Raw genomic sequence first — 141,603 nt, 5'->3', positions numbered from 1 at the left:
AGTGCATAAATAACAAAAAAGGAAAAGCAAATTGAATAAGCGGTTTAAGGCAATATTTTCCACAATGTGGTAGACACGCCATAGATGATACGTGAGATGATTTTAGATGATGGAGAGTAATATCCATATGGACTTTGACTTTATAGCTATGACTTTATTTTAATATGTGTTCGAAAAAAATACAGCTGGTTTATTGGAGTTTTGTGAGTGGGGGGGATGAGGGAGAGTTGTTAAAATTTCTAGGGGCAGAAATAGAAGGAACAGACATTCCGGAAAATGAGCAGCATGGAAAAAGTAAGGTGGAGGGGGCATCTGAGGAACATTCGAGGAGTCTGGAATTTGGAGTCTATGTTGCAGAATCATAAGGAATAAAACAGGTCACGTTGAGTGGGGCTGTTTTGCAGAGGACCTTGAATTCAGTGGCAGGGGGAACCTTTTTTTTCTTCTTCTTTTTATACAGCAGGTTCTCATGGAGGAAACTTTTTTTTTTTTAACTTATTTAATTTATTTATTTTTGGCTGCGTTGGCTCTTTGTTGTTGCGTGCGGGCTTTTCTCTAGTTGCGGCGAGCAGGGGCTACTCTTCCTTGTGGTGTGCGGGCTTCTCATTGCGGTGGCTTCTCTCGTTGCAGAGCACAGGCTCTAGGCACGTGAGCTTCAGTAGTTGTGTCACGCAGGCTCAGTAGTTGTGGCGCACGGGCTTAGTTGCTCCATGGCATGTGGGATCTTCCCGGACCAGGGCTCAAACCCGTGTCCCCTGCATTAGCAGGCGGACTCTTAACCACTGCGCCACCAGGGACGCCCTGGAGGAACCATTTTTGAGTGAGTGACGTTGTAGAGGATCGGAGGCAGGAGATGGAAAAGCAACAGGCTTTTAATATGTGTCCCCCTCCGCTTCCTCTGCCTACCCTGGAGCCCCAGTACTGCCCACTGCTGTCACCTGGGAATTCTGCAGGGTCAGAGCCCATGACTTCTCTTTCTAGTGTGTTCCATGGTGAGCCATAGGGGCAATGTTATCAAGGAGTGTGGTGTCCCAGATAACTGAAGCCCTTGAGAACCAACACTTTGAAAATAAAGCTCACATCAGACAAAGGGAACTGTTAGCACCACCCATCAAGTAGCTGAAGCCGTAGCTTGGTTCCCTCTTCCTTGCTGGCCACATCCCCATCTACAGATCGTACGCCCTAAATCTCTCTCCACACACACTACTACCACTTTTTCAAATATTTATTTATTTATTTAGGCTGTTGCAGCATGTGGACTCTTAGTTGCGGCATGCATGCGGGATCTCGTTCCCCGACCAGGGATCGAACCCTGGGCCCGCTGCATTGGGAGCCCAGAGGCTTACCCACTGGGCCACTGGGAAAGTCCCCACACTGCTACCACTTCGGCTGGTCCAAGTTTCTAGAGGAAACAACCACCTCCTGATTGGTCCTCCTGCCTCCTGTCGTGTTCCTCCTCCAACCCATCTCCTAGAACTCAAACCTGATGATGTCACCTGCCACCCACCAACCCAGCTGAATGCTCCCATGCTTCCCTGTTTTCCTTAGCAGGGAATTCAAGACACCATAGGAACTGGCCTCAATGTCCAACAGGAGACGTAGCAGTGTTTAGTGTCCGAAGGCTGTCTTATAGGGGCCGCTGGGGACACATTTCCCTTCCTTCCTAGTGCTAGATACCTCCCCTTTTGTCGGCTTCAGCAACTTCCACTAGAATTTTCTAAATATAATGATGGAAATGTTCTGTAATATACGTGTAGCTCTTGAGCACTTGAAATTGGGGCTAATGGGCACTGAATTTTCAATATTATTTAATTTTAATTAGTTTAAATTATAAAAGCTACATGTGGTTTGTGGCTACCATACAGGGAGCCCAGGGGATACCTCTTCCTCCAGCCCCCAAGCCTCCTGTGCTTCTCCCTCTCTAGTCTGGGTTAAACCTTTTCTCTGCCCCTATCTGCCACTCACACGCTGACCACGCAGGATTGTAACAGTTTACCTGTGTGTCTTCCCCCAGCCCCTTGTCTCCACGAAGCCTAGTGCTGGGTCTGATTCAGCTCTGCAAGCCCAGATGGTAGCCTGGCACCAAAGGGATGCACAAGAAGTATGTCTTGAGTAAACGTATGAACTAGTGGACGAATGACTCCCAACAGACCTCTGTAGTTTACTCATTCTCCTGGCTCTGAGGAGACACAGGAAGGGCAGGTTGAAAGGACCTGCGACCACACCTGCCAGGCTGATCTGTTATGAGCTTGGAGCTCTTGGACCCCGCCGGGCCACCTCCCCCGATGCTTTGTGAGATAACATGGCACCGTACGTGACAGGGGCAGGCAGTGGACATTCCCTGCGGGACCGCCCGGCAGGTGGCAAGCGGGGGGAGTGTCTGTGTGACGGTGTGTTAGGAACGCACACTCCTCCCGGTGTGTCTCTTTCACTCCTGCACCTCGGTCACGATCATAACACTTCCAATGTCAGGTGTGTGGGATTTTTTTTTCCCCCACGCCACATGATTCTCTGTGACACCAACTGGGTGTCCTACAGTTTGATTCAATTCTGACACTAACCAGAGTTAGCCCAGACCTCACAGGTTAAAGGTTCGGTCCCATGAGACTGCCCCCCACTTTGGATGCTAATTGCAAGTTGTGGGTCCCCTAGATACCTACAACTTATGTCCGACATGGCTGCAATTCGAGGTTCCCATGACACCCCTCCTCAGATTCGAGCATATGCTAGAACAGCTCACAGAACTCAGGGAAACAGTTATGTTTACCAGTTTATTATATAATGAAGGATGTGATAAAGAGACAGAACAGCCAGGTGAAAGGTATGTAGGGTGAGGTTTGGAAGGGTTTTGAGTGCAGGAGCTTTTGTCCCCATGGGGCTGGGGACCTCCTGGTTCATGAATGTGTTCACCAACCCAGAAGCTCCCCAAACCTCATAGAACTGGGCTTTTTGTGGAGGCTTCGTCATGTAAGCACGGTCGCTCATTAACTCCATTTCTAGCCCCTCTCCTTTCTCTGGAGAACGGGGGCTAGGGCTAAAATTCTAAGCCTCTAATCATGGCTCGGTCTTCCTGGTAACCAGCCCCCATCCAACAGTCCATTAAGAGTCACCTCATTGGATGGGACTTCCCTGACGGTCCAGTGGTCAGGACTCTGAGCTTCCACTGCTGGGGGCTTGGGTTCGATCCCTGGTCGGGGAACTAGATCCCACCACATGCTTCGAGGCATGGCAAAAAAAAAAAGTCACCTCATTAGAACACGAGACAATCCTATCACCCCGGAAATTCCAAGGGATTTAGGAGTTCTGTGTCGGGAACCAGGGGCAGAGACCAACATATATATTTCTTATTATGTCATAGGTAGAAATCCAGGGCCTCTGCTTCTCCAAAACGCCTTTCCCAATCAGAGACCTGGTATGTGACTGTGTTATCTTCCCGAGGCTGCTAGAACAAATGAGCACAAGCTTGGTGGCTTAAAGCAACAGAACTGTATTCTCTCACAGTTCTGGAAACTAGAACTCTGAAATGAAGGTGTCAGTAGCGCTGTGCTCCCTCCAGAAGCTCCAGGGAAGAGTTTGTTCCTTGCCTCTTCCAGCTTCTGGGGACTGTTGGCGGTCCTCGGCTTGTGGCTACATCACTCCAATCTGTTTCCATGGTCACATAGCCTTCTCCTCTGTGTACCTCTTCTATGGACACTTGTCATTGGATTTAGGGCCCAGATAATCCAGAACGGTCTCAGGATCACTAACTTAAATACTGCAAAGACTCTTTTTCCAAATAAGGTCATATTCACAGTTTTGGGGGGTTAGGATGTGGACATATCTTTTTTTTTGAGGGGTAACCACTCCATGCATTACAGTGACCTTCTCTTTTTCTTTTTTTTTTTTTTGACAGAGTCCTTTATTTATTTATTTATTTACTTACTTACTTACTTACTTACACTGAGCAGCCTGTGGGATCTTAGTTCCCCAGCCAGGGATTGAACCCAGACCCTCGGCAGTGGAAGCATGGAGTCCTAACCACTGGACCACCAGGAAGTCCCTACAGTGACCTCTTCAACGTCACTGTTTGAGTCTCAGAGTTCCTTTCTCTACCAAACTATTTCAAAATGCCCTCTCTGGAAGGGAGGAGGAACTACTGACTGAATTTATGGTGTAAATGATTTATCACATTTTTCGTTTTGTTTCCTGCTACAGCCCAGGAGAAAGCTAGGGGCCTGAACGTTAAGGAGAGAGCTGGGGATTGCTTCAGAGGGTGATCAGGAGAAAAGTTACCCTGACCTGACACAAGCTGACAAGGAAGTTCCTCACCATTTCAAAATGAGTCTTAAAAATTGCAAACAATGTATTTTTCCCCCCTAGGTATAAAGTGTAAGAAAAATTAAAAAGAGAGGGGGGAACTATAGATTCAAAGAGATTTAAGAGATATAGGGTGTTCCCTAGTGGTCCAGTGGTTAGAATTCTGTGCTTTCACTGCTGTGGCCCCGGGTTCGATCCCTGGTCAGGGAACTAAGACCCAGCATGCCGTGCAGCATGGCCAAAAAAAAAAACTAGATATATTAACCAATTGTTTGTACTCTCAACTCTAACTGTTAAAAAGTATGAGACATTAGGGGAAATCTGAACAAGGACTGGCTAATTAAGGATAGATAGTAAGGGATTCTTGCTAATTATCGTAGGTGTGATAACGGGGTATTTTTGTTATGTTTAAAGAAAGAGTCCTTATCTTTTGGAAATAAATACTGAAATATGTGTAGATGAAATTACATGGTATTTGGGATGTGATTCAAAGGAGTCCAACAGGGGCTTCCCTGGTGGCGCAGTGATTGAGAGTCTGCCTGCCGATGCAAGGGACATGGGTTCGTGTCCCGGTCCGGGAAGATCCCACATGCCGCGGAGTGGCTAGGCCAGTGAGCCATGGCCGCTGAGCCTGCGTGTCCGGAGCCTGTGCTCTGCACCGGGAGAGGCCACAACAGTGAGAAGCCCGCGTACCGCAAAAAAAAAAAAAAAAGGGAGTCCAACAGGAGAGGGGAAGAGAAATAGAAAAACAGAGGTTATGAGTTTTTGATTGTTGTGGCTGGATTATGGGAACAGGGATATTCATTGTCCTATTCTCCCTGTGTTTGTATATATTTTCCATTATAAAAAGTTAAATAAAGTTGAAAGCAACTTAAATCTTTATTGGTGGGGAATGAGATAAATTATGGTGTCTCCATTCAATAAAATTCTGTGTAGTTATTAAAAAGAATAGTAGCATTCACTTGTACAACACTACCTTTGGATCAGGCCCCCACCAAAACACAAAAAATGCACTGGAGTTTGTGTTGAATAATCCCATTTTTGGAAGCTAAAAAAATAATGTATACACTGTTGTGCATCGCTAGGTGGAAACGTAAAATGGCTCAGCCGCTGTGGAAAACAGTTTGGCAGCTCCTCAAAAAGTTAAACATAGAATTGCCATAGGACCCAGCAATTCCACTCCCAGGTATATACCCAAAAGAATTGAAGATAGGACTCAAGCAAATACTTGTACACAAATGCTCAGAGCAGCACTAGTCACCATAGCAAAGGTGGTGTGATTGTTTATTTTATGTGTCATCACGGCTGGGCCACGGTGCCCAGATATATGTGGTCAAACATTATGCTGGATGTTTTTCTGAAGGTGTCTATTGGAAGAGATTAACATTTTTTTAACATCTTTATTGGAGTATAATTGCTTTACAATGGGATGTTAGTTTTTTGCTTTATAACAAAGTGAATCAGCTATACATATACATATATCCCCATATCTCCTTCCTCTTGCGTCTCCCTCCCACCCCTCCAGGTGGTCACAGAGCACTGAGCTGATCTCCCTGTGCTGTGCGGCTGCTTCCCACTAGCTAGCTAGTTTACACTGAGATTAACATTTAAATTGGTGGACTTTGAGTAAAGCAGAGTGCCCTCTATAATGTGGGTGGGCCTCTTCCTGTAAGCTGAAAGCTTTACTAGAACGAAGACTGACCTCCCCCAAGCAAGAAGGAATTCTGCCTGCAGATGACTTTTGGACTTGACCTCAACATTGGCTCTTCCCTGGGTCTCCAGCCTGCCAGTCTACCCTGACGACTTACCAGTCTTCATGGTTGCATAAGCCAATTCCTTAAAATTAATCTCTCTGTATATATATATACACCCTATTGGCTCTGTTTTTCTGAAGAACCCTGAATAATACAGGTAGAAACAATTCAAGTGTTCATCAACACATGAACAGATAAACAAATTGTGGTATCAACACACAGTGAAGTATTATTATTCCATCATAAAAAGGAATGAAGTTCTGATTCATGTTACAGAGTCCATGAACCTCAAAAACATTCTAAGTGAAAGAAGCCAGACATAAGAGGTAATGTATTATTCCATTTATACGAAACATTCAGAATATATAAATCATAGAGACAGAAAGTGGATTAGTATTTTCCAAAGACTGGAGATAGGGGAGAATAGGCAATGACTGCTTAATGGGTACAGGGTTTGTTTTGGGGGTGAAAAAATGTTGGAACTAGATAGAAGTGGTGTTTGAACAACAATGTATTATGCCACTGAATTGTACTTTTTTTTTGGCCACGCTGTGTGGTATGGGGGATCTTAGTTCCCTGACCAGGTATCGAACCCGTGTCCCTTGCAGTGGAAGTGTGGAGTCTTCACCACTGGACCGCCATGGAATCCCTGAATTGCACACTTTAAATGGTTACTTTATGTGAACTGCAACTCAGTAAAAAACATGTATATGCATTTTAGAAATCTGGAAGATAAGAATATGTGCTGTAGAGTTAGGCTGCCTGGGTTTAAAGTTAATTCTTTCACTTATTGGCTGCAAGATCTTTAGGCAAGCTACTTTCCTCTTTAAGTTTCAATTTCCTCACGTGTCAAATGGAAATGATATTACCCATGTTATTCTAATATGAAGGCAAAATTGTAATAGGGAAGAACTTCTGCATTTTATTACAAGTTAATCACTAAAGGGATTTTGCCTATAAATTTAAATTATGCATAATGGCCCATCTCTGGGAACCCTGCCTCCTATGCAACGAGCGTTAAGCTAAAATACATTGGTTTAAGATGTAGAGAACAAAGGTATGGACGCCAAGGGGGGAAATTGGTGGGGTGCGGGGGGGGAGCGCGGGGTGGTGGTGGTTGTGGTGGTGGTATGAACTGGGAGATTGGGATTGACATATATCTGTTAATATGTATAAAATGGTTAACTAATAAGAAAAAAATAAAATAAAATAAAACACATTGGTTTAGCTCACAGGAAACCTCCTGACCAGGCTCACCTATGAATGGCTGCAGGAAGAAAGAAATTAACACATCCCCTCCCAAGTCTGACCGGAACCAGGACTTTACTCCCTCCGCTTTTAGTATAAAAGAAGCATGAATTCTAACTCAGGGAAGATGGTTCCTTGGGACTTTAGTCCACCATCTTCTCGGTCTGCTGGCTTTCCAAATAAAGTCGCTATTCTCTGCCCCAACAATTCATCTCTCAATTTATTGGCCTGTTGTGCAGTGAGCAGTACGAGCTTGAACTGAGTAACAAAAATGAGTTAATCGGACTTCCCTCGTGGCTCAGTGGTTGAGAGTCCGCCTGCCAATGCAGGGGACACGGGTTCGAGCCCTGGTCCGGGAAGATCCCGCGTGCCACGGAGCAACTAAGCCCGTGCGCCACAACTACTGAGCCTGTGCTCTAGAGCCCACGAGCCACAGCTACTGAGCCTGCGTGCCTAGAGCCCGTGCTCCGCAACGAGAGAAGCCACCGCAGTGAGAAGCCCGCGCGCCGCAACTAGGGAAAGCCCGCGCGCAGCACTGAAGACCGAACGCAGCCAAAACTAAATAAATAAATAAACAAATAAAATTAAAAAGAAAAAAAAATGAGTTAATCTATGTAAAGTGCTTAGAGCAGTATACAACATAGAGTAAATGCTATATATGTCTTAGTTAATATTCCTATTAATATCATTATATGTACCAAATTGTTAATAGCACTCTGGAGATGGGGAAAATTTGGTTTTTTACTGTACACACTATGAATGTTTTGTAATATTTTTGTAATAAAAGAGAGGTACACTTAAATGTATTGTAATATAGCTCTCAGAATGTCAGGGGGCTGGGACTTCCCTGGTGGTACAATGATTAAGACTCCAAGTTCCCAATGCAGGGGGCCCAGGTTCGATCCCTGGTCAGGGAACTAGATCCTACATGCATGCTGCAACTAAGGAGCCTGCCTGCTGCAAATAAGACCCGGTGCAACCAAATAAATAAATATTAAAAAAAAAAAAAGAATGTCAGGGGTCTTTGCGCTCCTTATACGAGGGCTAGACAAAGACGGGTTTCACTGTAAACCTGACCAAGTTCCTGCCCCATCATGATCAAATTGTATCATCTTTGTAAATTAATCCTCCTCTATATTGAATATTTATGGGCCTCTTGTGGCAGAACTTGTGTCCCTTGTTAGTCCTGTGTTGCAGGAAGGGCAGGAAGGGCCAATGACCTTATGAAACATCAAATTTTTGGAGAAGCAGAACAGGTTGCTTTTCATTAACCTCTGTCATGTCTGCTCCTTCTCTATCATCTCAGTCCCCCCATCCTTCTTCCTTTGAGCAGGGCTTCTGGGATCAAGAGCTTGGATGATGGGGTAGTTCTATGCTGTTTGGGTCTTCCCAGCATCTACGTGCCCTCCTTTTGGCATTGGCACCTGGATTTCCTTTGCTGACTGATCCATCCCCGAGGTTTGACCATCTCTGAGGTTTGGGAGGATCTGGCTCTAGGAATGGACATTTGGCAGATCAGATCGTTTCATTCCTGTGGCCACTGTGACTGGGTCAGGTGGGCACAGGACTCAAGGGACTGATGACTCCATTTGGGTTGCTCTAACAAAATACCATGGACTGGGTGGCTTATAAACAACAGGTTATTTCTGTGATTATTTCTCACAGTTCTGGAGGCTGGGACATCCAAGATCAAGGTGCCAGCAGAATCACTAGTGAGTGGCCACTTCCTGTCGTCTGCTCTCTGCGTCCTCACCTGGCGGAAGGGAAGGGAGCTCTCCGGAGTCTCTTGTTTTATTTTATCTGAGGCATCAGTGGTTTAATGGATGGGGGAGCTTACATGTCTGAAGCAAGTTCCCGGAGCAATGCCCCACCACGTGCAGCGCATGGCAGGCAGGACTTGGTGGCAGTCTTCACTCTCAAGGGGAAGGGGAGATGACAAATTATAGGGGAATTGACGTCAGGTGGGCTCATTTGCTACCAGGGAAACCAGTGGAGGGGTACGCCCTTCACTGCCCCTTTGATAAGCTGTCACTATCTGGGACCTGGGGCAAGTACCAAGGAAGGTCAGTCATGTGAGTAGGCTGTAGGTGAAGCAGGCCCTTGTCGGGGTCTCTTTTATAAGGGCACTAATCCCATCATGAAGGCACCACCTTCATGACCTAATCAGCTTCCAAGGGCCCCACCTCTTAGTACTATCATATTGGGAGTTAGGATTTCAACGTACAGTTTTGGGGAGGACACAAACATTTGATCTATGGCAGATACCAACCTGAGTTGTTTGCTAGAACCACTGGAAAAGATAGTCTTTCTTCTGGGATTGCTAAACTAGTAGTAAATTTGGGAAGTATTTGGAGAGTATGACAAAAGCGTAGGGAAGAAGACAAAACATGAAAAGAGATAGTTTCTTTTTTAAAGACTTTTTTTTTTTTTTTAATTTTTGGCCCTGCTGCCCAGCATGTGGGGTCATAGTTTCCCCACCAGGGTTCGAACCTGTGCCCCCTGAATTGGAAGTGCAGAGTCCTAATCACTGGACTGCCAGGGAAGTCCCCTAAAAAACTTTTAAATCTGAAATAATTTCAAACTTACAGAAAAGCTACGAGAATAGTACAAAGTAACTCCCCTATGTGTACCCAGAATTATCAAGCATAAGCACTTTTCACTTTTGCTTTATAATTTTCTGAGAGAAGTAGATTTAAAAAAAAATTGTATTGAAGTATAGTTGATCTACAATGTCATGTTAATTTCTGCTGTACAGCAAAGTGACTCAGTTATACATACATATATTATTTTTCATATTATTTTCCATTCTGGTTTATCACAGGATATTGAGTATTGTTCCCTGTGCTATAGAGTAGGACCTTGTTGTTTATCCATCCTGTATATGCTAGTTTGCATCTGCTAATCCCAGGCTCCCAATCCTTTGAGAGATATAGATTCTTTTTTTTTTTTAAATATATTTATTTATTTATTTATTTATGGCTGTGTTGGGTGTTTGTTGCTGCATGCAGGCTTTTCTCTAGTTGCGGTGAGCGGGGGCTACTCTTCGTTGCGGTGCCTGGGCTTCTCGTTGTGGTGGATTCTCTTGTTGCGGAGCATGGGCTCTAGGTGCGCAGGCTTCAGTAGTTGTGGCACGTGGGCTCAGTAGCTGTGGCTTGCGGGCTCTAAAGCGCAGGCTCAGTAGCTACTCTGCGGCATGTGGGATCTTCTTGGGCCAGGGCTCGAACCCGTGTCCCCTGCATTGGCTGGCGGATTCTTAACCACTGCGCCACCAGGGAAGCCCCTGAGAGAGGTAGATTCTTGAGTATGTTATTTTATCTCTAGAATCCAGCTATTCCTGAAACTGGAATCCAATCCTGGATTCTTAAAATTTTTTCATTAAAAAAAATTTTTTTTTCTCTAGCTCTCTGTCTCTCTGCACTGGGAGCAGCTCTCCTGCCACAGCTCTTCATCCCCTGAAAATGTACATTTGCACGTTTGTCTCCACCTCCTTCTAGGTCAGGAGAACCTCTAAGCTACTGAGCCCGTCGCTGTCTGCAGTGGTGCTGAAATGAACAGAGACGCTGACAGATGAGAGCCTCAGCAGCTTGGCAGCCCCATGTCCCCTGACGTTGCTTACTCTTAGCAGCAGCTTCCAAAACAGTGCCCCCCAGCTTTCTTTTTTAACTTTTTATTTTATGTTGGAGCATAGTTGATTAACAATGTTGTGTTAGTTTCAGGTGTATGGCAAAGTGATTCTGTTATTCTTTTTTTTTTTTGCAAAGATGGTACAAGAATCCCCATTTACTCTTTTATTTATTTTGAGTTTTGGCTGCACAGCACGGCACGTGGGATCTCAATTCCCTGACCAGGGATTGAACCCGTGCCCCCTACGGTGGAAGCACAGAGTCTTAACCACTGGACCGCCAGGGAGATCCCCGATTCAGTTATACATATACATTGCAGGCCATTTCAAGGGACATCAACACAGCAGCCAAGTTTGTTGGACCTGAGGCTGTCACAGTAGGTGGCTGGCTCTGGGGCTGGAATCAGGACTGTGTTTGGGAGCCTCATCATTGGTTATGCCAGGAGCTCTTCTCAGAAGCAACAGCTCTTCTACACCATTCTGGCCTTTGCCCTCTCAGAGGCGATGGGGACCTTTTGCCTGATGTGGCCTTTCTCATCCTCTTTACCTTGTGAAGGAGCTGTCTCCACCTCATAGTTCTTTCTCCTGTGTTTCTCTGCCCTGTATGTTCCTTTTCCTATACCTCCCCAGGCAGCCTAGGGAAATTGGTTGGCTCAGGGTTGACAGACAAATAGAGAACACAGAGAAAAGACAAATACTGTATTAATTTAAAAATATGTTTTTTTCTAAACCAGTTTAAACATCAAAGATCCAAGCGAAAGTTACCATCTTGCCCTTGAGAAAATAATTCTCAAAGGCTATCCATCCTTCAAGAGAGAAAGGTGACAAATACAAGCTCTCTTTTCAGAAAAGAATAAATGTTTTCAATTTAGACCAGAGCTAACAGATGAAAAATGTATTAGTTTTGAAGATAGTTCATGTAGCTTGGGAATACACTGAGCCCAGTTCACTGGTCAGTCCTCGTCCATGTGTGTCTCGATCCACTGGTATGTTGAAATCAGTTTCTATTTCTTATTTATTTACTTTTTTTGGCCACACCACACGACTTGTGGGATCTTAGTTCCCCGACCAGGGATTGAACCCGTGCCCCCTGCAGTGAAAGCGAGGAGTCCTAACCACTGGACCACCAGGGAATTCCCTGAATTCAGTTTCATTTATGGCGTGTGTCTGGTCATTTATTGCTAATATGGAAGTATTAGAGTTTAAAGTTTTATTTACTTAAGCAGATGAGACAGATTGAAGGTTAGTCCTATGTTTCTCTTTGGACTGGGCCTTGTTCTAAGAGCTCCAAAATGCCTTCTTGAGGGGGAAAGAAAGGAATCAAACAACAACCCATTTAATCTACCATAGTCCATGGCCACCTACCTTATGTGTGTATTGTAATTAGTTGTGAAAATCACAAATTATTATAATGATTTACATCCTTGCGGTCATTTGGAGATGTCATCAAAATGTAGATTTGTTTATGAGATTGTGCTCTGCAAGGGCATAAAATCATTGGGTATATCACAGTGGGGGGAAAATGTTAGGAAAAGTTGGGTAGAATAGGTCTTAACAAACCCCTGTAAGGGCTGCACTAGCCCTAACCCTATGTGTCCATCAGAACTAATTTGAAAATGACACTCCAGTTCAAACCGGCCTGAGCAAAAATGGGAATGTGTTGACTTTTATCCAGAAAAGTTGAGGGTTAAGGCTGACCTCAGATGTGGCTGGAATCAGGGGTCAAACATTCTCTATCTCTCCAATCTGCTCTCCATATTGACTTTATTCCCAAACCACAGTGGGGTGGGACTTCCCTGGTGGTCCAGTGGTTAAGACGCTGTGCTCCCAACGCAGGGGGCCTGGGTTCGATCCATGACCAGGGAACTAAGACCCGATGCAGCCAAATAAAAAAATAAGTAAACAAACAAAAAACCCCACATGGTGGCAAGATCGCTGCCGGCAGCTCCAGTGTGAATCCTCTGAGACTCAAGTCCAGTGGGAAAGAGAGAGCCTCTTTTCTAGAAGCTCCTTCAAAAGTGTGCTGGGATTCACTCTGATTGATCTACCCTTGAATCAATTAATCGCTGTTACCAGCAGGGCACCATGTGCTGATTGCCTTAGACCTGGGTCACAGGCTCCACCTCTGAATGGGGGGGTTGTGACAGTTCGACCGACCACATGGGTTGAGTGTGGGGAGGAGATGAACACTTCCAAGCCAAGATGGACCTTTTACAGAGAGGAGATGCTAGAAAGACAGTCAACAAATACCCACTCTGCCCCAAGTGACCATCTTGAAAATGCCCAGAAAGAACCAGATGAAAGAAAATGTCTGGCTAAGGTCCAAGCCAGCCCCAAGAGTGGAAAAATAAAACCCATGATTTCCTGAGAAAATAGATGATGTTATGACAAAGCATCAGGTGTGGTAAGAAGTCACTTAGCATTCAGGGAGCCCAGGGCAAACGCTTTCATTCTCTTTGACAGAAGTCTTCTCGAGGCAGGAGATAGATGGGCCCCAGGTTAGATATTTACAACTGGCCTCCCGCTTACTTTTCATGAGGCAGAAAAAAGTGGGCTTCAGGCCGGATACTTACAACTAGACTTCTGTTTGCATTTTCTGAGACAATTTAGCCAGGGGGGACAACACAAGATGATTGGTGAGAAGGAAGACAAAAGACCCCGTAAAACTGCCCCTTTATAAAGGATTTAAACTTCCCCAAAGGGCACATCTCTCTCCGAGTTCTCCCGTGCCTCTGACTTTCCGTGTGTACTTTGCTTTTCCAATAAACTTCTTACTTTTCTCTTTCCCTTCTGCCTCCTTGCCTGAATTCATTCTTGACAAGGCAGGCAAGAACTAGGGATCCAGGTCCTAGCTGCTGGCCCCTGTGGTCTAGTGGTTAGGACCCCCGGCCCAGGAACTAAGATCTTGCTTCCAGCTACTGCTTGCTGTTGCTTGACGCAAGCTGCTACTTACTGCTGTGTGCGCCAAAATCATTCTCAGAAAGTGAGTGACAACATGCTCCTTCCTCTGTTCTTCATCTGAATGACAGGTCTCACATCACTTCCCCATTGTCTCTCAGCCAGGTCTCAACCTTTGTCTCCTTCCTTCACACATGCTTTGCTTGACCATGGGTTCCCCCCTTGTGTTAAAGGAAATGATACCAACCAGGGTTCTTGGCCTTCCCCAATCAATAGAAATTGATCAGAGGCCACACAAGAAATTCAGCCAAGTTTTTACTGGGGCTCCTGCAGCAGGGGGAAGCGGGAACAATGAACAGTTTCCCTTGTTTGCTCACTCCCCGAGTGGGAGATGAGCTTGTTTCTTATATGGGGTGAGGGTAGGGGTGTGTCCAGGGGTCTGGCTGGAGGGGTGGCTGAGGTTGTTTGCCCACCCCTTAGGTGGTGCTGAGGGCAGGGGGCATGTGCAGTGCCCTGCTTTGGCTCCCGGACACCCTGTTTCTGCTCCCAGCTCTTCAGAAGTGGCAGTTGGGATTTTTTTGGGTCTTTTTGTATCTTTTGTCCAGAATTTGCCCCAACTGTGCATACATGCAGTTATTTTTTAGTCCCTTATAGTTTCTTCTTCTTTTTTTTTTAATGAGCACATTTTTTTAGAGAGCTTGTTTTATTTTAAAAAATTTATTATTTATTTATTTGGCTGCATTGGGTCTAAGTTGCTGTGTGCATACTTTCTCTAGTTGTGGCGAGCGGGGGCTACTCTTTGTTGCGGTGCGTGGGCTTCTCATTGCGGTGGCTTCTCTTGTCGTGGAGCACGGGCTCTAGTTGCTCCACGGCATGTGAGATCTTCCCAGACCAGGGCTCGAGCCCATGTCCCCTGCATTGGCAGGTGGATTCTTAACCACTGCACCACCAGGGAAGTCACTCCCTTATAGTTTCTTCCGTATTTTGTTGCTGGAGGAGAGGTTTGTCCAGGTGCAAGCACTGCAGCACTGCAGCAAAGAGTCCCAGGTCCCAGGCCTGTCTCCGAAATACCTGGCTTCCTGATAGTATCATTTAGGAATGCATTGTGTAGTATTGATATAATAGGAAACCCTAGTGTATTAGTTTAAACAGTCTGGGGGTGGGGGGGGCGGGGGTAGGGATGGGGAGTGTTTGTCTTTCACAATAGGAAGCTCTGGAAGGAGGACAGTTAAGAGCTGATATGGTCAGTCAACAATGCTCTCCAGAACACAGGCTATATATGTTTCTAGTCCAAGGTTCTTAGCATATGCACCTGCATTCTCAGGCTTGCAAGATGGCTTATGTTCATGTTTCAGTTGGAAAGAAGACAGAAAAGTCAAGAGTTTGTTTTTTTTTTCTTTTGTTTTAAAATGAGGCCTTGCCTTTTTATTTGAGAAGTGTTAAGTGATTTTTTTTTTTTTTTAAATAGGGAATTTCCTGGCAGTACAGCGGTCAGGACTTGCACTTTCATTGGGGGCCTGGATACAATCCCTGGTTGGGGAGCTAAGATCCTGTAAGCTGCGCGGCGTGGAAAAAAAAAAAAAAAGCATGACTCTAATCCAATTATAAATAAACATGTGTCAAAGGCTTTATTTCACTTCTTAATTAATAAGGGAATTAGTAGATGTGAAAACCAATTCAAAGGAGAATTTTAAAAAGCATACACACAGGGCCTTCCCTGGTGGCGCAGTGGTTGAGAGTCCGCCTGCCGATGCAGGGGACATGGGTTCGTGCCCCAGTCCGGGAAGATCCCACATGCCGCGGAGCGGCTGGGCCCGTGAGCCAAGGCCGCTGAGCCTGCGCGTCCGGAGCCTGTGCTCCGCAACGGGAGAGGCCACAACAGTGAGAGGTCCGCGTACCGCAAAAACAAACAAACAAACAAATAAACCCCCACACATAGGCAGTCATATACACATACATAAGCAATCAGAAATGTTGAAATGGGGACTTCCCTGGTGGTGCAGTGGTTAAGAATCCACCTGCCAATGCAGGGGACATGGGTTCATAGTCCTGGTCCGGGAAGATCCCATATGCAGTGGAGTAACTAAGACCGTGCACCACAACTACTGAGCGCTCTAGAGGCCGTGAGCCTAGAGCCCGTGCTCTGCAACAAGAGAAGCCACCACAATGAGAAGAAGCCTGCGCATCGCAACGAAGACCCAACGCAGCCATAAATAAATAAATTTTAAAAAAGAAAAAAAGAAATGCTGAAATGAATTTACAAGTAGATGGAAAACTAGTCAACAGAGAAATAATCAATTACAGCTCCACCAGACACAAGTTATTTGCATCTCTATGGACAAGAGCAAACTGCATTACTATCGGTTTTCTACAACTTACAAAATTGTAAAATTGCTCAAAGACAATGAAAGATGACACTAAACAGAATGATAAATAGGACACCCAATATTCTTTTTCGTCCATTTAAAAATCTTTCACAATGTTTCCCTAGAGAAGGGATGCCCTATCTCAGCATCCACCTGCATCTCATTGATCAGAACTGCATCACATAGCCTCCTTCACTGCATGCGAGGTTGGGAAATCAAGTATCTTTAGCTGGACACACTGCTATCTCAAGCAAAACAGGATTCTGTTAGTAAGGAAGTCTGCCTCACCTATACACCCACTTGATGTGTTAAGGGCGCTAGTTTTTTTGGCTGCGTTGGGTTTTTCTTGCTGTGCGCAAGCTTTCTCTAGTTACGGTGAGTGGGTGCTACTCTTTGTTGCAGTGCGCGGGCTTCTCATCGCAGTGGCTTCTCTTGTCGCAGAGCACAGGCTCTAAGCGCGCGGGCTTCAGTAGTTGTGGCGCGTGGGCTCTAGAGCACAGGCTCAGTAGTTGTGGCACACTGGCTTAGTTGCTCTGCGGCATGTGAGAACTTCCCGGACCAGGGCTCGAACCTGTGTCCCCTGCATTGGCAGGCGGATTCTTAACCACTGCGCCACCAGGGAAGTCCCTAGGGCAGTAGATTTTAAACTAATTTTTAGCACATGTATGAGGATGGCTGGAGTAAACATCTGTTGGTTTTGATACTTCAGCATCACTCCCACTTCTGGTTATAGTGCCTCAAATTTCCTTTGGAATGTACCCCGTCTCCACTCTCCAAACCCAGCTCCAAAAATGGACACTTAACTCAGGGCTTGTCTAGTTATGGTGATTGATTTAGGAATGGACACGATTGGAAACAAGCCAATCAGATTCAACTTTTGGACTTTCATTGGAACAAAACTGTAACTTACTCTAGAAAAATAGTAATACTTAAGCCTGAAAGGTCTTTAGTCAATTTCCTGACAGTCCTAGGTCCTCAACTGGATTCCTGTATTCTTTGCAATAATTCCACTGCCTCTTGGGGTCTGTGGCTTCCTGATGAGAAACACCGTTATGTTTATTTAATGGGTCGTTCCTCCTTTTAGTACCTGATTGCTGACAGGTTGTGACGTGTGTGCTAACGTGACCTGGAAGTGTAGCTCTGGGTTTGAATGCCAGCAATGTCAGGCAGAGTCCACCGAGAAAACAGAACCCCATCTAAGTATTTAAAGCAGAGGAGAATTTCATTCAGGGGATTGGTAACACAGGGAATGGAACTGTTGAAAAGCTAAACAGAGGTGGTGAGGCAACTCGGAGATTAGCAGTAGCAAGAAGCCATCAGTCACCACTGGTAGGCTAGAGACTAGGTCCAGGGAGGGCACTATGTTACAGGAGCCCAGGGGCTGGGATCCCTAAACAATGCAGGGGAACAACCAGCTAGCTACTGCTAGAGAGGCTGCTCAAAGGGGTGGGGGTGGTCTCACTGCTGTTTCCCATTGGCTTAACCTAGATGGAAGCTCAGGAACAGGAAAGCCTGGGCATTCACTCATAGGGATCACCAGCCCCTTCCGTACAAAGCAGGGCAGGAGAAGGGTGAGGAAAAGAACTGAGGACACTGGGTCTACTCCACAGGACTGGCCACTCATCCATATTTCATCACATCTAAGATGCCGTTGGTTGTAAGATGCAGCATTATTTTATGCATCACTGAGAGAGAAGAATGCTGCCCAATTAAACTGTGCCCGATGCTAAGACTCCATCCATTGCAAAGCATCTTCATATTGTAACAGGGAAGAGCCAAATCTGACTACGTGTTGGACCTGTTTCTTTTATTTTAACCTTTGCTTTCCGCTGCTTTTGTTCACTAAAAGGATACTGTCTATACACAATGGGCTGCCTCAGGAAACCCTGCCCCTTTGCCTGAATGTTAAACCAAAGAGCCTTTGTTCAGGGAAATATCCGGCCCGGTCCACCTGTGGATGGCTGCAAAGAAAGAAGAAATGAACACATTCCCTCCTCAGGCTGGCCATTGCGGGGGACATTTGCAAATCTTATGTCCTTTTCATTTTACTTCCTCATCTCCTCCCCCCTCTCTGTTCTATAAAATAAACTGGCATCCAAGCCTCAATAAGACAGTTATTTTGAGACAGTAGTCTGCTGTCTTCTCGGTCTGCCAAAGTCGTATTCCCTGCCTCAACACCTCCGATTTATTGGCCTGTCGTGTGGCGAGCGGGGCGAGCTTGGACTCAGTGACAATATGAGAGATGTGAAAATGTGAAAAATGTGTGTCTTAAGATCAGTAACATGCTATTAGCTGTGTGATCTTAAGAACAGGTGAACTTAATTCATCCCACCTTTGAGCTTCCATTTTACCATCCCCCTGGGAATTACAGACAATCCTTACTTTGTAGGGATTTTGTAACTAAGACCGGTAAGTTCAGTGAGATTGAGGGTTTTGTCTCTTGTTCACTGTATTCCCCAGTGCCTAGCACAGTGCGTGGCACATAGTAAGAACCCAAGAAAGTTTTGTGAAATGAATCCACCTGGACTCTATCCCCAAATGAGCAGGTTCTTGACACATAGTGGGAGGTGAGTATCAATAAATGGAAGATATTATTACTGGAATCAGATAGGCTCTGGAAGATCTTCTTTCACGAATGTCATTTAGAATTGACTCTTTTTTGTGAGAGGGGGGAAACCCCCTCTTTTACTTAAGAAAGATGTTGACTTAAAAAAATGCACGACGTGAGAGTTGCGAGTTAAGTTTTATTTGGGACAAAATGAGGACTTTAGCCCGGGAGACAGCGTTTCAGATAGCTCTGAGAAACTGCTCGAGAAGGTAAGGGGGGGAGCCAGGTTATACAGAAGTTTTGTAACAAAGGGCAGGTAGTCTGAACATCAAAAGATTATTGTTAATTAAAGAAAACCAGATATGTCAAGTTTAGGAATTTAGCGCTTTTCTCTGTATGGGAAGATGCAAGAGTCTGGGCTCACTGAAATCATTCCTTTGATATGCACCTCAGCTATCTGGGGCCAGTATCCTGTGTTTTCACATCCTGAGTTTCCTCAGGGCTCACCTAGGGAGTGGCTGCAGTCTGATGGCCCCTAGACAGCAGGTAGGCAGGTGTTCTTTTGCTTCCTGAGTTCCCTCAGGGTTCACCAGCTCACCGTCTGGTGGTGGCTGCAATCGCTGATGACTCTGACAGCCTTTCTTTGCTGATGTGACAGGCAATATTCCATTTATCATCAGGTTTTCACACATGGTGTGTCTTAGTTTTGCTTCCATTTAGTTGTTTCATTTTGGGAAAAACCCTTCATATCCATCCTCAGCCTGAGTCCCATTTGTGAAATGGGAATAACACTACAACACTTGTAGAGCTATGAGAGTTAGGGAAACGGTGACCAAAAAGAGCTTTGTAGATGGTGGAGGTTGTTCTTTTCTATTTTGCTTTATCCTCCACTCATATCTGCCTCATTCCCCTCCTTCCTTTGCAAACTTCTCTGCCACCACCACTACCACCCTTAAATTTTCTGCTCAAAACTGCACACGAAGCCATCCGGCATAATCTGCACCGGAGACTGTGGCCTCTTCTCTTTAGTCTTTGATAAATGGAATATTTAAAGAAAGGCTGTCAGAGTCATCAGCGATTGCAGCCACCACCAGACGGTGAGCTGGTGAACCCTGAGGGAACTCAGGAAGCAAAAGAACACCTGCCTACCTGCTGTCTAGGGGCCATCAGACTGCAGCCACTCCCTAGGTGAGCCCTGAGGAAACTCAGGATGTGAAAACACAGGATACTGGCCCCAGATAGCTGAGGTGCATATCAAAGGAATGATTTCAGTGAGCCCAGACTCTTGCATCTTCCCATACAGAGAAAAGCGCTAAATTCCTAAACTTGACATATCTGGTTTTCTTTAATTAACAATAATCTTCTGATGTTCAGACTACCTGCCCTTGGTTGTAAAACTCCTATATATGCTGGCTTGCCCCCCTTTCCTCCTTGCAGCAGTTCTCTCAGGGTTACTTGAGATGATGCCTCCCGGGCTTGAAGTCCTAAAAATTCCTGCCGAATAAAACATAAATCTCAACTTTTAGGTTGTGCATAGTTTTTTAGTCAACACTCACATGGGAGAGATTAATTCCAATTTACAACACATGTAAAGATCGATAAACACTAGGAAGCTGTGAAAACAGTTGTTAGGGTGGTGAGACTGTGGGGTGAGGAGAAAAATGAAAATTGCGTTGATATTGTCTTTTTAAAAAGAATTCCGCCAATGTAGGGTACTGTGTTGAAATGAAACCAAACGCCTTTTCCAGCTGCAATCTCCCCGTGAAGGAAAGACTTATCCAACAAGCTGGAGGTTAGTCAAGTCTCCAGGATGCACCCCAGACCCCGGGGGCCACGTTCTCCGAGTCAAAATAATGAGTCACCGCTGATTTACATGCATGTCTCCGCTCTCTAAACAGCGTCCCCTTCCGAGCGCCGACCACGGACCACCCGTTCTCTCCCATAAGTAACTAGCACCGCCTACTGGCTGTCAGCCTCTAGGCTGCTTGGCTCCGCCCCTGAGCGGAACGCGCATGCTCCCCAATTCTTCTCCGCCCCCGCCTTCGAGCTTCTCGCGACAGCCGCTCCGCGGAGACTGAATCTCGCGATAAAGGTTTATTATCTCGCGGGACCGCGGCTGGCAGACGGGCTCTTGGGCGGCTCTGGCCGGGAAGAGGAGTCGCATGTGTCGTTTCAGCTGGCGGTAGTGGCGGGCGCGGAGGCGGCGGAGGCTGTGCGACCGCCTGGGTAATGACCCCTCGTGCCTCTCACGCTTCCAGGAAGCTCGTAGAGAGCGTGGGGGAAGCTGAGGTGCTCCCCGGCGGAAGGGGGCCGGGCCGGGCGTCTCCACACCCCCGCCCACATGGGCCGCTCTGGTGTCCCCGGGGTTGCCCCTTCGCCTCAGGTCGCGCCCTCACACCTGGTCGCCCTAGTCGTCGCCTCAGTGCTCTTACATTCTGCCCCTTCCTGGTTCTTTTGCCCGCATTTTCTTTTCTCAGACTCTGGTCTCCCCGCCCCCTCCCACTCTCTTTCCCTTCCGTGACTCTAACGCGTCCCTCCCTTGGCCTCTAGCCCACCCCACACCCTGCCCTCCGGGCACCTCCGGCGACCCACCCCTTCTTCGTAGGCGTTTCCAGCCTCTTCAGCTGCTTTGTGGCCTTTCCCTGTTGCTGCAGTTTGTTGCATCCTTTACAGATCATCCCCCAGACCTTTTGCCCTGTCCCTGCCGAGTTCACCCTCCCCATCTTTTTCCCCATGGCTTTCTCTTCCACTAGTGCCCTCCTCCCCCTAGTTGTCATGGCCCATTTGCTGTGAGTCTCGCTGTTGTCACTTGCTTCCCTGTAGGCCTGGAAAATGGTGTGCCCAGAATTACTCATATTTTGTGAATCCTAATGCAGCTTGTATCTCTCATTCAGCAAAGAATTGAAACCGATTCGGGGTGGCGGGATTTCTAGTAGGAGGAGGCCGGACTACACCTGAACACTGCTTCTCTGGGCGTCTTGGTCCAAAATAGTGAAGATATGTTATTTTCCTTGCTTACAGGTTTTGAGATGGCTGCTGACATTTCTGAATCCGGTGGACATGATTGCAGAGGAGACCCGAGGAGCAATACCAAGTTAGATGCAGATTACCCACTTCGAGTCCTTTACTGCGGAGGCAAGTGTTGGAAGGCAGAAAATGGCTTTTACTCACTGTATTTTTATGCATTGTGATAAATGGTTTCACATTTGGTCCTAGTAGATTTTTCATCTTTGTCATTTGGTGAATCTTTAATTGGGAGCTGGGGAAGAGGAGGCATGGATTAACAGACATTTCCCAACCTGTGTGACTTGCGTCTTGTTACTTGGCCTGGAGAAGTTTACAGTCCAGTTGGAATAGAGATGTGTAAATAGATTATTCCAGCCTAATGTTACTTGCTAGTCTGGCTATTAAAGGTGGGCTTCTTGGAAGATATTGAATCTTAAGGGATGAGAAGGATTGGTTGAGGGAGTGGGGAAAGGCATCCCGGATGAAGTGAACAGCTGTGCAAGGAAAAGCTTTGTCTGTGGAGAAATAAACACCTTTTTATTAGTATAGTGTGTAGTATAGGAATGGTGTCAATAACGAGTGGAAGATTATGAGGTTGGAGTGATGGGTAGTAGGACAGTCTTGGGAAAGTGTTCTTGGTTTGATAAATAAAATGTGAATCAAGATTTTTTTCCCTTTGAGTGTTTTTCCTCATTTTCAATCCAGAAATATTTGTGAACTGGAAATACTCTAATTTTACTAGCATCTTGGAAAGGTTTAGAAAAATCTGAAGACATAAGACAGTAAAGTAAAAGGGCAAGTAAATATTATTTTTTTTAGTAAATAGTTTTGGCCACTTACTATGTGCCTAGCAGAGTTTTAGATGCGGGGGGCTGAATAATGAATAAGTCAGGAAAGGTCTTTGTGCTCAGGGACCTTACATTCTGTGAGTGTGATAGGGATTTCTTCTGGAATTTAAGTACTTACAGTACTTACAGGAGAGGTGATGTCACTGAGTTAAAAAATTGTATCAACTTATCATTTATTGACTACCTTTGATGATCAAATAAAATGAGTGTAAAATATCCCAGAGAGTAGGCAGGGGAGCTTTTTGTAGGGTTGATTGAGATGTGTTATGATGTTCGTCTTATTTGGTTATATTGTTTGCCTTTGGAGTCATGGGCCAGGGTTTGCATCCTTACCTTGGGCATTACCAGCTGCTCCTGCTTAATTTTAGCTGTGTGACCGTGGGCAAGTTAACCTGATTTCACTAAGGGTTAGAGGTCTGTTTCTTAAGGTCTGAATGAAAATGATGATTACATCTGAAGTCAGATGATTCCTATAAAGGTGGTTCAGCAACTAACATAAGAACATAATACAATAAGTGCTATTATTACTGTTATTAGGGAAGTATACTAGTTTAGTTTATTCCTCCTTGTTTGTCAGATACAGTTAGGAGCTATTGTTCTTTGTACCCTAATTCACCGAATCTAAGACTCCATATGTTATAAGATGCACCATTATTTTAGGTTCCACTAAGAAAGAAAAAATTGTTAGGTTGACATGCCATAATTATGGAATGCATCCCTATAAAAATGAAAAAAAATTAGTGAAATACAGTATATGAAAGCCATCCTGTTCAAGTGCTTATGTCGCCCCTAAGATGGCTTTGAACAACTGCACTAAGTATGCAGTCCACCCCAGTGATACTTTGTGTTGATCAGAGGTACCAGAGGTACCTAACCTTTTCGAGAAAAGTTTATTTTTATTTCCCTCCCTAGTTTGTATTGATATATCAGGCACTAGGTTGGAGACAGGATTACCTTTTCCTCAAAGAGTTTAAGGTCTAGTTGTAGGAGAAGCACTTAGGGAATATTAAATGCTAAATTCAGTGGTACTGACCATAGCTATGAATTAGGGTTTCAGGAAAGGGAGGGATCTTTGTTCAGAGGGAAGCTGGGAAAGCAAAGTGAGGAAGTGAGAAGCCTTAGGTAATGGGCAGAATTTGCAAGGAAAGGTGGATGAATTTATAAGAAAAATATGGGGGCATGGTTTAATATGGTATCTTCATATTAAAGATCGAGGAAAAAGTTAGGGGGTAGAGGGAAAAGAAGGGGCTGATTGGAGCAGAATGCTGGTTGAAGTATAGTGAGAAACAAGGGTAGGTAGGATGGGGTCATTTCCGGGGAGATATATGTCTGCAGGATTGAGACTTCAGAATATGAATTCAGTCAGAGTTTGAATCCTGGTTTAGCCATTTACTCACTGGTGACCTTGGTCAGTTTCCTTATTCATAAAATGGATAACAGCCTACTTCAGAGGGCTGTTGAGAAGAATAAATGAAACATTACTCCCAAAGGCTCCATCTCCTAATATCATCACATCGGGCATTAGGATTTCAACATGTGAATTTTGAGGGGACACAAACATTCAGACCATAGCAGAAGGTCTCATGGATGATGTGGCTTTGTTCATCATATCTCATCATGTCAGCAGATACATAATGTCAGGTTGTTCCACTGTTAGTGATGTGAAGCTGGTGACTGCTCAGTCTTTTCCTTGAAAAACGACAGTTTACAAATAGTAAATCATTTGTGGAGGGAAATAGACTGTAAAAACAAATAATGTGGAATTTGGAATATTTGTCCAACTTTTTTCATCATATTAGAATTTTGCTGAACCAAATATTATTTGAAATGGTGTACTAAGTGTTATGGTTTTAGTATTTGCTGTAATGGTATTTAACCTATAATTATATCCTGAAAGTGTGGCTGAATATCTGTACCTACTAGTATTTGAACTTGAACTGTGAGGATTAGAGAGCTTCTGGTTAACCAGGAGAGCTTTAGTAGAAAGAACTCTAAACTGAAATAGAGATGGTAGATTCTAGTTTTCTGCCCTATGCCACCTTTGGCCTTGGATAAGCTATTTAACCTTTTACGGCTTCATCTGTAAAAGTGATGATGGGCTGGCACACAGCTGCACTGCTTTTATATGTTGTGTGGTCTAATTTAGTGGTTAAGAGCATGACCTTCAGAAACAGACGAGGGTTCAAATCCTGTTCTAACCAGATACAAATGAGTTACTTGTTCTAAGTCTCATTTTTCTCATTCATAATACACATATGGTAGTTCTTACCTTATGAGGTTGTGACGATTGAACATAATAATATAAAGCATAGCAAAGTGCCTAGCATGTGCCCAATATATGGTAAGTGCTGTTATTATTAACGGTGTACCACCCCTCCTCTCCCTCACAAATCTCAAGGTGTTGTCACACTGAACTATTCCATTCCTCACCTTAAAAATAAAAATAAAATAAGCAGTTGACCTAGTAATAGTTTTAGTTAAAATTGGGAAACCCTTTGAGTTTTTCTAGTCCTTTAGCCTTTGCAGGCTATACAGTGACAGGATTGAACCAACTTTCCTTCTAAGGAAGGAAATTCACAGTGTCATGGTCTTATGTAGCATAATACGAAAAAAGAAAAGGAAAAGTATATTGCAAAGAAATGGTAGCAAAGTGCTACTGAAGTCTGTAAATGTGTTAGTATGAATAAAAAGTAGCGGCTGTTTTGGTGAAGTTATCAAAAGAAATAACCAGCTCCATTCAGCCTTCGTTGTATGGGGAATTGTTCCCATCCTAGCTTAGTTTCAGACCCATTGAGGTTGTTGTGGTAAAACCTTAAGACATGCCAGATAGTATAGTTTGATGTTCTACCAACTGAAGGAGACATTGTTCTTTACATCCAAAAAAAAAAAATTAAGATAATATTTCTATTAATCATGTGCCACTTACCTAAAAAAAAAAAAGTGCATGACGGGGTAGTATTTGAAAAGTGGTACTGGAAAGTTATAGGAAAAAACAAATGAAGCATTTTGTCAGATTAAAAATAAAAGTTGTTATGAGCCGTGTGTGTACGTGTGTATTTATTTATTTATTAACATTTTCAAATCTTTTTTTCTCTCCATCCCCAGTCTGTTCATTACCAACAGAGGTAAGTCCTTCTAAAATTCTTTTTTTCTTTTTTAACTTCTGCATTTGAGGTCATTGATTTTAGAGCTAGCTTGGGAACTTCTTACTTTTCATTTTCTATTATTTGATGGCAGAGTTTCAGCCTTTTTTTTTTTTTTTGGGTTTCAACCTTTTATAGAGAACTTTGGTTTAGAATACTTTCATGGTCCTACAAATTTTTCTTTAGACTTTGAGTTATATGTGTGCGTCTTTTGCACTTGGCTATACATAGTTTGGATTTTTGCATGGAACTCATGAATAGTCAGCTAATAAAACAAGAGTAACCTTAAAGCCAAAATTTAACATCCAAACAGAGAAGAGAAAGCATAAATTATGTGTAAGACTTTCTGTTGATAAGCTTCTAAGTCAGGTTCTGCGGGCAGGTCATGAAAATGAGACACCTATGTGTCCAAAGCAAGAAAAACACCTGCTCGTTTTTGTCTGTTTCCTCCTTTTTCTAATGGCCTTTCTGTTTGTTGGAGAGGAAATAAATTGCTACAGTGAGGAGGTGTCTTTTAATTTTTAATTTCTTATGGGACATTTCCTGGTTGAATACAGATTTCCTGTGGATAAGATGTCAGGTGGGAGTAGTTGGTTTTATGATTCTATATATAGCAAGCACAGGGAATGATTTTTAATTAAAATGATTAAAAGTGTACTGTTGTGACTCAGTTTCTTCTTTTTCCCTCTCCAGTACTGTGAATATATGCCTGATGTCACTAAATGTAGACAATGGTTAGAGAAGAATTTTCCAAATGAGTTTGCAAAACTTACTGTAGGTATGAACATTTTTTTTCCCTCTTTCATCAAAGCCTATATACCTTTGGCTTTGCAACGTGCAAATGCAACATGCATTTGTTTAGTAGGATATTACAGAATTATATCTATCTATTCTATTAACTTTAAAACTGTTTTAAGTTCTTGGGTTAAAATTCCTTACATAAAATCACGGACTGTGGGACTTCTCTGGTGGTGCAGTGGTAAGAATTCACCTCCCAGTGCAGGAGACTCAGGTTTGATCCCTGGTCAGGGAACTAGATCTTACATGCGTGCTGCGACTAAGAGTTCGCATGCCACAACCAAGGAACCTGTTGGCCACAACTAAGGAGCTCACCAGCCCCAACTAAGACCCAGCACAACCAAAAATAAATAAATAAAATTTTTAAAAAAATCACAGACTGCTTGTGTCTTATCTCTGAGACAGGATAGGTCAAAGTATTAACTTTCTTATATAAAGAAGAGTAAATGATTTAGGGGCATATATTTTCTTTCATTCATTTAACAAATTCTTTTTTTTTTCTTTTTTCTTTTTGGCTGCGTTGGGTCTTTGTTGCTGCACACAGGCTTTCTCTAGTTGGTAGTGAGCAGGGCTACTCTTCGTTGTGGTTCATGGGCTTCTCATTGCGGTGGCTTCTCATTGCAGAGCACGGGCTCTAGGTGCGCGGGCTTCAGTAGTTGTGGCACACGGGCTCAGTAGTTGTGGCTCGCGGGCTTTAGAGCGCAGGCTCAGTAGTTGTGGCACACAGGCTTAGCTGCTCCGCAGCATGTGGGATCTTCCTGGACCAGGGCTCGAAGCCGTGTCCCCTGCATTAGCAGGCGGATTCTTAACCACTGCCACCAGGGAAGTCCAACAAATTACTTCTTGTAAGCATACTGTATGCTATACACTCTTATTGGATGCTGAGAATAAAGCAGTAAACAAAAGACCTACTCTTTGGAAATTATATTCTAGAGGGAGAGACAAAATAAGTAAAACAAGACAAATAAATACATTAAATTAGGATAAGCAGGGAATGGAGAGATAAGAATTGTTGGGGAGGGAATTTGAAGTTTTAGGTAGTAGCCCTGAAAGATTTTGCTGAAAAGATGGCATTTGAACAAAGACCTAAAATAAGTGAGGGAGAGAGTCCTTTGGATATCTGGGAGAACAACATTCCAAGCAGATGGTGCAGCCAGTGCAAAGGCCCTGAGGCAAACACTTACCGCTTACAGCATATTTAAAAAACAGGAAGGAGGTCTTTGTTTCTGGAAGGGGAGAAGGGTGGGAGATGAAGTCGGAGAAGTAGTGAAGGACCATGGCTTAAACACCAGGTCTCAGCTTTCACTGAGTGAGATGAGCTATTGGAGCAGTTTGAGCAGAAGGATGATATGGTCTGACTTCTGTTTCAGCAGTGTCTCTGGCTGCTATGTTAAGAATAGACTGAAGAGAGGCTTAGGCAGCAAAGCAGGGAGACCAAATAGGTGGCTCCTGCACTAATCTGGTCAGGATGATGACGACTAGAATGGCAGCAGTGGAGACGTGAAAAGTGGTCAGATTCTAGATACGTTTTGAAGGTAGAGCTGACAGGGTCTCCTGATGTGTTGAATGTGGGATGTGAGAAAAAGGGGCAGCTAAATTTTTGACCGAAGCAACTAGAAGAATGGAGTTGCTGTTGCCAGAGGTAAGGAAACTGCAGAGGAACCAATTTCCTCAGTTAGCTAAGATTGACGCCCTCTTACAAGATTGTTAAAAATGAAGGCAGTAGCAGGGAGAAGGGAAATCCTGGGCTGGAAAGTCCTGTCACGTATACCCAGTGTTATCCCACTACTTGCTGCTTTGATTTTCAGATAGTTTCCATGAGACACAGCCCCTGAGACAACTTAGTCGCTGTCCGTGATTGGATAAGAACCCTCAAATCTGATGTAACAGTCTACATGGTGGGCCCTGAACATGACTTGCCTAGGACATATCTTCATATTCAGGACCAGACTTCCTGTTAACAGAACTAGTACGCTTCGATGCTAAATATTCCTGTGGAGTCTTGAGTGTTCTGTGCTCCTTTAATGTGGCTTAAAAAATTGTGATCTTCACATATCAAAGACTTTGTTTTGTCTTCTATCACCATATACTTATCGTAATGACTTCAGAATTAGGCTTGATAGGCATCTAGCAGTATAATCGCTTGCTTTATAAATGTTACACTCATTTGTTGGTAAAATACCTTATATGTGTTTGAGGTTCCTCAAGGGTAATTTTTTAACGTAATGAAGTGATGTTAATGCTTTTGGATTTTGTTTTTACATCTAGAAAATTCACCCAAACAAGAAGCTGGAATTAATGAGGGTCAAGGAACAGCAGGGGAAGAGGAAGAGAAGAAAAAACAAAAGAGAGGTGAGACCTGAATCCATGATTTGATTTACACAAACATACCCTCCCTCTGCTTGAAGAAATAAGAAATGAAAGCATTCCCAAAGTGAATAACATCTACCTGTTACTGTAATTCTGTGTGAATACCATACAGAGGGGTACAGGATCATGTTCTCAGGATGACTGGATTTCGTATGAATCGGGCTTTATCAGTAAATTGGATCTAAGAAAATATGCTTCATTTGCCATATATATACATAAAAAGCATCCAGCCAGCTTGTTTATGACTTAAAAACTTTGTTACCTTATTAAAATACCTGTGTATTCTATTTAATTAGAGTGAGGACACTTAAAAAAATTTTGTTCTCTCATTACTTCTGTCAGCTCAGTTGAATTTTTCTTTTTACAGCTGTTAGGCATACCTGTTTACCTCTCCTCCTTCTAAAATGAATTCCTTGTACCCTGGATCGTGTCCCCACCTGTTTCTTCTTCCTGAATTAATTCTCCCTTGTGACTAAAATTAGCTTATACATATATTTTAGGACTTTGCATTAAAAAAAAAAAAATTCCCCCAAGAGCTCATATCTTTCTTTGCCCTATTCTCTTCCCCCTTCCCTTCTTAGCCAGACGTCCTTAATAAGACTAGACTTACTATCCCCCTTTCAGTTTGGTCATTGAGTCTTTGCTCCTCAGTCCATCCTAACCTGACTTTCATGCCACTGAAACTCCTCTAACAAGGGTCACGAACGGCTAGGTGATTGCTAAGTGGTAAGAGCATCTCATCTGAGCCCTCCCTTGAAGTGTCGTCCTTCCTCCCTCATTCTCCTTTCACTGCTCCTCAGCCTTCTGTGCAGACTTCTCTTCTTCCTTGTGTCCCTTAAAAATTGGTGTTTCCCAGGATTCTGTCCTGGGGCCACTTACCTTCTCATTCTGCATGTCCTCCCTGGATGATTCTTCCACATCCTTCTGCTACCACTCTACGCTTACAGTACCCAAATTTATATCTCTAGTCCTGGCCCATGTCTCTAGACTAGAAATGCGCATATGGTCTCACAGGTACTTCAAACACAGCACTTCCAAAGTAAACTTACTAAGTCCCAAATCTGCATCTTTTGTTTTCTTCATTTTGGTTATTAACAGCACAGTTTATCCAGTCATCTGAGCCACAAACTTGAGACCCATCTTAGATTCATTCTTTTTGACCCTCTTAATCAGTTCTAAATTCTGTCATTTCCTCTCCTTCCTCTGTTTATCCTGTGCCTAGTGGCCATTGCTGTTGCCACTGCTTTGTTGAGATGTTGATTAAGTTCTGCCTGAACTAATGTAGGAGCCTCATCAGTGGCCTCTACCATTGCTCTTCACAGACCCACCCTCCACACTGCATGGTGATCTTGACAAAACATAAATCAGTAATTTCACTCCTGCATAGTCAGTTGTTCACTGGCTTCTCTTTGCAATATAAAATGACAGAGCTTGTGCTGTTCCTTAAATTACTGGTATATAATCTTTGCTTTTCTGGCTTCCTTTCTTACATATCCATACGCTTCCTTCATCAACACAAGTGTATTTGCAGCCAATTAAGCTGACTGCTCTTTTCCCCGTTGGGGCCAGGTATGCAGTGGTTGCAACCAGTAGCCTCCTTGGTAGTGTATGCAGCCTGTTGGCTGTATGGGTTGCCCTAAGGGATCTTGGAGACAGCCCTTTCCAGTGGACATTCACATCTGGCATGGTGTCCCCAATCTAGGCTCCAGGTAGATACGCGTGGTGCCTTTGGAAAGCCCCAGGGCACAGTGGCCAGGGTCCACTTTGGCCACATTGGCCAAGTGATGTCCATCCGCACCAAGTTGCAGAACAAGGAGTATGTGATTGAGGCCTTATGCAGGGCCAAGTTCAAGTTCACTGGCTGCCAGAAGATCCACCTCTCCAAGAATTGGGGATTTACTAAGTTTAATGTGGGTGAATTTGAAAACATGGTGGCAGAAAACCGGCCCATCCCTGATGGCTGTGGGGTCAAATAGATCCCTAATCGTGGCCCCTGGACAGATGGCGGGCCCTGCGTTCCTGAGCACCATTGTCCCCTCCTTACGCCAACCAGTAAAATCCTACTTTCCTGTCACATACACACACAAAGACAAGTGTAGTTCTCAAATATAATGCCCTTTCTTGTCTCTGTACTTGTTTCCCTTCCCTGGAATATCCTTTTTATAACTCCCCAGCCCTTCTCCCTTCAAATGGACCATTATTCTGCAAGCACTTAGATGCTTCTTCCTCTAGGAAACTTGTCCTGTTCTCTGTAAGCAGAGTTAGCCACTCTCTGCAAAGCTTATGGTAGTGCCATATTCGTGGATCCTATTACAGTATATATCAGGTTGCTGTACTTATTTAACTTTTTGTTTCCCTGCACTAGACTGAGAGTCCCTGGAGGGCAGCGACTATGTTCTTCTTCTGTTCATCTTTGTGTCCTCAGCCCTTAGTGCAGTGCTTGGCACATACTACTTAATAACTATGGATTGAATGAATACTCATGCATGTGTTTATTAATTTTGTATTAGAAAAAGAAACTTTAGAAATTAGTATTTCATACCTTTTGAAAATTAATAAATTTAGAGACAGTATTCTTTATTTATGATAAGAACAGAACAACTAATCCTGAGCTCTTTCTTAATAAATAAAGGTGGAAGGGGTCAAATAAAACAAAAAAAGAAGACTGTACCACAGAAGGTTACGATAGCCAAAATTCCCAGAGCAAAGAAGAAATACGTAACAAGAGTGTGTGGCCTTGCGACTTTCGGTGAGTCCAAGCTTAAGTATGTTTAAAATGTGTGAACTACATTCCTTCATTTCATTCTCTCTCTTTTTAATCTAGTATCATGAAAATTTTACAGTTCTGTTTTTTGCTAAGAAGATACAAAATGAGATTTTGCATTTCTAACTATAGGTTCAAAATCAAATTTTGAAGCAACTTAAAAATCTTTTGCACAGGGGACTGGTTTAACTTTTTCCTTTCCAGAATTTCTGTTTGGGCACATTTTATGTAGAATGAGGAGGGCTGGATAGGTTTCCCTGTGAAGTCTACCAGCACTGCTCCTTGTTCCCTGCAGTCTCGGTAGCCAAATGGTTGCAAAATGACCTATCCCTTCTGGGATGACAGTAGAGGGTGAGGGAAGTTGGTTAGTGGCAGGATGTCCTGCTTCAGAGCCCCTTCAGTTCCTGGAAGACTTGAATGAATAGTGAAACCACGGTGATTAGGTTCCTTCATTTGACAACATGGAATGAAAAGCAGTCACTAGACCACATCATAAATATTAGGCTTGTTTCTCTGCTGTAAATTTTTCTTCTATCAAAAGGGATAACCAAAAGAACTTCATATACTTGGAAGTGTAGATGTAATGTTGGAATTAATGTGTTCCTGGATTTATTTTGGTCTTACTATATGAGTTAGGAATAGTGTGGATGATCTTATTTTTATGTACTGAGGCTTTATTTGACCTTAAAAATATAAGCTGAATTGTTAAGATGACTGCTTATGGGTAGTTTGTAATTATTGTTCTGAAAGGAACATGAAATCCATTAACAAAATCTGTTTTATGAATTTAAAATGCAGATTAAATTTCAAGATGGAAAAATATCTTTGACATATGATTCCAATTATAGTCTTGCTATTTCTTTTTTTAAAATAACAGAAATCGATCTTAAAGAAGCACAAAGGTTTTTTGCTCAGAAATTCTCCTGTGGTGCCTCAGTAACAGGGGAGGATGAAATCATCATTCAGGGAGACTTTACAGATGACATAATTGATGTCATTCAGGAAAAATGGCCAGAAGTGAGTATTTGGAACATGTGCATCTATAGAAATAAGTTATTAAAGCAAGTTCCTTCCGTGTTAGTTGATAACCACAACTCATGAAATGTAATTATTTTTATTTTACAGGTGGATGATGATAGCATTGAAGATCTTGGAGAAGTGAAGAAGTGATTTTGAAAATTTGTCTGTATTTAAAGATCTGAACTGATTGTTGATATGGCCAAAGGGAGAGAGGCCTTTTAAAATATATATATAAATATATATATTTATCCTACAGTAAAACTGTAGCCTACTCTCACCCTTGGCATTTTCACTGTTCTGTACAGGGCTGCTTGTTTTTTTTTTTTGTTGCCAAAGTCTGATAAACAGGAGAGACTGTCATGCTTATGCATGAAATAGAATTTAGTCAAATAAAAAATTTTGGTCATTTGGTACTGACTTTTCTCTTTCTTTTTAAGTTTTTATTTTTGGAAAAATTAGACTTTCTGTGGAAAGCTTTTCTGTTGATTATTTTAAAATAATCATGATTTTATCAAATCATGATTTTTTTTTTTTTTTGGTTGTTAAGCTGAGTGATACTTTGAAGAATTTGAATTTGGCTTCATTACCAGTAATAACTCTCCTTGCTTCTTTGGTGTGATAGTTTTGAGATGCTTGAGCATCTCATGGATCTGTGGTTGAATTTGCTTCATTGTCACCAACCAAGTTCACTTTGTGGGCCTATTAACGTATTGTTGGTAATAGTTGATCAAGCTGTTGTGGAGATTATTTGGTAAAGTATATTAAAAGCCTTAAAACCATCTGCACTGTTTGACCCACTTCTTGACATTATCCTAAAGATACAACGTCTTGCTTAAAACTGTGGATGAAGATGTTCATCACAGTGCTACTCATAATATAAAAAAATTGCAAATGATAAAGATGAACAATTGGGAAATGGTTAAAGAAATGATGGTTTGTCATATGGTAGAATATTTGCAGATATTTTAAGATATTTTCTAAGAATACTTGGAGAGGTGTTTGATAATGTTAAGTAGGAGGTCAGACCCCCAAATCCATTTTATACATTATTTTCATCATTGTTTTGAGTGGATAGGCATCCAGAGAGGCTGAGTTCTTTTTCTGGCTATAAATTTATGTAAAATTCTCCTAACCATTTGAAAATAATATACACCATTGCTCAATATAGTCTGGAAAATAGCAGTTAAAATGTGTTTTTCTTACAAGAGAAACAGTGACAGTGAATCTTAATGAGTACATTAAATGAATTTAAAATCTGTTTTTATAAAGGTCTTATGTCAGGTGCTACAAACTAAAGACTCATGGTATTTTAAATTGCTATAGACACCTTTAAGAAAGTTAGAACCCATTGTTTATTGCCATGCAAATTGCAATCAAATGAATTAGTGGGTTTTTAAATAATTGAAATCTTAGACTGTATAATAAAGATGTAAATTAAGAAAATGAAATTCTGCATTAACTGTGAATTTAGCTAAATAAAATTACCTGATGAAGCAAATTTATCCATCAAAACCATTTGGTATGTGGTTATGTGTGTATTCTCTTGGTGCTGGAAGATGTCTTTGTGCTTGTATCAACACGTGTGACTTCATGTAAAGATTCTTAATGTTCACAGTTCTTGGCAAATGCAGTTTCAGTCCATATATAGCCAGCAGTGGATGGTACTGCAGGAAAATGCAGGATTAAAATCGTCCTTGTGTATAATATGTGTGAATCTTTTTCTTTGACCTGAAATTTAAAATGCAAGAGTTTAATCTCTGATTAAAATGTGTAGTTCAGGGGGTGTTCCCTGGTGGTCCAGTGGTTAGGGCTTGGCGCTTTCATTGCTGTGGCCCGGGTTCAATCCTTTGTCGGGGAACTAAGATCCCACAAGCTGCATGACGTGGCCAAAAAATATATAATATATATACATATATATATATTCAAGGATTGAGTTTAATTCATACATTCTGTGTATGTTTGTATTATGTAAATGCTTTTATAATCTTGTGTTTTTAGCAAAAGAATACTAACCTTTAAACAGCCTTATAATATGTAAGAGATTTGCAGAGATTAAGCTGGCAACTTCAAATACAAATAAAGCTTTTTAATTTTAACAATAGATTTTATTTAACACAGTATACCCCAAATATTATTATTTCAACATGACAACGTTTTGATATGTAGTATTTTATTCATTAAAAAAAATAGATGCTGGCAACATGTGATTTTAAATTCCTTTTTAGTTATTAAATAGAAGCCCCAGTAAATCAGCTGTCACTTAAGGTGTAATCCATGGTAGCTTTCTCGCTCTTAAAGGTTGATAAGTTACAATTTTTCAAAAATGAATTCTACCTTTTAGTTTTTTGGCGTTTTTTAAAATTTTTTATTTTTGGCTGCGTTGGGTCTTCGTCTTCGTCGCTGTGCCCCGGCTTTCTCTACTTGCGGCGAGCATGGGCTACTCTTCGCTGCGGCTTCTCATTGCGGTGGCTTCTCTTGTTGCAGAGCACGGGCTCTAGGCACACGGGCTTCAGTAGTTGTGGCTCATGGGCTCTAGAGCGCAGACTCAGTTGTGGCACACGGGCTTAGGTGCTCCACGGCACGTGGGATCATCCCAGACCAGGGCTCGAACCCATGTCCCCTGCACTGGCAGGTGGATTATTAACCACTGCGCCACCAGGGAAGTTCCTGCTTTTTTGATTTTTAAATTCTAAGGTATTGTCTTGTTGGTTCTCCTGAACATGAGCCTATCCTAAGGAGGTGTCACCCAAATCAGTAAAGCTTCAAGGTAAGAACTTTTAAATTTGTTTTTCCATGTTCAGATTGTCTTTTATGAACACAAGGGCACGTTTTGCTAATTCACAGTCAATCAAGAAGGAGAGTTGAAATACTATTAAGACTTTAGTAATTTGTCTTGCCAGAAATGCCATCTTACGGGTTAAGCAGTAGTGGGTGAGTGACCAGGGGTTAAATACGATAAGCATTATTTTTTTCATAGTCCCTCTATAACGAAGAGTAAAAGGGGGAAGAAGGAGTGACTATGAAACAGCACGAGAAAAAAGCTTCAACTCAATGTGGTAAATATTGTCACGATAAAGTGTCAAGGTTCTTGCCCCACAGGGTGCATGTCCACCCCCCAGGGGGACAGCACCCTCCTTGGCTGTACACCAGGGGGTGCATTGCGTCCCAAGGGGTACGTCATCATCATCTGATGTACACCGGGGGGGTGCACGGTCCCTCAAGGGGCGCCTGAGCACCCCCCCCCCACGTGGGACAGCACTCCCATTGAGTCAATCTGCCTTCGTAAATATGGTGACCCCTAATTAAATCAATCATCCTTCTTAATGGATGCCCTGAGACGTAAGAAGGCAGATTGATTTAATGGGGGCCAGGAAATCTAAGGCGTTTGATTGGTTTAATGAACGCCAAGAGATTTAAGAAGGACGATTGATTAAGTGGGGGGTCACGATATTTAAGGGAGCCGGTTTAATCAACGAGAACCACGTGACTCATGGAGACTGATTTAATTAGTGGGAGTCACGTGATAAGTGGTGCTGATTGACTTAATGGGAGTCACCTGATGTATGGGGCTGATTTAACAATAGGAATCACGCGAGCCAAGGGGCTGATTAAATCAGCTCGGGCACACCCCCAAGGGGGACAGCACCCTCCCCGGCTGTACGCCAGGTGGTGCACGTCCATCGTAAGTGGGGCACGTCCACCCAAGGGGCGCAGTCCACCCCAAAAGGTACATCATCGTCATTTGATATACCCCACTGGGTGCACGTCCACCCCAAGGGGTACGTCATCATCATTTAACAAAAGAGCTACATCAAGAGTCAAAAAAAACCTTTTTTAATTTTTTTCTCTCTCTTTTCAACTGTGATTCTCAGTTTAGAGCTGTCTGCTGGGATGGCCAGCAACTGACTATTAACTACCAGGGGTGGCGTCTGCCTCCATCTGTTTGTTGTTTGAATGCCAGGAAGTGTTCTCCTTGCCCGGAGTACACAGCAGCCAGAGCAACCGCGCTCACAGTTTAGGAGGGAAAGAGGGAAATAAGTAAGCGAGCACATGGTCACACGCCAGGGCGACAGCGCAGAAACAGCCCTTCATTTGCTCCATCATTCCCAGGGTCATGGTGAAGAACGGTTCTTTGTGGGCCGGGATAATGGCTTTTACAGCTCCAGGTAAATCATTCGAGAGCCCCCAGGCCCGGATATGGAAGAACAAAACGCCAGGAGGGGGTCGGGGGCCGCGCCCGACGAGGCCGAGTGGGAACCGGCCTCCTGCGGGCTCTTGCGGCCGCCGAGGTGTCGCGAGAGCCGGGGCTGCCGCTCGGCTACGCAGTAAGCCGAGTGGGCCGGGCGCGTTCCGCGGGGCCGGCGGTTTGGGCGAGGTTGCTTGGGCCAGCGAGGGTGCGGGGCTCCGGGGCTCGGGGCTCGCCCCCGCCGCTCCGGGTAGGCGCGCCGATGGCGTTTCTAGGGTGACGCTGCGCACACCGACTCTCTCCGGGGGCAGAGGAAACACCTATGAACCCTTCGGCCTCCTTCCTGGCCGGGCGCCAGGTGAGCGGCTGATGCTCTGCGTTTCCCGTTTCCGCCGTCGCGTCCCGGGGAGAGAGGAGAGCAGACCGCGGGGACGACGTGCATTGGGGTTATTCAGGAATCGTTTTTGCTTAAAATTTAAAACAATACCCAGGACGCAGAAGGAAAACGGAGCGTCACATCAGTTTCCTTACCTTAATGAAAATGGGTTGTTCAGCCCAGGCGCAGTGTCGAGTCGCGAGTACTGGGTGTACATGGGCCTCTGGTGAACTTTAAACTACTGTCTTTAAGGTAGAATTCTTAAAGTAACACTTTTAGTTTTGTTTTTTTTCTTTAATTGAAGTATAGTTGGTTTACAATATTGCGTTAGTTACGGGTATACAGCATAGTGATTTGGTTTTTGGGTTTTGTTTTTTAGTTCTTTATTTCATAGATGGGGACAGTACCATACTTTGGAATGTGACTTACAATCTTAATAATAAAATATTGATAATACTAGCTAATGTTTGTTGGTCGTTTATGACAGAACAAAATTATTTTAAGGCAGGACCAGAAAAAGTTAACAAAGTTTTCTCTGTCGTCTGAGCCACTGCTTCCTCCCCTTTGGTGTGTATTGTGCATCTGCATTACACATTAACGAGATCCTTTTAGAAGACGTAGGAATGCCTGCTTGCCAAAAAAAAAAAAAAAAAAAAAAGCTATTTTCTCCCAGTGCCAGCAAGGAACTCCTTAGGAGATAACATTCCTTTCTCAATCCTGTAAGGGGTCACTGTGACCCACTACTTGCCTTGTATGCGCAGAGCTGCATTGTGTAAAGGTCAACATATTATTTTGATGTATAGCCCTTTGTCTTGAAAGTGTTTGTAACTGTGTTTTGACCTCTTACAGGCAGAACAGTTCTCAGAGCTTTCTGAAAGACTGTCTCCCAGGTTATAATCTTCAGCTTGGCTCAAATAAAGTTTTCCACTTCTTTCTTAGCTTGACTATTGATTAATTTTTAATGACACTTACAATGGTGCCAAGTACTGTGAAGTGCTTTACAGAGATTATCTTGCTTAATCCACACAACTCTTAGAAGTTAAAATGCTGCTATTACCATTTTACAGACAAGGAAATTAAGACTTAAGGACATTAAGTAACTTACCCAAGGTCTTAGAGCCACTAAGTGGCTACTTCTGGATTCCAATTTAGGTCAGACCAACTTCACTGCACTAGACTTTAAAATGATGTATGCTTAAAAGGTGTTATCGTAGATAATTTTGTTAGGCATGAAAATGGCATCATGGTTATATAAAAACGTTCATTTTTAGAGATGCATACTAAAGTATCTAAGAGTAAAAAGTATTTTTTATCAACAACAAAAAGAAAAAGGAAAATTGAAACAGATGTGGCAGAATCTTGATAGTGGTAAGAAAGACCTAGGTACTGAGCAAATGGGAGTCTACTGTACTATTCTCTTGTCTTCTGTGTATATTTGAAATTTTGCCTTTACAAAATTTGTTTTTAAGTAGGTATGTTGAGTTTGGATCAGTTACATTTAAACAGTAATTACTTCCTGTTCCCCTTTATTTGACTGCTGTAGAATTTCTGGGGCAAGCTGAGGGATAATATTGTTGATTGATACAAGGAGAGGGTTGACAGCAAAGAAAAAAAATGCAGAAATGGGTTTATTTGTGATTAACCAATGGAGGTTTTACAAATGGTCCCACTCTTTAAGAGTGGTGTAAATGGTACGACAGAAAGTGATAGAGGCAGAGTACAGTAGGTGTGAACTTGCTTTAAATATACATAATTTTGACGTCATGTTATAATCAGTGAATAAAACGTAATTTAACTACCTTGAATTGGCAGCAAAAGAAGATATAATTGTTTGGAAAATATGCTTTGGCCGATTTATGTTGATTAGTTTTATCCTGACGTGAAGCCACTTTCTATGTTTAGAACATTGGGTCAGAAGTTGAGATTTCCACTATCGAGAAACAACGGAGAGAGCTACAGCTGCTCATTGGAGAATTAAAAGATCGAGATAGAGAGCTCAATGATATGGTTGCAGTACATCAAAGACAACTTCTTTCATGGGAAGAGGATCGGCAGAAAGTGTTGACTTTGGAAGAACGTTGCAGCAAATTAGAAGGTCAGACATATATGCAGCAGCATCTGTCATGCACTTGTACATGCCAACACGTTAAAAGGGCTCAAGGGTAAGATAGGAACATCTCAACACAATCCCTGCTGCACTGGAGTTTATTTTATTTTATTTTTATTTATTTATTTTTGGCTGAGTTGGGTCTTTGTTGCTGCGTGCAGGCTTGCTCTAGTTGCGGCGAGCGGGGGCTATTCTTGGTTGCCGTGTGCCGTCTTCTCATTGCGGTGGCTTCTCTTGTTGCGGAGCATGGGCCCTAGGCGCGTGAGCTTCAGGAGTTGTGGCTCACGGGCTCTAGAGCGCAGGCTCAGTAGTTGTGGTGCACGGGCTTAGTTGATCCTCGGCATGTTGGATCTTCCAGGACCAGAGCTCGAACCCGTGTCCCCTGCATTGGCAGGCGGATTCTTAACCACTGCGCCACCAGGGAAGTCCCTGGAGTTTATTTTAATTGAAGATAGGATGACATCATGAACACTCACAACAGAACAAACACAATGTGAATTAAAGTAGGGCAAGCGAAGTACTTAGCTGTAGAAAGAGGGCTGGGCAGCTTCAGTCAACATTGAGTGTCAAGAGTGAACCTGAAGGAAATTAGTTTTGAGCTAAAGTATGAATGAAGATGCCACAGAACTGGCCATTTCTCTTGAACTGACTCAAAGATTTTAAACTTGGTATTGAACTTGATCTCAAATACCTAAAATAGTCATCTTTTAAAATTAGAGCAATCTCAAAAATGGCTTACAAAAATTTCCTTTTGTACCATATTTTAACTATCGTCCCTTTCGTGCTGCCCTAAACTCTGAATGTTCTATTGACACTGCATTAATACTAGAATGTGCTAGAGGGGAAAATACTAGATCTGTTTAATAGAAAGACAATGTATCACCTTCTTCTTTACTTATATTACACAAAGGATTCTGTAAATGCGACAATCTAAATACGAGTAATTTTTCCATTTTGTTGATGACCATCTGATTTTATTCTGACCACACCCACCCACATGTAGATACACATAAATGCAGTATTTAATATGATTGTACGTTAGATGCAATATGTCTTATATAATTAATATCTTTTATATAAACATATTAAAGCAAAAGATAACATTATATACAAGCATACCTCGTTTTATTGCACTTTGCAGATATTATGATTTTTAGAAATGGAAGGTTTGTGGCAACCCTGTACTGAGCAAGTCTGTCAGCACCATTTTTCCAACACCGTTTGCTCACTTTGTGTCCCTGTGTCATATTTTGGTAATTCTCATAATATTTCAAACTTTTTCATTATAATTATATTTGTTATGGTCACGTGTGATCAGTAATCTTTGATGTTACTACTACGACTCGCTGAAGGCTCAGATGATGGTTAGCATTTCTTAGCAATAAGTAATTATTTATTTATTTATTTTGCGATACGCAGGCCTGTCACCGTTGTGGCCTCTCCCGTTGCGGAGCACAGGCTCCGGACGCGCAGGCTCAGCGGCCATGGCTCACGGGCCCAGCCGCTCCGCGGCATGTGGGATCTTCTCGGACCGGGGCACGAACCCGTGTCCCCTGCATCGGCAGGCAGACTGTCAACCACTGCGCCACCAGGGAAACCCAATATCTGGATTTAAAATGAGCAAGACACCTGAATAGGCATTTCACGGAACACTGAATGGCCAATAAATGTACAAAAAATTCTCATTCTCAATAGTAATTAGGGAAATGCAAATTGAGACCTTTTTATACTTACCAGACTGGCAAAAAATATCAGGTATTGGTAAAAGTGGGGAGCAAGGGAAGGCTCATTCACTGCTGGTGGGCGTGTCAGCTGGTACAGCTACTTTGGAAAATCATTTGACAGTTCTGGTAAAGTTGAAGATATACATAGCTATGGCCCAGCATTTCCACTTCTAGGAAATCTACTCACCCTTCATTACGCACAGGAATTACCTAAGGATCTTGTTAATATGTAGATTGTGATACGATAGGTCTGTGTATCTAACAAGGTCCCCGTGATGTCCCTGTTGCTGGTCCAAGGGCCACATTTTGAGTAGCCAGGCTCTAGAGGAACTCCTGCAAAAGCACCAAGATGCTTGTAGGAGAATATTTAGAGCAGCATTGTACATCATAGCTGCTAAGTGGAAACAGTCCAAATGACCACCAGTAGTAGAATGTATAAATACATTGTGGCATGATCATATAATGATATTATACAGCAATGACAGTGCACAAACAGGAGTTACCTGCAGCCACATGGATACATCTCAGGATCATAATCTTTTTTTTTTCGTCTGTGCCAAGCAGCTTGTGGGATCTTAGTTCCCCACCCAGGGATCGAACCCAGGCCCTTGGCAGTGAAATCGTGGAGTCCTAACCACTGGGCCACCAGGGAATTCCCAGGATCATAATCTTGAGCAAAAAAAGCAAACAGAAGAATTCATAGAGTATAATTCCATTTACATATGGTTCAAATTAAACTGTTCTTAGGGATGTGGTCATAGATAGTAAAACTATAATGAAAAACAAGGAAATGAGTAAGATCAGGACAGTGGTTAGGAAGGTGGGAAATTGGAGAGATTGTGCTCAGGAAGTGACGTACAGGGCCTTCTGGGTTGCTGCTGGTGTTCTCTTTCTTGACTAAGGTACAATATCGTGCATTTCATAATAAAAACTTTTAAAAGAAGTATGAACCTTTAACCATGTGTTTTGAAAATAATGCATTTTCAGCTTCAAATCTGACCACAAGTAAGTTATTGATGAAATCTCCCTCAGGTGAACTACATAAAAGAACTGAAATAATCAGGTCACTCACAAAGAAAGTAAAAACCCTTGAATCGAATCAAATTGAATACCAGAGTACTCTTCAAAAGACTCAACTACAGCTTCAAGAAATGGCCCAAAAGGCAACCCATTCCACTCTCCTCTCTGAAGACCTTGAGGTTGGTTTTTTCGGGGTTTTTTTTTTTGTTTTTTTTTTTTGCGGTATGCGGGCCTCTCACTGCTGTGGCTTCTCCCGTTGCGGAGCACAGGCTCCGGACGCGCAGGCTCAGTGGCCATGGCTCACGGGCCCAGCCGCTCCGTGGCATGTGGGATCTTCCCGGACCGGGGCACGAACCCGTGTCCCCCGCATCGGCAGGCGGACTCTCAACCACTGTGCCACCAGGGAAGCCCTTGAGGTTGGTTTTAAGATAAGCTTCCCTAGCCCAAATTCTGTTTGTGTTTCAGTTATTGAAAAATTAGGTTTAAATATTTCCATTAAAAATGCATGTGTGTGTGTATGAAAGTATATCCATCCATCCATCATCATAGTTTTGTGTTCCTTGTAGGGCTTTGGGTAGCTGCCAGTGCTATTTTGTCTTGGAGATGAAGCTTCATTACAGCCCTTTTCTGACTGTTAAGCCCTCTGTTTGGTAGCATCTATCATTTTATCAACAATGGGTTTTTTTAGAAAGCCTTTCTCAGATTCTGAGATCCATATCACCAAGTAGCGTCACATTATGCTTTCTGAATAACTGTGTGTAATCTGATGAAACAAATATCTATCTCACGTTAGTGGCATATTGGGAATAAAATCTGTAAGAGTGATTTTTCAATTTTCATTTCTAGCTGGTGAGTCATCAGATATCTTTTGAGCTCATGCTTTTTGAGAGACGCAGTGAGAAAGCCTTTTTTGTCGTTCTTATAGCCTTCATATTCTTGTTTCATAATGATATCAGTATAGATCTTGGTAATATAGTGAGTCTTAATAACTCATAATAATTGTATAGATTTTATGTCTAAAATTTTTTCCAGATTACTCTTCTAGACAGTTTCTAGCTATAAAATAAGTGAAAACTATTCTGGAATCTCTTGATATGTTGAATTAAAAAATGGAAGCGTGTTGGTCAGCTTGGGCTGCCATCACAAAGTACCATAGACTGCGCAGAAATTTCTTTCCTCACAGTTCTGTAGGTTAGAAGTCCAAGATCAAGGTGCCGGCCTGGTCAGTTTCTGGTGAGGGCTCTCTTCTTGGCTTGTAAATGGTCACCTTCTTACTGTGTCCTCATGTGGCAGGGAGAGAGACAGTACATGAGCAAGCTCTCTGGTGTCTCTTCTTATGAGGACACGGATGCCATCATGAGGGCCCCACTCTCATGACCTCATCTAAACCTAATTACTTCTCAAAGGCTCCACCCCCAAACACCATCACATTAAAGGTTAGGGCTTCATAGGGCTTCAACATGTGCATTTGGGCGGGGGGGGGGGGTGCAATTCAGTCCATAGCAGGAAGATTTTTTTTTTTAATTAATAAACTTTAATTTTTAGAGCAGTTTTAGGTGCATAGCAAAATTGGGTGGAATGTACAGAGATTTCTCATAGACCCTGCCCTCTCCCCCAGCTAGCCTCCTCCACTGTGGACATTCTGCATCACAGTAGTACATTTGTTGCAATCAGTGAATCTACACTGACACATCATTGCCGCCCAAAGTCCATAGTTTACATTAGGGTTCACTCTTGGTGTTGTGCGTTCTGTGGGTTTTGACAAATAATGACCTGCATCCACTATTGTAATGTCATACAGAAGTAGTTTCACTGCCCTAAAAACCCTCTCTGCTCTGTCCCTCCTTCTCTACCACAACCCCTGGCAACCATTGATCTCTTTACTGTCTCCAGAGTTTTGCCTTTTCCAGAATGTCATAGAGTTGGAATCATACAATATGTAGCCTTTTCAGATTGGCTTCTTTCACTTAGTAACATGCATTTAAGTTTCCTCCATGAAGATCTCTTTTAAAAAGCCTGATTATTCTTTTTTTTCCCAACCAATAAACACATTATGTACACAATAATTATATCAAATCTAGATCTCTGGGTAAAAAAAAAAACAACCCTGAAAAGTGGGAATACCCCAATATGAAGTTATTTCAACATAGAGTAAAGATGCACCAAAGTTCATTAATGCTACTTTGTTTCAGCAAAGGAAGTCTCTTGCTGATGCAGTTTTCATTCTTGCCAACCTGGAAGTATTCATTAAAGAGCATTAGGAAGTAGACATGTTTATAAACGTAACTGATAGAATTCAGTAGGGCAAAACTCAAGTACTGAGAAGATGCTGGGGATAATGGGGAAATAGATATTTGTGTTCCTTTTTGATGACTGCTTACTTAGCCCACTTTGTTACTAAAAAAGCTAAACAGAGAAAAAAAACGAAACAGAAGAATGAGCACAGATTGTGGCTGGTGAGAGTAATGAAAGCTTTTAAATGACTCAATTAGTATTTTGTGTTGTCCCTGATAGGTTAGAAACGAAAATCTCAGCAACACATTAGTGGAACTTTCTGCTCAAGTGGGACAATTGCAAGCTCGAGAACAGGCTCTCACCACCATGATAAAGCTGAAGGTAATGCAGAATCACGATACGTCCACTTGCCAGGCACTTTGTAGCTGATAGGGCCCAGCAATGTACATGAAGTTCCTGAAGTCCCACCGCGACTCAGATAGGTTGAGCTGTCGATGTTGCTCTCTTTTTTTAAATTCTGGTTTTAGAAATGAGGGAAACAAGTTTAAAATGATGCCCCCAAGGCCCTGAGAGGAGGCAGGACTGCACTGTGGGTCTCTGTCTCCAAGGCCCATTCCATGGTCCAGCAGGCCTGCACTCAGCTGGTTTCTTCTGAGGTATCCATTACTGGGTCTCATAAAGTCATTAGCTATCAAATTGCTTGTTAATATTTTTTTTTAATTAATTTATTTTTGGCTGTGTTGGGTCTTCGTTGCTGCGCACGGGCTTTCTCTAGTTGCGGTGAGCGGAGGCTACTCTTCATTGTGGTGCACAGGCTTCTCATTGCAGTGGCTTCTCGTTGCAGAGCACGGGCTCTAGGTGCGCAGGCTTCAGTAGTTGCAGCATGCAGGCTCAGTAGTTGTGGCTCGCAGGCTCTAGAGTGCGGGCTCAGTAGTTGTGGTGCACAGGCTTAGTTGCTCTGCAGCATGTGGGATCTTCCCGGACCAGGACTCGAACGTCTGTCCCCTGCATTGGCAGGTGGATTCTTAACCACTGCACCACCAGGGAAGCCCGTTAATATGTTTTTAATTGAGGAGAAAACTTAGCAGTCAAGTAGTTGATGTAGTCACTAACATGCCATAAACAGTGATTGATAAAGTCTCTTCTATGTGGTAACACATGTGTTGGACAGCAGGTGACTAGAGGAGTGATTCTGGTATAATGGGACACTCATGCTAATTCATATGTGATTTTTCCCAGCACATAAATGTTTTTGAGTGATCAGGGACAAGCTTTCATAAAGTTAAAAAGAAAATATTAAAATCTATAGAATTGTCTTTAATCAAGTAGTGACCAGTTTCCTGGCTTCAGCAACCCCTACAGTGTCCATCATAGCAAACTCCTGGTGAAGCTGAAAAGGATTGCCTGACTGATGTGTCTGCAGTGGCGTTTGCTAAACTGTGTTCTTGTACTTAACAGGACTACTGTTTCTTTTCTTTTTTTTTTTTTTTTTTGCGGTACGTGGGCCTCTCACTGTTGTGGCCTCTTCCGTTGCGGAGCACAGGCTCCGGACGCGCAGGCTCAGCAGCCATGGCTCACGGGCCCAGCCGCTCCGCGGCATGTGGGATCTTCCCGGACCGGGGCACGAACCCGTGTCCCCTGCATCGGCCGGCGGACTCCCAACCGCTGCGCCACCAGGGAAGCCCAGGACTACTGTTTCTTTGCTACTGGTCTGATCACAGAGTTCCATCGGTTTTTGAATGGTCTGCTCAAATCCTATTTTTCCCATAAGTCCTAACGTGAGATGTGCAGACTGCGAAGTATTTTAGGAACGCATATAGGATGCTATCGCAGAAACCTTTGTCCTTAAGCAAAGGTAAAACCTGCTAATAATAGTTATTCCACATGAGTGGTGGGGGAGTACTTTTGCTTATTATTTTTATACTTTCAGGTGTTATTTGAATTGCTTTTCAACAAGCACATAGATACCTTTTATGTAATTAAAACAACCACCTCAACAATAAGAGGTTCTGAATTGGGTAGGTTTAGGATAAGGTCTTGGTGTCTGTCATTTTAACAAGCTGAAAAGAAGGGGAGGAAGAGAGGGCCTATGGGATTTATCTGTAATGCAGAGAATAAGCCCCCTCAAGGGCCACCAGCCTTCCTATTGCTATTACAGTTTCATAGGCAATCAAATGTTTGCTTCTAAACTTTCTGAGACAGTAACTATGGTGGTGCGTGCATGGTTTCAGGGGCGGCTGGCTAAGTTCAAATCGGAACTCCATCACTAACCAGTTGTATAACTGTGGCCACTTTACTGTCGAGTCCTCTGTCACGTGGGGAGTAGCAATAGTCCCTACCTCAGAGAGTTACCGTGAGGATTAAATGGGGTAACACATGGAAAGTGCTTGGAATGAAACCGGGTACACGAGATCTTTTTTTTTTTTTTTAATTCTTTTTGGGGTATAGTTGACTTACAATGTTGTGTTAGTTTCAGGTGCGCAGGAAAGTGAATCAGTTATACATATACATATATCCACTCTTTGTTTTTCGATTCTTTTCCCATATAGGTCATTACAGAGTATTGAGTAGAGTTCCTTGTGCTATAGCAGGCTCTTACTCATTCTCTATTTTATATATAGTAGTTTGTATATGTCAATCCCAATGTCCCAATTTATCCCTCTCCCACAATGAGACCTAATAAGTGTAGTGTTTTCTTATTGTTTAGTTGGAATTTTAAAATCTTATATAACAGTTTTCAAATTTGGTTTGTAGGACAAAGATATTATCGAGGCAGTCAATCACATTGCTGACTGTTCGGGTAAATTTAAATTGTTAGAGCATGCCTTACGCGATGCTAAGATGGTGGAGACCTGTATTGTGAAAGAAAAGCAAGATTATAAGCAGAAATTGAAGGCACTTAAGATTGAAGTCAATAAGCTAAAAGGTAAGGAAGAGGCATAAATTTAAGCATTTTATCTTGGGAATATATTTCTTCATTTGGGTTCACTTAATCTCATAGCTGAGAGTAGGTCTGTTGTTAGCTTTAGGTCCTACCCTGAGATGTTCATTTCATTTGTATAGAATTATGCTGCAATTTTTTGTGTTACAAGATAAATAACAGAGTTGGGGGAAACTGCCTCATGCGTTCTATTTTAGAAATAATCCTGCCTTTGCTGTACCGGTTATCTATTGCTACTATACGCTTTGTAGCAACCAATGACAGTGTCTCAGTAGCACGCAACCACGAGCATCTGAGAAGCTCACGTATCTGGAAGCCACACGGGAATTGGCTGATCTCCGTTGGGCCCAGCTGTGCGGCTCCCCTGGGGCATCTTCTCCTCCCCGGTCGGCTAGCCTGGGCATTTCTTCCCACAGTGAAGGCAGAAGCTTAAGAGAAGCAGAAAGATGGGAGGACCCATATATACCATCACTTCCCCCTCATTCTGTGGCCAAAGCGAGTCACGTGGCTGAACCCCGAGTCGGGCAGTCCCCTGTGGGAGGATTTACAAGAAATCGAGGGAGGAACGCAGGGAGGGGTGAGGAGTTACCACGAACACCACGAACTCCCACAGTGGCTTTTCGGGGCGTGTTTTATTTTGGGGGGACTTCCTTTTGTGTCCTCCTGTTCTATTTGCATTCTCACAGTAACCCCACAGTTTATTTTTCTACTACTTGAAGTTTTCTAATGAAACGAAGGCTGGGTATGCCAGCTGGTTAGTGCTATGTACTGGGATATGGGTCTAGGTGATGGAGTAAAACTTTATATTCATCTGCAGAGGATGTGGCCTTTCCCCACTGTGGGCGGGGGAAGCTGTTGGATGGAGGTGCTATCCAGGTCTTAAATCTGCACCCAGACTGTCCCATTTATAAGTGGTCATCACGTTAGACACGAAGACTGACTCCTGCCGTGGAACGAGCAAACTTAGAATGACAGAGCCGTGCGATTGCTCCACCTCTGTCCCTGGTGGAATCCCTCATGAGGCAGGGAGTTGCTGTTCAAATTGTGAAAGGCTATTGGGGCAGGTTTCATTTAAAAAACTCCACCTCCTAAAATCTTGTTCTTATGATGCCCTGACTTGTGGTCAATCATAATTTTGTCTCCATTTGTAGCTTCAGCTAAAATCGTAATCGTACTATAAGCCCCTTGACAGCAGGGACGGACTCTGTCTTCTCTTTTTTTGGATCCGCAGTTAATAGCACAGCTCCTGGGGTACATTGTAGGCATTCGATAAGTATTTATTGAATGCTGTGTTTACCTAGGTAAGATTTAAAGTAAAAAGAAGTCTGTTTTTATCAACTTTTATGTCTTATTTTATAAATTCAATATTTATTACAAAAATAAACGCAGCATCATGGATAGTGGACTAGAGAGTGAGGGAAAGAGACTCATTTGGTTTGGGTGCACTGGGAAGGCGTCTTTGAAAACATTAGAGCTGAAACTTGGATGATGGGAAGAACCAGTCGTGCAAAGATCTGGGCCAGGACCTTCCAGGCAGAAGAAAGAGCAAATGCAAAAGCCCTGGTGTGGGGTTTGAGGTTGGGGCCAGTGTAAGGAACAGATTGAAAGGGCAGGGCCAGGCGGTGCAGGCCTTAAGGTAATGAGTTTGGATTTCCTCCTAAGTGTAGCACAAGGGCTTTTAACGGAGAAGTGACGCCAGCAGATGGCCCTGATTGCTCCGTGGACAGTAGGCTGCAAAGGGAGAGGCAGGGTTCGAGCAGGGAGACGGTGGAAGCCTTGGCCAGGGTCACTGCTGGGGGTGCAGTGAGATGTTAGATGAGGGACATATTTTGGCTGTAGATCCAACAGGACTTCATATTATTTGGAAGCAGGTGCTGAGGACATGAGAGGTATTCACAGTGTATATTCTTCTAGGAACTAGTATTTATTTGAGGACTTTTTTTTCCCTTCTATTTGTGAAGAGGATCTAAATGAAAAGACCACAGAAAATAATGGACAACGAGAAGAGATCATTCGCCTCAAGCAAGAGAAAAGTTGCCTGCATGATGAATTGGTTTTTGCTGGTAAAAATAGATAATTAGTTTAAGTAACCTGAACATTCTACGATACTACCATGATGGGCTAAATGAATTGTACCTCTCTCAAAATACTTTATGTATTTAATTAATTTATTTTAACACCCTTTGAGAAATGTGGAGGGACCAGGCAGGGAATTTTAAAGCTGTTATCGTGCCTCCCAGTTCACTCTGTTTTCCTCTTCTGTAAAATGAGGAGCTGCTCTCCCTTCTAGCTTGAGTGCATGACTATACTAGCTCACTAAAAACATAGTACTTGTGCTTAAAAATTCAATAAGAAAGAATCTTATGAGCCAAGTATTTGCAAATACTAGATAAAAATTAGGAATTCAACAGTTTTTCAATTTTGCAAATAGATCACCTGTAGTTATTACAGTTGGAAAATACTCATGTGTTTTGTTACATCAGTACGACCGCAAAATAATAATGTTGGGGATGAATTTTTCATGACTTAAAAGCAAGTTTGTCAATAAGGTGTAACTTAGGCCCCCTTCTGATAAACATAAAAGTGGCACTCCCCACTCTCCCTCACTGCCATGTTCTCCTACACTCTAACCCCAACCCACCCCAGTGTGTCAGAGTTTCTAGCCTCTCCTTTCTCTGCTCCCAACTGAGAATCACAGATATTTAGAGCTTATCTGTATATGGCCCTGACAGCCAAGAAGATTTTGTTAGACTTTAATTTTGGTGGTTTGTATGAAGAAAATCATAGGTTTGGAGGTAAAGTTCCAAATAGAAATTAAATGAACTGGGACTTCCCTGGAGATCCAGTGGTTAGGACTTGGCGCGTCCACTGCAGGGGGCGCAGGTTCGATCCCTGGTCAGGGAACTAAGATCCCACATGCCATGTGGTATGGTCAAAAGAAAAAAGAATTTAATTAACTAAGTGAACATGTTTGGGTCTACTCATACCTACTCTCAATGTCCTTCCTGCTAGGAAGAGACTACATTTCTATAAGTTAAAGGGCAGAATACAGTATTATATTACATTTTTTTCAAATAAAATGAAATTTTTAATTTTAATCTCATGGGATTAAAGATTGGGGAAATGCAGTTTCCTACCACTAGAGGTCACTATTTCCATTTCTAGGATTCCTGTGTCTCAAAGTAATTATGTCTTACATTGTTACAGATACTTACATAAAGATATACATATATTTGTACATCTACACAAAGATATACATATGTTTGTAGCCTTATAGTTGAATTCCCACAATCTTTGGATCGGCATCTGTGTGCCAGGCACTCTGCTAGTGACTAAGAAGCTCATAGGCCCAAAGAGAGTTTAGTGCTCTACAGATGCTGTGAATAAAATGTGCGAGGTCAGAGGAAGGAAAAACATTTACAGAACATTTTAATAATCTCCTTTTTTTTTGGTTCATCTGTCTTTACTCATATGTTCTATTATGTATTACTAGGTAAAGTATATGTAATTTGTTAGATAATACTCTAATAAATCCATTTTATGAAATATTTTTTTATCCTTTTCTAAGCTGATTTCTTAAATATCTTTTCAATTCGTACCACTGTCTCAGAACAATTTTTGTGTGTTTAAATTATAAAAGTGAATTAAAGCCTGAAAAGAATTTTTAAAGGCTTAACATGATAATATGCTATCAGGTGTCATGGCTAAAAATTAACACATTTTATTCAAGGTTGGAAGATGTCTTAAAAATGTACTTTTAAGTTCAAAACTTCTTTTTCCTCTTGTTGAAGATGAAGTTCTTCACATAGGCTTAGAGACATGTTTCATTTGTACATGTTGCTTATAAGAAGTTTGCAAATGAAACAATGATACTAGTTTACATTTCTGTGGCCCCGCGAGTCCCATAAACAAGGCCCTGTGAGACTGAGTGAAGGTCTCCCAGGCAGTAAAAGGCACAGAAGCTTGATCAGAATTTGGCAGGTCCAGACGTCAGCACCCTTTCCTTTGTGCTGTCTTCCTCAGGCTGCCCGCTCAGGCAGGTGTCAGCAGAGTTCCATACCTCTGTGTCTTCAGTGACCAACTTGTGAAATAGGCGGACTCGCTCCACTTTGACCCCAGATAACCCAGCCACGTAGGAAAGTATCAGATCTAAGGAAACAATTCTATTTCGTGCAACAGTAGATTATTCTAAAGTCAGATTAAGGCAGTATTGAAATATATTTAAAATTATCCTTGAATGCCAAATAAAGTAGCTGGCTTTTGTTTAGGGGCCGTGCTGTGTCCAAAACAAGTATCTCTGAGTGCTGGGAATGCACCCAGCGTGTGATCATGCTTGTTAATGGAAGAGGTGGGTAGAACTGAGAGCAGCCGGAGTCCCAGATGCCCTGAGGGCGTCACTTCCATCCGGAAAGAGCTACTGTTTTACTGTTTCCTTTGTGCATAGAGTTGAATTCACATAAACTAAATGCGACTCTACACAAACATTGCAAGTGCGCTACTTTTATAGGCCTTTGTTACGGTGTTGACTCCCCTAATGCAAAGAAAGAAATTCAGAATTGAAGAGACGTAAGTTTTAAACCCGACGCCGTGGCTTTCACTGTGCCACGAGGCACAGTTCTCAATTCTGTGCACGAGGATTACCTTTAAAAGTAAAATGAGGGCTTCCCTGGTGGCGCAGTGCATTGAGAGTCCGCCTGCCGATGCAGGGGACACGGGTTCGTGCCCCGGTCCGGGAAGATCCCACATGCTGCGGAGCGGCTGGGCCCGTGAGCCATGGCCGCTGAGCCTCCGCGTCCGGAGACTGTGCTCCGCAACGGGAGAGGCCACAACAGTGAGAGGCCCGCGTACCGCAAAAAAAAAAAAAAAGTAAGATGATGCGGGACTTCCCCGGCGGTCCAGTGATTAGGACTTTGCCTTCCAATGCAGGGGTTGAGGGTTCGATCCTTGGTCGGGGAGCTAGGATCCCACATACCTCGTGGCCAAAAGGCCAAGTCATAGAACAGAAGCAATATTGTGGCAAATTCAATAAAGACTTTAAAAATGGTCCACATCAGACTTCCCTGGTGGCACAGTGGTTAAGAATTCCCCTGCCAGTGCAAGGGACACGGGTTTGATCCCTGGTCTGGAAAGATGCCACATGCCGCGGAGCAACTAAGCCCGTGTGCCACAACTACTTAGCCTGCACTCTAGGCCTGTGAGCCACAGCTACCGAGCCCATGTGCCACAACTACTGAAGCCTGCGTGCCTAGAGCCCGTGCTCCACAACAAGAGAAGCCACCACAACGAGAAGCCCGCACACCGCAACGAAGAGTAGCCGCCTCTCGCCACAACCAGAGAAAAACGCACGTGCAGTAGTGAAGACCCAATGCAGCCCAAAATAAATAAATAAAAAAAAATTGTAATGGTCCATATCAAAAAAAATCTTAAAAAAAAAAAGGTGATGCTGCAGACCCGTATCAGAAGGGCTGAGCATTTAGCGCGTTTGGCTAGGAGGTGGTGGCTTTCATAGATCGCTCCTCACGCTTTATTCCGCCTGGTCCCCAGTGACCGCCAGCAGACACTTTTGCAGAAAAGCTGTCCAGGTAGAGTTGCTGTCTCCAGCAAAGCTCATGCCTTTGTCCTTAAATGGTTTCTGTGACGCTCCAAATGTAAAGCGATAATAATAAATATTTGTATTCTTTTTCATCCACGAGAAAAATGACGTGGAAAAGGTGCTTTGTTAATAAACCATAGAAGTTGTAAATTTTGATTTAGGTTGCACCTGATTTACTCAAAACCGATTCATGTATTAATAATTAGAGGGTCAGTTTATGCATTTAGCCTCTTATAAAGAACTTCTTATAAAGACAGTGGGTTTTTTTAGGTGAGAAATTTATTGTTGATCTATCACTTATACGTGAATGAAATTATTTCCCCTTAAGCATAATATTAGTATTTTTTTCCTGTACAAGTCTTCGTGTAGCACTTTAGATCTTTCCTTTCTGGGGGTTCTCATCTGCCAAGTTCTGAAACTTCAAAATACTGATATCTCATACCCCAACCCTAGTAACAGCAAAGTGTCTGTGTTTCAGCAGAATGTTTATGGTCTTTGTAAAAGAATGAAGATTTAAAAAAAAAACCAAAAACCTCTGTTCTGTCTTTTTGTGCTAGAAAATTGGGTGTAATACTGTGTATATTAAAGAAAATTCTGAATCTTAATTACCCATCAGGTAAAGAGTTTTCAAGAAAAAGAAAGTCTGTAAAGGAGTGCTGGACTTCGATTAAAATGGAAAGACAAGTTTGTCTACCTGTGGGGTCACCTCATAGGTCCAAATATCTTCAGTTTTTGCTCAGTGAGAATACATACAAGTGGCCTGATTGTGAGATTATATCAGATTGACTTACATACTGGTGAAAATAGTGATTTTTTTTTTTTTTTTTTGCCCCTTGTAATGTTAGTTTTTTTTCTGTTGGTAAAGGTAATATGCTGTTTGGATTTTTACAAGGAAAATGCATTTGTAAGTTACCTGTGTAATGTGAATAAGTAAGTAAAGCGTAAAGTAATATGTATTAAATTTAGAGATTTAGAAACCACCCCCTCAAAAAAAAAGGGGAAAGTAAGTGTCATCCATCCTTCCATCTAAAAAATAACTTGATACTTCAGCGTGCTTGCGCTCAGCCTTTTCCTATGCTTATGTACATACAGACACACATATGTAATTTGAGCAGAGAGTTGGTACAGTTTTGAATACTTTTTTGACTTAACATTAATTATATTGTGAAAGTTTTCAAATTTGGCGAAGGATCTAGTCAGAATCACTGATGAAAGCTCTTTCCAGCCATCCATTTTGCAATTTTAAAATTCAGGAAGGGGGAGGGGCAAAAAGTTAGCCGCGCATGAAATTGTTGGAAATGAAGAGGTTTGTGTTGATATGGGCTGGTGAAAAACGTTTTAATAATATTTGTTCTTAAATAGTAGAGAGAGACAAAAGGAAAGACGAGTTACTGGATATCGCAAAGTCAAAGCAAGAACGCATGAGCGCAGAGCTGCGTAATCTGCGACAGGTAGGCTCCCACTTACCTTCTCCGTTAGGTGGGAAACGCTTATAAACAAGCATCAGACTAGGAAAAGTGTGTGCCCAGTGATTTTGTTTATGATGCTTTTGGAGTCCTGACGACGTGAAAGGTGTATCACATTAACCTAGCAGATAGGGTCTTGCTTATGGTAATTAAAGGTCAGGAGACTAGTTACATTAACAAATCTCAGTGCTAACATAGGAAAAATAAAAGCAAACACATTCAGCCTAGTTCTTTCGTCACTGTCTGATCTGTGCTGGCATTTCAGAGTGCCAGTTGTTGGCTCAGTTTAGCTTTGTTGTTACACTTTATTTATCAATATCTATGGCAGATTTACATAAAACAACAGCGTGATCTGCAGTTTCTTAATTTCAATGTGGAAAGTTCTCAGGAATTAATACAGATATATGACTCAAAGGTGGAGGAATCAAAGGCCCTGGAATCCAGGTAATCTTAGTATGATGCTATTAATATGATCTTACATGTTATTCCATCGTTCAGTCAATATTTGTTAAGTACCTGCTGTGGGCCAGTACTTAACTACTGTTTGGTAGGTAGTACGGAATAAATGTATGTGACCTAATCCTGGGTTGTAGTGAGAATTTTAGGAATGATCTTAATTTAACCATTTGATTAAATTCATTAAACACATTATTTGTGTGTTTGTTGTGTAGAAGGCTTGGAGCTAAAGTAGAAATTACAGAGATGAATCATTTATTCATTCATTCAGCACTCAGTATTTTAGGCACGGGCTAGGAGTAGGGAAAAGGAAGATATATTGGGCATGGTACTTGCTTAAAATAATGCCAAAGAATGGTATAAATAACTGCAGTAGAAGTTCAGCTGAGGGTGAGCTCTGCTCTCAGCCTGATTTTCCCATTTTCCTTGTGAATAGGGGGAGACGTCTACTCCTACCTATAAAAGGCAGTGTGTGAATTAAATTGGTTTCTGTAAAATTAAAATATAAATATATGAGGTCTGGTTTAATTTAACAAGCATACAACTGCCCCACAGTTAAACTGAGTCTACTTTTACAAGCAGAAATGGTACAGGGAGTCATGGAAAGGAACAGGAATTCAGGGAGTTCCCCATCACCGCACATAGGAGCAGAAGCTGGGCTGGATGACGCAGCTCCTTTCCCCGGAGGGTGGAGTTCAGGATGGGGATGGTCAGAGTTGCAGGGAGGGATATAAGGAGCAGCTGTTGCTACAGACAGTAGAACTGGGGACTCACCCACACTTTGCTGCATGTGCTGTACTCTTCTTCGAGGTCTTTTGCTGGGGGTTGTCGCACCATTGCTCTGTATCCCAGCTGTGGCTGCTACTCATAAACACCAGACCAACCCAGCGACCTCTTGCAGGCAGAAGCCCCTAACCTATTGGCTCTTTCTCCTTTTTGCACTGCATTTCCCCTGGAAGGTACCTGGGCTGGATGATTGAGGTTATTCTTTAAGAACATAAAGTGGCTTATCCCATTCTAGAAGGAGGGATCAGAATCATACAGATTAGAACACCTGAATAGGTGTGACATGAAAAACTTTGACAATTTATTAGAAGGTTTATCACAATGATTTTTATTTTATGCACATGTGGTGTCACTTTTACCTTAGACCAGTTTTCCATATATAGATACATAGGCATCCAGCAGGTGAATGGGAGGGTCATGAATGCAGCAGGTGAGCACATCTGGCACTTGCCAATTATCGTTGTACCTTGACTCTCTATTGCCTTTCAATCCTGACTTTATGTCTATTTAACTGTGAATTAGGAAGAGAAATAACAGATCAATCAACGAGTATTTACAGAACACTTAGTGTATGTTAAAGGCCGTCTTAGGTTCCAGGAGGATTAAAAATGCTTCTACATGTGAACAAAAACCTTAAGAATCTTTTTTTTTTTTTTTTTTTTTTTTTGCGGTACGCGGGCCTCTCACTGTTGTGGCTTCTCCCGTTGCGGAGCACCGGCTCCGGACGCACAGGCACAGTGGCCATGGCTCACGGGCCCAGCCGCTCCGCGGCATGTGGGATCCTCCCGGACCGGGGCACGAACCCGCGTCCCCTGCATTGGCAGGCGGACTCTCAACCACTGCGCCACCAGGGAAGCCCCTTAAGAATCTTTTGACAAAACTTTTATATGTATGAAACAGTGAATGATATAGTTAGAATAGGAAATTTGCTATCTGATTAATTAGATATATATTAATATATACAGTAAGAGAATGATTTGCAGTATGGAGAGTCAGTGCAGTGGACATTAAGGATGGGAAGAGGGGGGTGGTTGGCAAGACTTCCTGGAGGAGGTTGGGCTAAAATTGGGCTCCGAAGAATATAAAAATTCTACCTCATATTTTCAACTCAGACAAATGGGTCTTACTAGGGTTTAGCTCAGCTGATGAGGTTTGAGTGAACTATTTAGAACGACAGTATCAAGTGTATCTTATAACTTCCGTTTTTTGTAATGCCACCATAGCAGAGAAATGTGTTTATCAGACCTTGAAAATAACCACCTAAAAGTCGATTTTAAGAGGGAGGAAAATCAGAAGTCACTGGTTAAGGACCAAAAATTTGAGACCACGTTGGTTCAACAAAATAAGTCAGACGAGAGCTCTTATGATGTATGCAAAGAGAAGAAACTACAGGTTAATACTTCATTTGGGGGAAAAAGTGTAATTGCTATCTCATCTCTACTTGCAAAAGACTTAGTGGAGAAACAAAAGTCTTGGTCTCCGGGAGGAAAAATCCAGACTGAACCCGAAAACAAAAGTACATTTTGCAGGATCCACGCAAGATCACCAAAAGGTAATGGAGGTGGGATTCAGAATGAAGAGAAACAACGCTCGGAAACATCAACATCTGTAGCCGATGAAAAGTGGCATGACATCAGCCTTTACCTGGGCCTGGCCAACTGTTCTGGTTCAAAACAACCAGAAAAGCTAGATGTCAAATGTCAAGATCACCTGGAAAGGTCTGGAGTCTCATGTTGCCATAAAAGCGAAGCCTGTCTGGATGAAAGCGACATGTGGGAATCCAAGTGCTGCCACCCAAGTAACTTCATAATCGAAGCTCCAGGCCACCTGTCTGACGTGGAATGGATGAGCATCTTCAAGCCTTCCAGAGTGCAGAGAATCGTGCGCCACAAATCGGTGTGCACTTGTTCGGAAAGTGCCAGTGGAACCAAATACAACTCCTCTACCAGGTCAGTCTTGTTTCATGTTTATAAACACCCAGGGAACCTACTTACTGTTCTGAGAACTCTAAAAGGGCTGCAGTAGCCACTTCATGCCAACTGTGAAACGGAAAGCAGTGTTTACAAACAGAAATTGCGGTTTGACAAACGGTTTCCTCTTTTCATCACAGGGTAGGCTGTTGAGTTTTTGATTGTACAGAGGCTGTGTTGGATTCCAGTGAGAAGTTTGTGCCTAGGACAGCTTCTGAGGCAAAAGTTTTGCTTAAAAACAAAGCCAGTTGTCATGAGCTGAGCAAACATGTTTTATTTTAAAACGAATGGGGAGGTCACTTTACAGGGTAGAATGCTGCTGCGGAGCATTCCTCAGCCAGGATCCTTTTGAATCGATAAGCTGTTTCTTTCATGTCCAGATTACATTCCCTAGACCCCAGATAAGACATTCTTTTTGCCCCCATTGGCTTATTTACACATCCAACTGCTTTGGCCTTTGTGTTTACTTTACATTTCCCAAACTTTGTTACTTTTAAAAATCATGCAGGAGAAAGAATATTTGTATCTAATAAGCTGGTAACAGTTATTGGTTTCTTTTTTTTCCAGTTTTATTGAGATATAACTGGCATACAGCACTGTATAAGTTTAAGGTGTTCGGCATAATGATTCCAGTGCATCAGGAAATGATGACCACAGTAGGTTTAGTGACCATCCATCATCTCATAGAGACACAAAATAAAAGACAAAGAGAAAAATATATTTTTTCCTTGTGATGAGAACTCTTAGGATTTACTTTCTCAACAACTTTTTTTTTTTTTTTTTTTTTGCGGTACGCGGGCCTCTCACTGTTGTGGCCTCTCCCGTTGCGGAGCACAGGCTCCGGACACGCAGGCTCAGCGGCCGTGGCTCACGGGCCCAGCCGCTCCGCAGCATGTGGGATCTTCCCGGACCGGGGCACAAACCCGTGTCCCCTGCATCGGCAGGCGGACTCTAAACCACTGCGCCACCAGGGAAGCCCTCAACAACTTTTATATATAACCTACAGCAGTGTTAATTACATTAATCCTACTGTACATGAAATCCCTAGTTCTTATGTATCTCATAACTGGAAGCTTGTGCCTTTTGACCACCCTTATCCAACTGGTTTTTTTAAGAGAAAAAAAATGGATTAGTTTCTGGCATATGCTGCATTTTTCAGGCTCATCTTACTGTTCGAATTGCTGAATCTTGTAGTTAGTTGAGGGGTGCTACACTAATGTCTGCTATTGTTAAAGCAAACCTAGCTCTTTGATCTTAAATTACAGAAAGGATGAAGCCTCTGTTTTGAGAGCCTTATTTTAATCATCACATTGACTTTCATAGGACTCTATGATTGAACTTCCCTTCTGGTATTTTCATTGTTTGGATTATCGTTTGGCCCTTTTAGAAGCCTGAGTCGCTTAAAAATCATGCAGTTATTCTGTCAACAAAAACTAGTTTTTACACTAAATATTATCTATTCATATTTGGTTTTTAAAGATCATCTTAGATAATTGCAAGTACCAGGAGGGCACAACTTCCTATTTTTCACTATTGAACAAGAACACGCATATATTAAGGGAAAAGCTTGTGTTAAGTAATTTTAAGAGCAGAGCGGACACATATTAAACTTAGTGTATGAAAGAAATTCAAAGACAATTTCAGAGTTTTCTTTCAAGGCCCTTTTGACCTCCGTGGCTTGAAATGATTCAAGTGACTTCTCGTTCTGCCAGCAGAGGCCAAGGCATTGCATGACAAACGCGTGATTAAGTGGAAAAGATAATGATGTTTTCCTGTTTTTCCTTAGATTATACGAGCTTCTGTACCTACTTCATCACCTGACTAAAATGGTCACATTTATACCACCGTTCCATTTGCCGTGCAGGGGTTTACGTGTGGAGGGGGCAGCCGCCGCGGCCTGCTCTGCCTGCCTCACGGGGCCTGTGGGAGGAAGAGGTTTCCAGGGTCTCTGCTTTGAGCCCGGTGTTAACAACGCACCAGAAACTTAGCTGCACGTGTCTGTTCTCTAACTACTGAGACCCTATGGAAGAATCAAGGACCCACAACAGTGCCATTCTGCTTTCACAGAAGGACTCGTAAAAGACCATTAACAAAAATCAGTCTCAGAAACCAAAAACCTAGAATCTTCCAATGTTTAACCTTACGCTGTATTCATTTTTTTTCTCTTTTGGATGATCTCGTCTCTCACACCTTCTTTTCTTTGCTTTTTTTTTTGTGGGTGTGGGGAGGAGGGCAATTCTCTCTTCTGTAGTTACCCTTTAACGAGGAATTTGGTTTTAATTCTTACTGCTAAAGGTATGCATTCATTTCTAATATTCTACACAAATATTCTGCTCAAGTCTCTAATGTTCTATTCAAACTTGAGCTTCATCATCAGAAAAGAAAACATTTTTTTTTTTTGTCCTGTTGAGATACTTTCAAGTATAACAGTATTGGTGACATGTGTCTGCTCTTGTTTCGAGATGCCTGTTTTTGTTTTTGTTTTATTATTCACAGTGAGCTGATTGCCAGCCAGCAGTCCCACTGTTTGGGTTCTTCAAAATCTGCCTTAAGAGAGGATGAGAAGTTGATAGAGACGGAGTCCTCTTCTGATAAAAAGAACTCATCTAAGATTTTGTTAGTCAACAAAGATGCAGCATTGCCCAGTGAAAAGGTTTGTATTTCGCTTAGAAATACCCAGCTTATTCAAGCAAGACTTCTCCCCAGCATACTTTTTTTTTTTTTTTTTTTTTTTTGCCGTACGCGGGCCTCTCACTGTCGTGGCCTCTCCCGTTGCAGAGCACAGGCTCCGGACACGCAGGCCCAGCGGCCATGGCCCAAGGGCCCAGCCGCTCCGCGGCATGTGGGATCCTCCCGGACCGGGGCACAAACCTGTGTCCCCTGCATCGGCAGGCAGACTCCCAACGACTGCGCCACCAGGGAAGCCCTCCCAGCATACTTTTAATTCCCCTAGAGCACTACTGTTAGTGTGCTTAATTTTGGCTATTCTTCAGGTTTTGTTTTTTAATTATAGGACTTTAATTTCTATTACTTAACTGAAGTCATAATTATTTACCTTCTCTTTTCTTTAAATATCCTATAGATAACTTCAGGTAGGATGTCCCTCAGGCCCTCCAGGTGACTGATCTATCTATTTTTAATAAATATTTTAAACACACAGAAAATGAAAAATACAAGTTACTATGTACTTACATTCGGATTTAACACGTTGACATTTTGCCATATTTGCTTTATTTTTCAACTTGTGAAATAAATAAAATGTTACAGATAGAGGGTAAGTTCGTGTGCCATTCTGCCTGTGCCTACCCTCCACCCCCACCAGTTAACCACTACCCTGAAGTTGCATCCATGCTTGCTTTATGCTTTTATGTTTTACATAAAAGTGTATACTTAAGGGCAGGAATAGAGACGCAGACGTAGAGAACAGACGTGTGTACACAGCGCGGGGGAAGAGGGGGATGAATTGGGAGATTGGGATTGACATATATACACTACCACGTGTACAACAGATAGCTAGTGGGCACCTGCCGTATAGCATAGGGAAGCTCAGCTCAGTGCTCTGTGGTGACCTATATGGGGGGGGGAGGGGGGGAGGGAGGGAGGGAGGTCCAAGAGGGAGGGGATATATGTATACACGTAGCTGATTCACTTCGTTGTACAGCAGAAACTGACACAACGTTGTAAAGCAACTATACCACAATTTTTTAAAAAATTACATACTATTGTTTTGTTTAAGATGTACATGAATGGTAAACTGCCGTCTGTATCCTTTCTGATGTGATTTTCCAGCTTTGTCAGTGTTTTGTGACCTTCATCTGTGCTGACACCGTGGACCTATAGCCTCTTCATTTTGATTGTTGCTTGATGTGCAGGGTCCAGTGATTGAATAAACCGTAGTCTGTCCACGGCCCTACAGACAGGCAGTGAGGTTGTGTCTACAGTGTCATTATTGTGGATGAGCCAGTGTTTCCAACATGAATGGGGTCCCCCTTGCAGGTGGTTTGTAAAGAAAATAAGTTCAAGTAAACTTAGTTATTTTTGGTGTTATTTTGGGAAGATATCCGGGAAGATGAGTTGGGTTCAAATCCCGGTTTTGCTTTGTCTTAGCTCAGTGACGTTAGTACAGTTATTTAATTTCTTTGAGCCTCAGTTTCTTCGCCTGCAAATGTGCAGTTATAACATCACAGTTGCTTGGTTTTAAGGGGATATTGGAGGGCCTGGCCCCTAATGGGTATTTGATGACTGTTAGTTCTCTTTGTTCAAAATTGACTGCACCAAAGTGTTGACTAGGATCCGGAGCACCTGGGACTTTTGTTCACTGATGGTGAGACTGTAAATGGTGGAGCCACTCTGGAAAACACTGGGTACTTTCTATTAAAAAACTACTTAAAAAAAAAATTAAATATACACCTACCATATGACCCAGCTGTTCTACTCCTAGAGAAATGGAAACATACGTCCACAGAAATATTAAAGCAGCTTTATTTGCACTCGCTAAAAAAACTGGAAACAACCCAAGTATACTGCAGTAAGTGAATAGATAAAACTGTGGTATATCCATACAATGGAGTACTTCTCAGCAATAAAAAGGAATGAACTATCTATACACATACAGCATAGGTAAATCTCAAGATAATTATGCTGAGTGAAAGAAGCCAGACAGACAAAAGTATGTAATGCATCTATATAAAACTCTAGAAGATGCAAACTAATCTCTGGTGACTGAAAGCAGATCAGTAGTTGTCTGGGAATGGCGAGGAGGCACTCATAGAGGCAGGAATTCCAAAGGGCCAGAGGCGTGATAAACGTGACCCGTATTCATTGTGGGGATGGCTTCATGGGTGTGTACTCATGTACACATGTATGTAGGAAGTCATCAGATTGTACACTTAATTAGTTATTTTTGGGGGCGTCGGGTCTTCGTTGCTGCGCGTGGGCTTTCTCTAGTTGTGTCGAGCAGGGGCTACTCTTCGTTGCGGTGCGTGGGCTTCTCATTGCGGTGGCTTCTCTTGTTGCGGAGCACAGGCTCTAGGCGCGCGGGCTTCAGTAGTTGTGGCATGTGGGCTCAGTAGTTGTGGCTCGCGGGCTATAGAGCGCAGGCTCAGTAGTTGTGGTGCATGGGCTTAGCTGCTCCGTGGCATATGGGATCTTCCCAGACCAGGGATCGAATCCGTGTCTCCTGCATTGGCGGGCGGATTCTTAACCACTGCGCCACCAGGGAAGCCCCTGTACACTTAATTGTACAGTTAATTGTTATGTCCACTGTGGAAAACTCACAGATTGTACACTGTGGAAAGCTTTTTACACAAAGTTGAAAATTAAATAAGAATAAACAAACTAAGGCATATTTCCACTTTTTTTTTTTTTTTTTTTGCAGTATGCGGACCTCTCACTGTTGCGGCCTCTCCCGCTGCGGAGCACAGGCTCCGGACGCACAGGCTCAGCGGCCATGGCTCATGGGCCCAGCCGCTCTGCGGCACGTGGGATCTTCCCAGACCGGGGCACGAACCCGTGTCCCCTGTATTGGCAGGCAGACTCTTAACCACTGCACCACCAGGGAAGCCCTCCACTTATTTTTAAAAGCTAACAAGATTTAGTGTTAAAGTTGCATTTTTTTAAGTATTTTGACCTGGTAATTACAGCCTTGGCAAGTTGATTTAAGAGAGGTAAACAATGCCTAGGATTCTCTTATCACATGGATGTTACTACAAGTTCTGTTTAAGTCAAATTATTTAGCAAAGTAGGTTCTAAGAAATAAATGGAATTTGGTTCTTCTAGTGTTTAATGCCCTGCTTTGATATGTAATACCTAAAGTCAAACATTGGGCTTCCCTGGTGGCGCACTGGTTGAGAGTCTACCTGCCGATGCAGGGGACACGGGTTCGTGCCCCGGTCCGGGAGGATCCCACATGCCGTGGAGAGGCTGGGCCCGTGAGCCATGGCCGCTGAGCCTGCGCATCCGGAGCCTGTGCTCTGCAACGGGAGAGGCCACGGCAGTGAGATGCCCGCGTACCGCAAAACAAAACAAAAAATAAAGTCAAACATTAATGAACAGTTAACATTTGTGTTTGTTACATTGTACTTGTAAACATAAACAATGAAAAGTGCTTCTTGATTTCATGAATGCTGGAATTGTGTTGCTTTCCCAGGATGATTTTTCTCCCACAAGCAAGCTTCAGCGTTTGCTGGCAGAATCCCGTCAGATGGTTACAGATCTGGAGCTGAGCACTCTGCTCCCCATCAGCTCTGAGAATCTCAGCAGCACTGCCAAAAATGTACGTGCTTCCTTTTCTTTTGACCCCATCTGTAGTATGCAAACACTCCAGTCGTTGTGCGCAAACGTCCCTTTCTGTTAGAATGAAAGGGGAGGAGGTAGCAGGCTGGGTTTAAGGAGAAAGAGAAAGTCATACTCAGATGTCGCCACACCCAGACTTCCTCTTTCCAGTTACCTGGGCACATGCACGTACATTCTGGGGGATTTTTAAAAAATATTTTATTGTAGAAAATTTCAAATACAGATGTAGAAAGAATACTTCCAGTCACAGAGCTTCAGTAGCCATCGGCTTTCTGCTGTTTTGTTTCATCTTCCCCCATCCGTACCTGTTTTCTCCTGAAACTTTTTTTTTTGCGGTCCGCGGGCCTCTCACTGCTGTGGCCTCTCCCGTTGCGGAGCACAGGCTCCAGACGCGCAGGCTCAGCAGTCATGGCTCAGGGGCCCAGCCGCTCCGCGGCATGTGGGATCTTTCCGGACCGGGGCACGAACCCGCGTCCCCTGCATCGGCAGGCGGACTCTCAACCACTGCGCCACCAGGGAAGCCCATCTCCTGAAACATTTTAAAGCAAATCCTAGACATCATATCATTTCACTCATATGTACTTCATTCTGTAGCTCTAACAGATAAGGACTTTTTTCACACCCAGCCAAATTAACAGGAACTCTTTAATTTCGTCTAATGACTAGACCACGTTAAGGTTTCCCCATTTATCTCAAAAATGTCTTTTTACTCGTTATTCAAATCAATACTCAACCGAGGTCCATACTTTGCACTTGGATAAGTCCCTTAAGGTCTCTCTTAATCACTAACAGTTCCTTCTTCTTCCCTCCCTCCCTCTTTCCTTCCTTCCTTCTTCTCCCTCCTCTTTCCTCTTCTTCTTTCATTGTTTTTTTTTTTTTTTTTTTTTTTTTTTTTTTTTGCGGCACGCGGGCCTCCCACTGTTGTGGCCTCTCCCGTTGCGAAGCACAGGCTCTGGACGCACAGGCTCAGCGGCCATGGCTCACTGGCCCAGCCGCTCCACGGCATGTGGGATCCTCCCAGACCAGGGCACGAACCCGTGTCCCCTGCATCGGCAGGTGGACTCTCAACCACTGCGCCACCAGGGAAGCCCCCAACCTTGATTTTGTCGGTCCATTTGATTTTAGCCATTCTAGTAGATCTGAAATGGCATCTCGTTGCCATTGAATAATTTGCATTTTCCTGTTAACCTAATGATGTGCATCTTCATGTGCTCTTTGGCCCTTCATATGTCTTCTTCTGTGCAGTGTCTTTAAGTCCTTTGCCCATTTTTAATTTGATTGTTTCCTTTTATATTAATTGAGTTGTAAGAGTTTTTCATATAGTCTAGACACAAGTTCTTTATTTTTTGTCAAATATATTACTAATATTTTCTCCTAGTTTGTGGCTTGCCTTTTCATTCTTTTAAGAATAAAAGAGCAGAAATTTGAAATTTTGATGAAGTCCAATTTATCCTTTTCTTTTTTTTTTAATGGTGTGTTTTTTTTCCAAGAAGTCTACCTGAAGGTTGTGAATATTTTCTCCTCCTAGAAGTTTTTTGGTTCTGTTTAGGTCTATGGTTTATCTCTTATTTAAATTTTGTGGATGGTGTGAAGTAAAGATCAAGGTTCATTTTTCTCCATACAGATTTTAGCTCCATCATTGTCATCGTTTGTTGAAAAGACTGTCCTTTCTCCATTGAATTACTTTCAGCATCTTTATTGAAAATCCGTTGACTGTATATTCAAGGGTCTGTTTCTGGAGTCTCCAATCCGTTCCATTGATATGGTTGTTCTCCTTACACCAATACCACACCAAATTGATTACATAACTCTATAGGAAATCTTGAAATCAGTATACATCCTTGACTTTGTTTGCAAAATTGTTTTGCCTATTCTAGGCCCTTTGCCAGGTCCATAGCAATTTTAGAGTCAACGTGTCAGTTTTTTAAAAGTGCCTTCTGGTATTGTGATTTCATTGAATCTACGGATCACTTTGGGAAGGATTGACATCTGTGAACAGAGTATATCTCCAGTTGCTTAGGTCTTCCTTCTTTTCTCTTAAACCATATTTTGTAGTTTTCATTGTAGCCGTCTTACACATTTCTTTTTAATTTATTTTATTAATGTATTAATTTTTGGCTGCGTTGGGTCTTCGTTGCTGTGCATGGGCTTTCTCTAGTTGTGTCGACGGGCTTCTCATTGCGGTGGCTTCTCTTGTTGCAGAGCACGGGCTCTAGGTGCACAGGCTTAGTAGCTGTGGCACACGGGCTCAGTAGTTGTGGCTTGTGGGCTCTAGAGCACAGGCTCAGTAGTTGTGGCGCACGGGCTTAGTTGCTTCGCAGCATGTGGGATCTTCCCGGACCAGGGCTCTAACCCGTGTCCCCTGCATTGGCAGGCGGATTCTTAACCACTGCACCACCAGGGAAGCCCCATTACACATCTTTTTAAAAATTTATTCCTAACATTTTGTTTATTGATGCCATCATATGTGGTATTTTAAATTTCATTCTCAAATTGTTTGTTGATGATATAAAGAACGATAATTGCCTTTTATAAATTGCATCTTTGCTACCTGGGCTCTTTGGTGGGGCTGATGGCAGACTGTGGGAGGGCTCATGCCAAGGAGTACTTCCCAGAACTTCTGCTGCCAGTGTCCTGGTCCCCATGGTGAGCCACAGCCACCGCCCACCTCTGCAGGAGACCCTCCAACACTAGCAGGAAACTTGCACAAGCCTCTTAGATAGCCTCATCCACCAGAGGGCAGACAGCAGAAGCAAGAAGAACTACAGTCCTGCAGCCTGTGGAACAAAAACCACATTCACAGAAAGATAGACCAGATGAAAAGGCAGAGGGCTATGTACCAGATGAAGGAACAAGATAAAAACCCAGAAAAACAACTAAATGAAGTGGAGATAAGCAACCTTCCAGAAAAAGAATTCAGAATAATGATAGTGAAGATGATCCAGGACCTCAGAAAAAGAATGGAGGCAAAGATCGAGAAGATGCAAGAAATGTTTAACAAAGACCTAGAAGAATTAAAGAGCAAACAAACAGAGATGAACGAACAATACAATAACTGAAATGAAAATTACACTAGAAGGAATCAATAGCAGAATAACTGAGGCAGAAGAACGGAAAAGTGACCTGGAAGACAGAATGGTGGAATTCACTGCTGTGGAACAGAATAAAGAAAAAAGAATGAAAAGAAATGAAGACAGCCTAAGAGACCTGTGGGACAACATTAAACGCAAAAACATTCACATTATAGGGGTCCCAGAAGGAGAAGAGAGAGAGAAAGGACCAGAGAAAATATTTGAAGAAATTATAGTTGAAAACTTCCCTAACATGGGAAAGGAAATAGCCACCCAAGTCCAGGAAGTGCAGCGAGTCCCATACAGGATAAACCCAAGGAAAAACAGGCTGAGACACATAGTAATCAAATTGGCAAAAATTAAAGACAAAGAAAAAGTATTGAAAGCAGCAAGGGAAAAACGACAGATAACATACAAGGGAACTCCCATAAGGTTAACAGCTGATTTCTCAGCAGAAACTCTACAAGCCAGAAGAGAGTGGCATGATATACTTAAAGTGATGAAAGGGAAGAAACTACAACCAAGATTACTCTACCCGGCAAGGATCTCATTCAGATTCGATGGAGAACTCAAAAGCTTTACAGACAAGCAAAAATTAAGAGTATTCAGCACCACCAAACCAGCCCTACAACAAATGCTAAAGGGACTTCTCTAAGTAGGAAACACAAGAGAAGAAAAGGACCTACAAAAACAAACCCAAAACAATTAAGAAAATGGTCATAGGAACATACATATCGATAATTACCTTAAACATGAATGGATTAAATGCTCCAACCAAAAGACACAGGCTTGCTGAATGGATACAAAAACAAGACCCATATATATGCTGTCTACAAGAGACCCACTTCAGACCTAGGGACACATACAGACTGAAAGTGAGGGGATGGAAAAAGATATTCCATGCAAATGGAAATCAAAAGAAAGCTGGAGTAGCAATACTCATATCAGACAAAATAGACTTTAAAATAAAGAATGTTACAAGAGACAAGGAAGGACACTACATAATGATCAAGGGATCAATCCAAGAAGAAGATATAACAATTATAAATATATATGCACACAACACAGGAGCACCTCAATACATAAGGCAACTGCTAACAGCTATAAAAGAGGAAACTGACAGTAACACAATAATAGTGGGGGACTTTAACACCTCACTTACACCAATGGACAGATCATCCAAAATGAAAATAAATAAGGAAACAGAAGCTTTAAATGACACAATAGACCAGATAGATTTAATTGATATTTATAGGACATTCCATCCAAAAACAGCAGATTACACTTTCTTCTCAAGTGCGCACGGAACACTCTCCAGGATAGATCACATCTTGGGTCACAAATCAAGCCTCAGTAAATTTAAGAAAATTGAAATCATATCAAGCATCTTTTCTGACCACAATGCTATGAGATTAGAAATCAATTACAGGGAAAAAAACGTAAAAAACACAAACACATGGAGGCTAAACAATACGTTACTAAATAACCAAGAGATCACTGAAGAAATCAAAGAGGAAATCAAAAAATACCTAGAGACAAATGACAATGAAAACACGACCATCCAAAACCTATGGGATGCAGCAAAAGCAGCTCTAAGAGGCAAGTTTATAGCTATACAAGCCTACCTCAAGAAACAAGAAAAATCTCAAATAAACAATCTGACCTTACACCTAAAGGAACTAGAGAAAGAAGAACAAACAAAACCCAAAGTTAGCAGAAGGAAAGAAATCATAAAGATCAGAGCAGAAATAAATGAAATGGAAACAAACAAAACAATAGCAAAGATCAATAAAACTAAAAGCTGGTTCTTTGAGAAGATAAACAAAATTGATAAACCATTAGCCAGACTCATCAAGAAAACGAGGGAGAGGACTCAAATCAATAAAATTAGAAATGAAAAAGGAGAAGTTACAACAGACACTGCAGAAATACAAAGCATCCTAAGAGACTACTACAAGCAACTCTATGCCAATAAAATGGACAAATTCTTAGAAAGAGATAACCTTCCAAGACTGAACCAGGAAGAAACAGAAAATATGAACAGACCAATCACAAGTAATGAAATTGAAACTGTGATTAAATGTCTTCCAACAAACAAAAGTCCAGGACCAGATCGCTTCACAGGTGAATTCTATCAGACGTTTAGAGAAGAGCTAACACCCATCCTTCTCAAACTCTTCCAAAAAATTGCATAGGAAGGAACACTCCCAAACTCATTCTATGAGGCCACCATCACCCTGGTACCAAAACCAGACAAAGATACTACAAAAAAATAAAATTACAGACCAATATCACTGATGAGTATAGATGCGAAAATCCTCAACAAAATACTAGCAAACAGAATCCAACAACACATTAAAAGGATCATACACCATGATCAAGTGGGATTTATCCCAGGGATGCAAGGATTCTTCAATATACGCAAATCAATTGATGTGATACACCATATTAACAAATTGAAGAATAAAAACCATATGATTATCTCAATAGATGCAGAAAAACTTTTGACAAAATTCAACATCCATTTATGATAAAAACTCTCCAGAAAGTGGGCATAGAGGGAACCTACCTCAACATAATAAAGGCCAGATATGACAAACCCACAGCAAACATCATTCTCAGTGTTGAAAAACTGAAAGCATTTCCTCTAAGATCAGGAACAAGACAAGGATGTCCACTCTCACCACTATTATTCAACATAGTTTTGGAAGTCCTAGCCACGGCAGTCAGAGAAGAAAAATAAATAAAAGGAATACAAATTGGAAAAGAAGAAGTAAAAGTGTCACTGTTTGCAGATGACATGACACTATACATAGAGAATTCTAAAAACGCCACCAGAAAACTACTAGAGCTAGTCAATGAATTTGGTAAAGCTGCAGGATACAAAATTAATGCACATTAATCTCTTGCATTCCTATACACTAATGATGAAAAATCTGAAAGAGAAATTAAGGAAACACTCCCATTTACCATTTCAACAAAAAGAATAAAATACCTAGGAATAAACCTACCTAGGGATACAAAAGACCTGTATGCAGAAAACGATAAGACACTGATGAAAGAAATTAAAGATGATACCAACAGATGGAGAGATATACCATGTTCTTGGATTGGAAGAATCAATACTGTGAAAATGACTCTACTACCCAAAGCAACCTACAGATTCAATGCAATCTCTATCAAATTACCAATGGCATTTTTTACGGAACTAGAACAAAAAGTCTTAAAATTTGTATGGAGACACAAAGGACCCCGAATAGCCAAAGCAGTCTTGAGGGAAAAAAACGGAGCTGGAGGAATCAGGCTCCCTGACTTCAGACTATACTAAAAAGCTACAATAATCAAGACAATATGATACTGGCACAAAAACAGAAACATAGATCAATGGAATAAGATAGAAAGCCCAGAGATAAACCCACACACTTATGGTCAACTAATCTATGACAAAGGAGGCAAGGATATACAATGGAGAAAAGACAGTCTGTTCAATAAGTGGTGCTGGGAAAACTGGACAGCTACGTGTAAAAGAATGAAATTAGAACACTCCCTAACACCATACACAAAAACAAACTCAAAATGGATTCGAGACCTAAATGTAAGACCAGACACTATAAAACTCTTAGAGGAAAACATAAGAAGAACACTCTTTGACATAAATCACAGCAAGATCTTTTTTGATCCACCTCCTAGAGTAATGGAAATAAAAACAAAAATAAACAAATGGGACCTAATGAAACTTAAAAGCTTTTGCACAGCAAAGGAAACCATAGAGCCAAAAAGACAACCCTCCGAATGGGAGAAAATATTTGCAAACAAATCAATGGACAAAGGATTAGGACAAAGGATTAATCTCCAAAATATATAAACAGCTCATGCAGCTCAATATTAAAAAAACAAACAACCCAATCCAAAAATGGGCAGAAGACCTAAATAGACATTTCTCCAAAGAAGACATACAGATGGCCAAGAAGCACATGAAAAGCTGCTCAACATCACTAATTATTAGAGAAATGCAAATCAAAACTACAATGAGGTGTCACCTCACACCAGTTAGAATGGGCATCATCAGAAAATCTACAAACAACAAATGCTGGAGAGGGTGTGGAGAAAAGGGAACCCTCTTGCACTGTTTGTGGGAATGTAAATTGATACAGCCACTGTGGAGAACAGTATGGAGGTTCCTTAAAAAACTAAAAATAGAATTACCATATGATCCAGCAATCCCACTACTGGGCATATACCCAGAGAAAACCATAATTCAAAAAGACACATGCACCCCAGCGTTCATTGCAGCACTATTTACAATAGCCAGGTCATGGAAGCAACCTAAATGCCCATTGACAGATGAATGGATAAAGAAGTTGTGGTACATATATACAGTGGAATAATACTCAGCCATAAAAAGGAACAAAACTGGGTTGTTTGTTGAGACGTGGATGGATCTAAAGACTTTCATACAGGATAAAGTAAATCAGAAAGAGAGAAACAAATATCATATATTGACGCATGTATATGGAACCTAGAAAAATGGTACAAATGAACCAGTTTGCAGGGCAGAAGTTGAGACACAGATGTAGAGAAGAAACGTATGGACACCAAGGGGGGAAAGCCGCAGGGTGGTGGGGATGGTGGTGTGCTGAATTGGGAGATTGGGATTGACATGTATACACTGATGTGTATAAAATTGATGACTAATAAGAAAAAAAAATGAATCTTTGCTAAATCCACCTATTCTAGTAGATTTTCTGTAGCTTCTTAGGATTTTCTACATACACAGTCATGTCATTTGTGAATAAAGAATTTCTTTTTCTAATTTTTATGCCTTATTTCTTTTTCTTTACCTTATTGCTCTGGCTAAGACTTCCAGATCGATACTGAATGGAAATAGTGAGGGCGAACATCCTCGCCTTGTTCCATGAAATACTCTCCCTGGTGGCATTTCTTGCTTAGCTCTTCTTCACATTGGAATTTTGTTAGACTCAGAGTTCTATGGGGCAGTTTCTGTGTGACAGATGATCTGAAACTAGGACATTAACCATTTTAGAATCAACATGCTCACTGCCACTAGGTTCACCAGGTCATTGCAAAGATTACCTTAAAGAATAGTGGGCTCCCTGAATCGTGATTTTTTAAAAGTATTTATGCCATGTGTGCCGTATAAGCTTTTCAGAGTAGAAACCATGATGGACTTGTGGTGTTTTCTAGGAAGATTTTTTTCATGACAAAATCTTTGAAGCATTAGTGAAGTAGTTTATTTACATTGGGGCAGAACATATTTTTAAGTATTGGTGATGGTTTTTAAATTTTTTAACAGCTTTGTTAAAGGATAACGTGCATACCATAAAGTTCTCCCATGTAAAAGTGTACAATTCAGTGGTTTTAGTATATTTACAAAGTTGTGCAACCATCACCATAGTCTGACTGTAGAACATTTTCATCATTCCAGAAGAACCTTGTACCCACTGGCAGTTTCTCCCCACTCCGCCTCCCCTAGCCTCGGGCTGACACTCATCCACTTCCTGTCTTTATGGATTTATTGGGCAGAGATTTTTCATCAGAGTTTTTTGAATAGAATTCAGGGGATCCATAAACTTTGACGGGGATAAAAATTACACTAAGGTTATTTTTATTAACCTCTAATTAAAATGTAGCACTTCCTTCAATTATGAATATAGGAAACAAGCCATCATAGTACATACTACCTGTGACTCTTGTCATTAGTAGAGATCACAGAGTTTCCTACCATATTACTGTTATTACGGATATCTTGACATATCATTTACACTTAGTACTACCTCAGCATTACAGACCATTAGGCCTGCTGCTAGATCTTATTATTTAATGCACTAATAAAAAGGATATGTATTATTATATCACAGTCCTGTTTAATATTTTGATAACCACAGTTATATCTGCCGTAATGCGACATATGGGTTCCTAAAAATCACCACACAGTGCAAACCTGCACAATAAAAACCACACAGTTTATGGGGAAAATGGGATTTTGAGCATAACACTCAAAAACTTTATCAGTGACCCATTTTTTAAAAGGACAGAAATGTAATTTAAACGGTAGTACAGTTTTATACATGTTAAGTAGTTAAGAAATACACAAATATTGCCATAAATGTGGCACTTTACCTTGAAAAAGACCTGAAGTCTGCAGGTAGAACTGGGCGTCGGAGAGGAGGTTGCAGTTTGTGACTTACTGGAAAGTGGTAGAAGGAGGGTTAGTGGATGGAAAGTCGTAGCAGCAGATGTGGATGGATGTGGCTCGTGACACTCCGCGGGTGGTGGTGGAGGGGCGTGGGGCGTGTATTCGTACATGGCCCGGCCCAGTTCACCTAGTGTTTCTCGTGGACAAAGTCGCACATTAACAAACACAAACTTCACATCACGCTCAGGTTGTTCCCTAATATATCCGATGCGTTGGAACAAATGTATGTTTTCAAAACAAGTGTCATAGCAGAACCAACTGTATTTCAGAATAACCTCTCCTTTAGGGTTTTATGTTAAATTCCTACCTAAGATGTAATCAGGAGCTCCCTCACTTTTGTCCTCGTAGCACAGCTGGGAGTGTGTTTGTGTAACATCTCCATCAGAGTGCGTGTCACAGTACATGACAGCTGATTACATCCATGGGTCTCTGCTCCTCCGTGCGTGCGTTAAGGAGCCCCTCTCACTCATCCTGGCTTCCCCAGTGTAGCACATGCCATACCTGCTACAGAGGATGCTCCTTGAATGGAACTGATAGGAAGAGTTCAGGAAAAAGGCAGAACAGTGACCCTCAGGTATAGACTGAAAAAATGCTAAAGGTATTTGAGGTTGGTGAAAAGTTGGTTTAAGAGAATATTTGAGCTAGAAAGATCCTAAAGAGAGATCCAATCTCAACCATTCATTTTACAGGGGAGGGCAGGTGATTAAATCTCTTGCTTAACATCCCACATGATTCTAATCAGATAATCATTTAGTTGGAAAAAAATACTGTCTTCAGATGTAATATATTTTCCCATGGATTGTTAACTGATTCTAAAGATGCTGGGAAAACAGAATTTTAACTAACAGAAGTCTACTTGGCAATGCACTTTGCAAACTCCTCCCCTCTGGTCCTTTGAACAGAGTATAACTGGTTACAGAAAAAGTAAATACTGTTGTAAAAAATTCTTAATTTTTGCAGTAAGGAAGGCAGGGTAAGTTCTGAGCAGCCTGTCTGCTTCACCAGGGTTTTGCCATCTGTCGCTAAAGACAAGGGTCTTAATTCAAAGCCTTTCTCTGAAATAGGCACTCTCACACATTGCTGGGGGAGCACAAAGCGATTCAGTCCTTCTGGCAAGGAATCTGTCAGTGTTTTCTAAAAACTGCAGACGAGCTGACCCTTTGCAGTGGCAGTGTCACTTTGGGAATCTCTCGTTCAGGTACAGCCGCATGTGTATAAAATGGTATATGTACAAGTTTTTCATGGCAGCATTGCTTTATAACAAGCAAGAGTTAGGAAACGATCCAAGTGTCTAGCAAGAAGGAACTGAGTGAATAGCCGTGGCACATGGACTATTACCATGAGACAGAATAGGAAGGTCTTGGATGCAGAAATATTTCCAGGATATACTATTAAGTGAAAAGAAGCAGGACGCTGAAAGATTCATGTGGTATTCTACATACGGGATGGGAATAAGGATATATATATATATATATATATTTTATATATATATATATTTTTAAGAATATATATATTTTTGAAACCATGCTCAGGTATTAACTATTTAAAAACCCCCAATAAGTTAAAAATAGAGAAAAAAGGAAAGAGTAAAACAGCACAGCTGCCACATCTCATTCACCCATGGCAGGCTTCCTGTGGTGTTGGGGTCAGGAGGACACAGCCTGAAACCGAATTTGGACTTTTGACCAGAACATGGGACATCCTCATCACTAGTTTGCAACTGTCGGGATGACCTGTCAGGGTTCTCGACCTTTTCTTTTTTCTTTTTTTTTTTTTTAATAAATTTATTTATTTTTGGCCACGTTGGGTCTTCATTGCTGCGCGCAGGCTTTCTCTAGTTGCGGCGAGCGGGGGCTGCTCTTCGTTGCGGTGCGCGGGCTTCTCATTGCAGTGGCTTCTCTTGTTGCGGAGCTTGGGCTCTAGGCGTGCGGGCTTCAGTAGTTGTGGCACACGGGCTCAGTAGTTGTGGCTCGCGGGCCGTAGGGCGCAGGCTCAGTAGTTGTGGCGCACGGGCTTAGTTGCTCCACGGCATGTGGGATCTTCCCGGACCAGGGCTCGAATCCATGTCCCCTACATTGGCAGGCGGATTCTCAACCACTGAGCCACCAGGAAGTCCCTAGAATGATGTTTTTAAATGAAATAAAATACATCAGGGTGTAAAATAGCTAGGAAGCCTCTTCCAGTAGAGAGGAAGCAGCATGATTAAGAGCACAGAGGTCTGGAAGCACCGAGAGTAATCCCAACATGGTTCAAACGTAGGCCCCGTGGGAGGAGGCAGAGGCTGAGCAAGGCCAGGTTCTCCACTGGAGTCTACCGGTGTCTTTCCAAGCTTCCTTCTCCTCTTCTTTCCTTCTTTTTCTTCTTTTTCTTTTTTAATATTTGCCCCAGACCTAACAATGCTACACCCTCAGTAGGCACTGTAATGAATTAAAGTGTCGCTACGACTTGTTGATTCTTCTTGATGACCACCGCCTTCACTAAAGGCTCACCGCAGAGTCTATATAAAGGCTGACAAAGAGCCAGTTATATTTGGGCATCAGCCAATTGCCATGGTTTAGCCATACACGTATGGTAAAGCAAACAGAACATTCCAGCTACGGTTTAGAGACAGGGACCCCACACATGAGCGGGAAATCAACACATCTTTTGGGTGGATGACGTTGGTTTTATGAAATTACTTCATTGTATTTCATTAATTCCCTAAGGACTTTTAAAGGCATTTCCGCTATATTTGTGTATTGTCCTCTTAAGTATTTTCTAGTTGTTCTATCCTGGGTATTAATTTGGGAGTTGTTTTGTAGAATGTGGAAGTCTCAGAAGAGTCAGCTGAAAAAAATACCCTTCTCGGTAATTGAAGAAAACAAATTCATGTATTCATGGTGATCACGGGTAAGTCACCTTTCCTTATCTCACCTTATATCTATATTTAATAAGTAACTGGGGAGCACTGATAATGTGGAGTCCCAGCAGTGCGTTTGTGTGACCTGTAATCCTTTCTCTTTTGTTTGACCTATTTATACACACCTTCTAAATTTAATCAGAGTAAAATGTCAGTTACTTACAAGAGAAATGCAGATCAGAAAGTTCTTGTTCTCAGTACCCAGAATTTTAAACCTAAGGAAGTGAATTCATATAGCTTTCAAAATCGGAATGTAAACTCACATGTCAGCATTTCATCTGAATGTCTGTCTGGAAAGAGATCTTTCTGCGGGGTTTCAAGTCTTATAAAAAGGCTTATTGACCCAGTAAGCACTTTCTTGATTTGTGTTTCCTTCTATCAAACCTTCATTTCATAGGCAAAGTTTCTTTAGAATCCATTTTGATCAGTTAAAAGGTAAAATCGTTTCCATTGTTTTCCACTTAAGCATAAGAGCATTTTTAAGACCCTGAAAGCAGTAAGTAGCCCTCTCCCTGTCTCCCTGTCTTCTTTCTCTTTGCTGAGAAGTTTTCATATTTATAATATTTTGCGTGACCTTATGTTGATGAGAATCAAGACATATAGTTAACTTTTTAGAGACTGGGAGTTTACAGCACACCATCCAGTGCTCATTGATTTTTATTTAACTCCATTTCCTTCGCGCAGAAGCCGATTTCTCATCCATGTGGAAGGCAGGAAGCAGACATCAATACCTAATACTTAACCTTGAAAACAAAAAGAGGATTGTAATCCTTCGTAAGCAACATTTAATACCAAAGGGGAGCAGAGACTGAAAGTTAATTTTTAAACATCTATATTTTGTTTGTCTTCAGGTTAACCATTTTCATGTGTAAGAAATACTTTTCATGTGTAAGAAATATCTTTCATGTGTAAGAAATTAGACCTAATTGTATATTATATATAATATACAAACTTGGAATTATGCTAAGAGAGAAAAAGCCTTCTCTGTAAAGATGCACGCTACAGTTAAATACTCGAGAAGCTCTTTCAAAGTGTGAACATCAAATAGAGAATCCATACATATAAAATGCTGTTTTAACTGATTTTTTTAAAACCTGCGCATACATTTAAATTATAACCAGTAGCTTATCAGAGTCAGCTCCAAATCTATGAGAAATATGTTCTCTTGTGGTTTTCAGCCCTGAACTTTGCTGTGTAGAGACATAAAATGATATGATATAAAATATTTTAAACCAGAAACTATCGCCTGGGTTACTGACAGTCGAGGTCCTTCTGTTCCACAAGCTGAGCAGAGCCCCCTCTTGTCTAGGTCAGTCGTAGTCCTATCAACTTATACAAACAAAAGCTTGCTGGAAGATCAAGTTTTATATGCATTTTTTTTTTATCATTAAAGACTAAAAGATTTCTGTTTTAACTTGTAATTTTTTAAAGAATATACTGATCCGCTTCAGTCAATAAAAAATATTTTTACTAATAAAAATAATTTTCTGGGATTTCTTTTTATGACACAGGGGTGAAATAAGGAAAGTTAGTCTCTTGAAACCAAACCTGGCAAGTTAATTTCCTCAGGAACGGGAATGTATTTTTTTTAAGCATTGCAGATATCAAAGTTCTATTGTGCTGTATAAATGCCCCTTTGTTAAAAGGTTTCAGTGCTACTTCAGAGGTGATTTTCATGAGAGTGGAGGAGCCACCCCATTTAGCCTTTTTAATTAGGGTGCTGAAAAGAGAAATTGGGTGAGGTTTGGCTATGTTCTTTATAAATGCTTGCTTTCTGCCCAGGATAGGCTGGTTTGTACAGAGCAAGACTGAGAAAGGTAGTGTGTAGTCGATTCTGAACTATTGCCTCCAAGGTAGAAACCTGAAATGTCCCTGGAGAGGCTGACTTTCTGAGAAACAAAATATTAAATTTTCTCCTTCTCTTTATGATAGTTTTATGGCTGCATGTCAACTTGCCTAGTGAAAAGAGAACACTGGTTAGGTGCTAAAAAGAACAATTTCAGGGAACTAAAGGATTTGAAAGAAGTCAAAAGTTATTTTGTAACTAAATGTATTTTAGCTCATAGGATTATAGTATCTACAACACCTATTCTTACCCTTCCACATTCTTGTGAATTACAGCACATGCAGTTCAAAAATGGAAACCTTAAATTATCAATTTATCTCTCTCAACCTAAGTTATTTAAATATGTGAGCAATTTCTGTTAAAGAGAGGCAGCCTCAGTATGTTGAAATAGTTGCAAGATGAAACTAGATTTTAGCCTTAATATTTTGTCATCAACATTCTTTCACCTTAAGAGGAGGCGGGAATTCCCTGATGGTCCAGTGGTTAGGACTCTATACTTTCACTGCTGAGGGCACGGGTTCGATCCCTAGTCAGGGAACTAGGATCCCGCAGGCCCCGGGGCCAAAAATAGAAGAAAAAAAAAAGAGGAGGCAACTAAATTGTACTGTAATTTGCCTGCCAGAAATTATCTCAGCCATCAAAAGAGACTGATGTGAGTATATTTTTAGAGTTTGTGAACAGCTCTATTAAACAGAAATAGAAATACCCCCAAAGAAAGAAATCAAGATAATACATAAACACTTAACAACAGTTTTAACTAAAAAGTGCTAATAGCATGCAGGAGCTTGAGAGCCTTTAAGGGGTAAGGTTGGCTCATTTCAGGAACGTGGCTGAGTTTTGGAACCTTGTGCATACCATGGCTAATTGATCCTGCAGTTTTTCTTGGTGGCCTTGACCTGAGACTTTCCTTCTCTGGTTAGATGCCTGTAGCTAGGTGACTGTTTCAAAGGCATGCACCTTTGTTTCTCTTGAGCCATGTGATGACAATTTGGTTGGGGTCCATTTCAGAAAGGTTCATGATTCTGCACCTTAAACAATCATCTTGGCAACCACTTCATACGTGATAGAGAATAGTGAATAAGATCAGATTAAGAAACCAGACACATTAATCAGAACGACAGCTGACACGGGAAGTTAAAAACCAGAATGGCCTTTGCGAGAACTTCATCAAATGAGGGCACATTCATCAGTCCTGTAAATGATGATTTCTGGGTTCTCAGCCAAATGCATGCTTAAGAGAGCTAACAAAAGAAGACAAAATAATTTGAGCGCACATCAAGTGTTGCTTTGCTGGCCACTGGAGACACAACAATGAGCGAAGCAGACTCAATCTTTGTTTACAGTCTAGTGGAAGAGACAGATCTTAATCAAATAATGACAAATAGGTCATGAAAAACTGGTAAGGCTATGAAATAAAGCTTTGAGCTACTGTGTCAGCATATAACAGGGGCATAGGTCAAGGGTGGAGGGCTCAGGGAAGGCTTCCCTGAGGAAGTGACATCTGAACTAAGCTGAAATATGAGTAGATGCTAACTGGCAAACAGGAAGAGAAAGAGCATTCCAGACAATGGTAACAGCATGTGCAAAGGCCCTGAGGTGGAAAGGAGCGTGACACATTTTCGGACCTGATGGACTAGGATGGGGCAAGCTGGAAAGACGCTGGGACCAGATCAGACACACGTGTCAATGAGGCAGGCAGTGTGGGGACTGTAGCACCATCATTTAGTAAGCCCAGTGATGTAAACTCTATTGTTTGTCTTCTTGGATTTTCCTTGAAATCAGGTCTAATTTGTAACCTAAATGCTTTGCCTTTGTAATGGCCCAGGGGAAGCATTAAACAGCCCTGGGGATACCTCACAACAAGGAGAATCTCAGCCAAACAGTGACAGAGTCAGTTCTAGAACCAGGTCTCCTGCCTGAAGGTGTTCCGAGAGGTGAACCTGACAAATTGAGAGTGGGGAAGCTTGTGGCCTTTTGTCCCCAGGAATGCTCTTTCATAAAACTAAGCCGTATGTTGAAGTGCCAAATTATGGAGGGCTGTTCACTCACTTTTTCAACTCCTTTTCACACACATTTTTTACTGGACATTGCTAATGCACCAGACACCCTGCTAGGCACTGAAGGTATAAAACTGAGTAAGACAGGGAATTCCCTGGTGGTCCAGTGGTTAGGACTCCACAAGGGCCTGGGTTCAATCCCTGGTTGGGGAACTAAAATCCCACAAGCTGTGCAGTGCGGGCAAAACAAACAAACAAAACTGAGTAAGACAGGGTGGTCCTTGCCCTCCAGCTGCTCAAAAATATTTCTTACAAACAGATAAATTACATTCAATAGAGATGTTTTAGCAAAGTACTCTGGGATCCCAACAGTATTGAGCCCAGCACCTGGCACAGTAATCAACTCTTTATTATTGAAAGAGTGGTAGTTGGTTGCTGATGAAGTCCCTGTGGCAGACATTCTAAACCCAGAGGGGTGTTGCCTGCTTTAAAAGAAGACGCTGTGTTAAGTGTGAAGATCACAGGAGAAGCGCTTTCGTTGGATGTGGAAAAAGGAGTCCGAGAAACAGCTGGTCTGGAGCCTGCAAATCCCTTTACTGCCGGCCTTATTCCACCACAGCTCTTGACTAGAGTGCTGAGAGTTAAAAATGAAATAATACAGGGCTTCCCTGGTGGCGCAGTGGTTGAGAGTCCGCCTGCCGATGCAGGGGACACGGGTTCGTGCCCGGGTCCGGGAAGATCCCACATGCCGCGGAGCGGCTGGGCCCGTGAGCCATGGCCGCTGAGCCTGTGCGTCCAGAGCCTGTGCTCCGCAACGGGAGAGGCCACAACAGTGAGAGGCCCGCGTATCGCAAAAAAAAAAAAAAAAATGAAATAACACAAGTAAAGGGTTTTGTCCAGTGCCTAGCAAGTAATAAACATTCAGTAAATATTAGCTATTGTTATTCTGGTAAAGAAGCTTTTCGGTGATTGGAATTAGATAAGCCGTGGTTATTTTATATCTTTAGGGGAGTGAGAGGAAAGCCTTGTTAAATACATCTTTCAAGTTCCCAGTGTCAGCTCTGGGACAGGCAGTGAGGAACCAGTGAGGTTACAGAAAGGGTCAGGGAGACAATGTTCAGGGTTATGTAGGCATCACCTTCTCTCTTCAAAGGGGGTGTACCCTCCCTAGTACCTGTATTGGGTGATTTCACACCTATATTCTGAGAGGAAAGCTGAGGATAACAGAAACAAAATAACCATTTGAGAGATTAAAAAAAAAAAGAAAAGAAAAACTTCAGTTCTGTGACCGGTAATTTTAAAAGCAAACGAGTAATAACAGTGTTTTTAAAAATCTCACACCACCTCCTGTAGCAACTGTTCCATGCACTTTGATGGCCCAGCTCTGCGTTTGGTCCAGAGCTGTCTGCAGGCTGTCCCAGCCCTGCCTCTCCTGGTCCCCTTACCGTTTCTCAACTCTTGCAAGGTGTCCTCGTGCAGAGCCCGCAGTCTCTGAAGTCATCGCACAGTTCCGCGTTGATAACAGCTGCAGTTGCATTAGAGATGCACACAGAGTGGACAGCTCAATGGTATGCCTTTGACACATAAAGTAATATAGGACTTTTATAAAGGAAAGAAAAAAATGTCCAGTTGTGATTCCATTGGTCAGATTTCATCGAGGCCAAGTTTTCTCCAATTAACCAGATCCTGGCCTGGTGTGGACAGGACTTGGTGAGTCCGGGCGGAGGGTGTGTGCGAGGACGGAGGGGGGACTGGTGTTTCCGCTCGCACACGAGAGGCGTCGAGGGCCTGGGGGCCCCGGCCCGTGCCCCTACCCTGGCCAGGGGCGCGGCCGGGCGGGGCGGGGCGCGTGGGCGGGGCTACGGCGGCTCCTCCCCCGGCGGGCGGGCGGGCGGCGCCTTACGGCGGGCGGCCTCGCGGTGCCTAGGCGCGGGCGGCCGGCCTGGATCGCTCAGTCGCGCGGAGCCGGGCCCAGGAACGCAGGCGGCGGCAGGATGAACAGCATCAAGAACGTGCCGGCGCGGGTGCTGAGCCGAAGGCCTGGCCACAGCCTGGAGGCCGAGCGCGAGCAGTTCGACAAGACCCAGGCGAGCGGCGGGGCGGCGGGCGGGCGGCGCTGTCCCCCCTTCCCCTCACACGCGTCCCTCGGGGCCCGGCCTGCGCCCGCCTCCAGAGCGCCGGGAGCTCGGGCCGCTCCCCGGACCCCTTGCTCCCCGGCCATCTGGGGGCCCCCGGCCGCATCTCGGCCGCGGCCACCCAGCTCCCCGGCCTTCGCCGCCCGAGCCGACCCGCGCGCAGGTGAACCGGAAGCGCGAGCCGGCGGCCGGGCCCGAGGTGGCGGGGGACCGGGGTGGCAGGGGACTGGGATGCAGCCGGGGACTGAGATGCGACCGGGGGACCAGGTGGCCAGGCGACCGAGGTGTCTAGGGACTGAGAGGCGGCCGGGGACCGAGGTGGCTAGGAGCCGAGACGTGGGAGGGGCCAGGTGGAGGGAGCCGAGACGCGGCTGGGGGCCAGGTGGGGTCAAGGTGCGTCTCGGGCCTGGGTGCGCCCGGCCGGGGCGGCCCGACTGGATTTCTCCGCCCTGGCCGCGCCGCCTCTCCCGGGCTCCGTCTACTTTTCCCACGGCTTAAAAGAATGCCCCCTCCTCGGAGAAGCAATGCATTTCCTTAAAGGAAACTCCCTGCTTCCTTTTCTCCTGAGCTGTTTTTCAGGGCCGCACAATATCTTATTATCTGCTGGGCGAAAAGTTTCACGTCTGTAGCCAGACTTGTTTGCCCGAGCGCTGGCCCACGTATAAACAGGTTCACACCCCCTTATTAAATGACGGTGCCTGACAGACAGAAACTTCCTAGGGCTCCCTTCCTGCACTTCCCACGCGCCCGCATCTCTTCCAGAGGGTGGCCTATCCTGGGAGGGTTATTTTAAAAATGAAACAATGACGGGGGTGTGTATTTGTCCATGTGTTCCTGCTGAGACCACACTGATGAGGGCGTTGCTGTTTCTGGTTTTCTGTTCCTTTTTATTTGACAAACACTGAGGTATTCTTATGCCTGGGGGAGGGGGGGAGCATACTGGGTTTTTTGCCAAAGTAAGTCAACCAGGACTGAAACAGCAGAAAATTTTTACTTTAGAAATAAACCATGGACTTCCCTGGCGGTCCAGTGGTTAAGACCCCACGCCCCCAGTGCAGGGGGCACGGGTTCAATCCCTGGTCCGGGAACTAAGATCCCGCACGACGCGGCCAAAAAAACCCCAGAAAACAAAAACCAAAAGCCAGAAGGAACCCACTCACTCCTGTCTAAAGTAGGATGATGACATTTGTGTCTGCCGTTAGCAAGGTCCTTCCCACCTCTCCCTGCCAGGAGCAGTGACTTGTGCGGTGTCTTTCAATTCAAGTTAGCACATGCAGCCTACAATAACTTTTGTTTTGAAGTAAGAAAAAATGCAGGGGAAACATCTAACCTTTGTGCTTGAGATTAACAAGGAAAATGATAAAACCTTGGCTCTATAAAAGATTAGTGCTGAACCAGCCGAGCCGCAAATTATTAATTTAGCCTTTGTAGTCATCATCATCATCTGGCCCCTGGTGTATTTTCAGCCCGGATAGCCCGTCATAAAAACACATGTGGCATTTAATTTAAAATCATTAATACATAATTAATTGTGCCAGGAACTTGCGGAAGGAAGGGGAGAAAATTTTAATTGGCAGAGAGAATCTGGATGTTGTCAGAAGATTTATTCATTCACTGATTTTTTTGTTTTTTCTGTGGTTTTGAAGAGCTATAAAGAGGTCAGATTGCTACATAGAGGAGATGGAATTTAAAGGGCCAAGTTCATTGATCTTACTCTTAAATTGTTTTAAATCAAGGGCAAGCTTTCTGAATGTCAAAGAGAAAGCATCTCTGATACAGGACAACTTATTCTGGTGGTTGGTTTGGTAAACAAGAGGGTGTTTTGTTTTTGCTGGTTGGGTTTTTCTCATGAATAATTCTTTCTAATAGGTGAATCTCATAGGATTTACCCATTCCAGGGCTATTTTCTGGAAACATGGAATTCAGGTTCAGTGTCTAGATTTGATTATCTTCAGAGTGACTTATTGAGGGATGTAGGAATCAGGTTTTGTGCATGGTTAATATTTAATTAGATCGCTCCCGGAAATATCTAGTGAGCTGCCAGCCAGACCTCATTGGTGGAAAGGACGAGGAGAGCTGAGGTTGCTGCTTACACGTCTCCTTCTGGACAGAAAATAGTATATCCGACCCACCGACATACCTTCCCTTTGATCTGCACTGCCTGTGGCTTCACGTTGACCACAGCGTCCTGTGTAGCAGAGGGGCACTTTGGTTTCCTTAGAACTTAAGTCCCCTACCATCCCGCCAGCCTCGCTTTTCCTCCTGGGTTTCTGGGTCAAGAGGAGGAAAAATGCTTCCATATTTGCTTTCTTGACTGGCCACACCCTGTTTTGCAAAAAGGTTCCTTCCCCGCCCCAGTTGGGAGTGTGAAGGAAGGGGGCAGTCATGCATCCTTCGTGTGGCAGGTACTTGTGTTTGCTGTATGATGTGGGTATGCGAGTGTGTGTGTGTGTAATCCCAGGGGCACTGTCCAGAAAGCTGGTCTATTCTTCCCCAAGACTTTAGTCCCTTTGGTGATAAAACCCCTTTTCAAAATGGAAGTGACAAAATTGTATTGGCTTTTTGTTGTTGTAGTATTCTGAATGCAGAATAGTGTGGCATACGGTATACCTGTATGTTCTGAACCTGAAAATTGATTGTCTCGTTAAAAAGATGGTGTGGTACCATGGAAAGCGGTAACTAACACCTGAGTGCTAGCCTGTGTTCCTGGTGCTTAACTCCTGTTTCCTGGTCTATAAAAATAGAGATAATTCCATCTACTTCCTAGGGCTGTTTTAAGGGATAGAAATGGTGGGGTGGGCTAAAGAGGGACGCCTCAAAGATGTCCACGTCCTAATTCCTGGAACCTGTAAATATGTTACAGCCCTGGGTAAGAAAATGCTAATCAGCTGACCTTAAAAATAGGGGGCGTAGCCTGGGTTATCCAGGTGGGCCCAGTGTAATCACGGGGCATTTAAATGTGGAAGAGGGAGGCCAGGGAGGAGGTCAGGGTGGTGTGAGGTGAGGACAACGCCACCAGACATCGCTGGCTTTGAAGCTGGAGGAACGTAGGTGTCCTCTAGAAGCTGGAAGAGGCAAAGCAGTGGACTCTTCCACGGAGCCTCTAGGAAGAAACGCAGCCCTGCTGGCACCTTGATTTTAGCCCCGGAAGACCCGTTTTGGACTTCTGACCTCCAGAACTGTAAGATGATAAATTTGTGTCGTTTTAAACCACTGAGCCAATAGTGGCCGTTTGTTGTAGCAGCAGTAGGCCACGAATACCTACAGGATGCAAAACACGTAGTACAGTGCTCTGCAAATGGTCAGCTAGCCATCTTTCTCCCTTCCTCACCCCCAAAAAGCTTTATTTGAGAACTGTTTCATACCTTCCATGAGGAAGGAGATCCGTCTTTGAGGTATAGCATGGGTGAGGACTCAGCAGATTGGAGTCCTGGAAATGCTAAACTCCAACCTTGCTTCTTCCTTGTCTAAGTGCGCCTTTGCCATCTGGGCCTCGGTTTCCCCTGCAGGAAATGGAAACAGAGCCCAAAAGCTTCCTGTAAGGTTAGGATGAGAGAGGGGCCACGCGGCTCAGTACACCAGGCCCGGCGGGGAAGAAGGGCATTAGATACAGGCATTCGGGGTAAAGCTCCGCAGGTGTTAGGGGTTTTCTGGTGGGGTGGGAGCTGTGGAGGGGGGAGCAGCAGGTGGAAAACTGTTCGTAGGTCCAATTTTCCAGGTCAGTGACGTGTCCCTTCTGCAGCCTCTGTGGAACTGCAATCTTGTAAAAATTAACATTTATTGACACTCAGGGCTTCTCAGGCCAGCTCACGTTAGAAAAACGCTGTCCAGTAGAAACAGAATAGGAGCCACGTGTATCGTTTTTAGATTACTTAACCACACTAAGACGCAAACAGAAACAGGTGAAATTCACTTTAATCATATATTTTATTTAGCCCAGTGTATCCAAAATATAGCCGCTCCAACACGTAATCACTATAAAAATTATGAATTATACATTCTTTTCCTCCTACCAAGTCTTCAAACTCCGTTTTGTGTTTGTTATAGCACATCTCAATTTGGGCTCACAGTTCAGGCCTTCATTAGCCACACGTGGCCAGCAGCTACTGGATTGGACTCAGGGTGTTAGAATCACCTGGGGCGCTTTTAAACTCTTTGTCTAAATGCTGGAGATTTGGAGTGATTTGGCTTGGATTGGAGTCCTGGGCGCATAGGTCTATTTTCTTTCTTTTTTTTTTTTTTTTGCGGTACGCGGGCCTCTCACAGTTGTGGCCTCTCCCGTTGCGGAGCACAGGCTCCAGATGCGCAGGCTCAGCGGCCATGGCTCATGGGCCCAGCCGCTCCGCGGCATGTAGGGATCTTCCCGGACTGGGGCACAAACCCGTGTCCCCTGCATCGGCAGGCGGACTCTCAACCACTGCGCCGCCAGGGAAGCCCGGTCTGTTTTCTTAAAGTTCCCTAACCAGGAATTCTTTAGAATCTCATTACTGAAGGCAAGCCGCAGGACACAGACAGGTGTTTGGGAACTTGAGTTTCTGGTTCGAAGGCTGTTCCCAAATTGGCAATAGTCTTTTGGACTCCCATCCTTTGCAAAATGTTTCCTCTGCTCTGACTTCCCTTCCCACATATGCCAACACCCCCTCTGCCAGGCAGGCAGACTTATGCACACTCCCTTTTTTAAACAAAATTTTATTGAAGTATATTTGATTTACAATGTTGTGTTTAATTTCTGTCGTACAGCACAGTGACTCCGTTATACGTATATATTCTTTTCTATTGTGGTTCATCACAGGATATTGACTATAGTTCCCTGTGCTTTACAGTAGGACCTTGTTGTTTATCCATCCCATATGTAATGGTTTACATCTGCTGACCCCAAACTCCGTCCTTCCCTCCCCCCCGCCCCTTGGCAACCACAAGTCTGTTCTCTAGTCTGTAAGTCTGCTTTTGTTTTGTATTTGGGTTCATTTGTGTCGTATTTTAGATTCCACATGTAAGTGATATCGCACGGTATTTATCTTTCTCTTTCTGACTCGCTTCACTTAGTATGATAATCTCTAGGTTCATCCATTTTGCTACAAATGGTATTATTTCATTCTTTTTAATGGCTTTATAATATTCCATTGTGTGTGTGTATATATATATATGTATATATATACATACCACATTTTTATCCATCTATCTCGGTGGACATTTAGGCTGTTTCCGTGTCTTGGCTATTGTGAATAGTTACACACGCTCCCTTTCTGTCTTCGTGTGGCATTACCACACTGTTAGCTACCAACCCCTTTCTGGGCCTCATTTAAATGTTTATTTTAAAAAAGTTCCCCCACCCCCAAGCTTGGGAGGAAATCTAAACCACATGGTGAAAGCCAGAACCCCCCCGCCCAGCTCCACCCACGTCGGTCAGCTCCCTGAGGGCAGGGGCAAGGGGCCTGGCACCCACTGCAGGCTGGTCGAATGGCCAAAGAACAGAGGTGAGCGAGGCTTTCTGAAAAGGAAGAGAGAAAGAACCAGGCTCACGACCCCCAGGATGCTGCCTGCAGAGCCTTGAGTGAGCTGCCCCAGCGGCACTTGCCTTCCTCCCCGGCCCCCGGAGGTGGGCCAGCTGCGGCGGGCAGTGAGCCGTGCCCTTCCTTCCAGCTGCGCTGCTGTCGCGCGCCCCTCGGACACCCTCCACCTGCTTCTGCCACATCAGCCAGCTTGGTGATGCTCAGGGCAGCTGCTGACTTCCTGGTTCCTGGGGTTTCCTGCCGCAGGCCCCCTGGGCTCCCCGGGTATCCGGTGACCTGTTGGTTCAGGCTGGGGTGGGGTTGTGGCTGCTCGTCCTTCCCCTCCCCATCTTTGTACGTTTGTCCCACGACACGTTCATGAGGGGCCACTTACTGTGTACGTGTGGGCTTGCTTCTGGTGCTCTGGGATGTGCTACGGGAAGATGAAGATCATTCTCATCCCCTCCAAGGGTTTTCGTCTTGACGAAGGAGGTGGGAGGTGAACAGGTGTGCTGTGGCAGAGCTGTTAAGAGCGAGACTCTGTGCCTCAGTCTCCTCGTCTGCAATGTGGATATAATCATAGTGCCCGAGTCATGGAGGATTTGCAGGATGACACAGCTCCTGGGGCGGAGTGAATGCTGCACTGAACAGCTGTTGGCTGTTACGTTGTGTATGGGAAGGTGGGCTGGACTGAAGAAATGGAAATGATGCCCCCTTGGTTCCGTCCCTGAGCTTCTAGTTGAGCGTCTGTGAATGGGGAGCTGGGGCTGTGGGGGAGGGCAGTAGATCCGCCACGGGGGTTGGGCGGACTTGGGAAGGTGGGGAGCAGCCCGTTCCTGGAAGAGCGATCCTGCGGTGCCCCGTGCTCCAGGACGGCAGGGCCTGCTCCCAGGTGACACCGTCCTCTGGAAGATACTCTGGTGGGGAGCCCCAGGGAGGAGCCCCGGGGAGGTGCCCCAGGGAGGAGCCCCAGGGAGGTCGGGGGAAGCCGGCCCTCCTGACCTTGCCCCCAGGCCAGCGTCCCATTTGTGAATAAAACCTGCCTGGGCACTGAGTCCAACAGTGCGAAGTGGAAACTCTGGAGTCGAGTCTAGGCCTGCTTGGCGGGGGGACAGGGAAACGCAGCCAGCTAACCTGCGCTGGGGCCTGAAGAGCCTTTGCCAGCCGGCCGCGCTGTCAGCGATACCCTTCCCCCCAGCCCGCTCCCCCCAGCTCCACCTGACTCCAGGGTGGACTCAAATATCACCTTGTTTGCGAAGCCGTCAACTGCTTTCCTCCTGCCCGAGCCTTACTAGGCTGCCCTAGTTCTCATGATATTATTCCCACTATTCCCGTCTCCCCAAACCCTGCAGCTGAACCGGCAGGAGTGGACGGCCGTGAGGTCGGGCGTGTGTTTAGATCCAGGGTCACGGAGAAGGGATTGCATTGCCTCCCGCTCCGAGCCCCTAAGCACTACCCTCTGAGCCCCAAGATCCTCAGGCACGGACAGTGTTGGCTCCTTGTGTGCTAGCACCCAGGACTGCCCGGCTCGGGGGACCCGCTCGGCGTGCGTGCGCTGAATAATGGTGCCACAGGGGCCCGTGGGTCTCCCTTTTTTGATGCTGCCACTCAGTGAGGCCTAAAAAGCCATGGCTCCCACTGCAGTGAAGGACTGAGTTCTTGGAGAAAAGTTTAGTAGAGGTGGAGTTGTTTTTCCTCTTGCTGAAATAAACACAACCTTCAAATGCATTAGGTTCTCCCGCCAGGGAGTGGCTCAGCCCCCTGGCTTGTGGGACAGACAGGTCTATGGAGTGGTGTCACCAGGGCCCAGGCAAGGAGCTGCCCAGGCTGGCTCCCTGTCCATCCTGGAGGCGGGACTCGGGCCATGTCCTCCTCTCCTATCTCTTCCTCCTCATGTGTCACCTGCAGAGCCCGGGGGAGAGGTGGCAGTGTCCCCCAGTGAGCCTCATGCTGGTGGATGGGAGGATCCTGCCGGGGGCTCCTGCAGAGGAGCAGCGGCCGCAGCGCGGGCCTCCCTGCAGTTTCATAAATGGTCGAAGGATTGAGAGGCCCGGACAGAGCAGGCACTGGGGGGCGTGAATAAAGGGAAGAGACGGTTGAATCGCAGGATGGTGTTGCTGCCCTGACTTCCCTCTGCTGAAATGACTGAGCTGCAGACCTCTGGCCCAGAGCTCCCCACCGCTTTGCCTGAGACCGCATTCAGCCGCCTCCTCGGCTACAGAAATCCTGTGTTTGGTTTCATCAATGGCCTTTGAGGTGGCAAAGCATTTGAATGAGATCTTTCTGTCCTTCAAACAACTCTTTGGAAACACTAAAGCAGGATAACCCACCTCTCTGCCAGTCCCTGTGACCCGGCTCTTTGAAGGATGTTTTTTTGTCCCTGCCAAGTGCCATCGTGAAGCGTGTCATGATAACAGTACAAGGAGGATTGAGTCTGATTCATTTCAGGGTTGATTTTAAAAATAGAAAATGTTTTATAGTTGCCTTTACTATATAACTATAGTGGATAAATTTTTAGCTAGAGAAAGAGACACACACACTGCCTTGAATTTAACCAGTACTTATATTTGAAAGAGCTTTCGTTCATTCAAGTATTCACTCTTTCATTCATCCAGTAAAGATTTATTGACCTCCAGGCACGGGTTTCGGGACTGGAGGTACAGCAGGTAGCAAGACCAACAGGATTTGTTGTACCAAGTACGTCTGTTCAGGGGTCAGAGGTAGAAACAGAATACATGGTAAACAAGATAGTTTCAGGGGGGCTTCCCTGGTGGTGCAGTGGTTGAGAGTCCGCCTGCCGATGTGGGGGACACGGGTTCGTGCCCCGGTCCGGGAAGATCCCACATGCCGCAGAGCGGCTGGGTCCGTGAGCCATGGCCGCTGAGCCTGCGCGTCTGGAGCCTGTGCTCCGCAACGGGAGAGGCCACAACAGTGAGAGGCCCGCATACCGCAAAAAAAAAAAAAGATAGTTTCAGGGAATAAATGTCCTGGGTGAAAGTAACCAGGAGGAAGCTATCTGTGTGGAGGGAGGGCTGCTTTAGCTAGGATGGTTGGGGGAGACCCCCCCCAGGAGGGGCGTTTTAACTCAGAGCAGGGTGACCCCAGAAGCACAGCCGGGCTTGGGGGTGGGACCAGGCTTGTCCTGTTTGAGGAACAGAAGGAAGACGGTGTGGCTAGAACAAAGCTAGATGTTCCAGACACACTTTGTGTGTGTTTGCATTCTCAAAGAGTTCAAGGTTTTTTTGCTCCTGCTTCCCAGACGGGAAAGGGGAAGCTTCTAAAGTGAAGGCGCCCCTGTGGGTCAGAGTGGATGGGACCGGGGTCTGTGCGCTGGGGTGCCATGGCTGGCAATGGTGGAACTGGGTGAGCAGACCTGTATTTGGCCCCGTTCACGTGGGCTCCTGGGGAAGGGGTCTCCCCGAGTCCACGTTCCTCTGCTGTGCAGAGCTCCCCACGGCCTGGAGGACGTCAGATCTTGCAGAGAACGTCCAGGGCTGCAGCCTCTGCGGTCACTTGGTTCTGACCCCCTGCAGGGGCTGTGGGTTTCTAAAATGGTGTGGCCAGTGTTGGTGCGCACCGGGCTGTGGCCTCATGCGCCACTCTCCTGCTCTATCCTCAGTGACCGTCCTCTCCCCGTGGCTCTTCCTGGGACCCTTTTGTCTGGCATGCAGCCCCACAGGCGACGGGGCAGGGAAGGGCTTGCTGTGTGCAATTGCTGACCAGAGCGTCCCAGCTTGGTTGCCCGGCTTCGCTGACGGCGTCCACACCCCAAGGCTTCTGTCTCGAGTCCACAGCAGGGGCCGAGGCTCTTGGGAATATCACCTCCTGGGGCTCCTGCCCCGGCCCCGCTGCCTCAGCTGGTCGCCTCTCCTGAACCAGCAGCTAGATGCTTTCTCGTGTGTCCCTGGGAGTCACCTGTCCAGGGACAAGTGCCACTGGTGGCTCTGTCTGGCCTGGTCTGGGGATTGCCTCCTCAGGCTTGACTCCCAGGGCCTCTGCTGGCACCAGATGGGGCTTTTATGTGACGAACAAGAACGAGATTGTTCCTGGAAGCAGGGGCAGGTGTGTCCTGAGGCTCTGGCTCCCATGGACCCAGTGGGGCCCTTGTAAGAGGCCTTCCCAGACGTCCCCACCCTGGCTGCAGGACACAAGCCGCCCCGGGAGGGAGCCGAGCTGAAGGCCCAGAGGGGGCCCCAGGGTCCGAAGGCCTCGCCTGTGGGAATGGGGGAGCCGTGGGGGAGCCCCCTGAGCTGCTCGGGGCCACACAGTTGCTGTTCTTACCTGCGGTATGAACGAATCCTGGATCCAGAACCTGTGTTTTGACTTGGAGTTGGGCCAGGTCCTCCCTGAGTGACACCAGGCCCTCGGGAGCTGGGTCCCTGCAGGGGGACAAAGGGGGACCAGAGGACGCGCGTGCTGGCGCACGGCTCCCTTAGCCCGGCCCCTCCCCCAGTGAGAGGCTGAGGGGACAGTCTACAGAGCCAGCAGCCTGCTCGACCCCGCTTAACGGGGGAGGGTTGTCTATGTGGGGACAGTGCCTAGAATAGTGCCTGTGTTCGTCATTGTGACCTTGAGCTTTGATTTCCTCATCCACATGCTTCAAGGGTTACTTAGGAGATTAAACGAGATGATAATGGTGAGGTGCTCGGCACGGTGCCTGGCACATGGCTGAACTCGATAAAAATCATTTTATTATTCATTTACTGAGGCCAGTTTGCTGGCCTCTGGCGTGAGATATGCCTCCTGCCAGCTTCCTGGTGCCGGCAATTCTGGCTGTGTCTCCAGAGCCTGCTAGAGCCTTTCCACCCCTCGGCCTTGTCCCCCGCCGCCCTCCGGAGGGTCAGGCCCCTCGCTGCGAGGTGGCTCCCTGGGCCTGGGCTCGGAATTTTTCCAGCACAGAAGGAGCAGCGGTGGTCTGAATGGCCGAGACACTGTTTAGTCACCCACCCTCAGGGCTCTGAGAAGCGCGCCTCTGCCCGCCCTCCAGCTCCCTCCCCCAGAGCCCCCCTGGGCATATCTGGGGGTGTCAGAGACCCACCGTTACCGCTCTTGTCCTGCTTGGCTGCTCCCTGCCCCCCATCCATGGCCACTCAGAGGTCGAGTGGGAAGTCAGATAAACAGATCCCCAAGACGGTCGCCACCTGCCCCCCCCCGCAGGACCCTCTCTCTCTGGCTCTGGCTCGTCCATCTCGGCACCCAGGCCCCTAATCAATCCATTCCACTCGAAGTTTCTGTGTCCCAGAAGGCTCTCTCCATGGCAATTGATCCCGCCTGTCGTGAGGGATTATACTTGCTGTTGTCAGAACTGCCCCTGTACCAGGGCGGAAGGAAGCCTTCTGCAGGCTGGCAAGCTAGAGAGAGCCCACACGATGGTCCCCGGTGCCCCTCTGACCGCCCCTCCTCCTTCAGGCTTCCTACAGTCGCTCGTTGGGCTGGTGTGAGGATACCATGCTTGTGTAGACGGAACCAGATGTTGCAGTCAGAGCTGCACCTGGACTGTAAACCCAGGAGCTAAGCCACGTCAGTCGCCCAGCACAGATTCCAGGGCTGAGGAGAGGAGCCCCAGTGCTCTCCCCGCCTCTGCGGCCCGCTCAGGACGGGCAGGGGAGGGACGGGCATCCCGGGGGCCTGCCGCCCCCTCCTGGGACGGGGCTTGGCTGCCGCGCCTGGCGGAAAAGCAGGCTTGTGCAGTGTCCACAGACCCGCCTCTGTGTGAGCACTGTGCCTCCTTGTGAGGCCTCCCGGTCCACACATCTGCCGCCTGCACACAGCAGGGCCGTGTTCCCGCCGGGAGGGACCCTGTTCCTACAGCCGGCGCGGGGAGCGGGCGGCACCGCTTGGGCGGAGGGGGCCAGACAGACTCCCGGGTGCCTGAGTCACCACTTCTCTGTGGGGCCCGGGAGCCTCCCTCACTGCCTCTGAAGACCTTCCATGTGCCAGGCACCGTTTAGGGGCTGGGGCCACAGCAGCCCCAGAGAGGCGGAACCACTCCCCCTCCCCCCCACCCCCCGTGGCGTAGACGTGGGCTGGGAGTCGGGGGAGGACAAGAGACAAATAAGGAAGACACTGTTGGGTGCGGACCACACGGAGAAGCATAAATCGGCAGATTTAAGTAGAGTGGCGGCAGGGAGGGGACAGGCGAGCAGATTCTCCAGAGGGGAGGGGCAGGCACTCTTTCCGGGGGTCCGGGGCCCAGCCATGAGGGCGCTCCGTATACATTTGGACCGACGGTGAAGTAAAAGCCTGTGCCCAGCGGCCTCTGGGGAAGGCTGCGCGGTGGGAATGCTTACGCTGGGCCGCCGGCCCCACCAGCCCATCCCTTCAGGGCGTCTCTGCTTCTCCTCTCCAGCTGCAGGCCCTGGGGGGGAGGGGGGTCAGCACGCCCCTCGTGGGCATCTGCGGAGGACAGAGCACTTGCTGGGACTGCAGGTGGCATCTTTGCATCCCCGGCCTCCTGGGTAGCTTGCTCTGCCTGTGTGACTTTGGCTCTGCTCTGTTCTTGCCTGGGATCTTCTGAACAGGTGGCAGTCATCAGAGCCAGCTCAAGTGTCAGGGCAGCTGGGGGATGGGGTTACACACCCTCCCGAGACAGGCACTCCCGGCTTATGGGCTGGTGTCTCTTCCCAGCTCTGTACCTGTACTGGAGGGAGGTACCTGGGAGCTGGATAGCAGAATCGTTCAGGACACAGCCAGACCTGCCTTTGCCCTTATTAGCTGTACGGACGAGATACCCCAACTCCCTGAGCCTCAGTTTCCTCATCAGGAAAGTGGGGCCACGCCCACTCGCTAGGGTTGCTGCTGGGAGCGTGTTGCCTGTCCCTGGCGCAGGGGAGCAAGTGCCCGGGAATTGCCGGTTGTCGATTGTTGTCCTCATCGCTGCTGCTGTGGGCAGAGTTCTGCCTGGCGGGGCGTGATGTTCACGGGGCCGGGAACGGTACACTCGGGGTCCGGCCTCTCTCACGGTGATGCCTGTGGAGGGAAGGCAGGCGCTGCGGCCTCGGGGAGGCCGAGTTGGTAGAGGATCGGCAAACACAGAACAGATGGTGAGGGAGCCCTCGTGTCTGGCTCGCTGAGGCTTGGAGTGTAAGAGGTGCCAGAGCCTGTCTGCGTTCCTCTCAGGACCCCGGTACTGCGAGGCCAGAGCCACTCCCCCAGCCCAGCCTTGATGCTGGGAGAGTCGTCCGTGTCCCAGGGGCCTGGTGTGCTGCGTGCTGCAGACCCGCTCTCCCTGAGCCCCGGGGAATGGCCACAATGGGCGCTGTGTGTGAAAGGAGGTCAGCCAGCCTTGCTGGGGTGGGTGCGAGGGGCTAGCCCAGCCCCCAGCAGCTCCTAGGTCCGTGAGTCTGAGCAGAAAGCGCAGCCATGGCTCTCAGGGGGTTGCTTTTCTTACAGAGGAAATCTCACTGCTTTGCAAAGCAGGACCACAGTAGGGTCACAGCAGACTGTAGATGAGAGAAGTCACCTCCTTGCCCAGCAGGGGCAGTTAATATTGTGCCCAGGCCAGAGGTGGAGAGCACAGTGGCCTCTGGTTTAAAAAGAAAGAAAGCTCTTCTGCCCCTCGGGGCTCCCTCTCCGCCCTGTCCCGCTCCCGCCACTGCTGGGCCTGCTGTGGACAAGTCCACGCAGGGCCGGGCTGCAGGGTGAGCGCACAGCTTGCCCTGCTCAGTGAGCCCCCTGGACGGCCTGGGGCAGTGTGGGCCCTGGTGGAGGACCTGTGGGAGACGTGGGAGAATCGGCTGACCTGGAGAGGAGTCTGCACTGGTCAGGGACCTCATCCTGTCCCTCCCACCAATGGCACCGGCAGCTCTTCTCATTCGGTCCACAGCACAGATGCCCCCAGCTCGGGGCTGGGTGGGTGGACAGAGGCTTACAAGACCTGCCGCCAGGTACAGAATTAAAACATATTCATAAGTAAACCCAGGGCCGGCGGTGGTTCCTGGGTGAGTGGGATGGGGGTGACAGTAAGTGCCCTGAGCCTGTGTGAGGGAGCAGTCACATCCAGGAAGACTTCTCGGAAGAGGTGGTGTTGAACTAAGGGGGACGAGACAAGACTCCAGCAGCTGGAGGTGGGAGGGGACGTGCATCGAGGATGAGTTTGCCGCTTGCTCAGGGCCTGAGTGGTAGCAGCATGTGTGCTAAGCGGGTCCCCCTTCCTGCCACCCCTGGTGGGGCTGCGGTCGCTGTTTGTGTCGGTGGGGGTGGGAGCTGAGTCAGGATTCGTCCAGGATGCATGTGGACAGGCGATGGGACCTGGTTTATCCTGGTTTTCCACAAAGTGGCTGTGAGGCCTCATGTCTCCAGGCCGTGCCCCGTGGTAAAGTAGGGGTGACGTGCATGTTTTGGTGGAGTGCAAGAGGGCTCAGGCCACAGCAGCCTCTCCCAGAGGAGAGACCTGATGGAGGATGTCCTGCGGGGACTGGCGGCTCCCCTGGGGCCCAGGGGCTACGCCTTCTGGGGAAAAGGAATCACACGCAGCTTTCAGATCAGAGTTGCTCTCCTGCAGCACAAGCCGGCTTTCGTCCTTACCTCCCAGGCCTCTGGAAGCTCTGTGTGCTTCTGGCATCGGGTCTTAGCTGTAGTTTGAGCTGCACATGTTACGTGAAGAAGGGCCTTGAGTGGTCTGGTTTGCTTAGGATAGAGAATTTCTATTTTTCCCTTATCTCTACTCTCGCCTTTAACCGGCTGGAAGGATCGGTCCTGTCTGTGTGTCGCCCCTTCCCCCTTTGGGTGGTCTCTCCCAGGAAGCCTGCCGGGTGGGTTTCTGACCTCTGCCTCCTCTGTTCCCTCCCAGGCCATCAGCATCAGCAAAGCCATCAACACCCAGGAGGCCCCTGTGAAGGAGAAGCATGCCCGGCGTATCCTCCCTGCTGCCAGCGGCCTCCGTCCCTCTGGGCCCCAGGGGAGGCGGGGAGGGTGAAGAGGACGTGGGGGAAGTGAATTAGGGGAGCAGTGGGCGTGCCAGATGGCCTGATGAGGGGCGTCCCCTGTGGCCTTGGGCCAGCCTCGCTCAGCTCCTTCAAGACTCTGAGTCCCATCTCAGGAAGGCCCCTATTGTCTTAGGCCCTGGGCCCAGCTGAATCCGTGGGGCGTGACCTTGCCCTTTCTCTTGCTTGGCTGAGAGCCGTAGCTCTTGGTGAGCTGTGGCCGACCGGGAGGGAGGGGTGTGGGGAGGGGGAGGGCGGCCTTCCACCCGCCTCTCTGCGCTCAGTTCAGCTGCACCTGCTGAGCACCCGACCTCCCCCACGCTTGAGTCCCTGCTGCCTGCACTTGGCCTTGACCCTGGTAGGCATCATCCTGGGCACTCACCACGAGAAGGGGGCCTTCACCTTCTGGTCCTATGCCATCGGGCTGCCGCTTCCTAGCAGCTCCATCCTCAGCTGGAAGTTCTGCCACGTCCTCCACAAGGTCCTTCGAGATGGGCACCCCAACGTGAGTAGCCACTGTTCCGGGGGCCTGGGCCCTCCGTCTGCCGCCTCTTGAACACCCCAGGGAGGCCCAGAGCCGCATCCTTTGAAATGAGGGCTGTCCCGGCGTCTGTGTCCCTCAGCTCCGGGTTGGCCCACCCTGCCTGCTGCCTGCACCCCGTACATGGGAGCAAGTGTTGGGACCGCCCCCCCCCGCCCCGCGGACGAAGGCTCTGGCTCCTTCATCCTCCCTCCTCGTCTCCCCCTCTGGGCAGGTGCTGCACGACTGCCAGCGGTACCGGAGCAACATCCGGGAGATCGGAGACTTGTGGGTAGGTGCGGGGAGCGGGCATGGTGGCCTTAGCGCCTCGCCAGCAACACCACCCGGAAAGTCCACTGCCATCCTGCTTGGCACACAGGCCCGAGGGGGGAACAGAGCACCTGCAGTGGTGCCCCCCGCCTCCTCCTCCCAGCACAGTTAGAGCCGTGTTCAGTGGGGCCATGGCGGCGGGCGATGAGCATCAGTAAATGAAATTGAGCCTTGCTTTTAAGGCCTGGCGCAGAAGTCCCAAACACATCCCTAACGGGCCCTCCGGCTCCAGAAATCAGCAGCCCTTCAGTCCCTGTGAGTTCACTACCCCACCCTGAGTCTGGGTAAGTGGTGCAGACTCTGAGCCCCCAAGACCGGCAGCTTCTGAATCTTGGAAGTCTGCATTTTCAGCAGGCTCTCCAGAAGTGTCTCATCCACAGTGAAGTTTCAGAGCCCCAGGAGCTTGTATTCTAGATCCACTCCACGACCCTCAGGAATTAGGGGCATCCCCTGGGTGGAGAGAGGGCTTCTGGCCTTATCTGCCCTCTGGGAGCACTGCTGGGGCCCCAGCAGCCGGGGCGGGGGCCAGGTGGCCTCTGGGAACTGACCGGCTTGCAGAGGGGACGCCCCTTGAAGTAAGGAAGGTGGCGTCCCTGGTGCCATCTGCAGATGTGGGCCCAGCAGGCGTGGCCGCAGGGGACGTGGTGTCTGGAGGCGGCTGCGAGGAGGATGTGTTCACGCGCCCGTCGGAACGTACCTCCCCAGCCCCCACCAGCATTTCAATAGAGTGTCCCACCTCAGAATTGGCCTCTTGCCCTGGACGAGGAGCTCTCTTGTCCCGAGCGTCTCTCTGGCAAGAGTGAGAAGAAGAGACCAATAGGCAGAGAGGGGGCTGGCAGAGGCCCTTGGGAAAGGAGGTTGGCCACCTCTGGTGGGTTGAGCAATGGTGGTTGAATGAATAAGTGACAGCATGGGAGGCTGAAGGATTGACACCCTGCTCATCATCTTGCATCTTCCGGCCTCGCCTTCCTTGTTTGCCATGCGGGGTTCCTGGGCAAGCTCATGGGCAATGTGTCCTTACCCAGGGCCCTTTCTCCACAGGGCCATTTGCATGACCGATATGGGCAGCTGGTGAATATTTACACCAAACTCTTGCTGACCAAGATCTCCTTCCACCTCAAGGTAGTTTCCTCGGGGGAATCGTGGGGCTGGTGGGACCCTGGGCTCTTCCCTCCAAGATGTCTCAGAGGGTGGGATCTGTCCTGTCCCCACCTGGCCCAAGGGGGAGCTTGGGACAGATGGCAGGGAAGTCAGAAGGCCCAGAGGCGTTTCCCGGCGCGGGAGGTGGTCTTAGCCCCGCCCTCAGCTCCAGGTGGACGTCCCACCTGGAGTCACTGCCCGGGGCAGATGGTGGCTCCACAGGCTAGGGGGCTTTTCCAGTCCCTTTCCCTCCCTCAAAAGCTAGAAGCGGTGCTGGGCCAGAGCTGAGAGGGGCTGCGGTTGAGTGGGGGTGTCCTCTCCGCAGCACCCCGAGTTCCCTGCGGGCCTGGAGGTGACAGACGAGGTGTTGGAGAAGGCCGCTGGGACCGACGTCAACAACGTGTGAGTCCCCCGGTTTCCCGTCTGTTCCTGCGGCGTTCCTCACCCAGGTTCCCACCGGGGGCCGTGCTCTGTCTGGGGCTGGAGGTCGTCACGTGCCCAGGAGCTGTGGCTAAAGCTAAAGGGATGGGGCTTACTTGGAGCTGGGCATTTTGGCTGAAGGACTGCCGTCTGTGCATCCGTGCAAGGGCGTGTGCGTGGACTGTGCTCCCCCTCCCGCCTGGTGGTTCTCGCAGGGCCATGCCCCGCACCCCTCCCGCTCATCTCTCCCTCCTCCTTCCCCTGTAGCTTCCAGCTCACCGTGGAGATGTTCGATTACATGGACTGTGCGCTGAAGCTCTCTGAATCAGGTGAGCCAGCCGAGGGGCTGACCCGGGGCCTGCTGCCTCTGGGGGCCAGCCATTCTTGAACACACCGGCCCCCTGGGACCACACTCCCACCAGGAGCAGGTCACAGGGCCTCCAGGTGCCCCCAGAGCATGGGAGGGAGAGGCCTTTACCGCCCCTGCAGGACGCCAGGCAGGCGGTACGTCCAGGGAACAGTCCCGGCCGAAGGAAACCCACTCTGGCACCAAGGCGCGGGGTGGGGGGTTGCCGGGGGTGCCAGGAGCCACCTCTTCAGGTTCCCGATCCACCTCCCAGCTGAGCCTGCCCCGAGGCAGTTGGTTTCGACCTTCTTGCCCGTTCTCTGCTGTCAAAGGCCTCTGAGTCAGGTCAGAGTTCCCAGCCCAGGAGCACGGTAGCTGTTGAACAGGAAATCTCAGGGGGTCACCCTCTTGGGGTTGCGGGGGTGAGTGTTTTCAGTGGCAGCTTCGGAACAACTTGTGGGTGACTCAATGCTCTCCACGGGAGAGTGAGAGGCAAAGGCCTTTTTAATGGAAAACCAGGAATGAGGAAGAGGTGCCTGGGCATCCTCCTGGCACCGGGGGCTGGACCCTGAGGCTGGGTGAGTCTGGGGGCAGCTGTGCTGCAGAGATGGGCCTCTCCCCAGTCGCCACGATGGGAGGCGGAGAAAGCCCACAGCCAGTGCCCACACCCCTGGTGCCAGCGTCTCCCTGAGAGTGTGAGGGGAGTGGGCGTTCCCCGCCCCAGGTTTGTAACAGCTGCAAATGGGAAATGTCCTGAATGCCCTTCAGCTGAGAAATGGCTGCATTGTGTTTTCAAATGCAAAATAGTATTCTGCGTGTATTTTAATTGTTTACAAGGAAAATGTACTTGACGTGACATGTAATTAAGTTTTAAGCGGGTGAGGGACAGCACTTGGGGCCTTCCTCCTCGTCCCTTCCCTCCCAGGCGTCCTTGTGTCACTGTGGAGGTTTGCAGATCGCCCCACCCCAGGCAAGGTGAGAGTAGGCCCGGGTTGGGGGCCACCCATCTGGAACCGTGTCCCACGTGGGCCGCCCTGGGTGTCACGTGCTCATTTCTCTCCTTGCCCCAGAGAGCAAGCCCGTTGGGGGTGGCAGTATGTCTGTCTCTTTCCCTCCTACTTGGTCCGTCGGATGAAAGGCTGATTCTCAAGGTCAGGGGAGATTGACCCCGAATGCAAGTGAGGTTTTGGGGTCCCTTGGGGTTTGCAGAACCGCGTCCTGAGCCCGCTGCTGTGAGACTGACCAAGCCCGGGCCTGTGTCCACATCTGCAGAACGAGGCCTTGGGGCTGCACAGCCTTAGGCCTCCATCCTTCCCTAGGATTCAGAGTGAGCTGGAAGCCCATGGGTACAGGGCTGTTGAAGTCACCCTGTCTCTCCAGCTCTGCGTCCTGGGCCCACTGCCTGGAAGCTGTCCAGAGACGCTGGCCGAGCTGAGCTGCATTTCCTTTGCCCCCCTCCTTGCTGTCACCCCAGTTTGTGGGAGCGCTGGGCCTTGGTCCTCGGCGGCTTCAGTGCACAGAGTCCTTCCTCGCCTCGAGGAGCATGTTGGTGTCCGAGGGCCTGGGGTAGGGTCCCACCGCCTGGCTGGGACTGGTAAAGCCAGTTACCCAGGCCATTGCCCCGTCTTCAAACCCGGCTGTCTAGGTTGCTGTGACAGTGCCGTGAGATGACGGTCAGGGCCAGCGCTCAGCCGCTGTCCTCACTGTGGTCGTCACTATGCCTGTAAGCAGAGTGGGGTCTGCGCCTGCGTCTCCCGGCTCCGCGTGCTCAGGCTCCTCCCGCCCCCCCCTTTTTTATTTTTATTTTTTTACAGTTTTCCGGCAGCTCAACACGGCCATTGCCGTGTCCCAGATGTCCTCAGGCCAGTGCCGCCTGGCCCCCCTCATCCAGGTCATCCAGGACTGCAGCCCCCTCTACCACTACACGGTCAAGCTCATGTTCAAGCTGCACTCCTGTGAGTCCCGCTGCCCCCAGCCCTGCCGGCCTCGGCCCCGAGGGTCAGCTGAAGCCCCCGAGGGCTGTGCTGATAGACTGTATCAGGGATGGGAGTCAAGCAGTCTTTAAGATATTTATTAATTAAACATAACAGGAATAAACTCATTACCCACTAACATAAATAACATACTTGTTATAAAAAAAATCACTATTTTCCAAAACAAAGATTTAGTGGGAAGAGCCACGTAGTTTTACGTGTTTGCAGTTCTCTTAACCGCCTGGCCTCGGAGGCGGCAGCGGGGTGCGCACTGGGCTGGCGGGGAGGACTGGGGGAGGCACGTGCTGGCTCCTTAGTGCTCAGAAAGGGTCTGGGCTGCTGGCTGGGGTCTGTGAGCTGCTCCAGTGTCAACCTTGGGCAAACTCGAGGGAGGGTGACCTGACGGACCAGCAGAGCCCACGTGCGGTGCGCTGTGGTCAGGGTTCTGCCCATCCCACTCACCGGTTCCTTCCCTCACTCAGTCGAGAGCTGAACTCCTCATAGGGGGTTCTTTGGGCTCTCCTGATGGTGGGTGGGACGCAGCCAGGTGGCAGGTAATCTGTCTAATCTGTGATGGTTTCTAGAACGTGGAGGAGCAGGGAGGGGGAAGGGAGGGAGCAGATCTGAAGTCTCGGGCACAGCAGTGAGCGAGGAGGGAGTCCCCTTACACCTCTCTGCCCCCAGGCCTCCCGGCAGACACCCTGCAAGGCCACCGGGACCGGTTCCATGAGCAGTTTCACAGGTACCAGCCTGGGCCGGGTGGAGGGTGGTGGCGTGTGCTGGGGCTACCGGGCTGGGGCCTGGCTCCTCTGACCTCCCACCTCCGTCCCCGTCCCCGCAGCCTCAGAAACTTCTTCCGCAGAGCCTCTGACATGCTCTACTTCAAGCGGCTCATCCAGATCCCCCGGCTGCCCGAGGTACCTGCGCCCTCCAGAGGCCGCCGCCAGCCTGCAGCCCTGTTCTGTCCTGGGCTCTGGGCTTGAGGACCGTGGCCGCCTGGCTGGGCGCCATGTGGGGCCTCGTGTGGGCTGTGGGAGCGGCAGAGGGAGGGCCTTCTGCTGGGGGGAGCGCTGGTCGCTTTCACCCGCTGCCCCCTCAGGGACCCCCCAACTTCCTGCGGGCCTCGGCGCTGGCCGAGCACATCAAGCCGGTGGTGGTGATTCCCGAGGAGGCCCCCGAGGACGAGGAGCCCGAGAACCTCATCGAGATCGGCTCGGGGCCCCCCGCCGCGGAACCAGCGGTGAGCCGCCCCCTCCTCGCTGGGGGCACTGGGGGTGGCTGGGACTCCCTCCTGGCCTGGGGGAGTAGGGGCGGGGGTCACCGTGCTTTGCCGTGGCAGGTGGTGGCTGACCTCTTTGAGCAGACATTTGGACCCCCGAATGGCTCCATGAAGGACGACAGGTGAGGGCCGGGGGAGCCCACCATCGTGGGAAACAGCCTTCCGGGAACTGTGATCCCGAAAGATCTTGTCTGGGGACACAGACCTGAGATGCTCAAACCCCGAGGGGGTGCTGATGAGAGGACCAGTGGCCGTGCCCGGGTCCCCTGATCGTCCCGGTTGAGTGAACTGGAATGCCGGGACCACGCGGGCTGGGGAAGACCACGCGGGCTGGGGAAGACCCCGCCTGACCTCTGTCCCCAGGGACCTCCAGATAGAGACCTTGAAGAGGGAGGTGGAGACGCTCCGCACGGAGCTGGACAAGATCCAGCTGGAGGTGAGGGGCACGGGCGGCGGCGCAGGGGCGGGCGGCTGCCCTGCGCGGGGGACCTACACCCCACCCTCCCGCCGCCCAGGCGCAGCGGTACATGGCGCAGCTGAAGGGCCAGGTGAACGCGCTGGAGGCCGAGCTGGAGGAGCAGCGCAAGCAGAAGCAGAAGGCCCTGGTGGACAACGAGCAGCTGCGCCACGAGGTGGCCCGGCTGCGCGCCGCCCAGCTGGAGGGCGAGCGCCACCAGGGGCTGCGAGAGGAGGCGGAGAGTGCGTGGGCGGGGCGGCAGGGTGGGGCGGGGGGTACGCCGCCGGGCTGGGGGTCACGGCCGTAGCCTCCGCCTCCTCCGCAGAGAAGGCCAGCGCCACCGAGGCGCGCTACAACAAGCTGAAGGAAAAGCACAGCGAGCTCATCACCACGCACGCCGAGCTGCTCCGGAAGGTAGGCCCGGGGGGCGCGGACGGGGGCCGGTGGGAGGAGGGGACCCCGAGCGCAGCCCAGCCGAGCCTGTCCCTGGTCCCCGCCGGTGCAGAACGCAGACACGGCCAAGCAGCTGACGGTGACACAGCAGAGCCAGGAGGAGGTGGCGCGGGTGAAGGAGGAGCTGGCCTTCCAGGTGGAGCAGGTGAAACGGGAGTCAGAGATGAAGGTGCGTCCCGTGATCACAGGCCCTGCCCCGTAGACCCCCGTGACCCCCAGCTCCATTGCCCCCGTGACGTCCTGTCCCCTCCCGTCGTAGCTGGAGGAGCAGAGTGACCAGCTGGAGAAGCTCAAGAGGGAGCTGGAGGCCAAGGCGGGAGAGCTGGTGCAGGCGCAGGCGGCCCTGAGCCACGCGGAGCAGGTGTGGGCCCTCCCAGGCCGGGCTGCCACGGAGCGGGGCGTGGTTCAGAGCGGCTTGCCCTGGTCTTGGGGTGTGGCTCTGACCCAGCCCCAGGAAGTATACAGGGCACAGGACCCGCTCCTGGGCCCTCAGCCAGCCTTCAGTCTCCTGTGGCCCTAGGGAGGGTCTGTAGATTTGGGTGGGGATGGGGGTGGGCGGGGCCTCTGGAAGCCCTGCTCACCGGCCAGGTGTACACAGAGCGGGTTGGAGCTGAGCTCGAGGCTGGATACGCTAAGTGCGGAGAAGGACACACTGAGCAGCGAAGTGCGGCAGCGGCAGGCTGAGCTGGTGGCAGCCCAGAGCCTGGTGCGGGAGAAGGAGGCGGCGCTGGACCAGGAGCAGCAGCGCAGCTCCAGGGAGAGGGGCGAGCTGCAGGGGCGGCTGGCAGACAAGGTGCGGGCCCGCCCCGCCACCCTGCTGCGCACTCTCACCCTGTGTAACAGCTGAATTGGGGCAGAATTCCCTTTTACCATGAGCTGCGCGCCCCGATCCTGAGGGAGCAGCCCAGGCACAGGGGGTGCAGCAGGGCCTCTCGCTAAAGCCCCCTCCCCAGCGAGGGTCTCCGCTGGGGCCTGGCTGGCTCACCGCTGCCTCACCTTCTCCCACCAGGAGTCTCAGGAGCAGGGGCTGCAGCGCAGGCTGCTGGATGAGCAGTTCGCCATGCTGCGGGGCACCGCTGCCGAGGCCGAGCGCATCCTGCAGGACGCCGTGGGCAAGCTAGACGACCCCCTGCACCTGCGCTGCACCAGCTCTCCGGGTAGGGCCGCGGCGGCAGGCGCTCGGGCGTTGCTCTTCCCTCCTCACCCACCCACCCTGAGGGAGGCGGGCAGGAGGGTGCCGGGGCCTCAGGCCAGGCTCTGCCCCTCACCGGTTCTCCCTGTGCTGGCAGACTACCTGGTGAGCAGGGCCCAGGCTGCCCTGGATGCCGTGAGCACCCTGGAGAAGGGCCACGCCCAATACCTGATCTCCAGGGCAGGTGAGTGCAGCTGGGGCCGGCCTGGGCAGGGCAGAGGCCGCCAGCGGTGGTGACCCGGGCCCACGGGCCATTGCCGCCTCCTGCTTTCGGGGCGGTTTCCCACCACAGGCGCCTCTCCAGTAAGCCCCAGCCCGGTTCCAGAGATCAGCCCTTCGGGCCAGGGGTCACAGAGACCCGGGGGTGGTTCCTGCGATGCTGCTTTCCAGCTGCGTGACCTTGGCCCGGCCCCCTCCCACCGAGAGCTGGGGTACTGGAGCCTGTGTGGGCTTGCCAGGCAGGAGAAGCACCACCGGGGCCTGTTCCAGAGCAGCAGCGTTGAGGGTTGTTGTTCTTCCCGCGTAGACGCCTCTGCCCTTGTGGCAGCCCTGACCCGGTTCTCCCACCTGGCCGCGGACACCATCGTCCACGGCAGTGCCACCTCCCACCTGGCCCCCACTGACCCTGCTGACCGTAAGTGCGCCCTGGGCTTGTCACACGAGCTCCTCCCCGTGGACCTGGGAAAGGGGGGCGGCTGCTGATAGGTCCTGGCGTCAGACCCAGCTAGGGTCTCCCCGGGTTCTCGGCACTGGCTCCCCTCAGCCCTCTCCCCCCAGGCCTGATCGACACCTGCAGGGAGTGTGGAGTGCGGGCGCTGGAGCTCGTGAGGCAGCTGCAGGATCAGCAGGCTCTGCTGCAGGCCCAGCCCAGCCTGGTGCAGACCCCCCTGCAGGGCATCCTTCAGCTGGGCCAGGTGAGGTGTGCAGCCGGATGCCGAGTGTGGGTCAGGGTCTGCAGGGGGGCGGTGGTGCTGGGCTGGGGTCCCTAGCTTCTCTGCACCTCCTTCCAGTTTGGGCTGAATAGGTGCTCACGTGTAGAACCTGTAGCTGTGGGACACGGGGTGGGTGGGTACAGAGCACTACTCTCTAGGGCCCGGCAGCCCCAGTCTCGCTCCCAGGCTCTGTGGGGTGGTGGGAGGTGGAATCCACCTCCTCTGACTCCTGGATTCCCTCATCCCCCAGGAGCTGAAGCCCAAGATCCTGGACGTGCGTCAGGAGGAACTCGGGGCTGTGGTGGACAAGGAGATGGCGGCCACGTCTGCGGCCATCGAAGATGCGGTGCGGAGAATTGAGGTGAGGACCAGGGTGCAGGAGCCCCGGGGGCGCTGGGCTGAGTGCGGGCTGCACCCCCCTCCGCACTCAGCCTCTGTGCGACGGCCAGACGGCCTCTGCAGGTCAGAGGTGGGAGGGTGGGTGGAGGCCCTGGTGTTCGGGCCCTGGGCCTCACCTCCCTGGCTCCGGGGCTGGTCCAGTGCGGGTGTCCCCTTTCCTCGCACGCTGCCCTCCTCCCCACCCACTCAAAGCTCTGCCATCGGGTGTAGGACGTGATGAACCAGGCCCGCCATGCCAGCTCTGGGGTGAAGCTGGAGGTGAATGAGAGGTGAGACCTACTTCTGCCCGCCAGTCGCCCCAGGGCGGGTTCCCCAGTTTTTCCAGATGGGGGGGGAGGGGCTTCTGCTCTCCTGACTGCTTAGCTCTCCAGAAAGAAGGCCTGGGAACCGCAGAGCACGCCCGACCCTGTGGGCCCACCTGCCGAGCACCCTGACGCCCCCGTGGCTTCTGGGGCCGCACTGCAGCTCCTTTTCTCTCTTTTCCTCACCCTTCTGCTCCTCTCAGGATCCTCAACTCCTGCACAGACCTGATGAAGGTGAGTGGCTGGCTGGGACCCAGGGCGGGCCCCGTGCCTGGCCGGGCCCCCAAGAATGACACACGTCTTGGTCTTGGCAGGCCATCCGGCTCCTGGTGACAACATCCACGAGCCTGCAGAAGGAGATCGTGGAGAGCGGCAGGGTGAGCTGGGCCGCTGGTCTCACGGGGCCAGGTGGGACCCCCTCCCTAGCGGGCAGGCTGCACAGCTAGGCCATCGAGGGACAGGTTCCTGAAAGGGGCCTGACTCCAGAGCCCTCTCGGTCGCGGATCACCCACCCTGTGGCTTAAGCCGACCACGGGACTCTTCTTGGGCATAAAACGCCCGAGTGTGCAGTGCTGACAGGCCCTCCCAGTGCATGCAGCGCACCTGGGAATCCCAGACCAATCCTCCACGGCCCAGGGATGCGCCCTAGTGGCCGGGGTGAGGGGAGGAGGGCCCACCCGCGGGGATCTGTTGCCACCCAGGACGTCCTTGACTGGTCCACCCCGCCCTCCTGTCGCCACTAGGGGGCAGCCACGCAGCAGGAATTTTACGCCAAGAATTCCAGGTGGACGGAAGGCCTCATCTCCGCCTCCAAGGCCGTGGGCTGGGGAGCCACGCAGCTGGTGTATGTTGCCTCAGGTCGGGGGGGCAGCAGGGTGTGTGGTGCTCAGGGTCTGGGGAGGGGTGTTGAGACGGCCTGCCGTCCAGGGGTCGGAGACCCAGGCCCTGCCCGGCTCTGCCCCCAGGGAGTCAGCTGACAGGGTGGTGCTTCACACGGGCAAGTACGAGGAGCTCATCGTCTGCTCCCACGAGATCGCGGCCAGCACAGCCCAGCTGGTGGCGGCCTCCAAGGTGAGCCTCCCCTCGGGCTCCTGGGCTCCCGACTGTGGCGGCGGCACCACGTGTGGCGGGGAGACCGTGGGCGTGGGGGTGGTGCAGCCAGCAGGCCGTCCTGCCCCCCCAGGTGAAGGCCGACAAGCACAGCCCACACCTGAGTCGCCTGCAGGAATGCTCACGCGCCGTCAATGAGATGGCCGCCAGCGTGGTGGCCTCCACCAGGTCGGGCCAGGAGCAGATCGAGGACAGAGGCGAGTGCTGGGGCCCCGGTGCAGCGGCCGGGCTGGGGGCGGGTGCCCAGATGCTTACCCATTCCCCTCTGGCCGCAGACACCATGGACTTCTCCGGCCTCTCCCTCATCAAGCTGAAGAAGCAGGAGATGGAGACCCAGGTGGGCGCCCTCGGCTGTCCCTCTCCAGTCCCCCCTCCTGCCCCCGTCCCTCTCCGGTCCCTCTCCCGCAGCTGAGCTCCGGGAAGGCAGGAGGGCCCCTGGGGCGAGGCCGTGGGCCTGCTGAGCGGCCGCGCACCGGGCTGCAGGTGCGGGTCCTGGAGCTGGAGAAGACGCTGGAGGTGGAGCGCGTGCGGCTGGGCGAGCTGCGGAAGCAGCACTACATGCTGGCCGGGGCCGTGGGGACGCCCGGTGCGGATGAGCCCGGCCGGCCCAGCGCTGCCCCCCGCGGTGGGACCTCCAAGAAGCCGCCCCTGGCCCAGAAGCCCAGCGTGGCCCCCAGGCAGGACCAGCAGGTGCGGGGAGTCAGTGCGGGTGGGGGGTGACAGCAGAGGGGCCCCAGGAGTGCTGTCCCGGCCTCTGCTCACTGGCCTGTGGGGCAGCGGGCCTTGGGGACGGTCAGAAGCCACTGACCAGTGGGGGCAGACACGCGGCCCCAGCAACGCAGGGAGCACGGCAGGTGCCAAGGGCTCGTGCCAGGGAAGGGGCAGGGGCCAAGGAGCGGCGGGGTGCCTGGGGCCCGGCGCAAGGCATGTCAGGCACTCCTGGCCGTGGCCACCGAGCCCCCTCACCTTTGACTCCTGCAGCTTGACCAAAAGGATGGCAGCTACGCGGCTCCACTCGTCAACTACTAGCCACCCCCCCGCCACCCGAGGGGTCCAGCGGGGAGGCTGACGGCCAGGCCTGGGCCTCGTGGCTGAGGAGCCTCTGAGAAGGCCCAGCCCTCGCTGAGCGCAAGGGCTCAGGGCTGACCGGGGCTGACCGGAGCAGTTCTTCCCGGACGAGAGCCTAGTTACCTGCAACAGGAACTTCTCAGAGCAGCCAGGACCCAGCAGGCCTGAGCCACAGCTCTTCAGGAAATACACGGAGCATTTCTAATATTCTGAGTTAGATCTTTTGTGAGTTTGTGTGCAACACACCAGAAAGCAGGGCTACGGGAAGGGGTGTTTGTTTGGGCCGGGCCTCCCCTGCCCCTGGGACTCATGGTCTGAGGTTAGAGGTGACTAGAACACAGTCTGTGCTGGCTGTTGGGGACATGGGGAAGACATCACCTGTTTGTGGCCTTCTTGGGACCTGGTGCGGCCTCAGGCAAAGCAGGATGCTCTTAGGTGGGCTGGGGGTAGCGCCCCTTTCTCCTTGGGCCTCGCTCTAGGGCGTCAGTGACCGTGAGCGCTGAGGACGAGACCCTTGCCTGGGAAGGGGGACAGGCCGGGTGCTGCCATCCTCCTGGAGTCTGTTCCTGCTGGAACCTGCGGTGACCCTCCTGCTTCCTGTTTTTCTTTCCCCTGGTCTGGCTGCCCCTCCCCATGCCCAGCCACCTCATTCCTCCCTTTGCCTCCCCATCCCTGGGAGGTTTCCAGCCCTCCCGCAGGCCTCTCCAACTTAGCCAGAAAAAGCCCAGAAACTAGGAGCTGCCTGTGCCCTCTTCGGATCAGATCAAAGGCACCTGGTGCTCCTGGGGCAGGGGGCAGCCCTCCGGGAGGGCTGAACGCGCTCTCCTCGAGCCCCCCGCCTCCTCCTGGGAAGAGGGAGGCCTGGCTGGAAGGAAGAATCTCGGCCTGGAGAGGAGCACAAGGCGGCAGCTCGATTCGCTTTGCGTGTAGTATTTCCTCGTGTTGAAGTGTCTGTCAGATCAGCAATAAACCGCACTTTGACTGTTGTCACCCCACAGTGAGAGGCTGCGCCTGCTTCTTCATTTCTCCAGGGCCAGTACGCTGGGGAGGGGAGGGACCCCGTAGTTTCTGCAGGAAACAGTGGAACATGGGAGCCACAGAAAACCTTCCCGCTTCCGGTTCTGCCAAGAAGTGTCCGGCTCGTTTCCCGGGAGGTTTGTGACTCTGGGACGCTTGTTTGGGGAGTCTAAGGGCTCTTCTCTGAGAGGCCTCTGTTCCCAGCCAGAGGCCCCCTCGGGTCTTGATCCCCCTCCCCCAGCGCTGTTGGAAGCTCCGCCTCTTTCAGGGAGGGAGGGGTGAGGCCGATTCCTCAGTTACAAATCTTACCTGAAGGATTTCACCTGAATTTCACGCCTGAGCTTGGTGGTGACCCTGACCCCTGGCTGGACTTGACTGCAGTGGCCAAACCAGCCTTTACACTGGAGAACTTACCAGGCGTCTATGTTCCTGAGAGTGCAGCTGGCTGTGCCCACACCCACGTTCCCTGGAAGCACCCCGTGGCCGGCTGCCCTCAGCAACCGCACCCCTCCCCCAAGGTCACCAGCATTTGTGGATCCAAAGGACGGCGCAGGTCGGGGAGGAAAAGGGCACCTCATGTGGCTCCTGCCGTGTGGCAAGCACGCCACTCCCCCGCCTCGGTTTCCCGGAGGATGAAATGGGGCTGTGAGGGGGCGGGTGTGGTCAGGTGAGAAAGGGCTTTGAAAACTAGCCTCCGTGAACTGGAAGGGCAGTGAGAGGGAGCAGTATCTGGTCCTTATTTGCAAGGAAAAAACAGCTTCGGCAAACAGACTAAAGCAGATGGTTCTCTCACCAAATCCAAACCAGTGAAGGCTGGTGTGAGCCGACTGCACCTAGGTCCTCAGTGAGCACACGTCGCGGTGGAGCCCCGCAGTGCGTGCAGCACCTACCAGTCCGGCTGAGGTCAGGCACTGGTCCTCCCTGGATGTCCCGTGAGCAAAGCAGCCCCGACGAGGGAGGAATCACACGTGGCTCTGTCCAGCCCAGCGCCCCCAAGGGGGGGTGGACTGCAGATTTGGCTGTAAGCTTCCCAGCAGCCACTGGGAAAAGACAAAACTGTCAGTCACATTCTCATGAACAAAAGCAAGGCGATTTCTCAGGAAACGCTTCCCTCTTACAGGAAAGCCATAGCAGTGTCTCCTAGACACCCTCCCGGCACTGTGACACGAAGGCAATGGCATCTGTTTAGAGGACACAGCGATAGGGAAGCTTTCACGGGGCTGCTTCGTGCTCATGTTCCACAAAGGCCCCAGCGGGCAGTGAGGTCCCTCCTCCCAGCTGCCAGCAGCGCATGACTTGGCCACGGGTCCCCTTTAGACACCTGTGGGCGAGTCTCAGAGCAGAATGCCGGCCACAGGATTGTATCATTTACTTGAAATCAGCAGAGAATGTTCTAAGTAGAGTTTCCATCAGCTGTGCAGCTGGCCTGTGGACAGAAGCCGGGGGGGGGGGGTGGGGAACTGAGCCCAGGGGGCACCCTGAGTCCCCTGCTGAGGCCCTGGCAGGGCGGCTAAGACCCCAAAGACACCCCGACACAGGAGGAGCGCGCTTCCTTCTGCCTCTTTTGGTGCACATTTGAGATTCTCGGATCAAGACCAACCACCTCAGTGACCTTTAGTTTTTGTAACTTCAGAGCCACACCAGTCAGCCTCGCTGTTGGAACGCTGACTGCTGATACTCTAGAACCAAACACGTCATGAGGGTCCCCAGGCAAATAAAGGACAGGGCCGTTATTAACAATTCTCTATTTATTAAAAGGGGTCTTAACAGCTTTACAAGCACAGTTCAGATGTGGCCCTCGAGACGGCAAGGCCAGCCTGGCGGCCCCTCCCCCACATCAACACCGAGCGCACACGTTTGGCTGCGCCCCTTGCAGGCGGCAGAGGTAAGGGCTGGTGGCACCACTCTCGAGAGACACAGGCGTTAACAGGCCCACCTGATTGGCAGGGCAGTAAATCGTCCTATACAGCTGTTCTCTTTAAAAACAATTACAATACAGCAGGAGTTCAAGTCCAGGAGTAGAAACGTACAGTAACTGAGGACAAAGGTTGGTGGCCTCGCCCAGGGCCTGCCGGGACAGACCCCATTTGAGCTCTGCCTGGATTCTGTCACCTGGGCAGCAGCCAGTTGGGGAGTCACAGGCCAGAGTCAGGAGTTCCACAACTGAGCACACGGGCCTTTTTTGGTCAACAGGTGGGCGGCAACGCTACCCCCAGCCCCGCCTGGGGCCCTGGGAATCCGGCACACGTGGCACATGCGGATGAGAACCCAGGGGACAGGCACAGCCCGGGGTGTTGCCAGAGCATCGGAGATTGTTGGTACCTCCCTAACACTGAGGGGCAGGCTTTCTCCAGTCTGAGCTGAGATGCTGCTGGCATCCCTCTGTCACACCCCTGCCCCAAGGCCCAGCCAGAGGCAGAGAATATTGGCTAAGGGCATTCTGGTTCAAGGCGGGTGGGCTTTTCTTCCACCTGCAACACAACAAGGAACGCAGACAAGCCCCTCCCGGAACGCAGAGCCGCCGGGGCAGCAGCGGCCGGTGACGCCGCCCCAGCGCCTGTCCGGCCACTCCTGGCACCAGGTAAGCTAAGGCACAGCACGGGCCCCGCGGGGGCGACCGTGCACTGCTTGCAAGAAAGGAAACTGCGTTCACGTCATCTGCACTCTCAACCTGCTCAGAACAGTATGTGCATTTTTCATAAAGTTTCCCTGAATGGTCTTATGAGTGTCAAAAAAGTTTTCTTTCCCAATATAAAACAGGAAAATCACACACATAGTAAAAATATTGGAGGAGTACTTCTTCATAGAGAGCCTCGGGCTGGCTCGAGGCGGAGGCAGAGGAGGAGCTGGGGCCGTCATCTGCTGTGCCAAGGTCAGCTCCCGGCCACCTCCTCACCCGCCGCAGCTCGCCCGGCCCCTGGACGTGGCAGGGGGCCGAGTGCAAACTCCGAGGGTGGCTTTGAAGCATCCAGGCTCGGGGGAGGGAGGGACTCTGAGGACTGCCCGCCCCACACGGGTTCAGGAAGCACCTTCCGGGCTGGCCCACCCGACCGGCCCCCACCAGAGGCCGCGGTGGGCAGTGGGCTGGGACCCACAGAACTGTCTTGAAAATAAAGCAGAAATGATGAACCATGCTTATTAAATAAAGCTGCAACGGGAGGACCACGATCCTACGTGGGAACGGAGGCGGGGGGGGGTGGGGGGAGACGACGACTTTCCCCAAACTCACAAATTCAACGCCAGACTGAGGAATCATACCGAGAACACAAACCAGCGCGACCACGGGATGCCCGGCTGAGGCCCAGCGCACAACCGCCTAGGTGTCCACAACCAGGGTTCTACGTGTGCTTACCACTGACCTACGGCTCTACAACCAGATGGACGCCCTGGCCCGAGCACCAGAGCCCCTGGCAGAGCAGCCGGTGCTCACGGCCTCCATCTGCGTGCGCGCACCCGGCCAGCAGGCGCCGGCGAGGGAGTCTCACGGGGAGGACGAGGGCCGCTCACTGGAGGATGAAGCCTGGCTGGTGCGGAGGCAGCCGGGGCGGGGGTCTCTGGGGCAGCGCCGGCGGGTACGGTGGCAACACAAACTGCTGCAGGGAGAAGCCCTGCTGTGCGGGGAGGCCCCCGCGCGGGGGCAGCGGTGGGCACTGCGCCACTGGGTGCGGGGGGCCCTGTCCTGAGCTCAGGGCGGCGGCGAACGGTGTGGCTAAGCGTCCCGCAGGCACCAGGGGCGGTGGGGGAGGGATGCGCCGAGGCACCGCGGAGGGGGGCCCGCTGGCCTCCGGGGAGGGGTAGGGCAGGGGGGCAGTGGGCGCTGGCTCGGGCACCCTGGGGGGCAGCGGGGCCGGCGGCAGGCCCTGTGGAAGTCTCTGCCCCTTCAGCACCATCTCCTGGAGCTTCTCGATTTTAACCCTTCGCATGTGGGCCAGTTTCCGCTTGCTCTGATAGACATCAATGAAGGAGTCCAGGGGAAGCTCTCCATCGAGAAACTTCTCTGCCATGTTCTGGAGGAGCAGGAGAAACCCGGTTCACGGGGCAAGTCAGCCATGAGGACACCCATCCCTTCCCTGTCCCCGGCCGCTCCTGGTGCCCCACCCGGGCCGAGCGAGCGGGAAGAGAGGTGCTGGTCCCACCTGCCGGACAGGCAGCGGGCCCTGGGGAGAGCCCGCCTTAAGGTGAGGGGCCCGAGCTGCTAAGCCCCCGGCCGAGACCAGCGTTTCCCTCCCTCCACTGGCTGCACCCTGCCAGCCCCACACGGTCAGCAGGACAGAAACTCGCTCGCACCAACGAGGGCCACCCCGCCCGACGGTTCCTCAGAGCACTCGGCCTAGTCCGGAGAGGCTACAACCACACAACTTTGGACCCTGACTCATTTCCTTACGGCTCAGCGAGGCTTAAGCCTCGGGTGCTCAGCTGGTCGTGCCCACAGGCTCTGCCCGGCCAGCTGACGCAGACGGGACGGGCGTCGATTCACAGTGTAGCGTGCACCCCTCACCTGAGGACCAGACCGCCCCCGCTGCCTCCCTGGCCCCCAGGCTGGCGCTCTCCCCAGCCCACCGGCTGGGCTGCCCACTCCGCGCAGCCGGCACGCCTGGCCCTGGGGGAACTGGGCCCAGGCCCAGGTAACTGCCCTGGGGCGTCCCGCTGGGCTGGCTGGATTTACCTCGGTGTCCTCCTCGATCTTGGCCCCTTCCGCCTGCAGAAGTGCTAACAGGGTCTCCAAGGAAGCGCTGCTGGACTGTTTATCTGGAAGAAGCAGGAGGCACGAGAGCGTGAGGGGCACGGGCACACCCTCAGAAACCACCATGACCCCCGGCCCCTCAGGACGACACGCTCCCCCAGTCTCCTCCCCACTTCCCTTTCGAAGAAAGAGTGTACTTTCGCTGGACAGGCGACAGGAGGGTCACACCTACTGAGCTGACTTTCCAGGAAGCTGAGAGGAAAGGCCGTAACGGCAGCCGGCGTCACCCTCCCGCCTCACAATACAGGGGCGATTACTGAACGTGTGACCCAACCTTGCAACCTAACCCTGCAATTAACCCTATAATTTATTTCCTTTGGAGTTCTGAGTGATAATTTACATAAACACATAAAGTATACACATCTTAGGTGCACCACCTGAATTTTTACATATATATGTATATATGTATTTACATAGACAAACCCAACCACCATGACACAGCCTGGGATACAGAGTGTTTGCAAAGGCTCCCCAGGCCACTCCCAGAGTGCCCTCCACTACCCAAGAGTCCTGCCTGCTTCTGAACTTCACACAAGTGGAACCACACAGTATGTGCTCTGTGCTGGCCTCTTCCGCTCAATACCATGTCTCCGAGACCATCCGTGTTGCTGCATGAACCGGCAGTTCATTTCTTTCCGCGCTTTGTGGCACTGAAAGTTGTGTAAGTGTCACAACCTACCCACCATTCTGTACATGGACACTTAGACTGTTTCCAAATTTGGCTCTCACAAGGCAAGCTATAACGAACATTCTTGTGTGCATCTTTTTGTGTGTGTGTGTGTGTGTGTGTGTGTGTGTGTGTGTGTGTGTGTGTGTGTGTGTGTGTGTGTGTGTGTGGTATGCGGGCCTCTCACTGTTGTGGCCTCTCCCATTGCGGAGCACAGGCTCCGGACATGCAGGCTCAGCGGCCGTGGCTCACAGGCCTAGCCGCTCCGCGGCATGTGGGATCTTCCCGGACCGGGCCACAAACCTGTGTCCCCTGCATCAGCAGGCGGACTCTCAACCACTACGCCACCAGGGAAGCCCGTTGTGTGCATCTTTTGACAGACATGAGTGAACGTTCGCTTCTGTTGGGGAGACACCCAGCAGTGGAACTGCTGAATCATAGAGCATGCCTACTTTTCACTGTAGCAGGTGCTAACAGCTTCTCCAATTCTCACTCCTCCCAGCAATGGAAGAACCGCGCATCCCCACCAGCACTGGTGTTGCCAGTCTTTTCACCTTTACTCATTCTGGTCGGGTGTGTTACAGTGCATTTTTACTGCAGTTACACAGATACAGGAATCATGGTATCGGACGTCACTGTACACTTCACTGAAGGGGGTGATTTTTTAACCTTCTCTCTCCTTTTTTTTTTTTTTGGGCTGTGCCCCTCGGCTTGTGAGATCTTAGTTCTCTGATCAGGGATTGAACCCAGGGCCACGGCAGTGAAAGCACTGAGTCCTAACAACTGGACCACCAGGGAACTGCCCTTTTAACCTTCTCTTAATCTCAGTTTCCTTGAAAGCTACCCCCAATGCACTCAGGCTTCAACAATAGTCAATGCCTGCGTCACTTCATAATGGCTGCAAAGTAAAGTGTGACATTAAAATAAAGTATTCCAGTGATGAATATTTTTCAACATTAACTGTGAGGGCCTAACTTCAAGGATAAAGCATTCGCTGTATATCATAATTCAGAAAAATTGCCTTTTTTCTATACTGTTTGGAAGAGGTAGAGTCTTGTTTAAAAAGTAGTCAAGGGCTTCCCTAGTGGCGCAGTGGTTGAGAGTCCGCCTGCCGATGCAGGGGATGCGGGTTCGTGCCCCGATCCGGGAAGATCCCACATGCCGCGAAGCGGCTGGGCCCGTGAGCCATGGCCGCTGAGCCTGCGCGTCCGGAGCCTGTGCTCCGCAACGGGAGGCCACAACAGTGAGAGGTCCGCGTACCGCAAAAAAAAAAAAAAAAAAAAAAAAAGTAGTCAAGTCTATTCTTCTAAATTACTGACACAATCCTATATATAAACTATTTTTTCACAGCAGTAGTGACTGCCTTAATCTGAAATTGCCCCACAGTAACACTTCTTTCCTGGTTAGTGCAACAGCTTGGAAATGCAACCTTCCCTCAGCTCTTTATTCTTGAAAGATCACCCTAAAAGAGTTACCTAATTTGGTCTTTTTTATCTGATAGGCTTCAAAGAGCACCTGGAGTTCCTGGTATTTTTGGGTCAAACGTGCTTTCAGAGAGTCCAGCTGGGGCTGGTAGAGAAGGTTTCCTTCTGCCAGGCTCCGGTTGCTGGCCAGCGTCATTTCTTTGTTAAGCTGAACATTCTGCGTCTGCAAAGACCATACAGGGTGATGAGAACCAGCGTGTGAGCCCCGAGCCCCACCCCCGGGGCCACCGCAGCAGCTTCTGTTTGGCTGGGCAGCTGCCCCCACCCCAACGCCAGCCCCGATTTCTAGTTTGGACGCTGCTCCCGTTCTTAAAGAGCGAGACCACTTCCTCTCCTTCAGGCCTGCAGGACGGGCTTTGTCCCAGGACCTGCTGAAGCTTTTACCCCAGGAGCTGTGCTGTGACCGGAATTCCTTACCACTGCCATTGTGCTCTTAGGAGTGAACGGCTCTAAAGATTTAGAGCTAGAGTTTTCCAAAACGAGTTGCTGCTGTTCCAGAGAAGTGAAAGAATCACTTTTTATCAGAGGAGGGCCAGTTGGCATGGTGTCAATTCAGGCTTAGTCATCAGGCTTTGAGATCAAACGCGAGAGCCCGAGACCCTGGGAAGGAATCCACTCAGGGGCCCTGTTCTACTCTGTCCCTACGCCCAACACCAGCTCTTCACGTCTGAGCAGAGGCCTGAGCCTCCCCAGCTCCTGACCGCTGGTCCATCAGCACCGCTAATCCAAAGCTGGGGGCGGGGATTTATCTGCCCAACAGGGGTCCTGTGCTTCCGGGGGTGACAGGTCACGTGTGGGTGGAGAAGCCCGCCTGGACCTCAGGGGTGAGAGGGGTTAATGCGAGGTCTGAGACAAGGTGAGGAAGTCCTAATGAAACGTAACCAGAAGTACATTGAATAAAAAAGCAAAAATACCAACGTGTCTTACTTCTAGTTCAGCCCCCTTTCCACTTGCTGCTGAGGGGCTCCTCCACGGCCTGCAGCCACCTCGCTTTCTGGACTTGAAGTCTTATTTGCCCCCGATTCTCTCCAAAGGTCTCCGTCAGCCCCACACCAGCCATCCTGCCCTCCCCTTGATATTTTCTACACCCCGCCCCACCCAGGCTATTTTCGCTGCTACTTCCTTCCTCTTGCTCGTCTGACTGTAGGTTCCTGGCCTTGCTGCCTCCGCTTCAACCCCTCCCCCTCCAGCCATACCCTTTGGCGCTAGCGCACAATTCCCAGCACGCGTGCACGCACACGCGCGCACACACACACACGTGTGAGAACAAAGAAAGAGCCTTAGATGCAGGTCTCTAGCAGGAGGCCCTGACCACCGAGTGGGGGGCTTCTCTCCTCAGCAGACACACAGTCTGCATCTCTCGCACGGCCCACAGGGCAGGGCCCTCAAGATTAGGCTCAGGGTAAAGCAAAATTTAAGTTCAAACAGAAAATGAAGGCTCTAGCTCAATACTATCAAACTAGCACGGCGGAAACACTCTCCCGTCTCTCACTGCTGCTTTCAGCCAGCAAGGACTGTGAGGGCTGGAAGGACCTAGTTTAACTGGGCTCCTGGTCCTGCAGACTGTGGAGGGGTCCTGGGGGGCTCCCAGCACCACCCCAAGCCCTACCCACAGCAGCTCGGCCTCCAGGTACATTGCATCCAGAGGTCCTGCAGAAGAGCCTTTCCTTCGATGAAGCCATTTAAGGGAACATGCAAGCCAACCAGTGCACAGCCACCCTGGAAAACAGCGCAGCAATTTCTTTTAAAACAAAACAGGTAACTACCTTACCATCCAGAAATTGTACACCTGGGCATTTATTCCAGAGAAATGAAAGTTTATGTTCACACAAAAGCCTGCACGTGAATGTTCAGAACGGCCTTCTGTGTAATCAAAAGCTTGAAGCCACCCAGGTGTCCTTCAGCAGGTGAACGGCTAAATGCAGTACTACACCCACACCGTGAGCAGAGCACAGACCTAAGGAAGAATGGGCTACCGAGACACGTGCAACTTGGATGGAGATCCAGGGGACAGGCTAAGCGAAAGAAACCCGCCCAGAGGGTCACAGCCTCCAAGATTCTGTGTATACAACATTCTTGAAAGGACAAAACTACAGAAATGGAGATGGATTCGTGGCTGGGGGTAGGGAAGTGACTGTACGAGGCGACAGGAAGGCTCCTCGTGGCCACGGTGCCCTGCTCTGACCATATCTGTGTCAAAATTCTGGCTTGGGAGTGGACTAGAATTTTGCAAGATGTTGTCAGTGGGGGAACCCGGGTGAAGGCTCCACAGGATCTCTGTGTTATTTCTTACAGCTGCATGTGAATCTACAATTATCTCAAAATTTAAACTTTAATTATAAATAAATAAGACAGACTATTGATGAGATCTTTTGCTCCGACTGGTCTCATCTGATGGACGGGAAGGGGCAGGTATTCAAGGCCACCGTCAGGACCCACTGCCCCGTGCATGCCATCATTCTGACTCAATCAGTTCTGTGTTCAATAAACACTTACCGAGCAACTGTGATTTGTCAGGCCCTGAGTGAGGCCCAGAGAACTGAGAGGAACAGGCACCCTCCTATTCTCAAACTGAGAATCAGCGAAAATGGAGCCGAACTCGTCAGGCCCTGACCTCTGAGCCCTGGGGTGACCTGGTCCTCACTCGCCCCGGCCCGGCAGTTCTGAGAACCAGCCAAGCTCTCCCTGAGCAGGCCCCCGGCTCCGCCTCACTGCCCGGTCCCAGCTGAGCGCCCTGTCCACAGAGGTCTCCCTGGCCGTCCTCGCTAAGCCAGCAGCCGCCCTCTGTCACAGCACCTGTTTCCTTCCTGCCACCAATGGCAACCAGTGAGCACTACGTTTGTGCGCCCGCTCACTGTTACCCCCTTTGGGTATCCCGTCATCTGTGGTGTGCCAAACAGCCAGCACACAGCAGCCACTCAGCAAGGATCTGCGGAATCAATCAGAGAGGCCCTCTCAGCCCCTAAGAAGCCAGTCACTTGAGGCTGGATCTGGCAAGCTAGGTGGGTAACAAAACGCAGAGTCAAAAAGAAAAAAACCATGAGCTGTGCTTGCCAAGCAACAAATGCCCCAAATCCTTTATGCAACAGACGGGCTCCCGTAATAGAGGAACCCTTAGGGACTGTGGTGGGGGGTCTCACTCGTCCTGGATCTAAGGGCCATCCGATCAGGAGTTTCCCCAAGTCTTCAGCGCAGGCAGACCACAAGCACAGGGGTCCCAAGGGGCCACTGGAAAGGCATCGCGTGAGGGAAGTACACCATCCTAGCACCGCCAAGTGCCAGCCTACCACGGGGGTTCTCAGCATCAGCTGAACTACCTGAAGGCAAGGGGGCGCTGACAAGTTCCCCAGGCCCAGACCAGCCCCAGATGAGCCCAATTGTCTAGGAGGGGACCCAGGCCTAGAGAGTGTCTTCAAAGCCCCCAGGTGATCCTTGCCTCACAGTTCCATCCTAAAATATATCTACGAATAAAGTTTATTCTCTTGGGGTCCAAGTCAGGTCAGAATCACTTCTCCTACAACATGTCATGCGCCAAATGCAGAGGCAAAATAAAATTCCAACCAATGCAGACGACCGTCACGCTGGCTGTGCTCTTTCTATCCCCGGGTGCTCAGATGTTTTTACAAGACTATCAGGAAATTCTCAGTGGCCACCCAGGGCACACCCGCACCCTCTCCAGGTGGACAGTGGAGACAGTGGTGGCGGGAGCGGTGGCCAGGGCGTAGGCTGAAGTGGGGAAAAGCCTCTGATAAAGCTCTTCCAGAACAAGCATCGGTGCCCAAACACGCCTTTGATGCTGCATTAGAGAAAGACCTTCCTCCCCAACATTCCTTTTCATCATCCCAGTTGAGGAAAACTGGGAGGAAGCAGCCAGACTTGTTCTGTCGTTTGCAAAGGACTCGGGGGGACCCTGCACACCACACTCAGCAAGGCCTAAGTGGCAGCCACCCTGGATGACGTGCAGTCTGACTCTCCAGCCCCCATCCTCCTGATCCAAGGACCCGTGCGAGAGGAGGCCGCGTGCGGAGCCATACGCCCTGAAATTGAAAACTGGGTCCCAGCCTCTTGATGGTTTCTCATGATTCTTTTTCTTAACCACAGAGAAATCTTTTCAGGAAATAAACTGTGGTAATGAAACATTTTTATAAATGTACTCAGTTTCACTTCAGTTTCCTTTTCTGTTCAAAATCAAAGAAAACTGAGACGTGTGACAGCACCATTTACAGTAAGATCCATTTATACAGTGACTTCTGCCCATCTGTCCATCCGTGAGCAGGGCTGTCTCAATGGATGGTCACCCAAAGCTAACAGCAACCTCTCAGTGGTGCGACTTTTTTTTTTACTTTCCTCTTTCTACTTGTGTATAGTGTTTGAATCATTTATAATAAGCATGTATAAATTTATAGAAAGTAATTATGTTTTAATTTAAAAAAAAAAACCTGTTAGGTATTAGTAGAACCAGAAGGGCAGAGGCTCTAGGGAGATAAGCTGCCTTTGTTTACAACAAACAAAAAACCAAGGTCTTTTACATATACTGGTCCAGGCAGAGTGGGAGGCTTACATCACTGTATGACATTTTCACAGAATGTACATTCTACCTCAAATGCACAGGTCATTATTTGGGTTGGGGGAGTGTGGAAGAAAATAAAGTTGGTGAGGAGGAAAACAGACATAAACTCCCCTCTGCATGACACACGCAGTGGTTACAATTGAGAGGCACTCGGGGTCAGGACGGGGGCCTGCCTGCGCCCCACTGTCCAGAGCTGGGTCAAGGTTTGGGTCTGCAGTGGATGTTTTCCAAACCAGATGCTTCCACAATGTGAAGTTCTGATTTAAGCTGGCCTGTCTGCCCCTCCAACGATAATTATAACTGTGCCTTCCTATAAACACTACAATGGGCAAATCTGCCTATGTTTCCAAGCTAAATCTTTTATGGGAAAATACTCAGAGTAGTCCCTTACTCCCCCTTTACACTATAATATAATCCTTATCATAACAAAGTAAATGACATTATTGGATTATGTGAGCAAATTTCAACAAAATAGATGGAAATTCTTGATCGTACTGAAGTTCTTTAAATGCTCAAAACCCAGTAAGGACACGGGAACTAAGATAAAAACACAGGTTTGGAGGATGTCCCTGGCAGTCCAGTGGTTAAGACTCTGCGCTTCCATTGCAGGGGGCACAGGTTCGATCCCAGCTCAGGGAACTAGATCCCCGCATGCCACGAGATGCAGCCCAAAAACAAAACAAACCAAAAAAACACGGGTTTGCCCTCTCACCTACTGCGATGCTAAGAGGCCTAGTATTTGTACAAAGTAAAGGATCCCATTTTATTTAACAAGTAAACATTCCGTCTGGTAGATAAAACACTCCTCACCAACAACTTTGCTCGAGCCCCTGCGTATAAAGCCCCTCCTCAAGGCCCTGCCCTGGCTGTGGCTCTGGGCCTTTTTCGACTCCGAGAGCCGCACGGAAAGCTACACACGCTCTCACTCCCTGATCGCCGGGTGCTCTCTGAGGCACAATTCACCGCTCCATCCATCCCTGTAAGTGTTCAGCTCGAAGCTGAACTGCACCAGCCCTGAGGGGTCTACACCCACATCTCCTTGTAAAGAACACCTTTACTAAACGCCCCTCGACTCCCCCAAGCTGAGCGCCCCCTGTTGCGCCAGAGACCCAACTGATATAACTGAACTGGCTTTCCTTCAGCACACAGTGACATCTGAGCTCTTTTTCGTGGCCTCACAGAGCACATCCCTGGTTTTACTCCGTATTGTAGTTCACGGTGCTTGTCCGTTCATCAGTTTATTCATTCATCCAAAAAAGGATTTTCTGAGGCACCGTTACGCGCTGACCCTGGGCAGGGCTGGCGATGGACACAGGGGCGAACGAGGCAGGCCGGACCCTGCCCTCGCGGAGTGCCCCTCGACTGAAGACAAATTAAACAAAGTCACACCAACAGCTATCACTGTATCACAATGGCGTTTTAACTCTCCTGCGAGAGTGACGGTTGCTTGTAGTGGGCTGAATAGTGGCTCCCCAAAAGAAATGTCCACATTCTAATCCCTGGAACCTGGGAATGTGACCTTATCTGGGGAAAGACTCTTTGCAGATGTAATTAAGTTAAAGAAGACAAAGGTCATCCTAGATTACCTGGGTCGTCCTAAATCCAATGGCAAGTGGGTTTATACAAGACACACAGAGGAGAACACATAGAGGAGAAAGTCATGTGAAGACAGAGGCAGGGAATGGAGTGATACGGTCACAAGCCAAGGAGGCCAGCAGCACCAGAAGCTGGAAGAGGCAAGCAACGGATTCTCTCCTAGAGTCTGTGGAGGGAGCATGGACACCCCTGATTTAGGACTTCTGGTCCCCCGGATTGTGAGAGAATAAATTTGTCTCGTTTTAAGCCACCAAGTTGTGTAATGTGTTACAGCATCCAGAGGACTTAATCCAGGGTTGGAATCTTCCACCTCTCCTTGAGATCCACTCTCCATCCTGCTCTGTGCCCCAGGGGCCAACTGGCTGAACCACATCCACCACTTAGGCCCCTTGCCTTCTGGTTCTAGCTGGATTCAGCGATGGGGACTGAGGGTGGGACGAGAGTGAAATGAGGAGGGGGTTCTCTGGGTCCCCTTCCTCTGGGGTCGCTGTAGGTGACCAAACGCCCCACCCCAATCAAAAGCAGCCCCCTCTCTCGTTCTCCACACCCAGCTCCATCCCTCAGGCCTGAGGCTGAGAAGTGCACACCTGTGGCCCGTTCTGCACCAGCCCTGGGGGGCTCTGAGTGCCCTGTCTCACCAAAGGCCTGACTGACAGAACTGGAATGGCTTTTCCCAGGAAATACAACGACGTCTGAGTTCACGCTCACCCTTCTGATGAGAACATCAGGCCCCTTAAGAGGAAAACTGAGCCCTGTTCACTCCCCGATACCCAGAACCCAGCACAGCACCCAGGCCAACACACGCCTGCTGCTAAGTCTGTGTCCACCTCAATCCGGAGGACTCCTGATTGCTGGGCCTCAGGCCACACCTGCCAGTTGTTAAAACCTTGCTAAGCTGCTCTGAAGATTAGCTTCTATGAATGTTTATAATAAACTTTTAAACAGTAACATCACAGATGGATGCTCGTTATTACAACCAACCAGGTGAAACTATCTGCACCCCTACTTTACCACAGGAGTGATCACAGTTTGGAAAAAAAGCATAAAGGGAAAAAATTAAGATTATGACAGTGATTGCTCTAAAGCGAAACTACCCATTACCGCGTAGACATCAGACATGCAACACACATGTGGAGACTCATCAGAGGCGGGTAGAATGTGGGAGTAATGTTTATGATTGTGATGGCCTGGAAGCCACAATACTTTACACATCTTTTTTTTTTTTTTAAGTCACTCATGAACTCCAGCACCTAGACTATGTATGGCTCATAACAGCCACCGCAACGTGCTCCAACACAGCGGCTTGCGCGTTTCATTCATTCATTCAAGAAATACTTAAGAAGCACCATTACGTGCCAGGCTCTGGGGGAACAACAACCAGAACACAGTCTGTCCTCCTGAGCATATATCTCCGCGTCAAGACCGCCACGGAGATGGGCGGTGTTCAGCTCACAGGGCCTAACTCCAGAGGGCGCCATTCACCCTGTGCTGCAGCCTGTAGCCCTGACTGCATCTGCTATTCCAAGAAAAGGCTCAGGGGAGGAGGACACATGTATATGTACGGCTGAGTCCCTCTGCTGTACACCTGAAATTATCAACATTGTTAATCAGCTATACCCAATATAAAAAGTTTAAAAAGAAAGGTTCAGGGGAAAAAAAAATCAAACAGATGCGAACTTAAAGATTTAAGTAAGACAACTTACTGGTGGCGACGTGACAGCTTCACTCTCGCCAGCACCTGACACAGTTCAACAATATCTGTGAACATTTCTTGAGTTCTCACCGCGTGCTTGGCACTGTGCCACCGTCCCTTCACGCATTATATCTCCTTAATCCTCTCAGCGAGGGTGAGACAGATTTGTCCCCATTTTACTCAGGAAGAAGGAAATGCAATCTTAGGGAGGTTTAAGAGATCACCAAAGTCACAAGTGCCAGGAAGTAACTCCAGAGGTATGACATTAAGAGTTAGGGCATTCTGTCTCCAGGTGTGTTTTCTACAGGATTACACCACGAATTATGCCACAGAACCTACCCTACTACAGTCTACCACCACTTCTCTATTTTCAAGTTCCAGTAATCACCTAAATTTCATTTCTATTTATGCCTCTCATTTACCCTTTTATTAGGATATTTCAAACACAAAGCAAAAGCAGAGGTAAGTATAATGAATCCCCGTGCGCCCTTCTCCCAGGTTCAGCCATTAGCGACATTTGCCAGTCTTGTTTCTTCTATACACCCCACTTTTGGGGGGGAAGTATTTTAAAGCAAATCTCGGCATATCATTTCACCCATAAAAACTTTAATATGTATCTTTAATGGGCAAGAACTTCATAACTTTAACTACAATGCTGTAACTACACTTACTAAAAATTCTTTAATTTCATCTTTTGTATGTATTGGCTTGAATTCCTCTGAGCATTCTGCCTCATCTGTTTGAGTATTGGAAATAATTTACACAGGGAAAGCAGGATGAATGTTTGATTTCGCCACCCCTCCACTTTTAAAGCCAACTTTTAGAAGATTGAATTAGTGCTCAAGCAACCTCCAAAAACGACCAATAAGCTTTTTCTGGAGGTGTCATTATTAAGTAACAGATTTTTAATCAGCTGTAGTCATTAATCTTCCTAATGCTCAAACTGTCCGTGGCCAGTGGGAGACACTTTGAGCTGGCTCTCAGGCTGACATACCCCAGAGGTTTGACAGCTGCCCTGCTCTCTGGTAAAACAAGATGTCCCAGACCAATCTGTACCTTTGCTGCCCCTAACTCAGGTGGGGCCTCCTCAAAGAAACACTGGTTCCTTTTGGTGGGAAATTCATTTTGATTTTGATACTTTCCTCTCCAAATAAAATTAAATAGAAAGTTATATATAATACAAAGATACAGAATGAAAGAAATCTTAGCCTTTTACTTTCCACTAGAGAAGTTCAGGTTGCATTCAGACTTTAAACATAGCAGGCTTATGGATTAGGTGATAAAAAGGCTGGCACGCATTCAGCCAGGTTAACCTAGTTTCCTTTTGTTGTGCTACACCTGATCTAGTTCACCAATTAATTTTACAGTAGATTTCACCAAAGTCACATGCAATTTGAGTTTGGGCTTTAATACTAAAGGTTAGGTTATCAGAAAACCCAAATTCATCTTCCACTCAGTGAAAAGACCTTCCCAGTGATGCACTCATTTCACCAGTCTTCCATTTGAAGGCGGGCTTTCAGGCGGAGCCTGTAATCCAAGCCTATAATATCCCAGAGGTGACCTGTAAACACAACCCAGTGTGGCTTGATTCAATCCAAATGTTCCCTGAGTTTCTATGAGAAAACTTAACAGTTGCTGAGTTGGACTGTTTAACATGTTAAAAAAATTAAGGATATGAAAATACAAAAAATCCAGTGAAAGAACTGTAGAACATTATGAAACTGTTCTAAAATACGACAATCTCGTGGGCTGTGCGAAACCATCTCCAAGGCTACAGCCTACTCGGGAAAGTAAATTTGCCAGCTGCTTATCAAACGTTCCACTGAAACAACCACTCAACAGAACATATTAGATTAATAAAGACTGCTACTTCTGATCGCAGATATCAAAATCCTTCTTGTTGAGAGAAACTTGCTGTCCTCAGAAAGTAGCAGACACTCGACCAATCCCTTCCATATGGAGCTGACTCCATCTTAAAAATTAGTATGTTATTCACCGTAAGTGCAACTGACCACAGGAAATGCAAAAAGCTAGGCTTGAAAATAAACGGACTCGCCCCAGGGAAGAAGTGGTCTCAGCTACACAGGATTTGATTGTTTTCTACTTCTGGTAGGCACAACATACCAGGGTGTTCCGTTGTATTTTTTTTTTTTTTTCCTAGAAGACGTATTTCCTAATATTCAGTGCGGGGGGAGGAGGGGGAGAGAAAAAAACAAGATCTGTCCCACTTCCTGGACTTATGTGGATAGTGGTGTGGATAATAAATGTTACCTTCCTAGTATCACTTGCCTTGTAACTCCTGGGGACTCTGCGTGGAAGAAGGGATGAGGAGCAGAAGGCAGGATGGGGCCCAAACTGAACACGATGTCACCTGCCTCTGTCCCTCATCTCCTAAAAGCAAGGGGCTTGTCACACCTGGCCCCAGCCTAGTCCTACAGAATCAGAATCTCACAGCAGGTGAGCCAGGACACAGAGAAGCCCTCACTTCATATAATCAGAACCAGTCAGCTGCTGGTTAACTGAGCAGTTTGGTTAAAGCAGTAACTCACTAAACACATAGAATTTTAAAGACCTATCCATTTTTTTCATTTAAAGCAAAGGTCCTTTCTTAGAGAAAGGGTCCACTAGCTCGATTTCCAGAAGTTCTTTGCCTAGACCACACCCTCTCATGTGGGGAACCTGAAGACACTGGACAAGCAAGATGAGAGCAGAATCCTTCTGGAATATTAGCAAGCTTTTTTTTCCTAGTGAATCACCTTATAGTAACTCTTTCCAAAGCACTCAGCTTACAGTTTTCACTCTCTCTTTTCACGCACGGTTCCTCGGTTGCCATAGTACTTAATGAAATCATGTAATTACTGTAACAAAATCAGAATGAGGGACTTCCCTGGTGGCGCAGTGGTTAAGAATCTGCCTGCCAATGCAGGGGACATGGGTTCGAGCCCCGGTCTGGGAAGATCCCACATGCCGCGGAGCACCTTAGCCTGTACGCCACAACTACTGAGCCTGTGCTCTAGAGCCCGTCAGCCACAACTACTGAGCCCGTGCGCCACAACTACTAAAGCCCGCACGCCTAGAGCCCGTGCTCCACAACAAGAGAAGCCATCGCAACAAGAAGCCTGCACACCACGACGAAGAGTAGCCCCCACCCACTGCAACTAGAGAAAGCTTGCACGCAGCAATGAAGACCCAACGCAGCCATAAATAAATTAAATAAATTTCAAAAATTAAAAAAATATATATCAGAATGAACAGGTCTGAGAGAAAACACACTTGACTCTCGGTAATCACGCAACTGTGGCGTGGGAGCAGAAATGCCCGGGCATCTAATCATGATTGGCGGGGGGGGGGGGGGAAGCATCAATCGTTATATTTGATGAAGGGCATGGAGAATGCCAATTACTGGAACACTTTAGTTAAGTAGAGGGAGGTCAATTAATAGCTTCCACCGTAATTTAAAAATCCAGATCCCTCCCCCCCTCCCCAAAAGAAAGCAGCCTACGGAAGACAGAATTTCTAAACTTTGCTTTTCTTATTAGTAGTTTCTTGCCAAGACAACCAACCAAAGCGTTCACTTGTTTAGTGAGAGCTTTGGGGTTTTCCCCTCTTCACCACAAACTACAAGAAAAGCATGTATGAGAATTTTCTGGGAGAGTCTTTACACAGGTGCAGATAAGAAAATGCCCATCCAGGTAGATCCCAGATGTATATCAAGACAACATCTTTTGACAATTTTGCTTTTACATTTAAAATACATCATGACATGAACTTTCCAACACCTGACTCAAGAATTCAGTTTGATAAAAGTTTACTCTCACATGACTGAAATTATTCATCTTCTATTCAGTATGAGAAAATGCTATTCTAATAACGAGATTTTTTTTTTTTAGTCTGTGGGTAGAGAAAGGGATTAGTCAAAGGAGAATGAGTTACTCTAAATTATTCTACTTAAATTTCACAACAAAAAAACTGCAATTATAAGTGATGTAGGGAATAAGATGTTCTAACTAAAATAATTGCCTAGATACTTAAGACTGACTCATTTTCAAAAAAATTAAGTGTTGATATTTTAACAGATTTATGCTCAAAGATGTTAACCGCAATATAATTTATGAAAGCCAAAAAACCCAGTACCTAAATATCCAGTAATAAAGGACTAGTCACATAAATTGTGGCATACCCACATGATAAAATACCATAAGCCACTAAAAATCATGTCATGTAAGGATCTTCTGACAAAAAATAAGAAAATGCCCAGAGCATAAATTTAGATTAAAAACAAGTCAAAAACTCTACATGCAGAATGATCCTAGTGGTAGAAAACACGTAAAGAAAATGTATAAAATGTTCAACAGTGCTTATCTGAGCGATGGTATTACATGTGATTATATTTTTCTTCTTTACAGTTGTATTTTTAAATTTTTCTATAATAAACATGTTAAAAATGTCATTTTTTAAAGGTTTGATCAATTGGGATCAGAAATCTTAAATCTTTTTTTTTAAGAAATCTTAAATATACTTCCTTGCTTTATTTTTTTTAAACTAATTAATTTATTTATTTTTGGCTGCACTGAGTCTTCATTGCTGTGTACAGGCTTTCTCTAGTTGCGGTGCCTGGGCTTCTAATTGCTGTGGCTTCTCTTGTTGCGGAGCATAGGCTCTAGGTGCGCAGGCATGTGGGATCTTCCCAGACCAGGGCTCAAACCCGCGTCCCCTGCATTGGCAGGCGGATTCTTAACCACTGCATCACCAGGGAAGTCTCTTTCCTTGCCTTCTTAAACAGAGTACATGAAAGCACAAAGGACAGCCTCTGATGAGACAGAATCATCAATATCAAGTAACTACAGTGGGTCTATGATAAACCAATATCGCTGGGCCATGGAAGCAGATGGATACATTTATGTCCTTAAATAAGCATTTGCCCAAGTGTGCCCCAGGGAACCTAGCCCCACCAGACTGAGTTCTGCGATGGAGTAAGTGTGGGAAATACTACAACACACACTAGCTGTAAGAACCAAACCAAACAAAGCAAAGCAAAACAAAACCCCTCTTATTTCGGCAGATTCCCCAGATTTCTTGCCCACAGAGCCCTCTTTCTGTAATCGCCATTAACAATCCCAGAATTAGGGAAGCACTACCCTAAACCAGCCTCAGCCACTTCATTCACAGCCGCCACAGCGTCACTTACTGGCATTTATCATGGTCACGCACTGTGTTCCACAGTTTACAAACATTATCTTATTTAATCCTCCAAAGTCTCATAAGGACGGTATTTTAATTCTCCCCTTTTAAAGATGAGGAAACCAATATTTAGAAAGGTTAATCCGTGTCCGAAGTCTTCTAACAACCCAAATCCTATGCTTAACATTTTTTGTGCAGCTTCATTTATTTCTGGATGGTGTAATTGGCTCTATTAGTTTTTCCCTACACCCTTTAAAAAATCTGCCACTGACAGATTAGCCATTGGACCAAGCATGTTGTTATCTGAATTGCGTGCAAAGCAAGACTCAGCAGGCTGTGCAATGAGTCCGGTGTAAGCCTCCGAGTCAAAGGGTCTGGCTGCCTGAAAATCTTTTTTCTCAATCCTCTTTCAGCTTCTAACTGATCTCCCCGCTTTCTGGTCTTACCCCCTCAAATCCATCCTCTCCTGGCTGCCTGAATCATCTACATAAATCGCCAAGTATGACTACACCACTCCCTGGTTTAAAATCCCCCCGTGGCTCCCTCTGACTGGAGAGTGAAGCCCAAGCTTTCTCAGGAAACATGGGGCTGTCTGGTTTCTGCCCGCCTCTCCGGCCTCGTTCCCCCCACGCCCTGCCCTGGCCCCCCAGCAAGGCCTGCAGTACTCCTGTACACAATCTCTGCTTCTTTCCTCTGTGCCTCTGTTCATGCAGCCCAGCCCCATGCCTGGAAGCCCTTCTCCCTCATTACCTGGTTAACTCACCCTTCCAATCATAGCGCATGAGTCATCTCCTCCAGGAAACATTCCCAAGGATCTCCCTGAGCCCTGCAAAGGTTCACCACGTCTCCCTCCCGCTAGGGCGTGTCCTCACGCATACACTGAAACTGGCTTTTGCATGCCTGCGAGATCCTAAAAGATGAAAACTCTGTGGCTGAGCGGTTTCACACCCCGTGCCCCACACGCAAGGTGTTCCATCAAGGTTGAGTAAATGAATAAACTTACCCTACCTCAGCTGTGCTCACATTAATGAAAGCCGCTGTCTGATGGCAAACACCAATTAGCACTTACTGTCCCTCTGCCAACCTCAGCCCTGGGCTATGGGTATGAATATAACCTCAAGGTGCCATTAGCTAACCTTGGAGATAATGTTTCTTTCAAATCAAGTCTTTTATTAACTATGACACTGCTTGTAATATAACAACTATTCAAACATCTGCTCTTCACATGCACTCTTTGGTACAATGAACAACGTTGCTCACAATTCCATGAGAAATGCGTTGAAAAGCTTTCCCCTGACATACTGCAAGGTAACCTACTGACAACAAAACTACATCTACTGCTCTATTTTCACTCTTCCCTATGAAGTAACTCTACAAAGAACTCTCCTCTGTCTTTGTACCACCGGGTAAGATGGTTTTCCTGAATAATGATGGGATGTGAAAACCCCACACAGCTGAGGAAGGAAATAAACCAGCTAGAACTCTTGCCCCGGCATGTTCTGAGCCTCAGCGATCACATCTGTGAGCCGCGGCTGACGCACAGGTCGTTAGAGACACCCCTGCACTGCTACCTGGCATGATCCCCACAGCAACATTCCGCTACAAATACTGTGATAAAAGCCAAATCTACAATGAGGCTGGCTTAGCTCAAGAGCACCTCAATTCTGCACATGACAATGAGGCTCAACCAGTGCAGCCTGTCTCTGGGTTCCTCCTGACTAATCTGTACGGTACAGGCACTGCAACAGGATGTCAACTTGCCTGTAAAGTCGAGTCATCGGACCCGTGTCCTTCCATAGCACCTCTTTCCTTCTCCCAACCCAATTACTCCTCATGGCCTTTCAAACTTCTATATTCTCCTTGACTTCAACAAGTGCTTGGACGAAGTCAGCCCCCGAATTTGTATGTCTAAGCAAAGCATCCCCCTGAGCTCCAGAACTGCACTCAGCTGCCTGCCGGACGATGTCACATAACTGCCCTGCTTGTCCCCCACACCCAGGCTACCACGGTCTCAAGGACCACCCCCCCTTCCCTCCTCCAGCCTCGCTCTGGCCCACCCTCTCACTTCCACTCAAAGCCCAGCTACCTCCACTCACTCAGCAGCACTAACTGGGCACATCCTGTGTGCCAGGCATGTGCTAGGTGCCAAAGACACAAAGATAAACGTGATAAAATGGAACCCCCAGGCCAGTCGGGGACACAGGGAAGCAAGGGACTTACAAAATGTGTCTCAAATTCCACTGAGGAAGCATACCAAGAGGCTAAGGGACCGTGTGTCTGGGACTGAGGAGGGGGGAGAACATTTGGAAGGCAAAGCTGATGGGGTCCCTGGGTGGGCAGGGGAGGGGGAGAGACAACTCCACAAGGGCACCATGGTGTGAACGGGTCCAACCAGCTGGTCTGCATCTCCCCTCCCAGAACTCTAGCTCAAATCCTAACCTCTTCTCACCTGCCCTTCCGTTTCCACCTCTGACCTGGTCTTCCTGAACCTCGCCATATCAATCCAGCCCCTGCTGCCAAAATATTCTTCCTAAGGTGCTCTTCTGATCGCACTGCTGCTCTGCTCCAAAGAGTCACAGAAACTCAGTGCTGCCACAGGAACCGCCATTGAGCTCTCACCTGGCTCTCCGCCTCGCCAGCCTTATTTCCTATCACTTCCCTTCGCACTAGCAAATCTGATCTGGTAACTCAACGAGTCCTAAAACCTGTCCCGTGCTTTCCTGCTCAGTGCCGTGCTCAGGCTGTCACTCCTTTGTGGGCCCCCACTTTTGTCAAAATACTACTCAGAGAAATAAATACCTAATTCAAGACAGTGGCTCCCTGGCGGGTGGGGAATCACGTTCCGGACGGAGCACAGAGGGCTCTTCTCTGGCTTGGTCGTGTTTTCTTCCAAAGCCGCTTGCAGGTACACAGATGTTTCTTGTATCATTCTACACCCTCGTATAGGAATTACTGTATTTGATCATTTATTTTCTTAAATCTTACTTGCCTATCAAAGTCCATCTCTTGCAGTAGGAACCTAATCTAGCCAGGAAGCCTCTCATTTGACCTTCAATGTCATTTACAATTCACATGTGGCCTTTTCCTTATTCTCTCTCTCTCTAAAAAAACAAAAACAAAAAAACTGTGGTAAAATATACAAAACATGAAATTGACCCCTTTAGCCATTTTTAAGTGCACGTTTCCTGCAGCGTTACATACACTCACATTGCTGCGCCATCATCGCCACCATAATCTTTTTCGTCTCCCCAAACTGAAGCTCCCTACCTCTTATTCTCTCTTGTATTGATGTCTGTGTACTTGGTTTCTTTCCTAAATTATAATATAGGGATTATACGCTATTCATACTTCTATCCTTTATAATGCCTTGCACACAGTAGGTGCTCCACAGCATTTAAACGAAATGGAATCTCTTGAAATGGCAGAAAGGACATATGCCTTCTATTTTTGGCAATACTACTGAATAATAACAATTTAATGAGTGTTCACTCTGTGCCAGGTACCATGATAAACATCTTTTTTTTTTAAAAAAAGATTTATTTATTTATTTGTTTCACTGGTTGGTTGCACTGGGTCTTAGTTGCGGCACGTGGGCTCCTTAGTTGCGGCATGCATATGGGATCTAGTTCCCTGACCAGGGATGGAACCCAGGCCCCCAGCATTGGAAGCAGGGGGAGTCTTATCCACTGCGCCACCAGGGAAGTTCCCATGATAAGCATGTTAAAGGCTTATCTCACTTAGTCCACCCAACAACCCTCAACCCTACGGAGTAGCCTACTGCTATTATCCCCTTTATTTTCAATGAGGAAACTGCAATTGGAAAGACTGAATACTTGCCAAAGGTCACATTGCTGGTATCAAAAGCCAGTTCTGTACTGTACCACCCCCACTGCACTTCTGATCAATACAAAAGAAGGAGACAACAACTACATGAAATAAGGGATCGGATTTCACCTAAGACTGTCTAACAATTCAGAAAATCTCTTTAAAGAAAGGGCGCTGGCCTCTACTGACTTCACCTGCTCTTCCACTTCGCCTCACAAGAACCTTAGAAGGCAGGCATGGTTACCATCCTCACTTTACAGTGGAAGCAGAGTTTAAAATAAGTCACAAAACTCTCAGGTTCTTTAAAAAGTCAGATAATACTGTATTTCAGAAAATATTCTGGGGCATTAGTAATTTTTTACACAAGCGTTAAAGTCATAGGTCCACGGGAGAGAAGTTTTAAACATAAAAGTTGAAGCCTTTATATATACACAATAATGATTGTACAACAGGAACAGAAACAAACTCCAGTAGCAGACACTCAAGGGTTTTAAATCTTAGCTTCTAAAAACCAGTCCCACCAGTGTTCAGAGCTTGTTTGAGGAAGCAGTCCCTGGTCCGTACATTTCAATAAGCCATTGTGATTCCGCAGTAGCTTCGCAGCCCCACACAAATCACACCAGAACACGCCTTAGGGAAACAGCTTCTTCCAGACCAGACTCTTTACTTTCCACAAAACAATCTATTTTTCAGACCCTCAGAGTTTTTGCCTGTGGGCAGTTTCACTTGCCCCAGGAACAAAGATCCTGAATTTGAATCCTTAGTGAATCATTAGTTAACACCAACCAATCAGCATTTCCTCAGAAAGCACACGGGGAGCAATGACCCAGGAGGTCCGGTTTAGCTGCCTAATCCCCTAAGCGACAGTTCCTTTTAAGGGAGTGCCCTGCAAGTCCAATGGGGTTAATGTGGACAGATAGAGAAAGGCACATTCCACTGCCATGTAAAAATAACTTTAAATAAAAATAAAAACGTGTACATAACAAACATCAGCCCAGAGCACAAGGGAAGAACCTACAGCCACTAGGGATGTACTACATTTAGAGAACTGCATACAGACAGGAGGAACAGGAAAAGAGAAACCCACGGGCAGGGAAAATGAGAATGTCTGCAGCTCCGGCATGATTTGAATTTAGTCTCGAGCTGGACTAAAGCTCAGATGCCACAATTAAAACAATGTAAGTGAAGCATAATGCACAGCTGTACTTAAACCTAACAGTGAATGCCTTCAAAACCTAGCCACACTTCCCAGCCGCCACAAAATACCCCTCAGGCTTGAAGAAGCCTTACTCTACAATTTAAAACACTTCCTTCGGCCAAAAAAAAAAAAAAAAAAAGCCTTTGGTTCAGGGTTAAGAGATTCTTCGATGTGCAAGCGCTGTTCCATGTACTGTCTCATTCTAGTCCTACCGAGACACATAATCCTTTTGACCACAGAAAGGTAAATGTTTCTTAGGCTAACACCAAATAAAAATTTACTTTATAGATTCTTGAGATAAGACCCTATTAACTGGTCAGGATGATCTGTACGCATGATTGTCAGTAATCGTTCTAGAAAGAGAACTACAAATTACTAATTGCAATTACTCTTTATTGAACACTAACTATATGCCGTGTTAAGGACTTGACGTGCACTCTTTCACATAATCCCCACATCAACTCTAAGAAATAAATATTTTCATATATCCTTCCCCAGCAGAGGCTCACAGAGGTGCGGTGACCTGCCTGCAGTCACACAGCCGGGCAGTGGCCAGGTCTGGCCTGGAGTGTATGATTCCAGAGCCTGAATGTTCTTTAACACCAGATCATAAATGTGCCATTTGGCCAAGAGTGGACAGTTCACAAAGTATTTTCTTCTACTGTGTCTCACAGCCATCCCCAAATAAACCAACACACAAGATTAGTAGCTGAGTGAAACTACCACGGTCAGACTTTTGGTTGTTCACATCACACCAGTTCCTTCAGAAACGCACCACACACGATCAGGGTAACAGGACTTGCAAAGGGTGACCGTGGCTAGGTGAGCTGCCTGGCTAAGGTATTTCGGTCTTCACGTTCAGTTTCCTTGTTCTAAAAGCAGTACACTCTGAAGAACAAACTTCTGCTGAGTAACTGAACTTAACGGTGTGGTCTAATCAAGAGGAGTTGGTCCTCAGTATTTCTATAGGATACTCTGGTATGAAGGTCACCTTTAACTCCCCCCCCAAAAAAATCCTGCTAGATTAATTTGCCTTTCCCTTTAAATAGTAACCTCCAGTTTCTCATGTAGCGGAAACAGGTGGAGCCGGAGTCAGCAGAATGACCTGACTCCACAATCTTCCCTCCACTAAAAAGCAGTTTACTTCTATTAATGTTCTACTAATATAACTACAGTACTCTGTTCTGAAACTGCATAGTCACATATAATAAAATAACTTGTAGGCAGTGTTACCCAGTAGAGAAACATACCTATCATTTTATTATTAAACTAGAAAGATGCCTGCTGACAATCAACAAAAAGGTCTCCTGGCAACTGAAAAGCAGAGAAACTAAGCAAAGATTTTCTTTCTTTGGAGACATGAAACTCTCATTCAGTCAAGAAAGATGGATTTTGTCACTTATTCTTCTCTAAAAAGGAAAGCGCCACATGGAGACCATAAATAGGGTAAACTGCATCTCAGAGCAAGTTGTATGTGCCAAGTTGTTACAAAGCCCGGGAATACAAGGGGTGGATTAATGGAAAGACTGATACCATCTTACTACAGTGGCCTCTCTGTAGCTCAGGACAATGATCTGTTGAGGGTTTTCCAGTGATTTTGAATGTGCAACCTCCATACAAGCCCCCTTTTAAAGGGGCTGGCTCAGTGCTGAACAATCACTCCCTCTTCGGAAAGAAAGCCAAAAGCCCCCCCACAGGCTTCTGGGTGAGAAGCTCAGCCCTGTAGGCGTGGGAAGGCTCAGACTTCAGAGACAAAGGAGTAGGAATGGTAGATGGGTTGGGGAGAGCTGGATCGGCCTGGGTCCACCTGCCTGGAGAGGACCCAGACTCACAGAACTGGACTTTCAGGGAAAGAGTTCAAAAGGCCTGGGAGAAAAGGAGAAAAGAAAGCGCACATTGCAAACGCCAAGAGTGAAGTCAGTTACCCCTGAGGACAAACCACGCCGCAAGGGATGCAGTGAGATACCCGGAAACAGAGGTGGCATGCCTTCCAGAGACTGGGCAGACCTTCCACTATCAAAGAGGTGGGGCTTGGCTGTCAGCCCCCGATCTCCAGTTTATCTCCTCCCCCAGAACAGCTCTGATTGAATCCTCCTTGGCCCCAGCAAGGAAAGACACTGTGGGGCAAAGCTACCCTACTAGAATTACCACATTCCCTTCTTCCACGGACGGGGCAACTCTTATCAGAAAGGGCATCCTGCTGCCACCCTCAGACCCCTCCCACAAAACCCTGGAGAAGAGCCCCCTGGGATAACGCTGTTAAGGCCACTTCCAAATGAAGTCAGACCCTGGAGGGTCCCTCTGACACTCAGGATCCCTCAGATACATGGACACCTCAAATCTTAACTGGGTTAAGTCCGTGGCCTCGTGTCTCCCAACCCTAAAACCCCATCTCAGAACTACCTCTCAGACTTAGGTACAGACCCTCGGCCCCCAAACTCATCTTGGAACCCCCAATCCTTTCCTAAGATTCTATCTAGCTAGTCCACTCAGCACCTCAAAACCTATTCTCAGACGCCAATAACTGCCTCAGTCCCCCTGTACCTCTCAAGCCCCCGCCCCCCCGCCCCCCTCAGTCCAGTCTCAGGCACCCGTAATCCTCAACTACCGTCCCCTCTACCCTCTCCAACCCAGTCTCGAACCCCCAATTCCCTCCTCGCCCCACCGGACTCAGCCACAGTCATCCACGTCTCCAAATGCCCATTCCAGGCTAATCCCTGCTCCACTCCCCGCCTCAGGACCCCATCAGCCCCCGCAAGCCCCGTCCCAGGACGTTTTTCCCAGCTCCGCCCCAGCCTCGGTCCCCTCACCCCCGACCCCGTCTCAAGAGCACCCCCCATTTCTCCTCCCAGTCCCCTCAACCCAACTTGAGGCACCGCGACCGCCTCCGCCTTGGGCCACCTCCAGCCCGCCGCCAGCCCGCCGCCAGTCCCCGGCTCCACGCGTCCCCCTCGAGGCCCCGCCGCTGCCGCTGCCGCCGCCGCCGCCGTCTCGAGCCCCCGCTCGGCTCACCTCCTCCATCTTCTGCACCATCTCTGTCAGCTGCCCCTCGTCCTCCAGCAGCTCGTTGAGCTGCACCAGCGACAACCCGGCGAACCGGGCTTCGCTCCCGGCACCCGCCATCCCCGCGTTTCGGCTGCCGACGACGCCGCCGCCGCCGCTCTGGCCGCCAGGCTCCGCGGACCGGAAGCACCGACCTGAAGGCCCGCCCCCAGCGGGGGGGCACGTGACGCCAGCCCTTGGGCCGTGACGTCATCACCGCGCGGGCGGGCGGACGTGACGTAGCAGTCTGGGCACCTGGCGGGAGGCGTGTTAGGGGCGGGGGTTGTCTGAGGAAAGGTAGGGGGGCTTCTAAGGGAAGGGAAAGGAACCTGGGGACGGGCTTGTGACCCAGTGAGCAGCGGTAATGATGTCACTGCGGCACAGGAGTGCGCGCCATGATGCCATAAGAGCCTTTTCCTCAAGGAAAAGAAATGCCTAGATTCATTTGACAAATATTTGTTGAGACCTCCTGTGTGGACTAGGAATTGGGTATACAGTTCTGAATAAAATAAAAAGGACCCCTGCTTACATGGAGCTAACAGACGGGGAAGCAAACAAAAAAGTAAAATGGTTACAAATTAGGAGTGTACAAAGAAGGAAATGAATGCTGAAATAAGAGAATAATAGGAATACCTTTAGAGAGAGTAGTAGAAGATGGCCCTCTCAGAGAAGATATCTGAAGAGACCTGAAGGATGAGAAGGGCAGAACAAGCCACCATTCCTGTATGAAGCCCAAGGCAGCAAGACCAGCATGTGCAAAGGCCCTGAGTCAGGACTAGCTTGGTACATTCAAGGAAGGGCAGAAAACCAGTATGGCTGAAGCATGGTGAGCAAGGACCCACGTGAGTGGCCCCTTTGCATCAACTCAGAGGAAGGTGCCTAGACGTCCAGGTGGGCCAAGCTGTGCTCTTTCAGAAACAACATGATTTCAGGTGCCATTGCTCAATCTCCCCATCTATCTAGAAGCCTCTCGAGATCCAGGAGTTCTGGGAACTGTTAACCTGCTTTGGAATCTGCCACAGTTCTAGTTGGAAGAAAGCAAAATCTGAGGTTAACCATGACAGCCTCCTAATTTTACACATAAGGAAACTGAGGCCCTGGGAGGAGGAAGTTTTTGTTTTTTTCCAGAATCGAGTAATTGGCAGCTCTCCTGGCTCCCAGACTGGCATCCGCCACGCTGGCAACTTACGACGCTGACCTTGACACATAACTCAGCACTGAGCACAGTCCCGGCATTCAGTAAACGCTTGTTGGCTGACTAATGAGCTTTGTGTATGAAGATATTTCTGCTCCGCCATCCAGAGAGCATAAGGTCTGAGTTTCCTGCCCATACATTAGACGGGGCTGCACTGACCTGTTCTTTCTGTCCTAGCCCCTGTGACTGAGGGCACACATTTGTAGAAAATGAGCAAAATTAGAGGAAGCATTTCATACTGTCTGTAAACAAAAGTTTTTTATCGAGTTCAAAAAAGGGCACACGGGACTTCCCTGGCGGTCCAGTGGTTAAGGCTCTGCACTTCCAATGCAGGGGGCACGGGTTCTACCCCTGGTCGGGGAACTAAGATCCCGCATGCTGTGTCGCATGGCCAAAAAAAAAAAGAAGAAACGGCACTCAGTTGTTTTCTTCCTTTGAGCTCCTGACACATGGTCCAAAAAGGTGGCTTTGAGGAAGAAAGACCACAATAAAGAGGAAGGGAATGTAGAAACTCAAGTTTGTGGCCAGGGTAGTCACTCAGTTTTGTTTCGTTTTTTCTTTTCGCTTCAGAAAAAGTATAAACCTGCCAAACTATGAATAGTAGCTATATTTCCAGGAAATTCTCATCCATGAGGCTTAAGACCTTGTCCAGAAATTTCTCAAATTCTCCACAGAAGGTAAGAATAAGGTTGGAGGGCAGAGCACTCCAGAACATAGAGGGATGAAGTAACTCATCCAAGGACACACACCAAGAATAAGCCCGGCTCTGGATGGTACACCTGTATACAAGGGCCCCTAGAACACTCAGTCCAGACCAGGTTCACAGCTCAGCCTTGCCCGGTCCTTTTATAAACCTTCTCAAACCTGCTTTCTGCCACCGACCTATTCGAGTCACACACCACTTCCTTTGTCAAATAGAGCAAACCACAGAAAAATCTTGTTTTCTCCCGCTCTAAAAAATTTCTCGTGGCACTTAAAAGTGGTTGAGAGAAGAAACATAAGAAAATCATTGCATTGCTGTCAAACCCGTTGATTTAAATGCATGGTGAGCTTGTACATCACCCTCCCCCCTTTTTCTTTTGTTAACTGATGGTGGGATTTCTCTGCAAACCTATGTCTGCCTGTAGTATTTGTGGGTTAACTAAGATTTTGCACTGGCAAATCAAGGGCAATGTATGTATGTGCCAGGGCTTCTGTCTCAACGGGAGCATTGTTACCACCTAGCAACAAGTCTCCTGTTGTACAACATGGGGAAATTGTTTGGAAAGCATACTCCAAAAAAAATACATAGACTTCACACAGTTGAAACTTAAGATCGTCTAGCCTTGAGATTAGAATTTTCTCTTTCTGATGGAAGTTAGTAGAATTATTCATAAATGTTTTCCAGTTTGAGGAGCTGGGAGAAAACATGCTGACCTGATGACAACGTATCCATAGCATATGCTATGCAGCTCTGTGTGGGCAGGAGAGGAATGATTTCCTGAGGACGCAGGTGGCACAGCCGTGCCCCTCTTAGGACACACAGCCTGATGACACCACCATTGTCACTGTCATCTACTGACACCTAAATGCCCAATGACTTAAGCACTACTCATCAAGAAGAAAAAAAATAATTTTAGACAGAGTCCCTACTTTGGAGAGTGAGGGAAGATATAAAAATACAGAGCAGTACCTTTTTTAAAATTTATTTTATTTTATTTTTATTTTTGGCTGCATTGGGCCTTCAATGCTGTGCACGGGCTTTCTCTAGTTGCAGCGAGCGAGGGCTTCTCCTTGCAGTGGCTTTTCTTTTTGCGGAGCACGGGCTCTAGGCATGCGGGCTTCAGTAGTTGTGGCACGAGGGCTCAGTAGTTGTGGCGCACGGGCTTAGTTGCTATGTGGCATGTGGGATCCTCCCAGATCAGGGCTCGAACCCCTGTCCCCTGCCTTAGCAGGCAGATTCTTAACCACTGTCCTACCAGGGAAGCCCTAGAGCAGTACCTTTTAAATGATATTTAAAGTTGATGTTATTTTGGTGTGTTGTAAAGGTGGAGGATGCAGGAAGTTTGGTTATTTTAATTTGAAGTTTGCCTTCTTTTTGTTTTTGGATTTTTCTCTTATTTTTTGCTCCCATATGGGGTTTATTTAATCAACTATTTCAGTCACAAAAAAAAAAAGGAGAAAAATATAACAAACACTCATGTGACTCACCTGATTAAAGACTAAACATCACAGGCAAAATTGAAACCCCTAGTAGCCTTTCTCCCTTTCCAGAGGGTAGCTACTATCTTATTATTTTACCTTACATCTATATAGCCATAACCTTAATTTTATAATATACACATAATATATGTGTATATATTTACACACATGCACATATATATACACACACATTTGTAGAAAATGAGCAAAATTAGAGGAAGCATTTCATACTATCTGTATATAAAAGTTTTTATCGAGTTCAAAAAAGGGCACACGGGACTTCCCTGGTGATCCAGTGGTTAAGACTCTGTGCTTTTTTGGATCAACAGTGAGTTTGTTTTGGGGTTGTTGTTTTTTTTCAGGCACACCTCACGGCTTGCGGCATCTTAATTCCCCAATGAGGGATTGAACCCGAGCCCACGGAAGTGAAAGCACTGAGTCCTAACCACTGGGCCAGGGAATTCCCAACAATGAGTTTCTGAAATGTATCCCTGCTGATTCATATAGTATGAAACATTCTTTTTTCACAACTGTATAGTGTGCCACTGTATACATGTATGACCATTTTTGAACTCCTTTCTTCTGTTGTTGAGGGTCAGAGGGTATTCACATCTTCAGGTTTACCGGATGTTGCCAAATTGCTTTCCAAAATGGTTGTGCCAGTAGTGTTTGTTTTATTGTGACCAAATATACATAAAATTTGCCATTTTAAATATTCTAAGTGTACAGTTCAGTGGCATTAAATATATTCACGTTGCTGTGCAGCCATCACCACCATCCATGTCCAGAACGGAAACTCTGTGCCCATTCAGCAGTAATTCCTGTTTCCGCCTTCCTCCAGCCTCTTGTAACCATCATTCTCTTTTCTGTCTC

At 47.4% G+C, this 141,603-nt stretch overlaps 4 protein-coding genes and 1 pseudogene across 6 annotated transcripts; 4 read left to right on the top strand and 1 right to left on the bottom strand.

The window, feature by feature from the left end:
- Nucleotides 1-10,756: 10,756 nt before the first annotated feature.
- Nucleotides 10,757-11,474, top strand: LOC309830987 (ATP synthase F(0) complex subunit C2, mitochondrial-like; annotated as a pseudogene). Its single transcript has 2 exons — nucleotides 10,757-10,937; nucleotides 11,241-11,474. The product of its transcript is annotated as an ATP synthase F(0) complex subunit C2, mitochondrial-like (transcript).
- Nucleotides 11,475-20,842: 9,368 nt separating this feature from the next.
- DENR (density regulated re-initiation and release factor) lies at nucleotides 20,843-33,091 on the top strand. The gene is made up of 8 exons (XM_082668159.1): nucleotides 20,843-20,958; nucleotides 21,754-21,867; nucleotides 25,692-25,711; nucleotides 26,423-26,507; nucleotides 28,796-28,879; nucleotides 31,530-31,646; nucleotides 32,539-32,678; nucleotides 32,787-33,091. Exons 2-8 carry the CDS (start codon nucleotides 21,762-21,764, stop codon nucleotides 32,829-32,831), a joined length of 597 nt encoding a protein of 198 aa, XP_082524285.1. The 5' UTR covers nucleotides 20,843-20,958; nucleotides 21,754-21,761; the 3' UTR covers nucleotides 32,832-33,091.
- A 3,956-nt stretch (nucleotides 33,092-37,047) lies between these two features.
- Nucleotides 37,048-76,829, top strand: CCDC62 (coiled-coil domain containing 62). The gene is made up of 13 exons (XM_082668027.1): nucleotides 37,048-37,225; nucleotides 39,146-39,338; nucleotides 42,107-42,273; nucleotides 44,609-44,710; nucleotides 47,084-47,255; nucleotides 49,232-49,333; nucleotides 54,226-54,314; nucleotides 54,658-54,773; nucleotides 56,795-57,520; nucleotides 60,038-60,198; nucleotides 63,646-63,815; nucleotides 75,925-76,012; nucleotides 76,707-76,829. Exons 1-12 carry the CDS (start codon nucleotides 37,190-37,192, stop codon nucleotides 75,976-75,978), a joined length of 2,088 nt encoding a protein of 695 aa, XP_082524153.1. The 5' UTR covers nucleotides 37,048-37,189; the 3' UTR covers nucleotides 75,979-76,012; nucleotides 76,707-76,829.
- Nucleotides 76,830-81,787: 4,958 nt separating this feature from the next.
- HIP1R (huntingtin interacting protein 1 related) lies at nucleotides 81,788-109,482 on the top strand. 2 transcript variants are annotated; one of them, XM_082667415.1, is made up of 32 exons: nucleotides 81,788-81,952; nucleotides 96,284-96,347; nucleotides 96,779-96,921; nucleotides 97,172-97,228; nucleotides 98,308-98,388; nucleotides 98,732-98,808; nucleotides 99,094-99,155; nucleotides 100,987-101,127; nucleotides 101,830-101,887; nucleotides 101,987-102,062; nucleotides 102,245-102,385; nucleotides 102,485-102,546; nucleotides 102,788-102,860; nucleotides 102,940-103,123; nucleotides 103,207-103,295; nucleotides 103,387-103,503; nucleotides 103,594-103,695; nucleotides 103,933-104,127; nucleotides 104,344-104,491; nucleotides 104,624-104,710; nucleotides 105,053-105,160; nucleotides 105,304-105,440; nucleotides 105,709-105,819; nucleotides 106,068-106,126; nucleotides 106,363-106,393; nucleotides 106,474-106,536; nucleotides 106,903-107,003; nucleotides 107,125-107,230; nucleotides 107,343-107,466; nucleotides 107,545-107,606; nucleotides 107,753-107,959; nucleotides 108,251-109,481. In XM_082667415.1, the coding sequence occupies exons 1-32, from the start codon at nucleotides 81,860-81,862 to the stop codon at nucleotides 108,296-108,298; spliced, it is 3,207 nt and encodes a 1,068-aa protein (XP_082523541.1). In that variant the 5' UTR covers nucleotides 81,788-81,859; the 3' UTR covers nucleotides 108,299-109,481. The 2 variants fall into 2 exon arrangements, with proteins under 2 accessions (XP_082523541.1, XP_082523540.1); XM_082667414.1 differs by having other exon boundaries at nucleotides 104,344-104,710; nucleotides 108,251-109,482.
- A 1,610-nt stretch (nucleotides 109,483-111,092) lies between these two features.
- VPS37B (VPS37B subunit of ESCRT-I) lies at nucleotides 111,093-137,486 on the bottom strand. Its single transcript, XM_082668026.1, has 4 exons — nucleotides 137,325-137,486; nucleotides 116,241-116,412; nucleotides 114,021-114,103; nucleotides 111,093-113,361 (listed from the first exon to the last, which is right to left on the bottom strand). Exons 1-4 carry the CDS (start codon nucleotides 137,433-137,435, stop codon nucleotides 112,858-112,860), a joined length of 870 nt encoding a protein of 289 aa, XP_082524152.1. The 5' UTR covers nucleotides 137,436-137,486; the 3' UTR covers nucleotides 111,093-112,857.
- Nucleotides 137,487-141,603: the final 4,117 nt, after the last annotated feature.

Source organism: Grampus griseus (assembly GCF_964374135.1).
Source record: "Grampus griseus genome assembly, chromosome: 12".
NCBI classification, from domain to species: domain Eukaryota; kingdom Metazoa; phylum Chordata; class Mammalia; order Artiodactyla; family Delphinidae; genus Grampus; species Grampus griseus.
Note: the sequence above shows the minus strand (reverse complement) of the source record. Positions and strands in the feature narration are given on the sequence as shown.

Excerpts from the sequence above, each read along its gene's own strand:
- VPS37B (XM_082668026.1), bottom strand. The coding sequence starts at position 137,435 with ATGGCGGGTGCCGGGAGCGAAGCCCGGTTCGCCGGGTTGTCGCTGGTG. Across the intron at positions 116,413-137,324 it reads TGGTGCAGAAGATGGAGGAG|ACGCAGAATGTTCAGCTTAA; the intron begins GTGAGCCGAGCG and ends TGGTCTTTGCAG. Across the intron at positions 113,362-114,020 it reads AGATCGAGGAGGACACCGAG|AACATGGCAGAGAAGTTTCT; the intron begins GTAAATCCAGCC and ends CTGCTCCTCCAG.
- CCDC62 (XM_082668027.1), top strand. The coding sequence starts at position 37,190 with ATGAACCCTTCGGCCTCCTTCCTGGCCGGGCGCCAG. Across the intron at positions 44,711-47,083 it reads CCACCATGATAAAGCTGAAG|GACAAAGATATTATCGAGGC; the intron begins GTAATGCAGAAT and ends TTTGGTTTGTAG. Across the intron at positions 63,816-75,924 it reads TCAGCAGCACTGCCAAAAAT|AATGTGGAAGTCTCAGAAGA; the intron begins GTACGTGCTTCC and ends GTTGTTTTGTAG.
- HIP1R (XM_082667414.1), top strand. The coding sequence starts at position 81,860 with ATGAACAGCATCAAGAACGTGCCGGCGCGGGTGCTGAGCCGAAGGCCT. Across the intron at positions 102,063-102,244 it reads AGATCCCCCGGCTGCCCGAG|GGACCCCCCAACTTCCTGCG; the intron begins GTACCTGCGCCC and ends CTGCCCCCTCAG. Across the intron at positions 107,960-108,250 it reads CCCCCAGGCAGGACCAGCAG|CTTGACCAAAAGGATGGCAG; the intron begins GTGCGGGGAGTC and ends TGACTCCTGCAG.
- DENR (XM_082668159.1), top strand. The coding sequence starts at position 21,762 with ATGGCTGCTGACATTTCTGAATCCGGTGGACATGATTGCAGAGGAGAC. Across the intron at positions 21,868-25,691 it reads TCGAGTCCTTTACTGCGGAG|TCTGTTCATTACCAACAGAG; the intron begins GCAAGTGTTGGA and ends CTCCATCCCCAG. Across the intron at positions 31,647-32,538 it reads GTGTGGCCTTGCGACTTTCG|AAATCGATCTTAAAGAAGCA; the intron begins GTGAGTCCAAGC and ends TTAAAATAACAG.